At 39.9% G+C, this 144,179-nt stretch overlaps 4 protein-coding genes, 1 long non-coding RNA gene and 1 pseudogene across 6 annotated transcripts; 1 reads left to right on the top strand and 5 right to left on the bottom strand.

Moving 5' to 3' along the window:
* Window positions 1-16,901: 16,901 nt before the first annotated feature.
* Window positions 16,902-19,853, bottom strand: LOC145767336 (uncharacterized). Of its 2 annotated transcripts, XR_014288766.1 has the most exons (4): window positions 19,318-19,853; window positions 18,522-18,625; window positions 18,138-18,330; window positions 16,902-17,427 (listed from the first exon to the last, which is right to left on the bottom strand). It is a non-coding gene; the product is annotated as an uncharacterized LOC145767336 (long non-coding RNA). The 2 variants fall into 2 exon arrangements; XR_014288765.1 differs by having other exon boundaries at window positions 18,522-19,853.
* Window positions 19,854-20,459: 606 nt separating this feature from the next.
* LOC145766663 (SCAN domain-containing protein 3 pseudogene) lies at window positions 20,460-21,992 on the bottom strand (annotated as a pseudogene).
* A 46,131-nt stretch (window positions 21,993-68,123) lies between these two features.
* On the bottom strand, window positions 68,124-68,867 carry LOC145766662 (uncharacterized). The gene has a single exon (XM_082578374.1). The coding sequence runs from the start codon at window positions 68,865-68,867 to the stop codon at window positions 68,124-68,126; it is 744 nt and encodes a 247-aa protein (XP_082434500.1).
* A 1,620-nt stretch (window positions 68,868-70,487) lies between these two features.
* Window positions 70,488-71,777, bottom strand: LOC145766661 (uncharacterized). Its single transcript, XM_082578373.1, has one exon. It carries the CDS (start codon window positions 71,775-71,777, stop codon window positions 70,488-70,490), a length of 1,290 nt encoding a protein of 429 aa, XP_082434499.1.
* Window positions 71,778-83,614: 11,837 nt separating this feature from the next.
* LOC145767112 (uncharacterized) lies at window positions 83,615-137,958 on the bottom strand. The gene is made up of 20 exons (XM_082578868.1): window positions 137,892-137,958; window positions 135,306-135,348; window positions 121,846-121,954; window positions 117,964-118,140; window positions 117,530-117,673; window positions 110,000-110,129; window positions 109,716-109,842; window positions 108,941-109,170; window positions 108,645-108,805; window positions 107,940-108,096; window positions 107,477-107,616; window positions 104,044-104,148; window positions 90,960-91,129; window positions 90,628-90,769; window positions 89,974-90,108; window positions 89,224-89,437; window positions 88,546-88,926; window positions 88,364-88,478; window positions 88,135-88,208; window positions 83,615-85,114 (listed from the first exon to the last, which is right to left on the bottom strand). The coding sequence occupies exons 1-20, from the start codon at window positions 137,905-137,907 to the stop codon at window positions 84,993-84,995; spliced, it is 2,892 nt and encodes a 963-aa protein (XP_082434994.1). The 5' UTR covers window positions 137,908-137,958; the 3' UTR covers window positions 83,615-84,992.
* Window positions 137,959-141,877: 3,919 nt separating this feature from the next.
* LOC145766659 (zinc finger BED domain-containing protein 4-like) lies at window positions 141,878-143,900 on the top strand. The gene is made up of 2 exons (XM_082578372.1): window positions 141,878-142,722; window positions 142,832-143,900. The coding sequence occupies exons 1-2, from the start codon at window positions 141,878-141,880 to the stop codon at window positions 143,898-143,900; spliced, it is 1,914 nt and encodes a 637-aa protein (XP_082434498.1).
* Window positions 143,901-144,179: the final 279 nt, after the last annotated feature.

Below are 144,179 nucleotides of genomic sequence, written 5' to 3'. Positions count from 1 at the left end.
AGTGTCCGGTATGCAAAGAACAATGGCACGGAAGGGCATCATGCTATGTTATAATGATGTAGGCTAACCTATAGGCCTACTGTGATACAGAATTTTGTGTCGTGAATATTATTTTGAAGGAGAAATGAAAGATTATACTTAAGCTAAAAGCAAATAGCTGAAATTGTTACATCGAATTGCAAAATGTGCAGTAGCTTGCATGACCTTAAAAGGGCACCATTGCCTCCATCCACAGAAAATTTGAGGGCAGAGGGGGCATCCGCCCCCTCTGCCCCCCCCCCCGCTTCCGGCGCCCCTGCGTGTAAGTGAAAGTTATTTTTTGAAAAGCTCTCGTGCCATGGCAATGTAGCCTACTTCAGTAATTTCCTAAAAGTAAGATTCAAAGTAGCCAGGTATAATAGCATATTTTTAAATTTAAAAACAAATTTAGAAATTTCTAATTTATGAAAATTACTGATAGGAAGTACGGCATGTCGAGATTTTGGTACAGTACCGGTAGTGAAAGTTTTGCTCTGCTGTTGCTAAAGGTTATTGTGCGAATGATTCGATTTTGCATTGTTGAAATTTTCTTGAGCAGTTTTTGTGTGCTTGGACCCCAACATAAAATGCCATATTGTATTATTGAGCGTGCAAGAGCATAGTAGCCCTACAGTGTTAACATGCTTAGTTTGTTTGTGTAGTTTCTAATTTTATAAAATATTCCAGATATTTTCGTCAATCCCCTAGACATCTTCAATGTGATAATTCCAACTTAGTTTGTCATCAAGAAATGTGCCAAGATATTTGATGTTCTTTGTTTTTTGAATTTTTGTGTTGTTTAGTATAGGCTACATTTAGTTCAGAAGTTGATCTCCCTTTCCGTTCAAGTAACATGTAAAACGTCTTGGAGTAGTTGATGCACAGTGTTGTACGTTGACGGCGTCAACTTTTTGTTGACGCTGAGGCTGGCGCCGTCAGTTTATTTTTTAGTTGACGGAAGTGATAGCGCCGTCAACTAACTTATTTTGCCGATTTTAAGCGTCAAGCGCTATGCGTCATTTTTTGTTTTCATGGAAAATCTCGTTTCACAATGAGAATTTCACTGTATTCTGGCCGCGCGACTCATCCGAATTACCCGCTTTCGCATTGGTTAGAATGGCTCTCTGGAACACAAGCGGAAGAAGTTCGCTAAATGGTGATCACTCATATCATGAGCAGTATCGAAAACGAGGGATCAGAGAGAGAAAGCGAAAAATCAATGAATGTCATCGCGGAGGTTGAAGAAACTTTATTTCAAAAGCTCTATGGCCTTGAAAAGAGCGATGTTTGTGCAGTGGACCTTGTTAAAATAAGATTTATATATGCTAAGCCATCACAGCACGCTTGGAACAATGATAGGTTACCTTTCCGAGTAGCCTAAACGTTTTCAAGACTTGTTTTTGAAATACAACACACCAATATCATTCAGCGCCGCTGTGGAACGCATGTTTTTGCTTGGAAAGGACATTATGCGTCCCAAATGCAGCAGATTGTCAGACAAACGTTTTGAAATTCTTGTGTTTCTACAAAAGAAATAACTACTAAACTAAACCAACTAATTAGGCCTACAATTCAGTCTCAAAACATAAAACCTGCTCTTTATTTATAGCCATTGTTAGCCTAAACTTGGTTGCAATACCAGTACTTCCGTTTTGTGAGACCTTGGCTAAAATAGCGCTAGAAATTAGCGGTGACGCTGAGGCCGTCATTTTTTTTAAGAGTTGACGCAGTACTTTACGCCGTAAAGTTTTTAGGCAATTCGTGCTGACGCTGACGCCGTCAATTTATTTCATTGACGCGTACAACACTGTTGATGCATAATTTGTTTGCATTGAACCAATCAGTGGTAGCTTACCTACACTCAGTGATGGGCATTATCGACGATAATTTATCGGCGATAATTATCGGCGATAAATTTTTATCGCTTATCGTTATCGCTCAATTATTTTTTCAGTTATCGTTTATCGTTATCGCCAAAGGCAATATTTGATTATCGCCGATAATTAATCGCCGATAAATTTTATTTCGGATCAATGCACAAGTGGAAAGACCATGAAAAGTAATATTTTTACTAGCCACCTAGTTAATGAAAATAAAATTAAAACCAGTTCTTCTTCAGTGCCTGAAGTGTATGTGCACAGGTCGTTGTCAAGGGAGGGGGCACGCCCCCTGCAGCGACGGCCCTGACAACACAATAATTTTTAGAGTTGCAAATTGCAATGCAATGAAATGCATGCAACAAGTCTGTTGTTGTTTTGCTGCAATCGGCAATCGCGAGTGAATTTTACAATTAAAATGTAAGCGCACAGACAGTACAGATTCCTTTGAAGCGAAGCGAAAGAAATTGGCAAGTGGTTTGTGAAAGTGTCGCAATACGAGGCCGCTTTTACATTGGAAGCATGGTCTTTCGCGCCACTTCACGATCAACTATTTTATTCTTGTGTTTTCCTTTTTCGTTGGAAGTGTTAGTTTTTAGTAATTGTCGTAAAAAAATAAAACTCCTCTCGTTAAAACATGAAGCTTACTGTTTTAAGCGCATTAAATCATAGATATCTTACATATAGATATGCAACTCAGTGGTGCGTAACGATGTTTGAAGGCTGACAGCGTAGCTATGGCTATATGCATTGACTTCAAACTTGGCACAGCAAAACAACTTTATTTTTAATATATTTTTTTGGTTTCTGTTTAAATAAAACTTTCTTCGTTTTCAAGTTGACGTATGGATTGTTTGTGATGACGTCACATTCTCGTTCCGCATGGACTGCTTTATGGAGATTCTGGCGATTGAAAACAAATCACAGTCGTCAGTCACAGAGGGTACCTCTAAATACCCATTGTCAGGCATTGTCGGATTTTTGGGGGGTTGTGGAGCATTTTCGGGGGTTGTCGAACATTTTCAGGGGTTTCAGGTATTGTAGAGTAGGCTAACTACTTTCAGGCATTGTTGGGAATTTCTAGGCATTGTGTAGGATTTCCAGGCATTGTCGATCATTATCAGTGTTTGACAGGCTTGTGAGGCATTGTCGAACATTTTCAGGCATTATCGAACATATTCAGAGGTTGTCGAGCATTTTCAGGGGTTGTCGAGCATTTTCAGGGGTTGTCAGGCATTGTAGAGTAGCTACTTTAATAATAATAATAATAATAATAACAATATTTATATAGCGCCACATCCACAGTCAAACTATGCTCCTGGGCGCTGTACATGACAATGGTGATAATTAATACGGTACATTCAGTCATAATGTTCATTGAAATAGAACGTTTTCAAGCGAGCTTTGAATTCATTTAAATTTTCAGCTTCTTTCACACAAATAGGCAAACAGTTCCAGCAACTGGCAGCAACAACTGGGAAGGTACGATTTCCATATTGTGTCTTACATGAAGGGTTGCACAAGAGCAATTGATGCTGAGAACGCAAAGTTCTGGCAGGTTTATAATGAACAAGCAAAGTGTCCAGATAGTTCGGAGCAAAACCATGGAAAACTTTATAAATTAATAGACATATTTTGAAGCGAATACGATACAATACTGGAAGCCAATGCAGGGATTTTAGTATAGGAGTGATATGCTCACGTTTACGTGTTAAAGTAATTAGCCAAGCAGCAGCATTCTGAACTCTTTGAAGACGCAAAATAGTACAATGTGGAATGTTATTTAACAATGAATTTGAATAATCAAGCCTGGATGTCACAAGTGCATGAGTTAAAGTTTTACAAGCATCAACATTAATAAACTGTCTGATGGAACCAATATTTCTAAGATGAAAAAAGCAAGATTTAACAGTGGAACTGACAAAGTTTTCTAAACACAAATGTTGATTTAATGTTACACCAAGCAATTTAATTGAGTTAGAAGAAGAAAGATTGATATTACTCAGGGTAAGGGTCATGTCATTAAACTTTGAAATACACCGTTTCGGAGAAAATACAATAAACTCACATTTTTCTTGATTCAGCTTCAACATATTATAAGACATCCAATTTGAGATATCAACCATACATTTTTGGAATTTTGACTTAATACAACACAATGAATCTTCATCAGTAACACGCAAATACAATTGTATATCATCAGCATATGAGTGGTATGAAAGCCCATGTCGCTTTATGATGTCAAACAGAGGTTTTATGTAGAGGCAAAACAGGACAGGGCCGAGAACAGAACCCTGAGCAACTCCAGAAGAAAGAAATGTTGCAGAAGACATTGAGTTGTCAATTGCTACAGATTGAGTTCGATCATAAAGATAAGAAAAGAACCAGTCAAGTGCCATTCCTGTAATGCCAAAATCTGATTTGAGACGATTTAGAAGAATTTTGTGATCAATGGTATCAAAAGCAGCTGATGGATCAAGAGAAAGTAGAACAACGCTGTGATTACAGTCAAGTACGGTAGCAATATCATTATGGATTTTTAGTAAAGCTGTTTCTGTGGAGTGATGTTGACGATAAGCAGATTGATTGATATCAAATAAATTTTGCTCGTTTAAGAAATCATTTAACTGTCTGCCAACTACTTTTTCCAATATTTTTGACACAAAAGATAGATTGGACACAGGGCGATAGTTCTTGAACTCTTCTTTGTCTAGACTAGGCTTTTTTAAGTGTGGACGAACAATGGCATGTTTAAGTTTTGGGGGAACAAAACCACTCGTCAAGGATTTGTTTACGATGGAGGTCAGAATAGACAGAAAAGATGATGAATGCTTTTTGAGGAGCCATGAGGGTACTGGATCCAGTTCACAAGATGCAGATGATAATGCAGTTAAAATGTTAAGAATTTCAGTCTTGTCCGTTTCAAAAAAACTAGAAAATGAAAAATCAATGTGATTATGGTTACAAGGATCTGCTGACTGAGTTCCTCCAGTTATATGGTTGTTCCAGACAATTGTTCACCTAATCAAACGTCATATAAAAACCGTTCAGGTCTACTGAATCTTAGCGTATTACGTCATGGAATTTTTCCTAAACATGAGCAGAGATTGCACCATCCTTCGTACGACTTGTGTCAAACCTGTTTAAACCTGTTTAAACCTGTTTCAGTGTCAAACCTGTTTAAACATGAAATATTGAATCACCAGCTTTGAACACCTGTTTGAATTGCGTGACAATGTCTTTTACTATTGCGTCACAGTACTGCGAACGTGAGTTTGAGATATTGCTATCTATTCTGGTCATTCGTGAAATGGTTGCTTGAGAGTTAGTCGCACATTTAACTGTTTGCTTAGTGCTTGCTAGCTGGACAAAAATTCCGTCTTTATCCAAGTAATCTGTTCTGTAGTGACAATTTTAGTGGTGTACGGTGTTGCATCCCGATTTCGATAGCCGCGGGCTAATTTTACAGGAATACACTCAGGGCCGGATTTAGCTGATGGGGGGCCTGGGGCACTTTCAGATCGGGGGCCCACGTGCAAAAAAAAAATTTTCGCGCCTACGGCGCGAAAAACCACCTCTACAACTACAGTAGCATTAATCCGATACTGCTCTACACAGCACTTTGCAGAAACTTCAAAGGCTGAAAGAATAAAATAATAATAACAAAAAATCACATTTTGTCCACGTAGGGGGGCCCTTCAAAAGTTGGGGGCCCGGCGCACCTGCACTCTCTGCCCCCCCCCCTAAATCAGGGCCTGCCAACGTAGACTACTACAACAGTTTCTTTAACTTTGCTAGGTGTTGTTTCTTTCTGTATTTATAGAATCAATCTACGTTTCTAGTTATAACACCAAATGGTACGTAATCTTTAGGAAAATACTGCTGTTAAATTTTTAGCTTAAATTTAGCCTATGGTTTTTAGGTTTATTTGTGGCATATTCAACGCGGAGATCACAAAATGTGAAGATGGAAGATGGAATGGAAGATGGAAGAGATTTCTGAGATGGAATGGAAGATGGAATGGAAGATTTCTAAGATGGAATGGAGATGGAATGGAAGAAAATCTCAGGATGGAAGATGGAAAAAACGTCTTCCATTCCATTCCATCCCATTCCCTGCACAACAGTAGCCTACAGTAACACTAGACTAGGGAATTGTAACAATTAGTTGCTTCAAAAACCACCCCAAACAAATACAATTAATTGCTAAACTTGGACAATTAATTGTTTTAAACCTTATCAAATGAAAAATTAATGCATTTCCCACATCCTCTTCAAAGAAGGAAAAAGGTGCGCAAGGAGGTGAATGAATTTTTAATAAACAAGAAGTATAGCTTGGTAGAAAAGTTTGCTGATCAAAAGTGGCTTTTGTTTGTGGTGTATCTTTCTGATATATTTTCGCAGCTGATTATCTTGAATAAATCTTTGCAAGGACCAAACATAATGTTGGTCGATGTATTTGAAAAACCGATTGCTTTTACAGAAAAGCTGAATTTGTGGAAGAAGATCGTGTCCCAGAAAACAGCATCATTTAGGCTACTGTTTTGAAACAGTTACTGCAAGACGGAGTTTGGCTTTGACGATGTTCAGCTTGTCATAGAAAGGCATTTGGGCTCATTGATGCGATAATTTGATTTGATTATCCCTAAAAATGCAAAGGATTTGCCTTGGAATGGGTGCGCAATCCATTTGCTATTGATGTAGATACCCTACAGGAAGGCTACCTATGCATTTTTGAGTTTCAAGAGGAGTTTATTGACATTCAGTGCGACAGTGTATTGATGAACTATTTTAAGAAAGAAACCATTGGTCAATTTTGGACAAAAGTTACAAATGAAAAAACTGTTGTTGGCACGCCCGCAGTGGTGCCGAAGTTAGTGGAGGATTGGGGGGATAAATCAAAATTTTATCAAAGTTTAGACGATTTTGAACATTGGGGAGGATGCATACCTTTTTTTTTTTTTTCTTTTACCGAGGTCCGGTGATTGTTTAATAAACTTAATACCAGAACCACAATTTTAGTGGTTCTGGTATTAAGTTTATTAAACAATCACCGGACCTCGGTAAATTAGCTGCTAACAACCTAATAATAATATACAGACAAGAAATCGTGGAGATAAAAGCGCTACCAGTGCTCTTGTGAATGACTGCTGCAAGATTAAGAAACAAGCAAAGAAAAATTGGTACCTCCAGCGGGATTCGAACCTATGAACTTACAATGAATACTTAGTTTTTCCAAAAAAAACAGAAGTTATACTTTTCTTCTTGCGCTCTCCTTCACTAGAATCACTACACTTAGTGCGCTATAGGACAAAGTCACTAGTAGTCAGGAGATTGAAAACAATCGAAGCTACAGAAGAACATCTGCAAATTTATGACAAAAATGCTAACTTTCAAACACATCACAAGAACTTGTTACAACCGAATTGCGTCTTACGGTAGTGCACATTGAAAATACATTAGCACTGTCATTTATGCTGATGTCATTTAAAATATTTTGGTGAATGTTGCAAACAATGCTAGCATTTAACCTTTCATGTCCCAAAGTATTTCTCAGCCAGGTTTTCAATCTACGAAGATTGGAAAATGACCTCTCACAAGCAGCAGAGTTACCAGGCAAAAAGAGGATCTTAATCGGCTGGAGTATTAAATTTGAGAATAAAGAGAGGTTTTTCCAACTCGGACAATGCCTGGTAAGCTTTTTTAGCATCGTAGCCTACAGAGATTTTGCTCCTGTTGCCTTGCTGAATGAATCAGTTTGATAACTCATCGATTGTCTATTCAGCTCTGGATAATTTTTGACCATTTCAGGAACTAAGCGGTCTTGAAAATTCGTGCAAGTTCTTTATACTTTGCAGAATCGGAATTCAGGCTACTTTCAAACCGCTCGGTCAGTTCAGAGATAACTCTATCCATGAACTGATTGTAAAGTATTTTATAACTTAATGCAGTTGAGTGTCTGCAGGAGCTGCCATCGAGCCTCCACCCAATCTTTCAGAGACTCTTCTTTGCCGTGGTGCTTGCAAAGGCGTGATAAAATTAGTAGCAAATTTTTTCCGGAAGTGAAACTGCATTTTTGTAATTGTTCTCAAACTCCAAATCACAATATTTCTCTCGAGTGATTTTCAGGGTCTGAAACAGCTCTTCACAGGAGTCAATGTCGAGCTTTTCTCCTTGCAGCGTGATACTAAATTGCTCTATAAGTGCCAAAGGCTGCAAAATCAGCACAAGTCCCAAATATGTTTCTGCAGTTTCTTCATTACTGCAGTGCCGTGGCCAGTGGCCTGGTCCAACTCGTCCTTAATACCTTCAATGAAGGTCCTTCATTGTCTAGCGTCAAATCCAAGACAATTTAGAACTGTGATCAAACATCAATAAAAGAAAAGCAACAGCAATTTGAGATGCTTGCAAACAACTAAATCGAAGTACAACTTCATAGCAACTATTTTTTTTCTGAATTATTGGGGGGGATGCTGTCAAAATATTGGGGGGATATATCCCCCCATCCCCCTTACTTTGGCACCACTGCACGCACGCAGTAAAAGCTCTCCAGCCATTTGTTACTACCTGCTTGTGTGAGAGAGGGGTTTTTCTGCGCTTACTAGACCGGGAGCCCGCGACCTTCACTCTAGGTGAAAAAGTTACCAATTTCTATTCATACAGCGATGTCCGGTGGTATGTGGGTACTCATAATCTGGAAGTTTGCCGGGCCGCCGGTGGTGGGTATGGGAATGGGGGGCAATTTTCATGGCCCAAAAAATGCGCTAGGTTAGCTGAAAAAGTGACCGCTTGAAATTTAGTTGGTTGTACAGTAAATTGTTTCTACATGATTGTCTGGTATGTGACAGACATTTTCGGTGGTGGGGGAGCTCTGACAGACAAGTTTTATACCCTCTAAAAAATTTGCGCTAGGTCAGCTGAAAAAGTTACCAAATAAAACCAACTGATTATTAATCTGTGGGTGTCACGCTTCACAAAAATATATGTGACAGACAAATTTGATGGTGGGTGTCCCCTAACAGACGACCTAAAGTAGGTGGCCCCCCCTAACTTGAGCTAGGTCAGCTGAAATAGTTACCGGATAAAACCAATTGAAAATTAATGTATGAGTGTTAAGCTTCACAAAAATGTATCTGACAGACAAATTTGATGGTGGGTGTCCCCTGACAGACGATCTAAAGTAATATGGCAATCACCCAAACTTGCGGTGGTATATGGAATGAAGCGATGGCAGTGCGCTCAATGTATTTCTTGAAAATGTTAGCCACGACCGGGGAAATGCAAGAACCCATCGGCGTACCATAAATTTGACCATAAAGAACGTTATTATAACAAAATACAATGGACTCAAAACACAATTTCAAAGCTTCTGTGACGTCATTCATAGAAAGTTTAGTCTGCAAACATTCTTTGAGAGGGACGGAAGTAAATCAAAAGAAACAAAGCAATTATTGCAATCAATAGTGGTGTTTTTGATTAATTGTACAAACTCAAAAGAATTTTTTACGGTGTATTGGTTCAACAATGGCGATAAAATGTCAATTAAAAACTTCGATAAATTATAAGTAGGCGAATCGATAAAGGACACGATAGGTCGAAGAGGGGTGTGGTTTTTATGAATTTTGGGCAATCTATAAATTTTCGGAGTTACACTCTTATTACACTTAAGACGATGATAAACTGGCATAGTGATTTTTCGTTTAGTTGCAAATCGCCAAACTAATTTGTTTACAGATTTTTCAATAGATGCAATAGGATTAGGTTGACGTCTTAAAGTTTTGTATGTAGTATTGTCATTTAAAAGTTCAGAGAGTTTGTTATGATACTCAGAACTGTCCATAATTACCGTAGCGTTCCCTTTATCGGCTTTTATTATTTTGATGGAGCTGTCAAATTTCTGTTCTTTTAAAGCTGTCATTTCTTCTGGAAGAAGATTGGGTGGAGGGGGTCTTGCCGAATTCAGAATTTGAGTAATCTTTGATCTGACCGTTGCAACACCAGCTGCGTCATTCACACCTCTGTAATCTGTATCCTTTCTCTGTTGCTGCTACAATATCCAATTTCGGAATCAATTTGGGCTAAATGGCAAAATTGTGACCCTTTTTCAACACTTTGACTTGACGTTTAGTGATTTCTTTCTGGCTTAGATTTTTCACCCATCGGTTTGTCAACTATGATGTGTCATTTCTTTCTGAGAGCTGTGATTGTCGTAAAGCAGCTAACTTTTTTTCATGAATATCTTTTGTTTTATTGTTTGTCCTTTATCGGTTCGCCTACTTATAATTTATTGAAATTTTTAATTGACATTTCATCGCCGTTGTTCTTCTCTCGTGTTGTCGCTATATGTCAGGGCATCCGTTGGTTAGTCACTGCCTGGTGTCGTCGTCGATAGAATCTAGGCCTTCCATACCATGAGGTGGTCTGAATAGCCGGCAATCCTTGATAATGTGGGCTGCCGTCTGCATTTCGCCACACTCACAAGTAGCACTTTCTGCCAAGCCCCAGCGCAACATGTCTGCACCATAGCGTCCAACACAAGTGAGCAAACGGTTACGCCTTGATGAGGCAAGTCTAGAGAGACCATGGCCCAGCTGGTTCTCGGGCGTGGATCTGAATACTTGGCGAAGTGGGGATGTGCTGCTTGACCATTGTTCACACCACGCCGCGTGGCACCACTGTTTGCTAGGATTTCCACCAGAGGCTGCCAGAAGGTCTTGTGCAGCGCGTACAAATGGCTTTCTTGATTTTAGCCGCTGCTTTGGTGGATATCTCAGCGTGGTTTTCGCCATTGTCATTGTTGAACCTGAATTTGTTGAATCGCCATTGTTGAACCAAGGATACACCGTAAAAAAATCTTTTGAGTTTGTACAATTAATCAAAAACACCTCTGTTGATTACAATAATTGCTTTGTTTCTTTTGATGTTGTGAGCTTATTTACTTACGTTCCTCTCAAAGAATGTTTGTCATAGAAGCTTTGATAATGTGTTTTGAGTCCATTGCATTTTGTTATAATAACGTTCTTAATCGCCAAATTTATGGTACGCCGATAGGTTCTTGCATTTTCCCGGTCGTGGCTAACATTTTCATGAAATACACTCAGCGCACTGCCATCGCTTCATTCCATACACCCAGGCCCGGATTTAGGAGGGAAGCAGAGGGGGCAGTTGCCCCGGGCCCACCGACTTTTGAAGGGCCCCCCTATGTGGAAAAAATGTGATTTTGTGTTATTTTTTTCCTTTTGGCCTTTAAAGTTTCTGCAAAATGCTGTGCGGTACTGGACTGATGCTACTGTCGACGTAGAGATGGGTTTTCGCGCCGTAGGCGCAAAAAATGTTTTTGCACGGGGCCCCCCCGATCTAAAAGTGCCCCGGGCCCCCCATCAGCTAAATCCGGCCCTGCATACACCACCGCAAGTTTGGGTGAGATATGTAGATGACACTTTTTACATTATAAAAAGTCTGCGGTCAACCAATTCCATCAACATTTGAACAGCATATCTTCTTCAATTCAATTCGCAACAGAACATGAAAAAAACAACTTCATACCATTTTTAGACGTCTTAGTTATTCCTCACTATACCACAAACACTTTGACTACTACGATTTTCGAAAAACCCACACACACTGACAGATATTTAAATTTTAATTCACACCACCCTAAACATCAAAAACTTACTGCAGCTAAAACTTTGTATGACAGCATTGACACACATGTCGCAGTTTCGCATGAACGTTCACGACAGAACAAAGCATACACAATAGGCCTACGTTGTTCCTCAATGGATTTCCAAGAAAGCATGCTTGCCAACGACAACCAAAAAGTTTAATACTGTACCTCTATCTATACCCAGTATAAGTTTTTTGTTTCTTTACCTTATTTTAAGGGAGTTTCTGAAAAATTCGGCGTATCTTAAATAAAATTAGTGTAAAAGTCGCTTTGAAACCTTTCTTGACAAGAAGTAAATTTTTGCCGTTTTTAAAAGACAAAGCGAAATCTCAGGTTTAGTGTGCCAAGTTTCTTGTGATGATTGCAATTTAATTTATCCACAGACATATACAACCAAGCAACCACACGGCATTTAACATAATGGATTAAAATTGAAACATAAACTATAAGCTACAAACGTTTTCGGCCATACACACGTTAGCCCTTATCAAGTAACAAAAAATAACTGCTTATCATATCTACAATGAAAATGAATGACTGATCTAAACACTGAATTGAAAAACGAAATGCAAAATGAAACGGCAGAACAGAAGAAAGGCACATCACGTGGCGTTTAAATTACACCAGGCAAAGACGCAACATATGACGTATCAAGAAAAGACGTTGAGTAGATAAGAAGCACCTGAGGCAAACAACTGTGTATTGAGGCGAGGATTGTATGATTTTATTAGCAAAGCCTCGTGGATTTTAGTGTCGAATTCGGTGAAACATTTACGCATAATTCTAAAGGACTCCAAGGATGGTTTAACCATCCTTGGAGTCCTTTAGAATTATGCGTAAATGTTTCACCGAATTCGACACTAAAATCCACGAGGCTTTGCTAATAAAATCATACAATCCTCGCCTCAATACACAGTTGTTTGCCTCAGGTGCTTCTTATCTACTCAACGTCTTTTCTTGATACGTCATATGTTGCGTCTTTGCCTGGTGTAATTTAAACGCCACGTGATGTGCCTTTCTTCTGTTCTGCCGTTTCATTTTGCATTTCGTTTTTCAATTCAGTGTTTAGATCAGTCATTCATTTTCATTGTAGATATGATAAGCAGTTATTTTTTGTTACTTGATAAGGGCTAACGTGTGTATGGCCGAAAACGTTTGTAGCTTATAGTTTATGTTTCAATTTTAATCCATTATGTTAAATGCCGTGTGGTTGCTTGGTTGTATATGTCTGTGGCTGAAGAAAGTAACCTCTTTACCAAAATTGTAATTTAATTTATGTTGGCCAAACCAAACGAGATCTTAAATCTTGCATTAATGAACACAAAAGAGCTTTCAAATATCAACGCCAGGAACATTCTGCTCCTTGCATGCATGTCATAACTTCAGATCATAAAATAACTTGGAGCGATTCTAAAATTATAGAGCTTCGGTAGAGAATTTGTCTTGTTGAACCATGGGCATACGAAGCCGAGCAACGTTATCAAGTTTAACATATTCAAGTTTATTATATACCGGTACCAATTCTAAAATTCTAAACGTTGAAAGTGATTATAAAAAGCGAATGTGTTCTGAAAGTTGGTTCATCAATCAAAAGCCTCATGTGATGAATCGCAATGATGGCATCTCTTTTCCTGCGATCTACAAAAAACTATTGTAAGATCTTATTTTACGTTGTTTAAATTGGTTTCATGCTGATTGTAAAACTGTGCAGTAGTGCGTACAAAACTCGATTCATCATGATGACTCATGCCGTTCACTCTCCTCTCCTGTTGTTATTTAAGTTTCTTGTTGATCGTTAACATTTAAGTCCCTTCTTCTAAGTTATTTCAAACTTTGCGCGCGATAATTTTTTGTCTAGAAGTTGAATTTTCTTTTTGCATGTTTAGTTGATTTCAGCAACATGGTCCTGTGTTTTGCCATGCTAGACAGGTAGTCACTACCTGGTCTAGCCCCCTGAAGAAGTCAATCGTGTCTGATTGACGAAACGTCGAAATAAAAGCAGATTGTCACTGTATACATCTGGTGATCATTATCATTATATTCCTTTCTCGTATTGAGGGTTGGATACAATGCACCATTGTTCTCGACCATACTGCAGTTTCATAACTTAATTTTGTCCATTTAGTGATGTTTGATGTCCAAATCATTCTTGGTCTGCTTTTGTTTCTTTTACCGTTTATCGCCTTTCTATTAATGATTTTTGTAACGAGTTTTGCCTTATTGTGTGTCCGAAATACTTCAATTTTCTTTATTTGACTATTTGTAAGAGAATTTTGCTTGAATTAAATGTGGATAATACTTCATCGTTAGTGATCTTTTGTTTTCATGAAATTTTTAACATTTGCCTGTATGACCAGAGCTCGAAGGCATCGATCCGTTTTTCCATTTTTTGCTGAGCGATAACCACTCGGCCACTGTGGTTAGATTGAGACTAGATAATAATAATAATGTTATGGTTTTTACTTATTGTCGCTCAGCAACAGCTAAGGTCTTTTAGCAACAGGACTCGTTTTTATTTTATATCAGGTTTACAATGTTATCATATTATTACCTGGTTTATTCTCACTGCGTTATGCAATAAAGAATACAGTTGGTACTGTTTTTACCCGTAAGTCTTTGGTATGACCCGACCTGGAATCGATCTAAAATCTACCAGTACCAGAGCCAAAAACGAAACCACTTGGCCACTGAGCTGGTGTAGACATTAGATTACGCAGCAAAACAAAACGAACTAAACATATTAAAAACAAAAAAAATAATTAATTTTGCTCAGAAAAGAAATGGAAAAACTAGATCCTCTCTACCGAAGCAAACTCTCTACTTAGTGGCACCTAGTGGATGCCAAAATTTTGGAGAAACAACAAGCCGAAACTTCACTTTGTCAGTTTCGATCAAAGCTTCCCCGGGTACCAAACGCAAAACTATCAGGATTGCGCTTCCAAAAAAGCTTTCCTATTGTAAACAATCGTTTACTTTATAGGCTACGTACTATAGCACTACGACTAGCCGCAAAAAATAAAGCATGCCATGTGAATATGATGCTACCTCTCAATGAAATAAAGTATTTAATATAGGAGTGATTGTAACATTTTGTTTCTTGAGACTTTTGTTTTCTTTAATTGAAAACTATTTGATTCAATTGCATACGCATTAAGATTTGTTGGCAAAAGGTTGGTGCACAACCGAATGCCCACGGCGACGAACGCGCTGTGGGGCCCACCATTAGCTAAACGTCGCGTCAACAAACTACTTTTTATATAGCGTTTTTGTTGCAATAAACCTTCGTTCACTCTAATTTCGTCAAATTGTAACACATACTGGCCATGGCCAATAGTTAGAATTATTTTGTTGTAAATACAAAAAATGATATTTGTTGTAGAAAGGTTGGTTCACAACCGAATGCCCACGGCAACGAACGCGCTGTGGGGCCCACCATTGGCTCAACGTCGCATCAACAACTATCATTCATATTAAATTTTTGTTGAAATAAAGCTTTAAAATTCTTTATTTTACAGAATTATAATACATACTTGACATAATTCTTAATTCGTTTGCCAGAAACACCAAAATTAGAATTTATTCTCAAAAAGTTGACTGACAACCGTTCAATGCTCATGGCGAAGAACGCGCTGTGGGGCCCACCATTGGCTCAACGTCGCGTCAACAACTATCATTCATATTAAATTTTTGTTGAAATAAAGCTTTAAAATTCTTTATTTCACAGAATTATAATGCATACTTACCATAATTCTTAATTCGTTTGCCAGAAATACCAAAATTAAGATTTATTCTCAAAAGGTTGGCTGACAACCGAATGCCCACGGTGACGAACGCGCTGTAGGGCCCACCATTGGCTAAACGTCGCGTCAACAAACTACTTTTTATATAGCGTTTTTGTTACCATAAACCTTCGTTCACTTTAATTTCGTCAAATTGTAACACATACTGGCCAATAGTTAGAATTATTTTGTTGTAAATACAAAAAATGATATTTGTTGTAGAAAGGTTGGTTCACAACCGAATGCCCACGGCGACGAACGCGCTGTGGGGCCCACCATTGGCTCAACGTCGCGTCAACAACTATCATTCATATTAAATTTTTGTTGAAATAAAGCTTTAAAATTCTTTATTTCACAGAATTATAATACATACTTGACATAATTCTTAATTCGTTTGCCAGAAACACCAAAATTAGAATTTATTCTCAAAAAGTTGACTGACAACCGTTCAATGCTCATGGCGAAGAACGCGCTGTGGGGCCCACCATTGGCTCAACGTCGCGTCAACAACTATCATTCATATTAAATTTTTGTTGAAATAAAGCTTTAAAATTCTTTATTTCACAGAATTATAATGCATACTTACCATAATTCTTAATTCGTTTGCCAGAAATACCAAAATTAAGATTTATTCTCAAAAGGTTGGCTGACAACCGAATGCCCACGGTGACGAACGCGCTGTAGGGCCCACCATTGGCTCAACGTCGCGTCAACAAACTATTTTTTATATAGCGTTTTTGTTGGAATAAACCTTCGCTCACTTTAATTTCGTCAAATTGTTACACATACTGGCCAATAGTAAGAATTATTTTGTTGTGAATACGAAAAATGATATTTGTTGTAGAAAGGTTGGTTCACAACCGAATGCCCACGGCGACGAACGCGCTAGGTGGGGCCCACCATTGGCTCAACGTCGCGTCAACAACCATTATCCATATTAAATTTTTGTTGAAATAAAGCTTTAAAAATTCTTCATTTTACAGAATTATAATACACACTCACCATACTTCTTAATTCGTTTGCCAGAAACACCAAAATTAGGATTTATTCTCAAAAGGTTGGCTGACAACCGAATGCCCACGGTAACGTACGCGACGTTGGCTCTTCGTTGGTTTAACGTTATGTTAACAACCTATTCAGTGGCGGCTCGTGGCCTTTGGTGGTGGGGGTGCTGCAAATTGAGATGGAAAGTATGACATCACAATGCAACAGGAACAGACGAGCGCCGAGGGCGCGAGCCTCCTAGGGGGGTCTGGGGGCATGCTTCCCCAGAAAATTTTGCACTTTTATATGCTCTAAAATGCCATTCCTGGTGTTTTCAGGACAAAAAATAAAAATTTTGAGCAGTTAAAAATGTGGACTTTTAGAACTTTGAAATAAAAAAATTGCTTTTTCTTAAAGGTTGGTGCAAAATAGGAAATCTGAAGTAATAGATGAGAACATTTTGCTCATAACATGAATATCAGTAAATCATTTTATTTTTTGTCATTAACGCATCCGACACCAAAAAGATACTACTAACTACAATTGTCGATAGCCTATAGGCCTACCAGCACGTTAATGAATGGAAAAAGGTGGCAAAACCTTGAAATGTTTAAAACGTGCCTGAATAGAAAATCATGTAGTAGGCTATGTCTAGTTAGCACGGCCACAAAACCCAAAAAACAAACAGTAAACAATAAAACATAAACAAGCACAAATGTAGTAATGAATGACATCCTAATGAAAAGTGTTGTGGATTGAATTTGTCAGTTCCAATATTGATGTGGATGAGCACTCAGCAGTAATCATAATAATAATAAGATGGAGAAAGAAAACCGGACATGAAAGAAACCCATCCTCAGGCAAAAGCCCGTTTCCATATGGCTCAGGAGAGCAGATGTTGAGCTCTTCCTATGGTCAAACTGCACACCGCACAGTAGCCTACAACGATTGAGGTTTGAGATCCAGTTTAAGTTATTGTTTCTTGTCCTGGTGGGTGATGGAATGGATGAGCTGGTAGATGATGATGTCCTGATAGTGTTGATGAAGCTCTCATCTCCTTTGGTGTCGTGTTAGTTATGGAGTGTTGCGTTTGCTGTTAATATCTACAAACATAAAAGTACAGCACAAGCAGTCAACATTATTGTTAGGTAGGTCTAATCTTTTGTAAAGTTTTTCGGATTGCAACTGGAATCTTCATAAGAATGCAAAAACAGCCTTTCTACGTTGTCTTTCTATTGTGTATCCGTTTTGTTTGCTTAAATGAACATTGCTTTAGTTTGTGGACAAAAAGTGACTTTGTATCGCTCTTTCTACTTGAAGAAGGAAATTCGTTCCATGTTTTTGCACCTGTGAATTCTATTGAATGCTGAGTTACAAGCGTTTTTGAGAAGTATGGAATGTTTAGAGAATCATTATCATGGTTTCTTGTACACAGGCTGTGAACCTCTTTGACATATTTAAAACGGTTGGAGAAGCAATCTGGTAGTAAATTGTTGTAAAATTTAAACACGAAAACACCATTTTCCAGTTTGAACACAATTGCTCAATTGATATCAGGATCTTGCTACAACTATCATTGTTGGGGCAAAAAATACGATGAATTCAAAGCAGACTTTTTCTCCTAATTTACAAGTAACAAGGAAATGTCCAACATGAGAGTGACAATCTAGCCTATACAATATACATTGGTTAAAATTATTTGCAGTATCATATATAAGCACTGTTTTGTAAATAGTTACCAGTTTTAACAAATTAGATAGGCTATTAATAGGCCTAACCCGAAACATTAAAAGATTAATTAATCAGTACATACTTAACTTTAGGATGTCTTCTGAAGATTTGATTATGTGTGCCTGTGAATAAATAAATACAAAACTGTTGCCATTGATTGTCCAGACATTTCTTTTCCCAAATTGGTGTTTTGCATCATTGACGAGTTGAACTCTCCGCTAAGTAGTGAGTTGCTCAGTCAAGGCCATGGATGATCCAGCAAACTTTTTCTTTTGCTGAAATACAAGATTTCTTGTGGATTGTCTGACAAATTTTATTATGATGGGTTATTTCATTACTATGAATAACAAATAAACAAAAGACACAAACTTCCTACAGTGGATGCTGCACATGCGCTATAACTACTACTAGGGTGGATACAACTTAGGTAAACAGTGGGATAAACTACAAAACATAAGTTACTTACAAATAAACTGCTCCATATCAACTGGAACCAAGCTTATTTATAGACAAAATTCATTCTTCTTGTTTTCTTTTGAGCAAAAAGGTAAGTGACTTTGTCTTTAATGTCTGGAAGATGAAAACATTTTCCTCCGTTGAAATGACGGCAAGAGCATTTAGTGATTAGAGTCTTTCTTGATTGATGGTACTCCTCAGAAAAGTTTTGATTCTTTTTAATGTTGAAAAGCAGCGTTCAGGCTCTGCTGTGGTCATAGGAATGGTCAGGGGGAATTTTACCAGTTTGGAAATTTCACTGAGAGTATCATTTAAATTACTTTTCTGAATAAATGTCAACAATTCAAATAACGCGGAATATTCATGCATGTCCGACCTGCTGCAGAATACTGCAAGTTCAGTTTCAAACTTTTCTTTTTCTATGATGATGATGGGATATGCTTCAACAGTTACTGCCACCTCATGTATGGGCAGTTTATTCTTAAAGCTATTGAAGCTTCTCTTGTTGAACAATTTTGCAGCTACTAATTGTTTGGTGAAGGAATATCTAGCCATTATGTCAACGCATATGCAGTCACACACCTCCTTCGCTTCAGCCATAAGTGTTTTTGAAGAATTCTCACAGTACTTTTGAGTTTCTTATCACAGAAATTGCACTTTTGAAATTGCTTATATATTCATGTACTTTCAACACATCAATATCTCGAGATTGCATTTGGTTGAAAATCACTTCAACATGAGGCATATTTAATGAAACAGCTGCAACCAACAGAGCAATTTTTCGTTGGTAAGTTAATGCAAAATACCTGTTGCTTCTGAAATGGTATGATCAGTGGTTGATGTAGACTGTATTTCATCAAGGCAGAATTTTAAGGGTTCCAAATGTTCATGAACTTTATTAACTGTTCGTATATGAAAGTTCACATTGACAGCACCACGTTGCAGCCTCCCATGTCATAACCTATCCTTCTACCAGTCTACAACTTGCTGCACAAGTAGACTAGCACTTATAAACCATCAACACACAACCTAAAAATAACAATGCGATGTGGAATTAATGTAAATATGGCAGACCCTGCTCAGCAAAATGCTGATAAAAAATCTAGCCAATTAAGAAGTTGCGTTGTTCTTACAGTTACACCCCTAGATTTTTGACCTTAACTTATTATCACAAATAAACAATGAACCTAGCTTAAATTTAATTAAGTAAGAACGATAATGATAACCTAGTCTTAGCTTTATCTTTTAGTGCAGAAAGCAAAGCACATTAGTCTAACAATGTAACAGCATCAATCGCAGCCACCTAACATTGTGCTTGAAAACGATGAAGTGTACTTGCAACAATAGCTAGCCTGACAGGTAACTGCAAAATTTGCAGTTCGGAATTGTGCAGTTTTAAAGCAACCTCAGCCAAATTATGACGTCACCATTCCTGTTAGTTTCTTCTTTTATGAGATCGCAACTGCAGAGCTTGCAGTTCAGAGCTTCCAAATATAAAACTTGAAAAATCATAATAATTTTTGAAATTCAGAAATTATGAAACTTCTAGTCCGTAGGATCTACTGTATAGAGAAAATTAAAAAAAACATAAAATTAATAAAAAAAATAAATTCTGAAATGTGCAGGGGGTGCTGCAGTTCTGCAGTTTCTATAGACGAGCCGCCACTGAACCTATTTATTATATTGACGTTTGTTGAAAAAAAATTTGTAAAAGCTTCAGTGCACAGAAGTGTAATGGGTACTTTGCATTATGTAAGATTATTTCACCGGGAATATAAAAATAAACAATCGGTGGCTGAAGGTTGGTTTTCAACCGAATGCCCACGACGACAAATGCGACGTTGGCCCACCATTGTCTTAACGTTGTGTCAACAACCAAGTTGTACACAATATATATTTGGTGAAAAAAATATTTTACGTGGTTTATATCACCAAATTAAAACATGATTTACACTTTTTTAGTGATTCTTTGTTCAGTTAAAGAAATAATGTTAGTTGGCAAATGGTTGTTTTGCGACGAAAAGCCAACCGCGACGTTCGCGACCGTTGGCCACCGATCAACCAACATTGTTTGCTGTGCGGGATGAAAAATAACTTTCAAGCTACCGTCATTAGCAATATCCAGGAGCTGGTCCTGTTGTCGAACAGGTAAGGTCGATTCACCAGGTTTGAAAATAAATGGATTACGGATCCAATCCTTTGCATTTCGAGGGTCTTTAGCGCTTGGAAAATAGCGCTTGAATTCTATTAAAAGAGTACGCAAGTGTCTGCTCACAAGTTCGGAGAACTCTTGCTCAGGCTCACTGTCTTTCAAAGTCTCTGCTAATGTTTGAAACATGTCAAAAACCCCTTTGTTTACGCGCTGCTCCCACAATTTTAGTTTTTCTGTAAACGCAGCCACTTTATCTGCCAACTTGAATACAGTTGTCATTTTGCCCTGAAGTGAAAGATTTAGTGCATTGAGCAGATTGAATATGTCACACAAGTAGGCAAGTTTGAGAACCCATTTTTCATCAATAAATTTGCTAGCAAGATCTGAATTTTTCTCCAAAAGAAACCTTTGCAGTGGCTCACTTAGTTCAAAAACTCTGTTCAGTGATTTTCCTCTGGTGAGCCACCTTACTTCTGTGTACAACAGAAGGCATTTGTGCTCGGCATCCATGTCCTCACATATCTGCTCAAACAGCCAAGTGTTCAGTGCATGCGCTTTTATAAGGTTGATCATTTTTACTACATCATTGAATACACTATGAAGCTCGGATGATATTTTTCGGCTAGCCAGCATTTCTCTGTGAATGAAACAATGAGTGGCCTCGCACTCTGGTGCGACCTCCTTAATTCGAACAGTCAAACCAGACAGACGACCAATCATGGCTGCAGCCCCATCCGTACACAGACCGACACAAAAAGACCAGTTTAGTTTCCCTATGAAATATTCATTCAGAGCCTTCCACAGTTCGGAGGCTGTGGTTTTTTTTGGCAAATACAAAGCACATAACATGTCCTCATGAACATCCTCTTCATAAAGATATCGAACAAAAACTAGCAGCACAGCTTTGTTTTCGATATCAGTAGATTCATCACACTGAATCGCAAACCATGGTGACTTCACCAACCGCTCTAACAGTTGAGCTTCAATGTCTATCGCCATGTCCTCAATACGTCTCGCAACAGTGCGCGCAGAAAGCGAAACCTGCGCTATCTTTTTAGCTGCCGATTCTCCTAAAACTTCACGGCAAATATCACTACACGCTGGTAAAATCAATTCTTCTCCGATAGTAAATGGTTTATTAGTCTTAGCGATGCGGTGAGACACCAAGTACGATGCTCTTAGTGCATTTGGCTTTGTTGATAAACCTGTCCTTAGTAATCGTTTTTCAGCTTCGTGATCACTTTTTCTTCTTTCAAAAAAGTCCAAAGGTTTACCTTTTAGTTCGGGATGTTTTGTGTGCAAGTGCCGAATTAGTTTTGAGGGCTTCATAGCGTCGTTTGATAACTTGCTGTTACAAATTAGACAGAGCGGATAAGGTGTTTCGGAATCACAAGTTGAAATGAATCCGTACTTTAGCCTACATAGGACGACTTATAATGGCAAATGAAAGAAGCCTTCCTTTTTTTTGAGGTTGTAGATGTAGACCCCTCGTTTGCGACATCAGATATTTCAAATACTGTTGGCCCACGGCCATTTCCAAAAAAACTCAACATAGATGTTTGTTTTGTACTCATTTTTCTCGGATAAATCTGTAATACAATTTGGGTAGAGAGGTAACTCTTTTAAACCATAAACAGACATAACTCAGCAACAACACTACATTTAACATTATAAAAACAAAAACAAAAAGCGAACGTTTTCGGCTAGTCATATAGCCCTTTTCAAGCCTTTTCAAGCCTACATTTGTTTTTTGTTTTTATAATGTTAAATGTAGTGTTGTTGCTGAGTTATGTCTGTTTATGGTTTAAAATCTGTAATATTTTACCAATTAAGTTTCAGTAACAATTTCTTAGGTCCATCTAATTTACAGCATATGAACAAGCACTCCGAGAAGAAATTGATGAACTGTTGACAGAAGACATCATATCACCTGTGACAACCCCAACAGAGTGGGTGAATCCAATTGTGGTTGAACCTAAGAAAGACAGTAATGGCAATTTCAAAGGTAAAGTGCGTCTTTGTGTTGATTTTCGTCATTTGAATAAGTACTGTTTACGCGAGCATTATAGCTCACCTTGTGTTCTAGAGACTGTTCAGGCCATTAATGTCAATGATGCTAAATTATTCACTACTTTTGATGCATGGAAGGGTTATCACCAAATTGAACTGGCTGAAGAAAGTAAATCACTTACAACTTTTATTACACCATTTGGACGTTTTCGTTATGAAAGAGCTCCCTTTGGTATAAATTCCATCAGTGAGCATTATAATCGTAGAATGTCAGAAGCCATGGGCGCCGATCCCTATAGGACAGCGGGGACATGTCCCCACCATCTTTTTACATGTCCCCACCATTTTTTTTCATTATTTTTATAACGTAAAAGGGAAAATATTAACCGAATGTCACAATTTTATTAGTCAGACGTTTAAAATCTATTGAAAGGAGGGGACAACATTTTTGTTTTATGGGAGGAAACCCCGACCGAGTAAACCCCGTAGCTGTCAAGCTGAAATAAAAAATCTCAACCTCTTGCTAAATAAGTGCATTGTGGGGCACATATTTACTAATCTAATCGTACCAAAAGCTGTTGTAGCTTCGCCGTTTATTCGAGATGCTCCAAGTTCCACACAAGAACTTGGAAAGCTAAGGCCTATATAGGCTAAAAGGTTTCTGGAAAATTCAAGCATATGTACCTACCTGAATCTTTATTCTAAAGAGTCTTTGCTTCAGGCTGCATCAAAACTGAAACCAATTTGTCCAACCAGATTGCTCACACGTGCAGCTGCTGTAAAAGCAGTGCTTGATGATTCTAACATCAGTATAATAATAAGTCAGTAGGTATTGAAAGCAGCCGTGACTCAACTTGATTCAAATGTAGCAACAACTTCTATTTGGCTTTTAAAACCTTTTTTTCGTGGGTCAAGTGTGCTTAGGTTATTAGCGGCATTGTCTGCATTCAGTGTCTGGAACGTTTTAACAAAGCCTTGCAGGGTTGCAAGGTGACTGTGGCTGGCATGCTTGAAGGTGCTGAACTTTGTAGTAGGCTACTGCTCCGCCATCTGCGCAATCAAGAAGAATTTCATCGTGTCTTTGTAAATGCTGAGAGGCTAATGGAAGATTGCAACCCTGAGTCATTGAAACTGTCACGTCCCAAAAAGATCCCAAATCGTCTTCAGCATGAACATTGAATCACCTAATGTTTGCAGATGACTTGTGTGTATTTAGTCCAAGTGCTAAAGGTACCCAAAAACTCATTGATGTGTGTGAATCCTATGCTTCTAGACATGACATTATTTTCAACTGTAACAAAACTGCTGGATTGGTCCATCAATGTCGCAAATTTAAAGTTTTGACTTCTCCATGCATGCGGTTGTACAATACACAAATTAAATTTGTTGGACAAGTGAAATATTTAGGTATACTGATTAATGATATCATCAGTGATGACGCAGATATTAAAAGGCAAGTGCGATCTCTTTATGTCGCTGCCAATCAGCTTAGGTCCAAGTTTGGAAATTGCTCTACCGAAGTTAAAAATGTAATGTACCAATCATATTGTATGCCAATGTATGGTTCGCAACTATGGTGTAACTATAAAACTTCTACTTTAAATCGCATACGAGTTGCTTACAACGACTCGTACAGAATTATCCACAATTTGTCGAGATGCGACAGTGCTAGAGTGTATCAGGTACAGAACGACGTGTTAACATTTGATGCTCTATTAAGAAAAAATTGCTATGCATTTGTAGAACGTTGCAAAAGATCAATTAATCCACTTTTGCGCAATGTTATGTCTTCTGATTATTACTTTAATTCTACATTTTATATTCACTACAACAGTATTTTGTACGTTGTTTGATGTAGCCTACTTGATGTTGTGTTAGTCTGATATTTTGTGTGATGACTGTTAAAAAATTTAAATTCTATGGACTTTGAGTCTGATTGCAAATAAATAAATAAAATAAATAAAATATAACCTCCTCAACTTTCAAACACCAGAGACGAAATATCGGTCAGAGTATTTTGCAGTCATTGACAGCGCCCAGCAAAATCTTACTGACTATTTCAAAGCGACCGTTCTAGAGCACTACAAAATTCTACAAGAATCACTCTTTAGTGGAAAGATACAATCACATGTGGTAGAGACGATTATCCTGAGTTCTCTGACACAGAATCCCTTGCACAAGAACTACGTTATGCTTCATTCGAAAGCAGTAGCCTACAAGGGAAAGTGGGTGGAAGATTTTTGAATGATAGGCTATTCAAGAAGATGCCATCCGATGTTCGGCAAATTCAGCTGAATGGTCATTTTCAACTCTGTGACGTGTCAAAACTTGGTTACGATCTACTATGACACAGAAACGACTAAATCATGCAATGGCACAACACGGTTTTGAATTCGATCAACCTTCATGAACTCTCCAAGGACTGCGTTTTTAATTCGCCGGAGACTCGTTGCCGAGTGTTGGGACGTCTGCTGTCAAGTGGCGTAACCAGAAAAAAAATTTGGGGGGGGGGCCAAATATTTGATGAATTGAAGAGAACGATAAAGTGTTTGATTTAAGACATCGCTACCTGATGTGCAGTGGCGTATCCTGATGGGTTAAGCAAGGGAAGCAATAAAGCAGGTGGGGGGTTAGAGCGTGCCGAAGGCACGCGTATTCTAGGAGGGTCCAGGGGCATGCTCCTCCGGAAAAATTTTGCAAAATTACACTCAAATAATGGATTATAGCGCTTTCTGGAAACACTTTCAGGGTAATATTTGTATGACATTTATTAGCAGATAAACAGCTATTAACTTATTAAAGGTAGCTGTTACACACAAACGGGCAAAAACTGCTGCTAAAATTAGAGAACACAAAAAACTCAGCTACAGAAAAACCCAACAGAGTAAGCGATTCTGAAATTGCTTCCACAGATTAGTTAAAAAAGCGTAAATCGCGTAAACTTTGCGCGATTTACGATTTGCAAAAATTATTGGTGTCTAAAACAAGTCTTTGGGGGTGTTAATAGCCAGATGTCTTGGAAAACGATATAAATTTATTCAAATTATATTCTATTTTCAACAAAGGGTTCAACTTTGGAATCCAAACTGAAAATTTGGGAGGGGCCATGGCCCATTTCGCCCCCCCCCCCCCCTGGCTACGCTTATGCTGCTGTCCAATGCTGACACTGACAATTAAAATATATACACATCGCATCAGACTTGTATCTACTGTATTAGTTTGTTTGTCAAAACAGACGCCCGATCTTTCTAGCTCGCTTAATCGCTCGTCGCCCCTTCCTACCGTTCCTAGTAGGCTAGCCTAAATGTCCCCACCAATTTTAGAGAGCGATCGGCGCCCATGTCAGAAGCACTTGATGGGTTGTCTAATGTGAAAAAAGTTGTTGATGATGTTGTAATCTACTCGTCAAATGATATTGATCATCACTTGCAACTAGTAAAATCGTTCCTGCATAAGTGTAGGGAAAATGGCATTCGTCTACATCGCAATAAGTTTAATTTTTCGGAAAATCAACTTACATTTGCTGGGGTAGTGCTTAATCAACATGGGTATAAAATTCAAGATAAGATACTGAATGCCATCAAGGAGTTCAAACAGCCACAATGCCTGACTGATCTTCAGTCATTTCAATGCATGGCAAATCAATTGGCACCATTTAATAAAGACTTGGCAAAAGCATTGCAACCTCTACGTCCTTTGCTCAAAAAGTCAAATGAACCGTTTAGCATGGATGAGTTTCAGGTTCAAGCATTCCTAGATGCAAAAAATCTTCTAACAAGTGAAAATGTGTTGGCCTATTACCGTCCAGGTGCACCATTGCAACTCTTTACTGATGCGAGTTTAAAAAATGGTCTGGGATTTTTTTTAAAACAATTACAACCTGACAACACATGGAAAACAATTCAAACCGGCTCAAGGACCCTTCTAGATGCTGAAACTCGTTATGCACCTATTGAGATTGAATTACAAGCAATCGTGTATGCCACAAGAAAATGCAGAAATTTTCTTGCCGGTTGTAAATTCAAAGTTTTTACTGATCATCGCCCTCTTGTTACTATCTGTAACAAACGTAGACTTAATACTGAAAAGTTTGGGTGTTCATCAGGACAATCCAAACATTGCAATGTACTCAACCGGAACGACGGAAACCTTTTACCAAAACCTTATAAATCATTATTGTCTCGACATGCAGGCTTCAAGCCTACTTAAACACAGTTAGAAAAGTCATTGCAATCTAATTTTGTCTAGAATTTCTAGTGGTCTTCAGTGCTTCGAATTTATGTTTATTGTTGGAAGTTTTTACATAATTTAACGTCGAAAGTAACCGCACATCATTAGCCAATCTTTAAAAACATTGTGTTCTATTTCTCTTGCCTTCAATCGCACTTTTTCTGTTGGTCGTCACCGCTTCGAATTTTTATGTCTATTGTTGGAAGTTTTTACGTAATTTAACGAGGAAAGTAACCGCTCACACATTATTGGCCAATTTTTTTAAAATATCGCGTGTTTTATTTTATTTTTTCTTGCCTTCAATCGCACTGCAGTATATAACCTGGTGAAATTTTATTTTGTATGTTATTCGCTCTGAGGATGCGCATTGTCATGGTGCGCGAAACGTCAGTGAAGCAATAAACCATCTTGTTTGTTGTTAATTTTACTTTCAATTTCATCAGATGAACGTAGCAACTAGTGCTAGAAACGAACGTAGACTTGATGAAGTGGACAACTCAAGAATTTTAAGATGTCTGATCAAATTAATGGACTATAACTTCATAGTAGAGTACATTCCAGGATCTCATAACAAAGCTGCTGATGCATTTTCTAGGCATCCTGTCGACCCACCCGATGAGAGCGACAAAGCCGACCAACAATTACAGCTCTTCAGTGTAAATATTCTTCGAACAGCTAAAGGTGAAGATGCCAATTGTTCTTTCAGACTGGAACAAATACGGTCAGAAGCAGAAAATGACATTGAGTACCAGTTATTAAAGAGCCAAGTCTTACAAGGTTTCCCACAGCATAAACACATGTTACATGAAATGCTGCATGCTTACTGGAATGTTCGTGATGACCTAACCATCAGTGATGATGATTTCATCTTAAAAGGTACAAGACTGCTCATTCCCAAAACTTTACGGAAAAATGTTTTGTGTGAACTTCACGCTGGCCACCGTGGCATCGAAGGTTCAAAAGCAAGAGCAAGACTAGTCGTGTATTGGCCTAACATTGATAATGACATAGAAAACTCTTGCAGAAGTTGCAAGAAGTGTGAAAATGACCGTCCGAGCCAAGCAAAAGAGCCGATCAAACATCTTCCAACTCCATGTCACCCATTCGAATTTATTTCAACAGACTGGTTTGACCTCAATGGGGACAAATTTTTAGTAATTGTTGATTGGTACTCAGGACATTTTGATGTCAAAGGGCCAGTGGCTCATCCTGATGCGCCTTCCTGTATTGGTTATCTAAGAGAGTGGTTCATCAATACGTCATGATATGTGATTACTTGTGGAGTGACGGTGGACCTCCATTTGGGTCAGCCGAAATGAAAGACTTTCTCTTACGATGGGGAGTAAAGTGGTCACCCTCATCACCTAGATACCCCCAAGGGAACTCAATAGCCGAATCCGCTGTAAAGTGGGCCAAAAGTTTACTCCGGAAATGTTGGAAAGGAAAAGGCCAACCCTTGAAATCAAATGAAGATTGGACCAAAGGCTTACTACAATGGAAGAACACTCCCCATAAATCTACTGGCTTATCACCAGCCATGATGCTGTACAACCACCCCATACAAGATCTTGTCCCATGTCACAAAAGTGCCCTCAAACGCAGCTGGCATGATGAAAAACTAAGAGTAGATCGTGAAGCTGCACAGCGTAAAGAAAAACTGGAACATTATTACAATAAAAGTGTCAAGAGCTTGAAGCCTCTAAAGGTTGGGGATCCGGTGTGCATACAGAACAACATAACTAAAAGATGGGACAGGTATGGCATTGTCCTTGAATGTTATTACAGAGCACGGAGGTATTTGATTAAACTAGAATCGGGCATGATCATTCGTCGCAACAGAATTCATCTTAGGAAACGATTCTTTTCAAAAGAATGCACTAATAATCATCACTACACACACACGCCTGTTGTTGACAATGAGAGCACGACCCGGCATTTGTCTTCTTTTGAAACTGTTGATGCCCAACCGTCACATGTTCGGAGATCAACCAGGTTGTCGAGACCTCCAAGGAGACTTGCTGATTATATCATGACATAGTTATGCTTTAACATTAACTTTGTGTACAACCCTGTTGTATAGTCTTACAACTACTTGCAAGACACACCGCATGTTAAATTTATTGTTTCATTCTTGTGTATTCATTCATTGAATTTCATTCTTGTTTTGTGTATGCTTCTGTGTATGCTTTTGTGTATGCTAAATCGGGGGATGTGATATATTGGAATCTTAATTGTTAACGTGGAAACCCTGTTCTAAACGAGACATGCGCAGAACATCGAATCGGCATTATGTTGAGAGACTCGTGTTGTGAGGACGTATTGTAAACCTGTGTATTCGTCTTGATCAATATATTACAACCCGGTGCACGGTCGTTTGGTCGACAGACATTTGGTCGACAGGACGTTTGGTCGACAGGACGTTTGGTCGACAGGACGTTTGGTCGACAGGACGTTAGGTCGACAGAACGATTCATTTTTGGGTTAAGGTTAGGTTTAGAGTCAGGGTTAGATTAGGGTTATGGTTAGTTAACTAACCCTAACCCTAAAATAAATCGTTCTGTCGACCTAACGTCCTGTCGACCAAACGTCCTGTCGACCAAATGTCTGTCGACCAAACGTCCTGTCGACCAAATGACCGGGTACCTTACAACCCCAACCCTTACTTAATTCTAACCCTAATTCCGAAAAATCGGATATTTCGATATTTTCCTTTCCGACGTTAAGTGTCGGAATTATGGGAATGTTACGGTCTACGGAAACCTAACACTAATCATAACGTTCACCATAAACCTAAATCTAATCCTCAGTCCTCACCCTAAGCTTACCCATAACTTCCTGATAAATTAGCTTTTATTCTAAATATTCCGATACTCCGACGCTCTTTAAATTAGTTGGACCCCAATTTCTGTAGCAGCTGCTTTGTTAAGTGTTATGCTGGTATTACAGTCTAGTCCTACCATAGTTTGACTTTATGAACTTTTAATCAATAGTCAAACTGCTACTCCCAAAAACTTCTGCACTCTATCTTCTAATTTCACACTCACAAATGAATGGTCAACGTAAAAGTTAAGTCACTCTTTTTGAAAATGAATCGCACAGTAACTGTTGTAAAATGGCACCTAGAGAAAAGTTACTATGACGTAATAACAGCATTGCTGCCTCGCCAGTCTCAACAAGCTCAAGAAAATGCACGTGGTAGAGGTTAGCAAGTTTAATAAGAAAGGACGCCTCTACATGTCACTCTTTTTGAAAATGAATCGCACAGTAACTGTTGTAAAATGGCACCTAGAGAAAAGTTACTATGACGTAATAACAGCATTGCTGCCTCGCCAGTCTCAACAAGCTCAAGAAAATGCACGTGGTAAAGGTTAGCAAGTTTAATAAAGAAAGGACGCCTTTACATGTGTATTGATTAAAAAGATTAATTTGAATTTTTATCAGTTAATCTTAGACCACTATAATAATTCTGAACCTTCACTTAATTTGTAAAAGTATATGAACTCTTCGCGGACCGGCTATGAACTTCTCGCGGACCGGCAGCGGTCCGCGGACTATAGGCAGGGCCGGATTTAGACCATGAGAGGCCCTAGGCTAATCCATTTGTGAGGCCCCTCCCAATTTTTGAGCTCAGAATTTCTCTCTAAACAACGTCACATGTCATTGCTTAATGTTAAAAATATGAGTGCATTCAAGTCTTCGTTCTCTTCATTTTCCACATTCATGGGTGCAAATTTTTAATTAAAAGAATAAAAATTTAGTTAAGACACTTTTGCTTTTAATTTTAATTTCTTTGATCAAACAACCGTTACAATAATTGTAAAGTTTATTTACGAGGACATAAGAAATAGTTACAGCCATTAAATAAAGTAAGACTAGGCTACCAATTTTTTTTTCTAGTTTTCGTCAAAGCAAAATCATGCAAAGGTTTATCAAAATTTATCTGTTTAAGTTTGTCACTCTCAATGCACAGAACGCTCAGTGCGGACAACCTTTCTTGAGACATTGTCAATCTCAGTTTATTTTTAACGCTTTTGAGCCTTGAGAAAGATCTTTGTATCAAGCGTGCAGTGCTTTCTATTCGTCTTGCAAATGATCTAAATCTTCTTCGTTAACAACGGAAAAGACTAGAACATCACACGCCCAGGGCAAAAGAGAAAATTGAATTGAGTCCTGTCTTTGTCATGAGTTACCATGGGGGATGGGGGGACTTATATACCAGTCCCAGGTATAACCTGTCTCCCCCCCACCCCCCATGGTAACTCATGACAAAGACAGGACTCAATTCAATTTTCTCTTTCGCCCTGAGCGTGTGATGTTCTAGGCGTTACCGTTAACAACAGAAGGAAAGTTGATGCCACTCTCAAAATTTAAAAAAAAAACTAAATTCACCAAGAAAATTACTAGACCACTAGATTATTTCAAAAACCACTAGATCTAGTGGAAAACCACTAGGAGCAGTGGCGTAGCCAAGGGGAGGGGGGGGGTTTCAACCCCCCACTTTGGCACGAGTGTGACGTCACGATATTGAGAACGATGCTTTCAGTCTCTTTATGTCTCTAAAACAAAGGTTGCCTAAATTTAAACGAAACTGCATGAAAAGAGCGACTTTTGCCAATACAAAATATTAAAATATCACAGCCATGAATTATAGCAACAAGAATAACATAGAGACTTAGCTTTATTTCCGAAAAATGCCGAAGAAAACATAATCTTATCCTTTTGCCGGGCGACCGGATAGCACCATTTTACAGGAATATTCATACCCACATTTTTATTGAAAGTGCTCTCAGAATGCACCAATTCAAAGTAATTTTTCAAAATATTCTGGAGGAGGCCTCCCAGACTCCCCGCCTCTGGGTGTCGTCTTAGGCGAACACGTCGTCAAAACCCCCCCTTTTCAAAATTCCTGGCTAGTCCACTGACTAGGAGTGGCAGCCCTGATGTCAACTACTGATACTGTTTTTTACAGAGAAAACTGCAGTACTTTAACAAAAGCTTCCGCAGAATGCGCGTAATAATTGCCTTTATTATGATCGATGCAAACGACGTAATAATGGCTGTTTACAACATGGTTGAAACCAGTTGTGTAGGTATTTTCTACTCTGAAAAGCTTGATATATATATACTTTAGGTAGGGTTTAAACTTGTCAAGTTTTTAAAAGAATTACAAACTTCGAAACCGAATTTCGAGGCCCCTGGACGTTGAGGCCCTAGGCTTCAGCCTGCCTAGCCTATTGGTAAATCCGGCCCTGACTATAGGGCACTAAGTGTAGGGATTCTAGTGAAGGAGAGGACAAAAAGAAAAGTATAACTTCTGTTTTATTTTCGAAAAGCTAAATATTCATTGGAAGGTCATAAGTTCGAATCCCGCTGGAGGTACAAATTTTTCTTTGCTTGTTTCTTAATCTTGCAGCAGTCATTCACAAGAGCACTGGTAGCACTTTTATCTTCATGATTTCTTATCTGTATATTCTGCTGTTAGCAGCTAATTTACCGAGGTCCTGTAATTGTTTAATAAACTTAATACTAGTAGGCCTACCACTAAAATTGTGTATAAAATATACATCCCCCCAATGTTCAAAATTGTCAAAAATTTGATGATAAGATTTGATGACGGATTTGGTGATAAGATTTAAATAGGTCTAGACCAGAGAAAATAGTAGTAGCCTACCATGCAACGCATCGACAAAGTCATGTATGAAAGGTAAGGGATAAGTGTCACGTCGAGTCTGGCGATTGAGATTCCTATATAGTCCCCTGCAATGCGGTAGCGACCTGTGTCCCCTTTGGGAACCATGCGGACAGGAGAGGCCCAGGGAGAGTTAGAAAGGCGAATGACACCAAGATCTAGAATTGGTTGGTTGAATCTTTATCCTCGAACTGGGAAAGCTTCTTGCAGAGCTTAATCCTGGCAGTTTCGCATACTTGTAGAGGCTTTGAATCACTGACGCAGGCCCGGTCACCGAGATTGACAGAGTGAAGTTTCCGATTGTTGAAGTCTTGTTGCCGGGGAATTATTCCATCCATTAGATGCCGCTGAATGGAGAGCAGTCCTTAACGTGCGTTGCTCAAGCGCACACCCCGAGAGTCGAACCAGCGCCGCTATTGATCTTGAAGTTTCTTCATTCCAGAAGTGACGCGCTAACCAATTGAGCTATCGGGGCGGGTGCTGTATTTCCTCACGCAGGTGTATTAACTTTTCGAGCGATAACCTGCGCACGCGCGACGCTGTGGGAGGACCAGGAGTGAGAATTTAATGACACATTTCGTGCTTAGCCGGACGATGATAGTCCTCTAGAGCAAAATCCTTCAGGAATTCATTGTTTAGGAAGGCATATGCGCCCTTCTCAGCAGTATTAAATGCCTTATTGTTTACGCCGGTAGTGGGCGCGACGTGATGCACACGATTATCACGGTTCGGCATGATTAAACGCCTATTAGGGACGTCGATGGATAGACCAAAATGTAACAAGAAATCTATGCCTATTATGGGTACCGGTACATCAGCGAGCTTAAAGGTCCATTCAAATGCAACGGGTAGACCGAGCGAAAGGCGCTTGCGCACATTACCAAACACGTAAATAGGCGAACCATTCACGGCAGTGAGAACACCAGAGGGTTTAGCCCGATTAGAATGACAATGAATTATGCTTATACTACTGCCAGTGTCTATGAAAAAAGTTAAATTCGTATGAAGATCGTAAATCCGAAGCATAGAGGCAGAATTCAAGGCGATAGTCCTCACTTCACCCGTCCTGCTAAGTGGAACTTGAGACGTTTTTTGCTCCTTCTCGATAGTCCCAACTGCAAGGAGGGACGCAGCGGTGAGCCCTAACACGGTGACATGCCCACCTGTCGCATACTAAAAAACCAACTTATCAACGGTTTTCGCTTTTCCAAGCTTACAATCAAAATACAAAAATATGCAGACGACATCACATTCATAATAAGGAACGTTCCATCTCTCAAAGAAATCAACAAATGTACGATAGCAGCTTTAGGAAAAGGCTGCTTGGCTTGATTGGCTAGATAAGGTTTGGACGCCAGGATCAGGGTCTTTCCCCGGTTCATTTTCTAGCCGGACATGATCTGGTACAAGGCTTTGTGCGGTGGCATCCATACAGCCTCCAGACTGTCCAGTCGTTGCCAAGATAGCGAAAGGCAGGCATGACGTCCAATTCTACATCAAGTCAGATCAAGAAATAGCCTAGCCCTAGGCTACGGATGTATTTAATCGCATCTGGTTAAATTAGGCGAGCTACTGTACTGCACTTAGGTAAAGAAATCTCATTGAAAACCACCCTTCTTGATTAACGTTTCATTAGCTGCAATTTGATAGGGAGGGTAATTGCCCCATCTTATTTACGCCACTTCCGCTCAGTAACCAAACCGATGGGTTGAAAACCACTGAAATCATCGAGTGGTAGCAGTGATACGCGTCAAAGCATGCAGTTGTCGTCGTTCGTACGAAGCAGAAAGTTTGTGGTCAGTCAAAAGGAAGGTGTGCAGAGGCCCGTTATTCCATTGGAAGGGGAATAGATGGGACACCCAAAAATGATGTGGTTGGCTGTTTGCTCCGTCGCACTGCGCTGACACGGTGCAGAGTCCCTCATGCCCTAGCGTGCCAAGCAAGCATTAAAGTAGCCAACTCACAAAAGCCTGCAGTAAACGTTTGGAACGTAAAATGCGCCCGCCAATTTGAACAATACGTGCTCGCGCAAAATTATGCAAAGAAGCAGGGGCGCCGGAAGCGGGGGGGGGGGGGCAGGGGGCAAATGCCTCCCCTGCCCTTAATTTTTCTGTGGATGGGGGGGCAGTGGGAGCAATGGTGCCCTTTCATGGTCATGTAAATCAAGGGTCCGCAAATAGTGGGTCGCGACCCAAATTTGGGTCGCGAGACCATCCAGAATGGGTCGCAAAACGGTTAAAACTTACTATAAATACAGTATAACTTGTATGGCAAAAATAAATACAATCATATACTCTTTGATGTGCATAGTTTCGTACAATTTTGTACAAGAAAATTTATACTTTTGATTGTAGTAGGCTACAGTAGTCCCGCTTATTTAGCCCACAGGTATAAAGCCTAGAAAACACCTTGAGCCAGGACATGAAAACTCTCTCAGCTTATCTCCAGAACTGGCGACTAAAACTCAGCGAAACCAAAACTGTGGCAGCAACTTCCCACTTACACAATCTGGAAGCTTATCGTGATCTACATGTTCAAAACAATGGAAAACCTCTGTCCTTCTGCCCCGAACCAAGGTATCTTGGGGTGACAATAGACAGATCGCTCGAGTCGAGACGACTCACATACGTCAGACGCTCACATACCGCCACCATTTGGTGTCACTGCGCAAGAGACTGACATCCTGTTCTGCGCTATTCAAGCGCCTGGCAGGCTCCAGCTGGAGGTCGAGAGCTAACACTTTGTGTATAGAAGCCTTAGCTCTTTTCTACACTTCAGCAGAGTAGGCCAACTGTGCACCTGTTTGGTGCCGCAGTGCTCACTGCCGCAACATCGACACTGCCATAAGCAGCGCCTTACGCACAGTGACCGGGTGCCTACGACCCACACCATTGGACAATTTTCCAATTCTTGCTGGCATCCATCCTGCTGAGCTTCGTCGCAAAGTCGACGGGCACTCGAGCTTAACCATCTTCTTTCTCACAAGTTCTCTGCTCCCTCACACGAGCACCCCCGTCGACTGCAATCAAGACACCCATTCGTGCCAGCCGCTCAAGTTCTGATCAACGAAGCTGATGAACAAGACATCTCTGCGGCTACGAGCGGACCATAAATGGAATTCTGAATGGAAGTTAAGTACCACCAGACTCCATTCGTTCATCTCCGACGCCGACACACGTCCCATCGGCCTGACATTACAAGGCACTGACACTGACACCATTGGCCTGACACTACACGACGGGCATGGGTGCGCCTCAACCGTCTTCGTACGGGCGTCGGGCTGTTCGCTCAACCATGCACCGATGGGGAATGGCTTCTTCTTCCTCCACTGATGAATGTGGTGCTGAGGAACAGACCGCAGACCACATCATCAATGACTGTACCATCTTCAAGCCACCTAACGGAGTGGAAGGTCTGCGCGTCTTGGATGATGAAACCAAAGACTGGTTGCTCTCTAGTAGCCTTCCAGTGTAGTCCGGGAACGTCGTGAGTCTGGGTGTAGGGACGGTAGATACCGGGACGCGCAACTCCGTTGTTCCGCCAACATTAGAAGGGTCAATTGCCAATTTGACATTTTTTTCACGCTTTGTTGCTCGCTTGTTTTTAACTAAAAGCCTTAAATTACTTTAAAAACAACTTCATTCTTCTTATATATCCTATAAAATGTACATTATTTTGTAAATCAGAAAAAAATCGTAACCCTTCTAGTGTTGCGGATAAGCCAAAAGCGGATGTAGTTGCGCATCCCGATATTCTACTGTCCTTAGTCTGGGTGGTAAAAAGATAGACCCTCGGCCCGAGGCTTAGGCTACACAACGACGACGCCCAGTTATTAAGCACAATTTGTCCACCCAGTAGGTCCACCCAGTTATTAAGCCCAATTTGGTCTATTCCGGAATTACTGAAGGTATAGGAGTGGTAGAAAATTGTCCCACGCCTAATAAGCCCAAAATCGTCCGGTTCCGATGTGGGTTAATAAGCGGGGATGACCGTATTGAAATTGATGTTACATTGCAAAGTATTTTGCGCAAAATTATATGCTTCTGAAACGTTTGGGTCGCGAAGATTTCGAACGATTGATTTTTGGGTCACGTCAACAAGTATTTGCGGACCCCTGGATTGTAAGCTACTGCACATTTTGCAATACGATATAACAATTTCAGCTATTCCCTTTTATAATTATAATCTTTCATTTCTGCCTCAAAATAGTATTCACGACAAAAATTCTATCTGTATCACAGAAGGTTAATTAGCCTACTATTATAACATAGCATGATGCCCTTCCGTGCCATTGATTGAATCTTTATCCTCGAACTGGGAAAGCTTCTTGCAGAGCTTAATCCTGGCAGTTTCACATACTTGTAGAGGCTTTGAATCACTCACGCAAGCCGGTCACCGAGATTGACAGAGTGAAGTTTCCGATTGTTGAAGTCTTGTTGCCGGGAAACTATTCCATTCATTAGATGCCGCTGAATGGAGAGCAGTCCTTAACGTGCGTTGCTCAAGCACACACCCCGAGAGTCGAACCAGCGCCGCTTGATCTTGAAGCTTCTTCGTTCCAGAAGTCACGCGCTAACCAACTGAGCTATCGGGGCGGATAGCTCTTGTTTATTGTTCTAGTTCTTGTTCATTGCTCTTTGTATACGGACACTTGTATTATTACTCGATGATGAGCTGATGGATAAGCATTATCGGTATATCTTATTCTACATCTTAAAAAAAATTGGCCTTTCAGCAACAAAAGTGCCCTTTTTTCATAATCCTGCCCTCCCCCAGTCAAAAACCGTGCCGGCGCCCCTGCAAAGAAGCCTACAGGTAGAGGTGGGCTTGATCTTGAAGATCAGATTCTATTTGAATAAGGTTTTTAGATGATTGAGTTGTAGCCTAGTTTCTAAAAATTAGATTCTTAGTTTTATTAGTATTAGATTATTGGATCGTGCTTTAAACAACATGGATAACACCATCCTACTTCAAAAAATTCTAGATGGTATGGCTAATGTAAAGAAGCAGCAACAAAGGTAAGAGGAAAACTTCGCAATGCAAAAAAATTACTGCACCCTTTGCTGCTGTTTCTTTTGTTGCAGAAAATATCCAAGCAACTCAGCAGACAGAACTGATGAAGTTGTCTCAGGCTGTTTCTGATCTTGGGAAAACAGTTTAGCAGCTTCAAAGGTTAGCAACCATGGTGGAGAGAAGAATCGATGACCTGGAGCAATATCGGCGAAGCAACTGTCTAATATTGCATGGATGTACCGACATTCATTAACAGGGAAGTATTCCAGAGTTCAAAGACAATTCAGAACTTAACGTTTTGTTACAGATAAACTAAATAATGCTATGTCACTGAAGACACCACTGAGATGCGCAGTCATAGATATCTGCCATCCACTGCCTAGCAAACAGGGCAAAAATCCTGTCATAATAAAGCTTGTTCGCAGAACAGTAGCCTAAGAAATGAAGTATTTTACAAAAAATCAAACTTGAAATCAGATTCTGGTCATAAATTATTAATTACATAATCCCTTACCAGACGTCGACTCGCTCTTCTTCGAAAGGCAAGAGCGTCGTTTGGATTCAGGGGAGTAATATTTTTATTAGCGACATTCCACAGACAAAGTCGCACAGTAGGCTACAGCTATGCAGACGATTTGGCCCTGCTACAAACAAAAATTGGACTAAAGTAGAGGATGTTCTCACCGAGGATATGAAGCTGATCTCACAATATCTAAAGGACTGGAGACTAAAACTCATCACAGCTAAAACCACCATACCTTCCCACCTCAACAACAAGGAAACTAGCCGTCAGTTACGAGTCCCTCTAGAATAGATGGGACCCTTATCCGACATGACTCCTGGGGGCTGGGAGTGACCTTGGATCGGCAACTCACGTATAAAAAACATTGTGACTCAGTTAGTGCCAAAGCATCAGCAAGAAACAACCTTCTGAGATGTCTAGTCGGGTCGACTTGGGAAATGGGGATCCAAAACCCCAACACTGCCCAGTAGCGCCCTAGCGCTATTGCACAGTGCTGCCGAATAAGGTTCTCCAGTCTGGTGCCGCAGCACATGCAGAAAAAGTAGATATCGCCCTCACGCACGCCCACGACATCACGCGCATAATCACTGGATGCCTGTGTCCAATTTCTACAGGCTTATTACCAATGCTTTTAGGCATCGCCTCACCAAAACTACGCAAATATAATTCCACCATACGACTCGTATAAAATGCAGAGGTCAATGATCGCCATCTCCTTCATACTGTAGTTCTTGACGCACAACAGCTCACACGTCAACGGCTGCCTTCCAGGCGCTTTTTTTCTCGACACGTTGTGGCGCTTCATGAAGATCACTTCGACCTTATGAAGTCATGGAGAAACTGCTGGGAAACCATCTCACGACCCGACCAGTTCCAAATTACACCATACACTAAAGTACCACCTGGCTCAGACCTGGCAAAAAAAGAATGGGTGACTTTGAATCGCCTCCGTGCTGGTGTTGGTCGCTTCAAACAGAACATGTTTTCCTGAGGATTGTGTGACTCACCAGCCTGTGTTTGTGGTGACTGTCAACCATCACAGCTAAAAATGTAAAAAAACGTTTTTTTTGTTTTTAAAAAAAAGCGAGCTCGTTTTTTTTGTTTTTTATCGTTTTTTTTTGTTTTTTATTCGTTTTTTTTGTTTTTTTTACCTATTTTGACATTAAATGTCACAATATGCAGCAATTAGGGTAAACTCATTGCAATAGCGTCTCTTTCAACAAAGAAACAGTCTAATAACTCGTATAACTTATATCAAATCAGACTATATGTCTGGTATATTGTTTCATTGCAATTTTGTAGATCTCAAGTCTCAACACACGAGCCATAAAGATTTCTCATCGTCTCAAATAGTAGTAACAGTGTCCTATGATTGGCACATCTCAAGTATTGGCTGTAATTTGGTTCAGCCAGTTGTTAAATGCAGTACCACACTCGTGTACAGCTTCGAAGCCACCTGGGATTTTGGTTAATGGGCATGTTAGGACTAGGTGGTCAGTGTCCTGTTTCTCTGCTTCACAAAGGCACTTTTGACCAGCACACCACACCTTTTCCAGTACAACGTCAAGAGTTGTTCCAGTTGATGTGCATTTGGTGCAAACTTGATGAAAACCACACAAGCGGTTCTCGAGTTATAAGTGAAATAGCCTTAGCCACTAGGTGGCTTCATAGATAAGGAGCAATAGAAAAACGGCAATGTCTCAAGAACCGCTCAACATATTTGGATATTATAATTTTTTGCTCTACCCCCATGTTTTCTGGGTGGGCTATCTGTTTATGAACATTAACACAAGTTTTGGCTACTACTTTTTGAGATAAAAAGAAATTAACCTCTTGTCGTAACGCACCGATAAAACCATGATGCGTAACTTTAAAAAAAAAAATTATTGGTTAGAGGAAAGATTGATGAAAAGTTTGGCAAAAGCAGTGTAGTGCTAAAGTCCCAAGTTTTAGCCCAAATCACATTTAAATGTAGTGAAAGATGGAAACATTTTGATGTTTTTTATTTTCCCTGAAGAGGTTCAATACTCCTTTGTGATGTCATAGTCATGTTTGTTTTCCCTTAATCACACCATTGTGCTGTCATAGACATGTTTAAAAGAAGTATGGTTGCACTTAATCCATCCAATTCGAACTAGTTTTCAGGACTTTGAGACTTTAGCACTTTCCTGTTTTTGCCAAACTTTTCGTCAATCTTTCCTCTACCAAATAAAAAATAAATTTAAAGTTATGCATCATGGTTTTATTGGTGCATAACGACAAGAGGTCAATTTCTTATCTCAAAAAGTAGTTGGCCTAGTTCCCAAATAAAATAAGTTTTCATCTTTGATGTTTGTTTTGTATTTTTATCCTGCATTGCGGGAATATGGGTAAAACTTTATACTTGTCAGGAAAAGTATTATGAAGCATTTATTCACTATGTGCACACTGAGCAGTGATGAAAAACTCCACTTTAAAGGGAAAATTTCTGCATTCAGGGTTGGTAGTTACTAGCAATAGTCAACATCAGTGGCGTACCGTGACCACTTTGACAGGGTGTTCAGTGACGGCAAAGCAACAGCGGGGGGTCTGGAAGGCCTCCCCCAGAAAATTTTTAAAATTAACATTAAATTTGGTGCGTTCTGAGAGCATTTTCAGCACAAATTCTGAACATGAACAGAACTGACAAAAATAATGTTGTCGGAATGGAGAAGAATACAAAATAGATATTCATTTGACAGCGCCTATTGAATGAAAGACTTAATAATATCAAACATTAAGTTGCATTTGTAAAGTCACATGCTTCAGTTCAGTTTTTATTTCCAACCATCAAAACGAACAATATTACTTGCCATAACACAGCAGGAGTCTGAAAAAACACGAAAGTTAAAGCGTGCTCGAGACGGAAATGATTTACTTCATGCAAGGATTAGGCACGGTCGCAACACCTTGAGAAATGTACAAGCGAATTAAAAGCAAACATGTAGTAAAAATGGATATAGTCTAAACGCAGCTTTAGCCACTAGCCAATTTTTTTATTATCAGTACCGGTATCATTTTGTTCATTGGCTTCACATTTTAATATAATATATATTATATACCGTACCGGTGGTACACCCAAGACGAAACAAACATAGGCAATAAGTAAAACAATGAAAACTATTAATACTACAAAAAGTGCTCAATGCTAAGCAAAAAAGCAAAGCAGAGCAAATTAAATCAAATATAGTTATTACTATCTGAAGCCTTTACAAATTGTTTCACCTAACGGATCATCAGAAGGTCTTATTCAAATAGAATTCTAATAATAAATAGATTCTATTTGAATAAGACCTTCTGATGATCCGTTAGGTGAAACAATTTGTAAAGGCTTCGGATAGTAATAACTTTATTTGATTTAGGCAATAATTAATGTGAGACAAACCAGGAGACACAGAAAGCGACTTTGAGTCAGCTGGCACCTGCTACATAATTAAGGTGTTTCAGCAATAAGGTACAATACCAGTAACATACAAACACTCTAATTACAAAACGATTAGATGTGTTGTTTTAGAATGGTGCATCAATGATATTGGCTGTTGCCATAAGCTTTGTTGCAGATTCAGACAAGCTAGTCCTAATTTACTGGCACTTGGTGCATAAAAAACATTTTATCTTATCTTGTTTCCAACTCTGATCACCTCAAACTCTAATCCAACAAGCTAAAACTTGCTTTTGCCTGGGATTCCCCCAATGACGCGCCAAGGTGTGCAGATCAGCGAGTGCACAGCCTGGCTGACCTAAAACCATTGCTGTTTTCGCTGCCTTGTGACGTCATTTTTCTTAATTGTTTATTTTAAATAGCACTCGCCAAGCTGTCAGTGCACACCCAGCTTAAAGGTAATGACCGAAAAAAATTAAAATTAGAAGGGGACGAATTTTGCAATTGAAAAGAAAGCAATCAGCATGCAGCAAGATGTTAGAATATCATGAAAGTAAAGAACATCGACAACCGATGGAAGTTTTCTTTTTTTTTGGTTTTCTTGGGGTGTTCAGTGCACACCTTGAACACCCTGAATATACGCCACTGGATGGGTGGTGGGCATTTGAAAGGAACATTAAACCTTTTCTGACAAATGCACTTACTTTTGACAGCTAAAAATATCAGTGATAAGATCTCTTGCATTATGTCACAAATGATCTGCAAGAAGCATCAATGACAAAGTGTCTAAGACAGTGGTTCTTAACCTTTTTTCTATCAAGCCCCCCTTCAATAATGGTCATGAGCCTCGCGCCCCCCCTAGATTTTAAATAAGTATCATACCAAAAAAATTGCGTTTTTGTCTGTTTATTGTACACATCAGTGAGATACTTGACACTGCTTCTTTGCGACTAGATTTTTAATGCGAGGTTTAACTCCAAAGAGTGAACAACGTAAGTCTCCTTCAACTCTCAGGTTGTTTCTGTACGGTACTTGGTCTTGATGGCAACGAGAGCAGAAAATGCAGCTTCACAAAGATACGTGGATCCAAACATTCTTAGAATTCAAAGAGCCCGAGTTGCGATAAGAGGGTAAACAGGAAGGTAATTGGCCCAGAACGTCTCAAGTTCAAGTTCTTTGAAGTCTTTTTTAGCTGTGGAGTTGAACTTCATTCCAAAAAACTCCTCTTGTCCTTCTTCGAAAATATCAACTACTTCGCATTGAAACGGGTTTCTGATGAACTTCCAGGTTTCACGCTTCTCATCCAGATCTGGAAAGTATTTGATGAACTCCGCTTTCTATTCATTGCGGTGGGTTTCTATTTGTTTCTTTAACTCAGACTCAAAGTTACCATCTTTGAGAGCAGAATCCAAGTTACTGAAGCTCGCTGGATTTTCTTGTTCAATTCGACTCTTCCAGAGGTCAAGTTTGGCTATAAAAGTTCGAATGATGCCATGATGCTTAATGATGTTGATGTTTTTCCCTTGAAGCTTAAGGTTGAAAGTATTCAATGCTTCGCAGATAAATACAAATAAATACAATAAAATACAAAATATGACAAACAGCATGTAGGTCCTAGGACATTAAAGTAATTAAAAAAATATTAAAATTGTTGTAGAGCTCGCGCCTCCCCTGAGAGAGGCTTTACGCCCCCCTGGGGGGGGCGCGCCCCCCCGGTTAAGAACCACTGGTCTAAGACCTTACAAGTTACAACACATGAAAAGAATACTTCTGTTTCAACATTTATAAAGTATATACAACGTTGTTAAGCTATCAGTTAAAAAACATGTTTAAACAAGCTATTGGCAATAGCTTGCATTAGTAAATTACTACAAACAAGGTAATGTGTGTTCTGAATACTGCCATCTTGTTTTTGCCAAAATTTTGTGAACCCATTAAGTGTGTACAAGAATAACCAGTCCCGGTATAGGCCTACTAACATCGTAGGCTAACTTCCATAAAAGGAAAAAGAAGTTAACACATCTACATTATGTCATGTATTAAATTGCATTAATTCAATGTTTGTCAGGTCTACTGCCACAAACATGCCTGAGAATGAAGAAGAAAGCGAAACAACGTAGGACTATGCAAAAAACATAGGCTATGCTGCTGCCAAGCACAAACACTTAGGAATTTTAGCATAACCAGAAAACCATTTTTACTAGTTTAACGCTTTTCAAGAGCACTGTAATGAAACTAAACTGCAAATTGTAAAAAATTTGCAACTTTTCCAGAAAAATATGAAAAAAAAAACGAGTGTTTTTTTAGCCCAAGTTTTTTTGAAAAAAAACACGTTTTTTTTAAAAAAAAAACGGTTCGTTTTTTTTGCATTTACAACTCTAATCACAGCCCATCATGAATCACTGTCCAGTGTTTCGATCTGCAGAAAATGTGGATCTCATAGACCCTGATATGAAGACATTGCATTGGTTGCAACAATTGGGAGATGTTGCCTGAATTGCTGCTACATTAGCAAGAAGAAGGGGAGTCTGGACCAACAAAGGCATGGTATGGTGCTATTGGAATGAACGCAGGCAGGGGGTGGATGATTTTGCAGACATTGACAGGATCTACAGCCAGGTCAGTAAAAAGTGGTTTTGCTAAAGCTCTAGAAGTTCAAGTTATAAGAACATAAGGTGTCACGCTGCTAAACTAGGGTACTTCCCCTGAACTCCATTAGCCTAATCACTTTTCACGCATCATTGGTCACACATTTTTAACCAACAAGGATGTCTAAACATTTTTTTTTATCAATTAGCCTACTGCCACTGCTATTTTTACTAAATCTTCACGTACAAACCAGGAACCTTCTTTCCTTCACAGCAACTTTCAAACGTTTTCATTTTCACAGTATAAAGTGTTGGGACTCTTTGAATTCACATCCATTCTGTAGCACAAAAACATACATCACTATCAACACTGTACAGTACACAGTATTTTTCTCAATGCAAAATTATAAGTCAGATACACTTACAGACTGTAAGTGTATCTGTAAGACTGTAAGTTACAGACTGTAAGTTACAGTACATTTAAATGCAGCTAATTGTCTCAAAGCAATTACTGTAGAAAAACATGAAAAGTTTGCCAGCTGTTCAATCTCTTTACTAACCGTCCATGTGAAATGTAGTAAACACAGTAATTTAAAAACACCAACATGTGAAGAATGGAATAAATGGACCCTCCTTTTCAGTACGGTAACTTGTGGAACAATATCTATCTGAATGATTTCTTTGAAGAACTTCCAAACACAAAAAATGACATCGATGATTTGTCTCTGCCAAACATATCAGAAACTAATTGAGACATGACAACCAAACTGAAAATGAAACGTCAAACCAGATATTATTTCAATTACTGAAACATGGATTACGGTAGGGCAAAGGCAGGTTAGTTGATACAATTTTCACATTTAGTGAGATTTTACTAAAACTGTTGGATATTGAAACGCTATTTATGGTGCTAAAGAAACTTCGTTTGTTGGGCTAACTTTCCCCCAAGTTTAGTCTGTTTGATGCCACTGGTTATCAGTTCAGACTCATTCAAACTTACATCTCCGGTTTGTATCAACTAACCTTCCAAGAAGGTTAGTTGATACACCTATGAAATTAGTTGATACATGGAACTTCTAGTTGATACGATCAAAATACGCCTCATTTATACTGATAATATAATATACTTTATAGGCTACTTTTGAAATTCATACTCAAACTACTGTAGTGTAGATAGTAGAACCATATTGCCAGGTCAGGGTTAACCAAAATCCATGACAGTGCTGCAGTCTTATAGTGTTATCTAGTGTAAAATGTGATAAAGATATTTTACATCCGGATGTCCTTCCTAACGCCAACCTGTTATACAGATTTGGAAATTGACATAATTGTCAATTCTTATGACAGCAAAAGAAAAAAGAGAACAGAAAATAAAACTGTTCACATTCTACATTCGCCTTTTGAACACACAGTCAGACCAGTTCAGCTCTGCTTAGAAAACATCAAATCGATTGTGTATAGGCTACTTTTATATAACATTTGGACGACTGCTAAAATGTAATAATTTGTGATAATGTTTCACTGTCCTGTAGTTTCACTATTTTGTAATGTTTAATTTCAACTTCTTTCATAAACCAACAATATAATATGAACACCTTCTGATAACTAGAAATTATAATTTGAACAATTGTGTGGAAATAGTTAATGGAGTCAGATAGTCAAATAAGTTAGAATATCCGTTATTAGACAGAAAGAATTTCATTAAACAGCCAATTATAAAATAAATTTTACTATCTTTAATTATAAGTTACGTAAAATAAACGGTACCACATTGATGGTACGTAAGTAGTTTTTACACGCCCGCACGTAAGTAGGTTTTACAAAAGAAAACGTGAGAACATTGGTAAGTACCGGTACTTGTTTTCCTTATTTCTGTATTAGAATTGTCGCAATATCTCTTGTTGTGTATCTCATACTTTAATTGTAGTTTTTAACCTTATACAATCCATATTATGGCCCCAAGAAAATCTCGACCTGAAAGCGAATTTTGCGAAACCTCTACTCAAATTAAAATCTCTCCTGGCGAAAAGTTTTGCGACACTTTTTGTAGAGATACCCTTAGGTTGTGGTTTACCATTTTAGAAAATCGATTTACCTCATATCAGATTGATTGCCAACGTCTGAAAACAGACAAACTTGTATCGTGCCTGCCTTACGATATCATTGTTAACGTACAAAATTTAATTAGCGCCAGGAACGCTTACTTTAGCGTTTCGAACCGACGTTGAACGAACGTATCGCTGACGTTATGTCACTGTCTGAAATCGACGATCGACTGCCGTCCGAAGTGCTGGCAGAGATGCGAGCAAAACTTCTTTAAAATGTCGCATCGACGGAATTAATTTGGGAACTGTTTATAAATATACTCCCGAATCAAATCAAACTTGTTTTGGCAGGCAACCTCTAAATGTCATTAAACGAATTAGCAAAAGCTGCCGATCAAATGTCAAAACTAACAAACGTTTCCCATGCCACAGCAAACGCAGTGCAGCATACCACAGAAAAAATCCCAATGCCCAACTAATGCAACAGATTGATCGCTTACAACATCAAATGGAACATTTGTCGGCAAGTGTGTCTATACTGTCTAATCTTCAGTCGGACCGAAGCCGTCACCGAAGCCGTCACCACCTGTGAATTCCTTCCTAAACCGACATCGCACTTCATTCCAGACTTGCACACCATTTTTACAGTTTGTCGCCAACACCGACCAGACAACAACCCACTTCAATGCTTTACAGAGGCCCCCCTAACAACACCATCAATCAATGATATCATTCGCCCAACAGTCAACCGCAGTGATCCTCATCAAGATGCAGAATTTCTTCCTTTTGTGTCGAAATCTGGGCGATCAGTTTACCGCCGTAACGTTTAATCACCATTGTGTAATATTTCTTTGTGTAATAGGATTCAATTAAACCGCCTGGCAGCTCATGCGGTTAAAGCTGCAAATCTTTGCGTTTACATTTACGTTATCTTAATATTGTACTCATGTAACTAGGCTACTGTATTTTTTGTGTATTTTTAACAGCGTTAAGCTGTTGTGTTACGACGAATCGCTTTAAGGATTGTCCACAATGGCCAGTCTACCATTCGTTCGCTTGTTTATTTTGCAGTCTGCAGTACTGCAGTACTGCAAGACGTACTGCAGTACTGCAGTACTGCAGTACGTCTTCCAATATAGCCATCTCAAGCACTTTGGAATGAGGTGCACCTCAGCCAATTGGCAATTTTTTTTAAGTGTTTACCTTGTAGGCAGTGTTGGGCGCGATAACTCATTTTTCAGTTAAGCGATAACGATAATCGATAAACGAAAAATGCCTAAAGCGATAACGATAAACAATAAATCAAAAAAAAGTTAAGCGATAACGATAAGCGATAAATTATCGCCGATAATGTCCGATAACGATAATTTTTTTTCTTGATTAGCGCTGCCCATCCCATGCAGCACGAACTGTTTTCATCAACATGACGAAAAATCGAACATAATATACTGTAAAGGGACAAAACTTTTTGTAAGTTATGCATGAATAGAATCGCAACAGCGGCAGTAGGTATCGAATCTTCAACCTCTTGATCCAGAATCAAATCACTGAGGTAACCGCCGTGCTTATAATTATACCTTCAGATACCAGTTGGATGCTTTATCAATTGAGTTACACTGCCGCTTACGTGCAATAGAAAACATAATTAAATCAAATGAAAATACCATAAAAATTCTAAACTTTGTATTTTGCTTTCTACTTAAAGGGCTGTTTACAGCAAAGTCAGCAATAATTGAAAAAATTCCCAAAAACGCAAAATGCTTGAAAATTTATCAGTAATCTACGTTATTGGTAGTAAAAATGTGCATAGCTTACTGTGAAATCCATCAAGCTTGTCAAATTAGTCGTGTTTGTTTAAGAACAATAACATAATTATCGTAATTTACTGATAATTTCAGATAATTTTTTTTTTGTTTTCTTTGTGAACACCTTCATTAAAGCAATGGCAGAACGCTGAGTTGTTGAGATAAGAATTACAATATAGGCACTGTATTAGTGTGAATAAAAATATTTGATTGAGGCAGGCTAAGTCGCATAGGTAAATGAGAAAAGTTATACTGTATTTAGCATAATTTTACCACGCAACTCGATGCGCCTATTGTCATGCAAAAACTACTACAAGATGCAAAAAATGTGATGTCGGTCTGCATGTCAAATGCTTCAAGCAATATCATATTCCGCAATGACTTGTTTCAGTGATATTGTGTTACTTTGCTAATTTTCATCGTCATATTATTTGAACTTTCATTTCAATAAAATGCTCGATGACAATAATGACATGACAAGACATGAACAAGACATTTCCCATTTATCACTTTGAGCGATAAGTAAAATGTAGCCTAATAACGCTTAAGCATTACGCACAAGAAACTTGTGAAATTTGATAACGGTTTTGCCTAGCGTCTTATATATAAGGTAGTTTTTTTTTCTCAAAAAGTACAAACACAATTAGGAAAAATATAATTGTGATATGTTCTTTAGGTCATAAATATGCGATATTTAAATTTTCCGAACATTTTTTTAAGTACTTTCACTTTCGGCACAAATGGGTTAACTTTATAAGTTAAATGGCACTTACGAATTTGGTTATTATTTTTGGATTAAAGTTATATCGCCAAGCTAGAAAAAAATCGATCTTATAGTCTATAACCGATCTTGTGTTGTTATTGTGTGTGAAATTTGTCTTTTAAACGGAGTTTGTGACGTAACCGCACGTCTCAAGGCAAGTTCTTGCAATTTTAGTTAATCTACTCATCTAAAGATTTAATGCGCTTAAAACAGTAAGTTTCATGTTTTGACGAGAGGGATTTTAATTTTTTACGACAATTAGGCTACTAAAAACTAACACTTCCAACGAAAAAGGAAAACACAAGAATGAAATAGTTGATCGTGAGGTGGCGCGAAAGACCATGTTTCCGATGTAAAAGCGGCCTCGTATTGCGACACTTTCACAAACCATTTGCCAATTTCTTTCGTTTCGCTTCAAAGGAATCTGTACTGTCTGACTGTCTGTGCGCTTACATTTTAATTGTAAAATTCACTCGCGATTGCCCATTGCAGCAAAACAACAAGAGACTTGTTGCATGCATTTCATTGCATTGCAATTTGCAACTCTAAAAATTATTGTGTTGTTAGGGCCGTCGCTGCAAGGGGCGTGCCCCCTCCCTTGACAACGACCTGTGCACATACACTTCAGGCACTGAGGAAGAACTGGTTTTAATTTTAGTTTCATTGACTAGGTGGCTAGTAAAAATATTACTTTTCATGGTCTTTCCACTTGTGCGTTGATCCGAAATAAAATTTATCGGCGATTAATTATCGGCGATAATCAAATACTGCCTTTGGCGATAACGATAAACGATAACTAAAAAAATAATTGAGCGATAACGATAAGCGATAAAAATTTATCGTCGATAATTATCGCCGATAAATTATCGTCGATAATGCCCATCACTGCTTGTAGGCTACAAGCTGGTCAATCTGCATTCCAACAGTTCTTGCCCACACTGTAGCTTATATAACTTCATCGCAGGAAAAATGCAAATATCGCACTAATACAAATTCGTTGTCTTTTCCTCCAACTGTCTACATTCCTTCTAATGCAAACCCAGTGGTTGTCAATTTCAACCATTCTCTATGTATACGTTTCTAGCACTAGTTGCAACGTTCATCTGATGAAATTGAAAGTAAAATTAACAACAAACAAGATGGTTTATTGCTTCACTGACGTTTCGCGCACCATGACAATGCGCATCCTCAGAGCGAATAACATACAAAATAAAAGTTTACCGGGTTATATACTGCAGTGCGATTGAAGGCAAGAAAAAATATAAAACACGCAATATTTTAAAAAATTGGCCAATGATGTGTGAGCGGTTACTTTCCACGCTACGTAAAAACTTCCAACAATTGGGCACGCATGCATATGCCCACGAAACATTACTTTCCATACTGCATGAAACAACAGCATGGTTTTGAATCATGTATCTTTTTTATTTCTGTATTTTATATGCAGTTGCTGAACGACTGTTCAGACTAATGAACGTTTACGATTTTGTGAATGGTATTTAGATCTATCGAAGCATATGTTCTTTTGTTTTAATTAGTTTTGCTCGCCTTACATATCGTATCTTTACATGTTGTAGGCTACAGGTCGGCTTATAAACCAAGTCTCTAAATATTTCAAAGCTGAACTTGTAATCAATTTCCCTTGCCTGTTTCAGAAATCTTGCACCATGAACAACAACAGAAGCACGCCTTTCTTCACAGAAGCACGTGTGTTGTGTGTACTGCCGCCTGAAACGAAAAAAATTGCTTCAGAGCCACCTGCACCCGACTCTCTAGCGCCTCTCAACGAATGCAAAAAGCCGAATGCCAAAAAATGCTATGACGACGTCAATGATCTCCAGCTGCGATGATGGCGGTGATCTCTAGCAAACAAAAAGCAAGACAAGCCTACACTTGCATCAAGTCAATCGGCATGGTCTGCTTTTTGACAGAAAGAGTCAGACAAACAATGAAATGCCTGCTACGGTTTGTAACGGCGCTCACAAACAAAACAACGAATTCTTTTACGCGGTGAACTCTTCTACACAGCACAAACTCAGACATTCTTTTTCGGAAGGCGGTGGAACAACGCAGAATCACGTCGCGACACGATACCACAAACACAACACACATCATTATCACAAACACTCAAAATACCGGTACTTATTTTGTACTATATCTGTTACGATTTTATTTTTAACTCCGTTTTTAACTCCTTAAATTTGAACTAAACTTGGTACCCTTGGTTCCAATTTAGCCCAAATTTGGAAGGGCCTCTGTAGCGATCCATTATTTGCGTCAGATAAATTTTACTTCCTAACAAGTGAACCATTTTAACCCACACGTCATCTTCCAAAGATTTTGTATTTTTCCATCTAAGCTAACTTGCTGTAAAAAGAAAAAGAGAACAGAAAATAAAACTGTTCACATTCTACATTCGCCTTTTGAACACACAGTCAGACCAGTTCAGCTCTGCTTAGAAAACATCAAATCGATTGTGTAGGCTACTTTTATATAACATTTGGACGACTGCTAAAATGTAATAATTTGTGATAATGTTTCACTGTCCTGTAGTTTCACTATTTTGTAATGTTTAATTTCAACTTCTTTCATAAACCAACAATATAATATGAACACCTTCTGATAACTAGAAATTATAATTTGAACAATTGTGTGGAAATAGTTAATGGAGTCAGATAGTCAAATAAGTTAGAATATCCGTTAGACAGACAGAATTTCATTAGGCAGCCAATTACCTTATAAAATAAATTTTACCATCTTTATAATTTACGTAAAATAAACATTATCACAATCTGACAATTATGAAAGAGTGTTAGAATCTTTGTTTATTGACTTATATATTGGAGGCAAAAAAATTACACGTGGAAGCATATACCGAGCTCCTATTGTTGATTCACAATCAAATTGTGAATTTATTGATACACTCAGTGATTGCATTATTAAAATTGGCATATCAAACAGTTGTTGCATCATGGGTTACTTCAACTCTAACACCTTAGATTATGAAGATTGTAATGTAAACAATTTCACTGAATTATTATTTTCTAACTCCTACTATCCACTAATTAACAAACCAACAAGAATCACTGATACACGTGCAATAGTTTTAGATCAAAGTTGGTATAATGTGCAGACACACATCGAAATAAAATGTGGTAGGCCATGGCCACCTAAAGATACGGCCTGATTTGTCACATTTTGCAGAAATTTCCAGGTTTTTCTAACTTTGGGCGAACGTTTAAATAAATTTTTCTAAAAATTAGATTTTTACGCTTTCTTTATTTTTTTCCCCAGATGACACAATAGGTTTTAACATCCTCACATGTTGAAAAACAAAGAAAATTTGATTTCGAAGATTTTAGTCAGACTGTTAATTTTCAATAACAGTCTGATTTTGCGATTTTCAACTTACTTTTTCTCATTTGCTACTGCTTCCCCAAGGCAACAAAAAAGTTTTATGTCATTAGGAAACCGCAAAAAGTAAAAACATCTCAAAAAATGTCAGTCAAGCACTAGCAGTAGCTGTAATCAAAATCTGCAAAATGTGACAAATCAGGCCGCATCTCCAGGTGGCCATGGGTAGGCCTATGGCCTACTAATCAAGGCAATCTCAGACCATCTCCCAGTCATACAATACAGTAACCTTGGCAATGGCAAGCCTGCACCCTTGCTCGTTGGCATCACTGCCGAGAAATACATGCTTTTGGGAAAAGTCTTGATGGCTTGTCTGGAGCCTACACTGGTATGGTTAGCGAAAGAAAAAAGAATCAGTCGAGACTCTCTCAACAGCCCCTCTCAGCCGTCCTTGATGGAAGGGACGACTGATTGCAGCGGTGGGTCTCACTAGTTCAGTACGGTCGTAGAACATCTTTGAAGAAGTTTAGACAGCCAAGGGCGTAAAACCCACGTTTAACCTGTTCCTCTCACTCAACTGAAACGGACGGATGCCGGAAGAATGATTGCAGCGGGAAATCTGTAACCGTCCATTTCGTAGTTCCACTCGCCCTGAAGATGAAGAGAGTGCCATGCAGATTCAGAGATTGTATTGAATGTGAAAGATGCAAGAAGTTTGAAGACAGAAAGGTTATTCTTGTTGAAAAGCGAATGACGAAGTTGAATCAGTGAATGCCTTTTGCTACCTAGGAGATTGAATGCCAGTGGTGGTTGTGAAGCGGCAGTGACTGCAAGAGTAAGATTTGGTAGGGTGAAATTCAGAGACTATCGAGAGTTGTTCTGATGTAAAAGATTTTCGTTGAAAATGAGAGGAAGAATTTATACTAGTTGTGTGAGATCTGCAATGCTGTACGGAAGTGAGACATGGTGCTTACAGGAAAACAAATTGACGATTTTAAGAAAAACTGAGAGCGCGATGGTGAGAGCGATGTGTGGTGTGAAGCTGATGGACAAAAGGAATACCGAAGAACTTATGAACTTCCTTGGGTTGAATGAGAATGTTGATAAGTCGGCGAATGGAGTGAGGTGGTATGGGCATGTTTTAAGAAGGGATGAAGATGATGTTTTGAGAAGAGCGCTGGAGTTGCAAGTGGAGGGTCGTAGAAAACAAGGAAGACCAAAAAACATGAAAAAGACAAGTTAAGGAGGAGAGCAGCAAGATGGGTTTGACAAATAAGAACACGTTAGACAAATCGATATGGCGACAGGCTGTGAAAGCGATTGCGGCACTTGGAGGTGAATCCGGCAACCTTCGGTAACAGCACACAATTAAACCTGGACTACTACATCTTTAAGATCACCAAAACTAGTGATCTTGCCCATTACGGTGGATCGTTTTTTAACTTTTTGCACTGACATTGTAAGCACAACACAAAAAAAAAATTTCAAAAATTTTAATATCTTGGGGTGCCCCTAAGAATTGAAATATTAGAAAAATTCCAAAAATTTTATTTTTTGTTTTAATTTTTAATCGCTTATTAAGAGCGCGGAAAAGTTGTGCACTGACATTGTTGGTCACAGCGGTAAACCATAATCTCTTCGTGGGAAAATTGTAACATAAGATTCCCGAATCCGTTCGTCTGTATGTATCGACCGAAAAAAAACACTCCTTGAAACGTCTATTCAATAAGTGTATTCCTGTAAAATTAGCCCGCGGCTATCGAAATCGAGATGCAACGCCGTACACCTTTAAAAACTGTCACTACGATACAGATTACTTGGATAAAAGACGGAACTTTTGTCCAGCTAGCAAGCACTAAGCCAACAGTTAAATGTGCGGCCAACTTTCAAACAATCATTTTACGAATGACCAGAATAGATAGCAATATCTCAAACTCACATATGCAGTACTGTGACGCAATAATGAAAGACAATTATGAAGTCATTCAAACAGGTGTTTAAAGCTGATGTAATATTTCCTGTTTAAACAGGTTTCAAACTGAAACAGGCCCAAACAGGTCCAAACAGGTTTGACACAAGTCTTATGAACGATGGTGCAATTTTGGCACATTTTCTAGCAACTTCCATGACGTAATATTCAGTAGACTTGAACGGTTTTTATATGACGTTTGATTAGGTGAACCATTGTCTGGAACATAGCGGCCCCTAGTTATGACAGTCTGACATGGCATAACTAAAAAAGAATTGACGACAATTGTGAGCCAATGAATAAAAACACATGATACACAAATTGTTTGAATCACTCACGTTTAAGTTAATACGCAAATACAAAGGGCATGCAAAGAATGAACAGCAATAAGAATAAACACGACGATACATGAAATTGGTACCATAGGTACACACTAAAATGACGCTATATACAATGGTTGCAATAATAACCGAATGTTCCGGGCTCAGACAAGGGTCGGCCACCGCAGACAAAACCAGGCTCAAACCCTAACACTTAGGTGTTCTTTACGGGGGCGAGGCACGAAATCTCCCTCAACACATAGTCTACTTTCACTTTCCCCGTACTCTCATCATAGTTGCAGACGGCAACTTTAGCTCTACGAACCACAGGCTTCCCTTTCCTAATTTGTGGAACTACCTCATGCACCCTCCCAAGTTGATACTTCCCACGTTTACCAATGTCCTGGAGAGAACCTACCACTACAAGTTGACCAGGCTCCGAATTCTCGGCCATTTTTAGCCATTTTTTCCGGCCCTGAAGACCTGGCAAGTAAAAATCGATCCATTTACTCCAAAACTGCTGAGAAAGTGACAAATTGAACCGATAATCCCTTCTTAATTGGTCACGATCATGTGGTTGCCCAACAGCACAGTATGGGTCTAAGTATGGGGTCAAAAGTGAGGCAGGGGTGATGACAGTAAAATCCCTAGGGTCGTCACTCAAAGGTACCAAAGGGCGTTCGTTCACGATCCGAACGGCACTGCCTGTGTACGTATGCAGTTCAATAAAATTGGGCTTACGTATTGAAGAGTCCAAAATGTGAAAAAAGTACTTGGTCATATCAGCCACGAAACCAAGTCTACTCAGCCGAAATCTAGCCAAGAGATCTGCCAGAGGGTTTAACAAGTCAGGACCCGAAAACATTACATCATTAACACAAGTTCCTCGAAATTCAGACTTTCCATCGTAGACAATGCGCTTTTTTAATTGTGACGTCACAAAGTATGGTAAATACCATTCAAATCCCTTGACATTTCCTGCTTCATCAACACGCTCAATATAGCCATTAGATTTAAGATCTTTCATGGTGTCAGTAAGGAAATCACGAAGTTCAGGTTGTTTTAAAGCCTTCTTTCTTAAAGCAGCAGCTCTATCTGACGCCAACACAAAATTGTTAGGTAGATCAATATCTTCCTTCAACGGAACAGGTATCTCAAATCGACCATCTTTCAACTCAATATTCGGTTCAACAAGTTCTCTAGCCAACTTATCATTGCGAGACAATTCACAGGTTTCATTTTGCAAGGTCAAATCCTGAATGACTTTGTTCAGGTCTGCTATTTCCATATCACGAGACTCAATTTTACGCTGAAAGCCAGAGATGACATCCGACTCTGAAGACGTCTGGACTCTGCACACGTTAGCAACGCTTTCATCTAAGGGTGACTTACCACCACAAGCCAACCAGCCGAGAGGAGTGAGTAAAGCATGTGGTTCACTACGATTTTCACCAACACGCTCCTCTTTGGCCCACATCAAATAAGCGTTGTCGTTGCCAATCAGTACATCTACAGTACTACAATCATTCAAATGAAACATATTCACGTCATGAAAATGACGGAAACCATTTAAATCTTGTTTATGCGGTAAAGTTTTAACATCGTCAGCCCAAGCTGGGTTAACCACCGAAGTTATATCACAAAACAATTTATCTGTCTCTAACGACTGGATGTTGAGTTTAACAAGGTTAGCACAAGTAGGTTTCTGACCAGCCAGGGTATCCATTTTAAACGACGCTTTATCGTACGGTTTAAGACCAAGTTCGCACACCAAATCACTCGAAACAAACGTCAACTGCGAACCAGGATCATGCTGACAATACACCAACTTCGATTTGCCAGTCATTGGATTCAAAACACGAGCAGCAGTAACGCGGTTAAAAGCTGCTATAACATTTCCAATCTTAACATTACGCACAGGAACTCTGGCACCAGCATCATCTTTGCCGATCGAATCCAGAGAATCACGTGACGTCACATAAAAATCATGCAGAAGAAAATAATGTTTCCTATCGTTGTTAGGGACACACTTACGACAGTTGTTTGCATGAACGCAATCCCTAACCATATGCTGGCGCAAACAATTCAAGCATTTGCCAGCTTTCACAATGACATCTCTCCGACCTTTAGGTGTCAAGCGCAAAAATTCTTTACAATTAGACAAAAAATGATATTCAACTTGACCACGTGACGAACAATAAAAACATGCCGGTATGTCACTACGTCTGGCCACACCACCGCGCGGTGCGCCAACAGCAGTCGAGTACTGCGAACTCCCTGAAATCACATTATGATGGGGTTTTACCGACGTCTGCCTAACCGGACAAGAAGGCAATTTTCCTTTGCCAAACTTTTTAAAATGCTGCGACTCACCAGAATCGCCCATTAGCATAATGCTAAAATCAGTCGACTTACGCGTTTCCTCCCGTACTACAAAATCAAACAAACTCTGAAAAGTAGGCTCATCAGTGCTACCATACTGATCACCTAAAAAGTCAAGATAACGCTGCTTAGCGTCAAACGGGAGTCGCTTAGCCAAATCCAAAACAAAACGTCCTTCTAATTTATCACGCTGACCATAAGCTTGCGCGTAAAGCAGACACTGCGACAATTCATCTTTAAACTCTTTCAAATCACTGGAAGAGATTGAATTCAATTTGCTACCATAACGATACTTTCTAATTTCCGGTTCGGCGAAAAGACCTCCACGAACTCCAAAACGTTGGGACAAGCGAGCTAATGACATTTCTATCCTGTCTTCCTCTGACAAGCCAGGAGTGTCGGAAACCAAATTAGCAATCGTTTGCGCAGCTGTTCTAACACAAGCTGCTTGTAACAAAGTCAAACGTGTTCGTTTAAAGGGCGAAGCTGCCATTAAGGCCGTAATACGATTTTTAAAGAAGATAAATGGCATATTATTACCATCGTAACCAATCAAGGCCGCCTTATCGAAAAACGTCCTACTATTTTGGTATTCAAAAAAGCAATCCTGCTGTTGAGAACTCGATTTAGCGGGAGAAGACAAGCTATATCCCTTAAGGGGCTGAGTGGGCTCAGTCACATGCACAGCCCGATCACGATCCTCACACACGTTAAAATCAGGAGACACGATACGCCTCTCACAACCACCCAAATTACGTGTAGCTGGGCGATCAACAACTAGCGGCGCAGAAAACTTTGAAGGGGGCAAAGCATTACTGCTAATGGCGGCCCCGTGACCTGTACGCTCTGGGGGAGGAGTTCGGTTGTAATTCACAGACCTTGGCTCTACAGCATTCGGAAGACCCTTAGCCGCGGCCCCGAGACCTCCTGAAACAGCTGGAAAACATGTGGATTGTACAGGTCCACTTACGGATTCAACAGGCGTCTGGAAAAGGTTAGGTAAATTAAACTGCGATTGATGTTCACTTCTGGAATGCCTAGAAGAGCCCTTCCTAGAGCTACGCGGGAGCCCAACTCAGAACGATATTCAGCTAAAACTACCTCTTTGCGTTGTTCGGCCCTTAACTGAGCGTCTTTGAGTGCGAACTCAGCAGCTCTCGCGGCGGCCTCAGATGCTCTCGCTTCGGCCTCAGCTCTCGCGATGGCCTCAGCTCGTACAGCCTCAGCAGCTCTCGCAGCAGCCTCAGCAGCTCTCGTGTCGGCCTCAGCTCTCGCGGCATCCTCAGCTCGTACCCAGTCAGCAAGGGTTCGTGGGGCCCACGTGGGATTTCCATGGGCATTCGTGGGCTTGTGGGTTTAAGGTGAGTTTATCTGATGTTTCCGATTAGGCCCCAAGTGCGCGGCCTACTTCATATTTTTTTCGTTACAACCGATTCCCGATATCTTTTATTGAATTTATCTTAATAATGTTATCATATCATGAAAATGTATCTGGGAATTTATTTTCATTTCTTGAAATAAACTTTCTGGGCTTTCTGTGGGCATGAAGTGGGCTACCCACCATGATGAAAAATTATAAAATATACGTTTGCACCGGTCCATTATGCTATATTAAAGTGCAATAATCATAAAAATTGAATATATACAACGATACAATGCGACGGCGGTTAACTTTTTTATAATGGTTTCATGGTAGGCTGCCCACCCATTAGACGTAGGTGGGCTGCCCACTTGGGACATTTCTGCAAACCGTGGACACATAGGTACTGGGGCCCACGCAGTACAATGTGGGTAACCCATATGCAGCCCAAGTGGGCCCCACGAACCTTTGCTGACTGGGTATGGCCTCAGCTCTAGCGATGGCCTCAGCAGCTCTTGCTTCGGCCTCAGCTTGTATCTGGAGCTCCTCTCGTTTTAACTGTAGGTTAATTTGTGTAACTATCCGTGACGAGCTCTCAGACATCCTAGTGCTTACATTTGAGGCGCTATCCTCAGGATGCATGTCAGCATCCAACCTATCTGAGAACTCACTTTCTTTTTGTTCAAAGTTATGTTTTAACGAGTTAAATTCGGGATCTACCCTATCACGAAGTTCTGCCAAGATTGCAGAGTTAACAATTTTACTCAAAAGAGCATGGAAATGCCTTAATTCCTCTTCTAAAGTAGAGAACTTAGATCGAAAAATTAACAGTTCCTGCTTATCACTCAAAGAACCTAGGGCTACAGAAAGTTTCCCAACTTGAGTCAAAATATCCCGTCTAAGATGCCGGGCCTCTCGAACTGACTTAGCCTCATCGTTACTGGGTCCCTCCCCAGAATGGCCTGCCCGACCGCAAAGAACATCATCAGGCTTAAACTCAGTCGAGTCGACGGCGGTCGAGTCTCTGTCGCCACCGAGTGTAGACATATTAACTGTTGGGGCTAAATTTAACAATTAAAAAGTTAAATTACACAAACACACAAATTTAAGTTATAAAAAACTTAACTGTAAAGACCGTAAAAAATACAAAAAAGAATTTAAATGCACGATACCGTAGCTGTACGGGTATGTGAAGTCCAAAAGTCCACAAAACTTGCTTGGATTCGCCCACTTGAATCTTCAAGCACAGATGGATTGTCTTTAATCTTCTTTCTTGCCAATGGATGTCAAAGTTAGTTTTCTTCAGTACCAAACTGAGAAGAAATGTCTTTACTTTTCCTTGCTTCTGTAAGAGTGTAGACTACCAACCAACAAATCTTCTTTTATTATTTCTTGTACTTCTAAGTAGTTCTTCTGCACTAGCTGACAACAAACACGTCTTTTATTTTTTATGTGCTTCTAGTGCTTCTTGGCCTACCAGCTAACAAGAACTCGTCTTTTATTTTTTATGGTCACAGCGGTAAACCATAATCTCTTCGTGGGAAAATTGAAACATAAGATTCCCGAATCCGTTCGTCTGTATGTATCGACCGAAAAAAAAACACTCCTTGAAACGTCTATTCAATAAGTGTATTCCTGTAAAATTAGCCCGCGGCTATCGAAATCGAGATGCAACGCCGTACACCTCTAAAAACTGTCACTACGATACAGATTACTTGGATAAAAGACGGAACTTTTGTCCAGCTAGCAAGCACTAAGCCAACAGTTAAATGTGCGGCCAACTTTCAAACAATCATTTTACGAATGACCAGAATAGATAGCAATATCTCAAACTCACATATGCAGTACTGTGACGCAATTAATGAAAGACAATTATGAAGTCATTCAAACAGGTGTTTAAAGCTGATGTAATATTTCCTGTTTAAACAGGTTTCAAACTGAAACAGGCCCAAACAGGTCCAAACAGGTTTGACACAAGTCTTATGAACGATGGTGCAATTTTGGCACATTTTCTAGCAACTTCCATGACGTAATATTCAGTAGACTTGAACGGTTTTTATATGACGTTTGATTAGGTGAACCATTGTCTGGAACAATTGTATAAGCACAACGCAAAAATAAATCAAAAAAAATTAATATCTTGGGGTGCCCCAACAAAGTGTAAAATTCAAAAAAGAATTGCAAATCTTTAAAAATTCCATTTTTACACATTTGTAACTGCACTACCTCTCACGAATTTATTGTAAATTTCCCAGAAAATCAATATTTACAAGTAGAATTACAAGTAACCTATATGTAGGATACGCAAACCTTTTAAGAACATAATCTAAAATCTTGTTTTGTATTGAGACACGGCATGTCTTTCCTGGACTGTATAGCCGACTTCTGATGAATCCATCGCGGTTAGCGGCACCACATACAGCAACAGAGGCCTCCGTGACAACCTTGACACCTCGCTCGACTGCTTGCGTGTGGCAAGGGAAATTGTGAGAATGTTGGCTTGTGTTGACGTTTTTGAACGACCAAAGTTCTTCTGTTGTTATTTTCATAGTTATTGGAGGTTCGGTTTTGTCGTTATCGGTTTGCCAGCATATCATATCAACATAACTGACAGCATTAAAATTGAATTTTGGCAGTTTGAAGAGCCGGATTTCAGTGCAAACGGGAGTTTCTCGTGCAAACGGGAGTTTCTCGTGCAAGCAGTAGCCTATACGGCGTATTCTCAGCTCACGCACATGTGATTCTTTGTCAAACAGCATTGATAAAAGTATGTTTTCGCTGTGGCGAAAAAAATCCATTTCTTTGAATGACAGGGTTGACAATCGTCTTTATAGTTTATCCGACAGGTAGCGAGATTTGCTGATGGTTTGCCGTAGATGAACAGCATCGCTGATACAGAGTGGGTTGCACTTTATTTCGAGCCACATAGGAGCATATACCTTCATGACAAAGGTAGCCAGCGTTTATAAATTATCAGAGGGTTCTGTGGTCCCTATATACAACTGCAGAATACGATTTCCCGCAGTTAGCCAGCGTGAGTGATTAAGCTTAGGCTACCTGGATTTCTTGTGGCGAGTGAACGGGGAATTTCTCCTGTACAAACGCAATGACAAATGTCCCGGAGGTATCTTTGGTCCGTGCTTAAATCGGTCACACCCATACGAGGAAAATTACTTGGTATTGATTAAAATCGTCGGATAGGCATTTTATCACATGCAAGTAAAGCCTTTCCAATCTGTCCGGAATACTCACGAGGACCAGTTGTACTGCCATCCAAAAACCCAAAAAGATGCCGCAGGGGTAATTCGTTTGCGTGGAGTTAACATACCAACCATTGCAGCGGTTTTTGAAAGTCTAATTCCAACAGTCGAATAACACCGCCTGCATGACCCGTATTTAACACAGTACCATCATACCCCACGAGTCCACGACTGTTGTTAAGCTGGTGTCTGTTCCTCTAGCATGAACTGCTGATATTGTGGAGTCGGCAATGCTTCTGGCTGTTCCCGCGGTTGGACTTACCTGGCCAAAATAGTGAGATCCAGGTTCGGCGATAATACACACATGCTCTTCAACAACAGATCTTCTGTGAGACACCCCATACTTCTAACTTTAGTGTCTTGTCTGCCATCAAAATACAAACCGTGCAAAACGTCCAACCTGGACTCTTGCAATTCTTCTCGATTTCTACTTCTTGATCTCCGAACTTTGTTTCTATCAATAATACCAGTTTTATCAGCACTAACCATTACCATACCTACGTCGTACAATGCAGCAGATGCTACAGCGGCCGGTGCTCGATCAGAGATGGCATAGCGATCACACATAAGTGCCATCGAACGCATCGCCACAGGTCTGGTGGGACAAAATTATAGTCATGGTCGTCATCACGAGATCGATTTGCGATCCGTGTAGCTGCGTGAGAGAGATATAGCTTGAAACCTGCAGTAGGCTAAGTCAAGTGCGTGCTGTAGGCCTATTGCTTATATAAAACACACAAAAGGCCCGCACTAAGGGGAAGGCAGCAAACGTTTGGTGAATGTTTATGTCATTAAAAAGGATACAGACAACCATGACATCAGTAATTCGAAGTAAATATTGATTTTCGAAAATTTTCTGAAGCGATTAAAAACTAAAACAAAAAATAAATTATCGGAAATTTTCCAATTTTTCTAATATATAAACTTCTTTGTAGTGCAGCGGGTTACCATGATTGTGCAAATTATGACTAAAGCATGAAATTTTCACCAACGTTAGTACATACCATAAGGGTCATTTTAAGATCGGGAGGTAAGTCAGACTTGACCTCTGATGACCTTGAGAGGTCAATGACCTAAACATGACCTAAATTATAGTTTTTCACGATTCTGGTGCAGTAAGCTATGTTTGTCTCGGGAATTATTTGACAGACATGTTATGATAATTATTTAAGCATGATATTTTTACCAGCGTTAGTACATAATATAATAAGGTTGATTTTAAGATTGGAAAATAAGTCAGATTTGATCTCTGATGACCGTGAGAGGTCAATGACCTAAATTACAATTTTTCACGATTCTGGTGCAGTTTGTTTGTCTCGGGAATTATTGGAAAAGAATATTAAGATAATTTGCAACAGTGTAATGTTTAATGTAGCCAGGCGGGGCCTCAGACACATGAATAGTACAGCTAAATGCAGACACAGTGTCGCACCCTATGAAAGCATGAAAGACCAGGAGAGTAGTACATCGTCTGGGGTTCATGGCGGCAGCCAAGCGGTGAACAGCTATGTACCGGAAGCTGGACCCAGTACCAAGAGCTATCCACAGCTCATCAGAGTTAATGTGGTTGAAGGAAGCCACAGCCAGTACCACAACATTAGTATCTACAGTGCGTATGGTCACCTTCCTCATCCCCTTCTGGACAGCAATCTTCCACGTAGAAGCATGCGTGTATCCACCTTCTCCTGAGAACACGGGGAGAGGTTGGTCAAATCGGACTCGGCAGGGGAGCACAGGACATCAATTCCACAGGTCGCATACATTTCCTTGCCATCAGTAATTGGAAGACCAATGGTCTCTCGTGACAAGAAACCAAAGAGTTCAATATTGTATTGGTCAACACGAAGGAACTCCTTCCAGTTCCTAGGCACAACGGTAGAGGGATCCACCCATTTCGTGATGCCCTGCCCTAACCCCTCTTCTGGCTGGTCGTCGCCTTCAGGCTGTCACGCAGATATACATTCCAGACGAGGTCAAGTCTTTAGACCTTTTCCAGTTGGGTGAAGATGTAACGTACAAAAACTGTGTTCATATACTCTTCAAAGGTTTTTGCTGCAACAGGATTAAGCATTTGAACAATAGCTGCACCATCAAGGATTATGGCATCAACCACATGTGCTCTTATGGTTTCAGTTTGGTCTGAGTTCAGGAAGTGTAGTAGATCTGCTTTGACTCCAATGCGCAGTTGGCCTCCAGTTGATAATGAAGGTGGAGCTTCCTGGTTCTCATGGGAGAAGAACTGGTCATCCCCATCACGCAGTGATGTACGCGCATACAAAAAATATTGACGCCATCAGCGTAAACGCAAACGTTCGAAACACCATACGCCGTATGCGTCAACGTAACTTCTAAAAAAAGTTGGCGGAGTCAGCGCATACACTAGCGTAAACTCATTTTGTTTGCTAGGTGCCAAACATTCACACGCTATAAACCACTCGAAACAAACAAGTTGCTATGAGCTAAACGCATCAAGACGTGTTCCCCTTACGACCATCAGCACTCTTGATAACGCACCATTGCCGATCTTCATAGCAACTGTCCATACAAATTATAAATATATCAGCTAAAGCTATGTGGGCTAATAAAGCTATAGCCTAAATATATGTTGTTTTTGTTTTGTAACATTTCTTTTTTTATTTTCCCTTTATATCTTAAATTTTTCTGAAGGTGTTGCGACCGTGCCAAATTTCTTTCAACTCAATAACTTACTTCGGTCTCAAGCACGTTTTAACGTTCGCGTTTTGTCGCTTCTACCCTTTTTTCGACCTTTGCTATGCTGACGTGTATTGTTTTGATATGATGGTCAGAAATAAAAACAACTGAACTGAACTGAACTGAATTTCCACGAAGAAACACAAGCATCTGAAAGTGTTCATCTGACATTTTGCTGCGTTTTGGTTTCAATATGTCTTTGCCCATTGAAAACATTGTTTCATCTTATTCAAAATTTGGAAAGTTTGATAAAAAAAAAATGCAAACAACAGCTAAGACATTAAAAAGTATGCGTTGACGCTATGCGCTAAAAAACCGCGAAAACTTTACGGCGTAACCTCAAGCGACAACTATCCAAAAAATGTGGCCGCAAGCGTTAGCGTAAACAAAAAATCTACGCCGTAAGTCTACGGCGTAGAATTTGCGGCGTATACGTACATCTCTGCCATCACGTGATTGACATGCAATATACAGCCTCGAGAAGAGACTGCAGTCACTCTTCACTGCTGCGAGATGCATCTGCTGCTTTGACTGCGTCTTGGTCTGTGGCCGACAGAAGAGCGGCAACTTGTTCTTGGTCAGTGTGTATGTAACTGGCTTCGTGCATAGTTCCAGCCTTTCTTCAACAAACGTTGTAAATGTATATTGCTTCTCACCAAGGGATTCAATTTTCCTCACAGTTTTTGCCACTGGAGTTTCCACGATGTCCCTCGTGTCAAGGACCAGTAAATCTTGAGAGCTCTCTAGAAAGGGATTTCCCATCTCTTGAAACACTTCCATAAGCACCCTGACATCCTTCACAAAGGCTCTCTGTACTCCAGGTTTCTGGTCATGGTGAAGATGCCTGATGTCGTCATGTCCTCTAGTGGCCTACTATTCAAACTCTGTAATGATCCTGGCTATTTCTGGCCCGGCCACCATCCAGCGTCTGAGTGCTCCAGGGCTTCCTGTCAGGCCAATCACTCCACCAGACCCTTTGACCATAGCGTTGTTCTGCTCATGACATTGGTCGATCGCCATGGCAGAGAACTTATTGCTGGTCTTGTGTAGCCTACCACAAAGTTTCCAGACTTGAATTCTGCAAGGACATCTTTGTGCTTGTCAATGAGGTTTATCATATCACAGATGTGTATAGAAAGCCACCTGGAATAATGAATGTGATCTAAGGCGAACATTCAGGGCATGATCTGTGTCAGGGATTGCACATAAGGTTCAAAGTTTCCTTCACGAAGCGATCGGATGTACACCAGCAAGAGAACCTGTCGTAACAGCGCCGCAGACCATGTAGGCAGATCATGACACCCATTCCTCTATGGGTTGCTTCTCTAGAGCTGACGTCACTGTCCTCAACCACCAATACTCTTCGTGTACAGCAGCTTTAGCAGTCAGCAGGTCGAGAGGTCTTGCCGGACGTTGTACAGGCGGTGCAGTGAAGTGCTTCGTTTTTATTGCAACGGGTGGCACACTTTTGTACACTGAAGGCAGAGGTGTTGCCGTCTTAGAGGTGAAGATGTCTTGCCTAAGCACCAATACACCAAGGTCGTGTCCACCATTTATTTGTGATAGATGTTGCATTAAGAATATAACAGTGCCATTGAATGAATCCTTGGCCGTAGCAGAGCTAGGGTTATGGTCAATATTAACAACATCCCCAGTAGTGAACAGCCCCTGGAGCAGCTTGGGTGAGCAAACAACTTTTTCCATGTTGAAGCGCTGGCAGACGCCATTGGCAATGTCTTCCGTGAGCTGCAGTAATCAATCATACGAAACACACATCCCTAGGCTGAAGAGTGTGTCGACCAGTCCTCTGCTCCTGGTCACAGCCTGAATCTTGAGGGTCAGGTAGAGTGGAAATGGCGTTTCTCTCTCGCGGTTGTGGCGCACTGACGTTGACTCCATGCAGCATGCATGCTTCACAGTGTTGAACACCAGTAGCTGCGATAGTGTAAGCGCAGCAGTTATGTTGGTTGTGTTGGCCAACTGAGTCTGGTGCTTGATGTTCGCCCCATCGAGGATCATGTTAACCAGAGCAAGGAGGGATGGTGTCACAGAATTTATCTCAGAACGCACTGTCAAAGGTGAATTTTGTCTCAAACATTTTTCTACGGACTACCAGTGCTGCTCTGACTAGGTACATCACATCACAGTCATGATCATAGGCCTTCATCAGGGCGGAGCTGGACCTTATGTCTTTCTCAAACAAGAGAAGTGTGTCTCGGCCCTGCGATTGCGCTTTCAGATCAGGAAGTGCAGAAAAAAGCCTATCCTTCAGTCTGGTTGTGTATACCCCTGTTGGTTACCGTGGCACCCAACTGCTCTAATCTGGTCTTGTAGAGGTTAGCTACGTGGTAGAGTTTGAATACGGGGGCATTTTCCTCATTTTCACGATGTCCTCCATGAACACCACCAGCTCAGCAAAGGCTATGCCCTGCAATCGATCATCTTCCTCGTCTTTGAGTGATGCTGGTCTGATTTTGTTGTATAATGCACGAAGACAGTTGCGATGGTATTTTTCCTCGATGGCATTCAGGTCTCCTGCAGACACCTTGGCCAGCAGTTCAGTGTCCTCCAATTCAGTGGCACATTTTCGAACGTTCTTGTCAATTCCCAGTGTAGCTGCTTGGTGCAAGTCTGCGGTGCCACCTGGCTTATTGCAGAAGGAAACAGATAGGCTCAGCTGACTGTGGAAGCCTGTGGGCAGCTGCTGATCGTGTGCGGAGGGTTGGAGTGCCGGTACCAAATTGTTGTCCTGAAGCTGATTCTGCTCAGTTCTGCTGGTCAAACATTTTTTGTTGAACATTAAACGACATTTATTGTGCCACTGAGCACTGTGTCTTTTCAAGTTAGCTTCTATGCCATCGCCATCATCCAGTCTGTTGACGTCGAGTTCCATTGACATGTGTTGAACTGGACAAGGTCTTCTTTCAATGATGCATAGCCAACATCTCTCGGTTTCATGATAGATCTTAGTGGGCACTGCAAACAAACAACCATCGCTACAAGAGTGAGAGTGCAAGACTTCCATCCTTTCTGCCTGCGCGCTCGCACATGCGCGTGAACAAATAACAATCACCACTACTGAAAGAATAAAAGACAAATGTTGCCATTGTTGTTTACAAAATACAATAGGCTAAGCTAAATGCAAAAACGCCGAACAGAAAATTTGGAGCCAAACCCAAATTTTTTGGTCAAACGACTTCAAAAAAGGCCAAATTTGTGAAATTTAGCCGTAAAAAGGCCAACCTGGCAACCCTGATAATAATGACCAACACACTAGCACAGATAGTGTAGTCATATTAGGGTTTGACCTGGAAAAAATTCGTAACTTAAGAAATTTGGTACCAAAAGAAGCGAAATTTTATGTAGATCATCATATCCAAAACCCTCTTCAATCGGCTTTGAGCAAATGGAATGGGGGGCATTTGAAATTTGCGTCTAGCGCCCCCTAACGGAAATGAACTATAATCATCTTTTCTAATACTTCCATACTGATTTCAGATTTGTTTTTTTCAAATATCGCAATCTGTAGCTTTGTGAGAACATTTTGGGAAAAAAGTCTGGATGTGACGTCATGATGACGTCACAAGAATAATTGGAATATCGTAATTACTCTTCAATACTAGGGGATGAATGGAATGCAAGAATACTCCCAGTAAAGCCACTTTTTCTTTTCGTTTTTTTCTTTGTTAAATACAATAAGTTTAATGGGGAGTGATGGGCTACTTAAAACACATGTTGCGTGTCGTGAACTAATACATACTTTATTACGTATATTAGCTTTAACAAAACTAAATGGAACATCTAAATAAATATAAACAAATGAATTAAGCTTAGTACTTCAGACAATAAGATTATCAACCTGAACCGCACCTCAACATAACAAGCAAGTAAACAGAGTGGGAGCGCCAACTGAACAGTTGCGTTGGCCAAAGGCATTATGCGTGGAACGCGGCAGGAGTTTCTACTGCAGCATACAACGCAAATTACACGACATTCATCCCTTCATAAAAATTATAGTACAATAAATACACAAACGCTCAATTATAGTTCAGCCTTTTTGGCGGGTTTTTTATACGAACAGAAGGCCAGTTTTTCTGTGTTTGCAATTCAACATTAGGTTTAATAGGTTGCGTGTTAATAACCGCATCATCGTCTGCAGAGCTCCTCTCACAGGTAATTTCACGTTCGACGTCATCAGAAACATTTCTAATTCTGGAGTTCACTTCATTCGATTTCTCTACTTCAGCAGGGTTGACGGGGTCGGCAAAGTCTCGTCCTGGCGCTGCCAAGTCTCTGGCAAATACAGTTGCTTCCTTTCCATTTGGGAACTTTACCACAGCATAGTTTGGATTTGCATTCACAAGTTGAATCTCGTCCACTAGTGGATCGTACTTGTTACGTACAAAACGTTTTACCAGTACCTTGTCTTCTTCAGTCATCCACGAAGGTACACATAACCCAAAAATTGAGCGTCGTGGAAAATTAAAAAGTCTTTCGTGAGGCGTTTCATTTGTGGATGTGCACAATAACGATCGAAGTGAATGCAATACTTCAGGAACAACTAACTCCCATTGTAAAATTTCTAAATTTTTAGTTCGAAGAGCTAACTTAATTGCATTCCAAACAACACCATTATAACGTTCACACTGTGAATTGCCACGCGGATTATACACTGACGAATGTGTTGTGGATATGCCTCTCTCACTTAAGAACTGTTTTATATCTTTGGATATAAAGCATTTTGCATTATCACTATGCACTACGGCTGGCATACCAAACATGTTGAACAAAGATTTCAAACAAATAATTACGGTATGAGAAGTAGTGTTACTACAAGGAAAAACAAAGGGGAAACGCGAAAATTCAGCAACAACTGTTAAAAAAAAATGGTTTTTAGTATTTGACGGCAATGGTCCTTTAAAGTCAATACTCAATCGTTCAAATGATTGCGTTGCTTTAATCAATGTAGCTTTTGCAGGTTTGTAAAACCTTGGCTTCACTTCCCAACAAACTTTGCAATTTGTGACCAATCTTTTCACATCATCTATCGAGTATGGCAAATTCATTGTTCTTACAAAATGTTGCATTCTCACAACTCCCGGATGACACAAATTTTCATGAATTTCTTTCAGTGTGTTCCCAGTTGTACTGGCACAATACGCACGAGATAAAGCATCAGATGCCACGTTAAGTTTGCCTTCGCGATACACGATATCATACGAATACTGTGCCAATTCGACTCGCCAACGCATTACCTTGTCGTTTTTTACTTTTCCTCTTCTTCTGTGGTCGAACATAAAAGCAACTGAATTTTAATCAGGGATCAAAGTAAAATGTCTGCCTAAAAGGAAATGTGACCACTTTCGAACCGCTTCTATTATGACAGTAGCTTCTTTTTCGATACTGGAATATCGCTTTTCGTTCGAATTCAGGGTCTGAGAAAAAAACGCCACAGGCCTTCCCGCCTGATGTAATATTGCGGACAACGCAATATCCGAGGCATCAGTATCGACTGAAAAGGGCAAGTTTTCATCTATTACCTTCAAAGTGGCTTCTGCCAAGACTTGCCGAAGTTCGTTAAAACACGAGATAGCTTGATCACTCAGGGGAAACCTATTACTATCAACAAGTGGTTTTATTTTGTCCGAATATTGCGGTATCCATCGAGTATAATATGCCATAAGACCAATAATTTGTCGTAGCTCTTTGGCTGAGGTTGGAACCGGCATTTCTAATAACGACTTCACTCTTTCGCGATCAGGGCTTAAACTGCCATTACTTATTTCATACCCCAGTAAGTTGATCTTGTCTGTGGAGTAGGTGCACTTGTCATTATTGAAAGTGAGATTCCACTTGTTTGCAACTGTTAGGAAATGCTGAAGGTTTTCATCATGTTCTTCCTTTGTCTTACCGCACACGGTAATATTGTCCAAATAAGCAAATGTGCCTTTACAATCATTGCTCTCGATGATATTGTCAACAATTCTTTGAAACCAAGGTAGGCTACAGCATTTGTTAATCTAAACGATAGTCTTTTGCTTTGATACAATCTACCATTGGCTTCAACAGCTGTATAAGGCCGATCTTCCACAGGAATTTCAACTTGATGGTATGCACTTTTCAGATCCAATGTGCTAAAAAAATAATAGTGAGCAATCTTGTTGACCAAATTTTGCATGTTAGGCAATGGATATCCGTCTAACAACGTAAACTTATTGATAGTTTGACTGTAATCAATGCACATTCTTTTCCTGTGATTTTCTCCAGATACCACAAGGACTTGAGCTTGCCATGGTGCAGTGCTTGGCTCAATTACACCTTGCTGAAGATCTTTTTGTATAGTTTCAGTTATAAACCTTTCGTTAGCAGCAGACTGCTTTCTGGACTTAGTCACAATTGGCTTACAGTTGGGCGATAAATGTTGAAACAATCTTTAGACAAATATCCGTTTTCACGCATTTTAGTGCCCCCAGATACAAAGGAGCTTCGCTATCTCCAAAGTTCATTTTTACGTGCTTATGCTGAGCCAAGAAGTCTTGCCCCAGAATAACGTCCGTTAGCAAATTATCAAGCACGATAAGTTTCACTTTATCGTATTCACGTCTTTGAAAGTAAACTTTAACAGTAGAAAATCCATCGCTTTGTGAAGTTTTTTTATTCACGGCCAAACCAATTTCATTAAACTCCGATTCGATAGAAATTGCATTCTTCAAAGCAAAATGTTTGCTCACAAGACTTAGGGTAGAACCCGTGTCCACAAGTGCTCTTGCAGTAACACCATTAATACACACAGTGTAGTTAACTTTATTTGGAGCAGAATGTAAGGAGAATAAAGAAGCACTAGACGGATTTTGTGAAATTCGTTTTCTACGAGAACGACACTCTCTTGCATAGTGACCAAGATAACCACACTTATAGCACTTACTGTTCTTCGCAGGGCATCTTTCTCTTCCATGATTGTCAGGACACCCACAGTGGGAGCATTTTTTCTTCAAGTCAGCTGCAGCACAACTTTCATTTAACGGAAGTCTTTCACGCAAAGAAATCTCTTGTTCAGCCGATTCTCTCTGAGAACACTGTATCGTGTTGGAAAATGTTGATGTGTTTTCTTGGCAGTAGGTTTGCTGTTGATTTGAAACTAGAAAGGCATCAGAATTTTTCTGAGCAATATCTAATGAGCGAGCTTGATTAAAAATAGCATCGAGGGTTATGGTCTCTTCTCTAATATTTTCGAAGAGTCTTTGACGTATTGATACAGACAATATCCCTGATATAAAAGCGTCACGAATCGCTTCATTGTGGCAAACTTCCGCGGTTACGGCTTTATAATTGCAATCTCGAGATAGCCGCTTCAAGTTTAATACGTAATCATCTAATGACTGTTCTGCCTGTTGTTTGCACGTCATTAGCAAATGTCTGGCAAATATGAGATTATTTGGTTTCACGTATAATCTTTCTAAAGTTCTTTTTGCAAGTTCATAAGTATTACATTCACTGATGTAATCGTAAACATCCTTATCAACGTGGGCGATCAAACATCGCAGTTTATCGTCATCACTGATCTCTGGTTCAGCTGGAAATGCTGCAAGAAAATTCGCGAATGTTCGATGCCAATGTTTCCACTCTTTACTAGCTTGACTAGAGTTGGGATCAGCGCTGAACAAACTGGGCTTTATAAACTTGCTATCCATCTTCAATTAGTTTGTTAAATTGTCGTGAACTAATACATACTTTATTACGCAAGCTTATATTAGCTTTAACAAACTAAATGGAACATCTAAATAAATATAAACAAATGAATTAAGCTTAGTACTTCAGACAATAAGATTATCAACCTGAACCGCACCTCAACATAACAAGCAAGTAAACAGAGTGGGAGCGCCAACTGAACAGTTGCGTTGGCCAAAGGCATTATGCGTGGATCGCGGCAGGAGTTTCTACTGCAGCATACAACGCAAATTACACGACATTGCGCCAGCTAGTGCAGAAAATGTAAATGTTGACAATTGAGAATTTCCAGTGAATGCAATCGTTGGTTTGTGCATATTGTTTTGTGTTCACTTACTTGAGTAGGCTAAACCTTTCAGAGCATTTGAAAAATCAATGGAAAATTGTAATACTTGCAGTAGCAATGGCGTCATAATGCACTGGTTAAAAGGAATGTTTTATGGACGATCACGAATATTACTGTTATAAGGTAAATAGTGAAATTCAATATCAATCTTTGCAAATACTTATGAACAATAATCTACATGTCAAACCAAACATATCATATCAGTAGAAGGCGTTTGAAATTAATTAAAATTGTTTCAAAAGTTTTGTTTTCATGATTTCTTTTCCTGACTTGTAAATCGCTTTTTTTTTGAAACCAACACTTCTAAAAAGCTAGATTTTGAATAATTTTGACCAAATTTAAATCTGATATTTATTTTTCAACGTCAAATATGTTTCTATCCGCTTCCTCGTCATTTTCAACGCTGTCTTCGTCTGATGAAACTTCGTCTTTGTCATAATTTTCACAATCCACTCCATTGCAATTACCACACGCAGAAACACATGGTAGCCCCTGCCGCCTGCAGCTGCAAACGTTAGTACTGCAAGGACTTTTCTTAGTGACGTTACAGTTACATCGTACAAAGCGAAGAATGTTATCAGGAGCCGCACTCAAATCTGTCAGCATAGGATCGTAACTCCCATTGGATAATTTCCAGCCCCAATCGAGCGGATTTAGTTCAACGCTCATCAGTGTTTTCCATTCAATCACCTGCAGATGGATTCGAAGAAAATGATACTTTGCAGCATTTTTGGTTGGAGCGAGAGACTGTGGCTTGATTGTCGTTTTAGATGTTGCTGCTGCCTTCATAAACTGATGGTAGCGCAAATCTTCTATCGCCCAGTTTTCTTGCCCACCATAGCTAAAAAGATAAAAATTGTATATTAAAACTGATTTTATTGTGGTTGGGCAGGAACAGAGAAAGTACTTGAAGAATGTGAAAGTAATTCCGTGGGAGTTGCAGCATAGACTAGTAGTAGGAGACTTAAATATGAAAAAAGTGAAGAAAATTGTGAAGAAAGAACGAGTTTTTGTGAGAAATGTGTGGAAACTGGAGGAAAAAGAAACGAGAATTAAGTTTGTGAAAAGAGCAAAAGAGCTGGTAAACATGAGTGCGCAGGACTTGTGGGCTTCATTTCAGAAAGGTGTCCTAGCAGCATGTGATGAAGTATGTGGGAAAAAGAAAGTGAGGAGGGATCGTGGAGACACATGGTGGTGGGATGAGGAGGTGAAGCATGCGATTTCACAGAAAAGAGATGCATACAAGCAGTGGCGCAAAAATGGGTCAGAAGAGAATAAAAAGAAGTATAAGAGTATGAAAAAGAAGGCAAAGAGGGTTGTTGCAAGAGCTATGAAGAATGGTGCTGAGGAGGAACTTAATAAAATGGGGGAAAGCCAAAACAAAGTATTCAGACTCATAAAGCAAATGAAAAGGGATGGGAAAAATATTGTAGGGGGAAGATGTATAAGGAGTGGAGATGGGAAGTTGCATTTCAGCCCGGAAAGCAGAGGAGAAGTGTGGAAGGAACATATGGAAAATGTTATGATTAAGGAGAATGTATGGGATCATATGATAGAGGTTGATCTGGTGGAGGGTCCAGTGGGAAAGGTTACTCGTGATGAAGTGGTGGAGGCAATGGGACAAATGAAACTGCATAAAGCAGCTGGTCCATCAGAAGTGAGCGTAGAGATGATAAAAGCAAGTGGAGAGTTGGGAATTGAAGTAATGCTACAACTTAGCCAAAGGGTATTAGATGGAGAGGGAATGCCGGAGGAGGGGAAGCATAGTATTGTTGTTCCACTGTTCAAGAGAAAAGGGGATGTGAGAAGTTGCAGTGCATATAGAGGTGTAAAACTACTAGAGCATGGAATGAAAATTGTGGAGCGAATACTAGAAAAGAGGTTAAGAACATTGGTGAAATTAAATGACATGCAGTTTGGATTTATGCCAGGAAAAGGTACAGTGGATGCTCTGTTTATATTGAGAAGAATGCAGGAGGAATACCGAGAGAAGCAGAGAAAACTATATATGTGTTTCGTCGACTTAGAAAAGGCATTTGACAGAGTACCAAGGAAAGTGATGGAATGGGCAATGAGGAAAAGAGGTATACCGGAGGTATTAGTGAGAGCTGTGATGTCTATGTATGAGGATGCAAGAACAAAAGTGAGAGTTGGATCAAATTATTCAAACGAGTTTTCTGTGAAGGTTGGTGTAGACCAGGGATCAGTTTTGTCACCTCTGATATTTGCTATTGTGGTTGACATTGTAACTGAAGGAGTGAGGGAGGGCTTATTGAGTGAAATTTTGTATGCAGACGACCTGGTCTTGACAAGTGATAGTATGGAGGGAGTGGAGAGAAAGCTTGAGAAATGGAAAGAAGCATTTGAAACCAAGGGTATGAAGGTGAATCTTGAAAAAACAAAAGTGATGGTGAGTGGAGCAGAAGGAACAGTTGTTGAGAGCAAAGTAGATCCCTGTGGAATATGTGGCAAGAGAGTGATGAGAAATTCAATGCAATGCAAGGAATGTGGAAAGTGGGTACATGCAAGATGTGCTAATGTCAAGAGAGCCGCAACAAGATTGGCGAAGTGTTTTGTTTGTGGGAAATGCAGTAAAGGAAGGAATGAAGTGGAAGGCCATGATGATGAGTTCTGCCATGGCATCGAAACAGTGACAGACTTCTGTTATCTGGGTGATCGAATAAATGGAAGTGGTGGATGTGAAGCAGCGGTGACAACAAGGGCAAGATTGGGCTGGGCAAAGTTCAGGGAATGTGGGGAAATGTTGCATGGCAGAAAATTTTCACTAAGGATGAAAGGAAAAGTATATCGGAGCTGTGTGCGGCCTGCAATGCTATATGGTAGCGAGACATGGGTATTGAGAGAGAGTGAACTGGCAATCCTGAGAAGAACGGAAAGGTCAATGGTGAGAGCAATGTGTGGGGTGAAAACGAGAAGGGAAAAAAGGACTGAAGAATTGTTGGATATGCTAGAGATGAGAGAGACCATAGACCAACTGGCAAGGGCAAATGGAGTAAGATGGTATGGACATGTGATAAGGAGGGAGGAAGGAAGTTTTCTTAGAAAGGCACTAGATCTAAAGGTAGATGGGAAGAGGAAACGCGGTCGTCCAAGAAGAACGTGGAAACAACAAGTGAAGGATGAGTTTAAAAAAGTCGGACTGAAGGAGGAAGATGCAAGGGACAGGGTGAAATGGAGAAAAGGGATTAAGACAATTGCTGCGAAACAATCGGCCACCCCCACTAGTGGGGAACAAACCGACGATGGATTATGATGATGATGATGAAAACTGAACACACTTCTTAAACTTTTATTAATGATTTGGTGGTAGGAACTTGACATTATCGTTATAGTACTAATGTAACTTTTTAAGTTACCTAAACATTAACAATTTAAGTCCTTTTTGTTCTACCTCCTCTGCAGTGGCTGTTTCGTCTTCGAATACTGTAGCAGTTTCTTGGAACACTTCCCTTGTCCCAAACTTCTTCAGGGTAGGCTACTAGTTTTCCCTGACATAAAAGATTATAGATATAAGTAGCCTGTGCATAGCTTAACCGAAAAATTAGTAAAGAACGAAGGCAATTCCGAATATGTTCATCGTGTACAATTATATTAAAAAGAATAAGCCTACGATAAGGCTTATCTAAATACAATATTTCGTAAAGTAACATTTACATCATTCAAGCAAGTATAAAACCAAGTTTATCATGAAAGTTCCTAGTTGCCAAAAACAAATTGTAGGTTACCTTGTCCAAACAATGCACACGTAGTATTGTAACCCGACCAAGCATGGATGAACAAAATATGACTTGTAATGACATCTCCAGTTGATTTGACCAAATCTTCAATTTTCTAGATTTCTTTGTCACCTTTGTTGCTAGCATCAGAAAGCATGTAGAGATGCATACCATTTTTCCAGTGAAACATCAACAACACTAGAATATCAGTGTCAGCCGCTACTACAACCACATCTTTGTTGTTATCTTCTGCATACTCCAATGCTGCTGAAACGATTTGAGTGTCTGCATCTCCCAAACTGTTTCGAACATCATGACCTTCTTTTCGCAGCTCGTCTGATAGGAAAGATATGAACTGTGATTTATTCTGCTCGTTCTTCAAAAATACTTCTTGGTTGACTGTTGGGATCATTTCTAAGTTATCCAAACTTACAAAGGCACTCATTTTCTCTGTTCTTCGTTTGTGTTCATGATCTTTTACGTAGGGACCATTATCATATCCATCAAAAACTATACACGATTGTCCATATTTCTTGTTTACATACTTTGTGTATTGATCCAAAATTGACCGATATGGCCAATTTTTGAGCCACTTTACTTTATGCAGCAGAGCACCTCCATCCAGTATATGAAATGATTGATCCCATATGTAGGTGAAGGATGTGACATCTTTCTTTAAAGCCTGTCCCAGTTTTGCTTTGCTTGATTTTCGCATCATCGAATTCTGAAACAGCGAGGTAGGAACGGCTGTCAGCTCATACTGGAAATAGCTTTGTATATCCTCTTCTCTCTTAATCAAGACAAGCAACCTGGAAAATAGGAGCAGTGGGTCGACATGCACTTTCTCCTTGTCGATTCTTACACCAATCTCTAGTGCTTCCAGCGTCTTGATCTGATCTCTCTTCTTAATTGTTGCTTCTGAATACGAAACACCGTCTAGTTCAGTGTTTCACAAACTTTTTTAGTCCATCGCCCCCTTTTCGTTATTGAAATAAAATTTCGCCCCCCTAATTCTGTCAAGTAAAATAAACATTGATAATAAAGTGATAGACAAATTTAGTTTTGGGAATTCAATCAACAAAATTGACAGTAACATGAATACATGATAATGTTCAATGGGATGGATGAGCTTGGCGACTTTTACAAAGTTTTGAAATGTTTGACAACATCTTCGTAAGATAGAGTCGAAGATCATCCCGTTTATGAACTAGCAAGCGATTTCTTTGCTTTGAAAGCATCAATGCCACAGCCGAAAACCCCTTTTCAACCATATATGAAGTAGGAAACGACAAAATCCACATTCTGGCTTCTTTCCAGAGAAGCTTATATTTGCCAGCCACCTGGCACCAAAACAAATCGTATCGATCATTTCTGAATTTCACTCTTGACTCATCATCTGTTTGCATATCAATGAACTGCTCTTGAAGTTCCACTTATACAGTATGCCTGTAGGTTCGGTAGAAAATGGTTGTACCACCCAGTTTGGAACATGGAGGTCCACGAGATCTGCAAAGCAAAGTTTCATGTCTTTATGAAGCATGTCTAAATGTGAGCAGTATTTTTGCCGTTGTTCTTCTGTAATAACATTCTCGCTCAAATTGGGAAACTGAGTTAAGACATTTTGACCTGCGCTTTTATCTTGTTGACGCATTTTATCACAATATTCAGTGATTCATGCAGTTCAGGACTGAGCTTACGGGCAACCAAATGCTGACGGTGAATTACACAATGTATTGCAATAAGTCCAGGAATTGCTCTTTTCATCAGTACAATGAACCCTCGATGCTTTCCAACCATTGCCGGCCCAGCTAGAAATTTCACGTGTATTACACGTAGATTCTACGTACCTTGGGTCGTGTATTATACGTTAATTTTCACGTATAATACACGCATATGTGTCGACACTATTTCACGTGTATTACACGTATATTTGGTAGTGGATTTTACGTGTTTTACGCCCGCATTACACCTAATTTCCTCGTATCTGACAACACTAATACACGTGTTTTCCACGTATATTTGGTGGTGGATTTTACGTGTTTTACACCCGCATTACACCTAATTTCCTCGTATCTGACAAGTAGATTCTATGTACCTTGGGTCGTGTATTATACGTTAATTTTCACGTATAATACACGCATATGTGTCGACACTATTTCACGTGTATTACACGTATATTTGGGGGTGGATTTTACGTGTTTTACACCCGCATTACACCTAATTTCCTCGTATCTGACACGTAGATTCTACGTTCCTTGGGTCGTGTATTATACGTTAATTTTCACGTATAATACACGCATATGTGTCGACACTATTTCACGTGTATTACACGTATATTTGGTGGTGGATTTTACGTGTTTTACGCCCGCATTACACCTAATTTCCTCGTATCTGACAACACTAATACACGTGTTTTCCACGTATATTTGGTGGTGGATTTTACGTGTTTTACACCCGCATTACACCTAATTTCCTCGTATCTGACAAGTAGATTCTATGTACCTTGGGTCGTGTATTATACGTTAATTTTCACGTATAATACACGCATATGTGTCGACACTATTTCACGTGTATTACACGTATATTTGGGGGTGGATTTTACGTGTTTTTACACCCACATTCTACCTAATTTCCGCGTACCGTATCTGAAATCAACAATTTAATGCTTGTTTGAACTTTATTTGGAATTAGAGAAGAAGAAAAAGAGAAATAGCAGTGGTGGGAATCGAACCCGCATCAATGAAATGACTACTTTCTAGCCCTAACCTTAACCCCTAAGCCAACCAGCTGACAAGAAATCCATCACTTAATTTGTTTCTATCATCTTCTTTTCGCCATTTTTACGTCACTTAAACCGGAGCTTCTGATTGGTTGGCGGTTTCATTCTAGTCATTTTTAGTGGCAGAATTTCGACTTGTTAAAGTGGCTACGTACCAAACCTTAGTAAGTAATTGTTTAATATCAGTAAGCGAGACCACTTAAATTTACACTAAGAACTATCGTTAAAAGATCACATTAATTTGCGACTAAAAAATGTCATGAAGTTTCCTTTTTACATAACGTAATAAAAACGTGTAAAGACACCTACAAAAACACATAATCTAACTTATATCCTAAAAAATGCGGAGGAGCGTGGTTGACACCAATCCACTTGAGTGGAAAATTCTTTCTGTTTAACCGTCCTTGGGAGGTAGTTTTACCTAACACAGATTAAAAATTGCCCAAATGAACGAAAGAACTTCAACACGTTTACTATAGGTGGAAAACACATGTTCCTTTTCAACAAATGGAAACGTGCAATACACGTGGAAACAACATATAATCAACATACAAAAAATTCCGGTAAAACATCCTTCTGCTCGGGTAAACATTTTTTCTCTTTTGTATGCCCTCTTCTGGGTGTGATTTTACCTTATATACCTTAAAAATTAGTCAAATAATCATAGGATTTTGAACACGTGTAATATACGTGGAAAACACGTGTTATTTTTGCAAAAGTTATATTCACAAAATAATCCCTGATAAAACTTCTAGAAGCATATTTACACACTAGTCATACTAAATGATAGCTAAAATATGTCTCTAAAAAAATGTTTTTTAAACATGTGAACTTTTGTTGGTGTACACAAACTCCTTAATAACACCTGAATTCTACCTAAGATACCATACTACCTAAAATCAACCAAAAATCAACGTGTAATATACGTAGCTTTCTAGCTAGGAATGTAGTAGCCTACCGACCATACCAACAGGAATGCACGTGTCTGACACTCTAAAGCAGTTCGCCTTCAGATATCAACTGCTCCTCGTACTGAAACGGTACAGCTGTGATTGTGAGCTAGGTGATCATGGTTTCATCCGGTTTGAAGTTCAAGTCAGTCTACGCACAACAAAGAGCCTGTGAATTACGTCAAAATTGCATGCTTTTATCACCCAGATCACATATGACAAGCCGACAATGCTAAAGTAACCCAGTTTTAGCCTGCATAGAAAAGAGATTCTGGTCGTTACAATTATATAAGAAGACTTTGCATTGCATTACACATACAAATTGTTGTTTATTAATTTTATTTCTTCTGTCGTCACTACAATAGGCTATATAAATCCGAAATTTTGTTTTTGTACATCATTCGCTCTGAAGATGCGCATTGCCATGATGCACGAAACGTTAGTGAAGCAATAAACAACGTATCTGTTTCTGCTTTTCCTTTCGCATTCATCAGATGAACGCTGCAATTATTGCTAGAAAATTTTTCTTTGTTTATCTTTATCCTGCATTGCGGGAAAGCGGACTTGAGCGCTATGCATCGGTACGCCTTCCGACATACACCTGACCCACGCTGCAGCCGACGGCAATGTCTGTTTCCGGTTGTCTACTCTACTTATGACTTAAATTTGGTACTACCCATTACTCGAAATCGATCACTGGGTAGAGGCAATTATCGTAAAGTTTCTTGCCCAGAGAAACAACAGCAAGTGCGAGTGGCTGGAGTCGAACATGCAGGCTCTCGACTGCGAGCCCAACGCGCTAACCACTCGGCCACGGCTGCCGACAAAGATACGTAATATTCCTGGTAAATATCCAAACTTCTCAGTATTCACTTTATTTAAAAATCGAAAAAGTAAGTTTTGACAAAATAGATAGAAATACCTACCTTTACTAAATTTGCTATCAAATTTTTTTGCTCAAAGCCGATTAAAGAGGATTTTGGATATGTTAATTTACATAAAATTGCGCTTCTTTTGGTACCAAATTTGTTAAGTTACGAATTTTTTCCGGGTTGGCCCTTTTTTGAGCTTAGATGACTACACTAAGAGATTCTCAACCTTTTGAGATTCAAAAACTACTTAAACAAATTGTGTCTCAGTCACGGACCACTACTCCCCGGCCCTTCCTCCTTCCTTTATCAAGAACAAATTTCACTTATTGCTTGCTAAGTCATAAACAGTAGTTGGTTTTAGACAGATTGCTACATTGGTGCGAGCCTTGAGCTTGCACATTTCAGCATTGTCGGCAGCAGTGGCCGAGTGGTTAGCGCGTTGGGCTCGCAGTCGAGAGCCTGCATGTTCGACTCCAGCCACTCGCACTTGCTGTTGTTTCTCTGGGCAAGAAACTTTACGACAATTGCCTCTATCCAGTGATCGATTTCGAGTAATGGGTAGTACAAAATTTAAGTCATAAGTAGAGTAGACAACCGAAAACAGACATTGCCGTCGGCTGCAGCGTGGGTCAGGTGTACGTCGGAAGACGTAGGCTACACCGATGCATAGCGCTCAAGTCCGCTTTCCCGCAATGCAGGATAAATACATGAAAAACAAGAACAAACAAGAGCACAGCATATCCAAACGAGGTGTAATACTTGAAAGACTTAATCGGAGTTCATCTTCGACTTCAAGTCTGGAACGATACTTTGTTTTTATTGTAACCAGTGCAGAAAATCCACATTCACAAAGATAAGATGTCGCAAAAGGTAAAATTATTTTCAAAGCTTTCTAAGACAGTTGTGGATACTCATGCGAAGCTTGTATCCAAAATTTTATCAAGCTCACTCTCAGATGGATGCAACATATTCAAAGTAGTGACACTGGCAAGTTCATGGACTGGAAACCTATGAAAAACTCTGAACGTTCAAATCATCAAAGTAGAAGATTGATCCAGCAGTGACTGAGTAATGAGTATGGTCAGAAATAAAATTCATCAACAGTTAATTGTTTATTGATTTCAGCATTTTCTGGTTTCTCAGTGAATTCGTACAATTGATCAAACATGTCAAATCTACCCTGCAATAATCTTGTGTTCCAAAGATAAAGATTTTTCTTAAAATCAGACACTTTATAACTGAGGGTAATTAACTTTGTCTGCTTTCCTTGCAGGGATGAATTAAGTTTATTCAGTTGTTCAAATATGTCAGCCAAATAAGCCAGAACAGCAACCAAAAAGCTATCGTTGAAATAAGCAGCAAGCTTGGATTTTTTATCCAAGAAACTCTCTCACATCATCACGCAACTCAAACAGTCTGTTAAACACTTTTCCCCTTGATAACCAGCAAACTTGAGTATGCATCAGTGGCTGTTCATGATCAAGATCCATACTCGAACATAATGGAGCAAAGAGACGACAATTTAGTGGATGAGCCTTGATAAAATTAACAACTTTTATGCAAAGGGTTAAAAAACAACGATTTCATACTTTGCTCGCGGATCACCAGGCAAATGCCCGCGCCGCGGACCACAGGTTGAGAACCGCTGCACTAGCACAGTCAACACTCTGTAGAATGTATAGACACTTCTTGGCTTACGCCGATTGAGCACTTTACTGGGGGCACATTGCTATGCATTGAGAAAAGCTCACTGCTTGCAGTTTGAGCACTTTAGCAAGGTTGAGCACTCTTATTGACGCAGTAGTACTATTTTTGGTGCTTACGTACCACAAATAGGAAAATGTCACATGGAGGTTCCAGTGTAACACTGCACTGACGAGACCGGAAGGTCGAAACGGTGTGCACTGTCTGCAGTTGTTGACGCACCTTGCTAGCCTATGCATTGCGCAAAGCTCACTGCTTGCAGTTTGAGCACTTTGGCAAGGTTGGCAGTAGTACTATTTTTGGTGCTTACATACCACAAATAGGAAAATGTCACATGGAGGTATGGTAAATGTCACATGGAGCGTATATACCTTCATGGCCATTCCAGTGTAAACACTGCACTGACGAGACCGGAAGGTCGAAACGGTGTGCACTGTCTGCAGTTGGTTTATTATAACACATAGGCCTATGCATGGTTTTTACATTATGCACACCTTTAAGATTAACCAATGACGCCAAATATCAATACTGTATTCTGTTACTTTGAGGTTGTTGCGACCGTGCCAAATTTTTTTCAACTCAATAACTTACTTCGATCACAAGCACGTTTTAACGTTCGCGTTTTGTCGCTTCTACCTTTTTCTTGACCTTTGCTATGTTGACGTGTATTGTTTTGATATGATGGTCAGAAATAAAAAAACAACTGAAAAAAAACAAAACAACTGAGGTCATTGACCTCTCAAGGTCATCAGAGGTGAAATCTGACTTACCACCCGATCTTAAAATGACCCTTATGGTATGTACTAACACTGGTGAAAATTTCATGCTTTAGTCATAATTTGCACAATTCTTATGAGAGGTTATCAGCTGTACTATTGGGGCACCCCAAGATATTAACTTTTTTTGTGTTGTGCTTACAACGTCAGTGCACAACTTTTCCTCACTATTAATAAGCAATTAAGAAAAAAAGTTGAAAAACGATCCAGACTATTGCCCATCTCTGCCTACAGGTAGCAAAAATCCTGATGTTTTGAGATCAAAGAAAGTATAGTTTCCATGTAAAATATGAGGCTTGTACTCAAAAGTGCAGTTTAAGAAATTTTCTGGGCCTTTTCAAGGGCCCGTATCCCCAAAACGCACCGTTAAAAAAAATTAAGAATTGCCTTTTCTTCATCAAAACACTGAGATGTAGGCTACTTATTCTAAGTGTTATACTGGAGAGTATAACTCGGCTGGGCTCCCTAACAATTAGAAAGAAAGCAATCTCGATCAATCTCGTGAAGAAACCGGTTCATCAAAAATGATCGCTTGGATGACTGGAGACAAATGCTTAACGTAATTATGAGTGACAACCGTGCCAACCCACCATAGCTTCCTATCAGTGACGTGGCTTGCCTACTTCAAACACAACATGATAAATTACGTCTTTATTACAGTGGCATCATACGTCACAGAGATCATGGGATTACATTACTGATCAACAGGAATTTACTGCAACAACAATGGAATTTGCGAGAAGCGATGAAAATCAACGAATGCGTGAGACAAGAACATACAGTAAGTCAGTAACACGAACAACTGGACATGTCGTTCTATTTACATGGTGGCGCTGTAGTCGAATGACGTCATTAAGCCATCGAAACCACGCGAGGGCATTCAAACAAAATCGTCATGATCCAGTTTCTTTTTTGTTATTCAAACAACATAGAGGTGTTCATTAGTAATGTAATTGATTACGATTACTTGCTCTTACTGCGACTATGATTACAGAAACTTCAAATTGCTCGATTATGATTACAACAATTGAAATGAACAATAACATCATTGGCAGGTTACTGCAGAGCTCTCATAAGGGTTAGGCAACGTCACTGGTTCTTAACCTGGGCGCTGTTGACTTTTAGAGGGGATGAAATAGTCAGGGGCGCTATATTCAGAAGGTGTAACGATATTTTCGTCACTGCAAATTTGCTTTTGTAGTTATGCCAGATTAAGATCAATGTATATTCGTGCTTTGTATAGGCCGACTAGCCCTATGGCAACTGCATAGACTTAGCTAATAGATCTAGAATCGATTAGAAGTATCTTTTACGAAATGTTCGTAATATGTTTAACACGCCTTATTTGAAGTCATGTTTATATAGTTATGTCATAATCCGATACAACTTCACTGCATCATTCATCATCCTTAGGAGCTACAGCTCTTATTACGGTGGCAGCCCGACTATAAAAATTTCTGAAAAGGGGCGCTGAGGAAAAAAGGTTAAGAACCACTGGGCTACGTGAACTCTCATTTCATTTTGATCATGTGTAACACAAATGTTACGGAAGAAAATTATGAAAAAATGTGAATAAGTTTTTTTGTTTGTTAAATTGTTCTAATTCAGAAAATAACATTTAAAATGTTAAAGAAATATGGGTCTTTAAATTGAAAGTGATAAAGATCTTAAAGCCCCGGACCACAAGTAGAAATAAGGCATCAGTGGCCGACATCGCGGTTATAGGGGAAACTGGGCTACCTAACGGCCAAGACACTGCTACATTCACTGCTGAACGCTAAAAGTGTTCATCTGTAATTAAAGATGAGCAAAATAAATTGGAAACTAAAGTACATACGATGGTCATGGTTGAGCGAGCATGTCATGATAGAACACATGATCAATAAATGACACGTCATACTTCTCAAACATCGAACATACCAGTTGCTCTCCGCTCTCCACGTTGTCAAACAGCATATGTACATAAAGGTGCAAATAACAAGTGAAACTACTAAGCACATGATGGCGCACTTGTTTATGCATGTGACGACGAGATGTCAACGGTCGGGCCCATGTTGGTCGACGAGTCAGTGCTGCCCCTCCGAAGTGTCTCCCGCGTCCGCACTGAATCGGCGGTGAAAGGACGATCTTTAAACTCTGCAGTGAAAGTGAAAACTTAAATCAAGAAGAGCCTCCGCTAGAGGCGCGCGGAATCATTCGTAAGTTTCTTGGTGCGCACCAGCAGGGGCTGCAAGAGGGGGGAGAAGTCGGGCGACTTTCTCTATAACATAACATCGTTAAGGAAAATCGAGTAATTTTTCGTTTTTTTACTTTTGAGGAGGGCCATTTTTGCTACTAAAACAAAAGTGTACCAACTTAAAAATGAACAAATTTTGGAATGAAATGCGTAGTTCCAGTATTTTTCCATCATTGATCAAATCATTCTCGTATTAAGGTAGACTGCTTCAAGATGTAAAATCTGATGTTGTTAAACCTACTGATTTCTGTATCACTGAACGGTTTCTGTTGTTTTAAAACTGGCGCTAGCCTACTTTGGCTATGCGTGTAGCCTACGTAGCATAATATTTTTGGTTAACCAACTGAACCTTGATTTCAAAAACTGCGCTGGCCAGGCATATTGGATTCAACATGTCTAGAATGATGTTCAAGCAAGATTAAAGGAAGTAAACCCTTTCTGGTTATAGATGCTATTGCTTAAATAGCGTATGCTACAGTGTTGTCCAAATGTCATATCATTGTAACCAGGCCCAATAGGAAATTCTAAAGCAAGCTGTTTCGTTATCCAAGCACCCTACTTGAGCAGTTTTAAATCTATGCTTTTCTATATTTTTATGAATTACAGTCCTGATTGATTAAATCTTTATCCTCGGACTGGTAAAGATGCTTTGAGAGCTTAATCCTGGCAGTTTCGCATACTTGTAGGCTGTAGAGTGATTTGAACTTTGATTTGAGTAGAAGCTTTGAACCACTAACGCAGGCCCGGTCACTGAGCTTGACAGAGTGAAGTTTCCGATTGTTGAAGTGATGTTGCCAGGAAATTATTCCGTCCAATAGGTGCTGCTGAATGGAGAGTAGTCCACAGTGTGGGTCGCTCAAGTGCACAACCCGAGAGTTGAACCAGCGCCGCTTGATCTTGAAACTTCTTCGTTCACGAAGTCACGCGCTAACTAACTGAGCTATCGAGGTGGACGAGTCCAAATCATTCTAAACGAGATTCACTCGATTACCGTAATCTATTCATGCAGCGATAAAGAACTGTTCGATGGACAATCAGCTCATAAATCTAATGAAATTAATGGGAAATGAAATGTAATCAAAGTTAGAGAAAGCTAGGAAGAGTAGGCCAGGCTACTCGCAAATTTAAGTTATTGTAGAAACTATGAATTAAAAAGAAAACGATTTGGTTTTCCTCGCTACGGAACGCTCCAACAGCTTCGCTTCACTAACTCAATCATACAAACGAAATTTATTCTATCGTTTGTTGCAAAGGATTCGCTAGCTGTTGATGGTCTATTAACTAATGTATCAACAAACTCTAACATATCATCGATAAGTTTGAAGATCTATCATCATCATCATCAACCAACCTATCTATAGAAATTTCATAGTATATCTGATGTGCAGCTGGGGTATGTGCAACAAATTTAAACATGTCGTAGGCCACAATAATGACATTTTAGATGAATTGGCAGTCTGCTTTTGAAAGAAGGCTACACAGCAAACTTGAGCTGCAAACCGGAACACACCACTGAGGGGCGGATCCAGCCAGTATAATTTTAAGGGGGGGGGGGGGGGGGGTGATATCAACAAAACATACTGATGTGTAAGTCTACATAAATCCGACCTTGCAAAAACACTGTGAATACAGTACTTTTCTGTGTTTTAGGTGGTGGGAAGGACCCAGTCTCTACTCAAGGAAATAATTGCTTGCAAATTTCGAACCACTATTCCAAGTATTTAGATTGATAAAGCTTTGGTAGAGAGTTTGCTTTGTTGAACCATAGACAAAGGTTACTTTGTTTTGCTTGTATTTTGATAGCTTGATTTTTTAAACTGGTACCTTCAACGGTTGCAAGTTAAAAACGTAGTTTTAAGCGCAAAAAAAATGTGAAGAATTGTTTACAATTCACCATGACTTAAACCGATTGAACAGTGAACACCCTATAGATGTTGTGCATCAAATCAGACGTTGCAATATCTTTATTACTTGATGCTGTAATTCGTAACTTTGCATTGCAAAAGGTCGGGAATGAATTGAATGCTTTGTTAATCTATTCGCATTGCCAGTATTGTGTGTTTACAATTATTTCTCTATCTACAGTATAGCCTGCCAAAATTACCAGCTACAATAAAATCTATTAGCATGATGATTGGAAGCAATACTGGCACGCAGACTCGTCAAGAGGAAGAGACGTCATCACCTACCCAACAACTGCTCTTCATGGATTCCACACAAGCAGATAAGAATCGGTTAACAGGATAATCAGAAAACACGTCCGCACTGCCTAAATACTACATAGGCGAAGTACTGGAGGTAGCCTACCCTCAGCAGCCCTGGATGCCCACAGTGCGATTACAACTTTCAGGACGTCGATCACTGGTCAAAGATTGCCCAGACATACCAAATCAGTGGAGGATATGGAGCAGTATAGGCCTACTCATGTGACGACATTTTTAAACACTGGTTGAAGCGCCAAAGGCACCACGTATGAGATGTGCAATGTGCATACAGCACTATACGACTCTTGGGCTACTACAATTTTCTCTTGACGAAATAGTGAGCAACAATGGCAATCTTGTTGCAGGTGTAGTCGAGTAACTTTTGTTGATTTTCATATTGAAAAAAGTTTTTTTTTCATATCGATACGTTGTTAAATCTAAACTTAAAAATGAATTTAATCTCACACTAAAGAAAGTAGGCCAAATTCAACATAAAACATATGATGCAACGCATGAAATTCGTTGCTTTTATTTTTTCTGAAACATATTTTGGGGCCCACCTTGACAGTCAGAGTCACAGTAGCAGATCTAGAAAAAAATTTTTTTTTGGTGGGGAGGGCACTTTATTATTCCATCATTGGGGTCTCGGATGCACGCGTTCCGTTTGTGGAGTCACTATCGAACTATAATTCTGTCAAAAATCACATGAGGCTTACCTGTCGGAGGTGAAAGGAGATCCTTAGGGGAATCTCCATCATTGGAGGTTTCCATTAGAAGGGACTTGCCTTCACTAAACACAAAATTAACTGTTAACCAACAACAACTTCTATCCTTGCTTCTGTGACGTCCTACTCTAATATGAGCGGGATTATCCTTCACGACTGACCAGAAACAACGAAATAACGGCACTTTCTGACTAAGCTCCTACCTCGCGCAACAACATACCTGTCGCCAGCCACGACGCTCTCGAGGACGTTGCTCCTCTTTAGAAGAGCGGTTTTGACATCCGGCGCCAGTCCGGTGGATCCAAGCTCCCCAAACACTTCAACGATCGCGCCATCTACACAACAACAATCCACATCAGACCAAGCCCAGTGACATGGCGGCGACATAATCACGCGACCAACCTGGCAGGCGCAGGAAGTGACGATAGAGCTCCCGGAGACCGTCCAGGTGAAGCGTGTGGATGGCTATGTGCGTCGTCACTTCCCTTGCACCATCCCAGTTGTCTTCCTCCCAGATGTAGTCATAGACGGCCGCCTTTCTTCTCTCCCCATCCTCTCCTCTCCATTGCTCAGCCCTTCGCACGATGTCGCTCAGCTCCTGGTTGCTTAGCTCCAGGTCGTAAGGAAGGAAGGCATTATTGTTGCCATGGAGACGGTGATAGACATCAAGAATTCTTCCGTTATTGTGGAGTTTGAGGAAGTAGAGGTAGAGGATCACCAGAGCCACAAAGATGACGAGAAGGTAGAGGAAGATAGTGAGAGGAATCCCCACGATTCCTGATCCTGTGTGGGAATGATCACATGTTCACACCTTATTCGTATCAACATTAACAAAGCGCACACTCCTGGGGACAAGATGGTGACTCATCAGCAGACAACTCACCTTGAGATCACCAGCAAGCAAAACAAAAGCAATAACTACTGTAATTGTTTCAGTCGGGACAGGTATCGAGTATTGTTCGTAAAACAAATCTTATGTTCATGGAATCGATAAAACAAAATCTTTCATAAGTATCAGTTGAGTCCGAAACACATCTTGAGAATGTGGTGTGACGTTTGCTTGTGCGGTCAGCGGCTTACCCTCTACTCTAAGGAAGTGATAGTAGAGCTTGAAGGAATCACCAATGGGTTGGGAGGGGGAGTTCACGTAACGACCGATTGCGGAGTCCACGATCAGGATGACAATTGGATCTAGGACAGTCCACAGAGAGAATGCCATGATAAACTTGGAGAAGAGAAGAGGGAACGTCCCCAGAACAATCTGACTGACCCACGAGATAAGAACAAGAAGAATCTGCACATTTATGGATCAAATTAATAAATTGATCACTGCTTAAAAAAAGAATCTTCCTCCAGGTCGATCTAACAAAGTGTTGATGTGCACATTGGCAGTCAACCCCGGAAAAAGTGAAGCGGTGGACAGTCTCTGAACATCATTAGTACCGCGCTTATAACTCTGACCACGTTTTATCAACAGCAACCACCACCACTTCATCCACTTCACGGTTAATTTGCCAATGTGTTTTGTTGCGTAGTCTTCATAGCTTTCTTCGAGATTCATTGCTAGCAATATGCCATGATCGTGAGTGTGATGGAAATTCGGCTTCGTACCAGGTAGGAAGAGCGTCACGTGTGCACGAAGTTTTAATTCACAACAACAATAATTCAACAAGCGGAAACTTCACTCTGCCAACTTCAGTGACCGGGCGTCAGTGGTTCAAAGCCTCTAGTCTACAAGTATGCGAAATTACCAGGATTGAATTTGTGAATTACGTTTGTCAGTCCGAGGATGATTACAATCGAAGAACAGATGACCAAAGCGCAACTCACTTGGATGATGATGTTGGCCACCGGACCAAGGAGGACAACACCGAGCTCTTCAGCAGTTGTGAGGAGGTCCGATTGGTAGTTCAGGTTCACTGTGTACGGGAAGAAGACGAATGAACTGACTGGGAGGGAGAGAGCCTGCAGAGCAAACTCTTGTTAACCTCCAGCTGTGTTATCATGACGGATCGTACTTAAAGTTTTTATATGCTGCTTCATGTACTGCGAGGTGTTGTCAGTTGAATTGAGAACAATGACCGAGTCTAAGCAAGCGAGGTATGTCGACAGGATTTGGTTAGTTGAGAAAATAACTTTCCCAGCTGGGAAAGTAAACAAAGTTTGCCTTAAAACTGTCGAGACGAACGATAAAACTCTATTTTCATTTCACAAAATTGTCATGATGGTTACGTCACCGGTAGTTGTCGTGACTAGATCGTTCCTGTGATGTCATTACATTTGCTCAGAAGTGGCATACTGACGTCAGCGGGACATCCCCTTACCGGGGACCAACTTTTTTTTCCACGAACTTTCTGTCTCATTTGCACATTTCTGTTAGTGTAGCCATTACTGGTAACCGCGCGCAGTACCGTAACTGTTTTTACCGATTTATTTTTTTTGCGCGGTTTTCAAAGTCAGCAGCCAATTTTCGCCCCTGCTTACCTGCAGCAGTATCCACTGGCCGCAGTAGTGGATGTAGAGCCGACAGAACCATATCACGATGAGGAGGAGGATGGTGATCCAGAAGTCGAGAGTGGTCCATTGAGTGAATCCCATCTCCGACAAGAACATCCGTCCCACGTACCTGCGGCCACGGTGATGTTGAATCAATCGTGCAATGTGGTTTAGTATTTGCAATAAATCGGTCACTAATTGTTTCAATCCCACGAGCTTTAGGCCTACGTTATTTTCGCTGTGATGATGCAAACTGACATTCCAATAAACTAATAAATCTGCCATCGTACCGCTAGGAAGCGATAAGTCGCCTTACGTACTCTGCTCGTTCATATCCGTGTTGCCGGAGCCTCCCCTTGGCGGAGAATGCAGGTTGTACGGAGAAGGTGTGCCGCTCCAAGTTCTCCGAGTGGGTCAAAGTGGGACGAACCATGGTCTTGTTAAGAATAGGGGTGCGGGGCAGTAGCGTGGTTGTCTGACGCTTCCGTTCCTGCTCAAACAACATAGCGGAGGTGACAACGTTGTCGAGCATACAGCGACATGCAAGTATGAATTTAGGAAATGTTTATCCTCGTATCAACAAAAGCACAGGTTTGGTCAAAGATCAGAAATGATGAGGTGGACTCATGTGGTGTGTCGGTCATGTGACCGCAATGAAGCCACGGTTTAGCTCCACTCAGTTGCACAGTGTGTGATAACTGATGTTGATTCTATGATGGATGTGGTTTCCATGATGGGAATCAACGGGAGGGAGCAAAAACTTTCCAATCGCTTGATATTATTCTTGTTCTCCAACCAAACGAATATTCACATTGTCACATGCGTAGCCCCAAGACTGGCTACATTACATTTCCATGAACAAGTCGGCTATTTTAATTGAGTGATTATTACGAGAAGTTATTATCGATTACTATCCTAGAGTAACCTTAAATTACGAAATCCTTATTGTGCAACTTGCTTTTAGAAGATTTTGTGTTCGTGAAAATCGAGAAACTTTTGACGAAATCGAAAAAGTTTAACATAAATCGAAAAAGTTTGACGTAATGTATGCTGTTATGACGTCATAAACATATTTACGCCTGACAAAATCAGACAAAAATAATGAGTTCTTGTGACGTAACGTTAGCGTAGTTTCTGGAAGTTACTAGTCAAAACTAGCCGGCAATAAATAGTACCGTAGTTTGTGTATTATTATATTTATTAGAGTTTAAATTTTGAGATGATGAAACGTTGTGAATAGTAGTACAGCTGATAACCTCTCAAAATCAAATCAATTGTGCAAATTATGACTAAAGCATGAAATTTTCACCAGTGTTAGCACATACCATAAGAGTCATTTTAAGATTGGGAGGTAAGTCAGATTTGACCTCTGATGACCTTGAGAGGTCAATGACCTCAAAGTATCAGAATATTGATATTTGACGTCATTGGTTAATCTTAAAGGTGTGTATGATGTACAAACCATGCATATGTGTTATAATAAAAGTGTTTACACATTCTACAGAGTGTTGACTGTGTTAGTGTGTTGGTCATTATTATCAGAGTTGCCAGATTGGCCCTTTTACGGCTAAACTTCACAAATTTGGCCCTTTTTGAAGTCGTTTGGCCAAAATATTTGGGTTTGGCCTTTTGGCCTTATTTTGACTCTTTTTCATATTGGTTTGGCTCCAAATTTTCTGTTCGGCTTTTTGCATTTAGCTTACTGTATTTTGTAAGAATGAAACAACAATGGCAACACTTCGTCACATGCCAATGGAACTCGACGTCAACAGACTGGATGATGGCGATGACATAGAAGCTAACTTGAGGATACACAGTGCTCAGTGGCACAAGAAATGTCGTTTAATGTTCAACAAAAAATATTTGACCAGCAGAACAGAGCAGAATCCGCTTCAGGACAACAATTTGGTACCAGTACTCCAACCCTGCACAGCGCACGATCAGCAGCTGCCCACAGGCTTTCACAGTCAACCGAGGCTATCTGTTTCCTTCTGCAATAAGCCAGGTGGCACAGCAGACTTGCACCAAGAAGCTACAATGGGAATTGACCAAAACGTTCGAAGATGTGCCACTGAATTGGAGGACACTGAACTGCTGGCCAAGCTGTCTGCAGGAGACCTGATTACCATTGAGGAAAAATACCATCGCAACTGTCTCCGTGCATTATACAACAAAATCAGACCAGCATCACTCAAAGACGAGGACGATGATCGATTGCATGGCATAGCCTTTGCTGAGCTGGTGGTGTTTATGGAGGACATGCATGAAGATAAGGACAATGCCCCCGTATTCAAACTCTACCACATGGCTAACCTCTACAAGACCAGGTTAGAGCAGCTGGGTGCCACGGTAACCAGCAGGGTACACATAACCAGACTGAAGGATAGGCTTCTTTCTGCACTTCTTGATCTGAGAGCACATTTGCAGGGCAGAGACACACTTCTCTTGTTTGAGAAAGACATAGGTCCGGCTCCGCCCTGATGAAGGCCTATGGTCATGAGAGTGATATGATGTACCTAGTAAGAGCAGCACTGGTAGTCCGTAGAAAAATGTTTGAGACAAGATTCACCTTTGAGCTGATTTTGCGTTCCGAGCTGAGCAAGTGCGTTCCGAGCTGATTTTCAGATAAATTCTGTGACACCACCCCTCCTTGCTCTGGTTAACATAATCCTCGATGGGGCGAACATCAAGCACCAGACTCAGTTGGCCCACACAACCAACACAACTGCTGCGCTTACACTATCGCAGCTACTGGTGTTCAACAGTGTGAAGCATGCATGCTGCATGGAGTCAACGTCAGTGCGCCACAACCGCGAGAGAGAAACCCAATTCCCACTCTACCTGACCCTCAAGATTCAGGCTGTGACCAGGAGCAGACAACTGATCGACACACTCTTCGGCCTAGAGATGTGTGTTTCGTATGATAGATTACTGCAGCTCCCAGCAGACATTGCCAATGGCGTCTGCCAGCGCTTCAACATGGAAGAAGTTGTTTGCCCACCCAAGCTGCGCCAGGGGCTGTTCACTACTGGGGATGTTGATAATATTGATTATAACCCTAGCTCTGCTACGGCCAAGGATTAATTATTTCCATGGCACTGGTATATCCTTAATGCAACATCCATCACACATAAATGGTGGACACGACCTTGGTGTATTGGTGCTTGGGCAAGACATCTTCACCTCTAAGACGGTAACACCTCTGCCTTCAGTGTACACAAGTGTGCCACCCGTTGCAATAAAAACGAAGCACTTCACTGCACCGCCTGTACAACGTCCGGCAAGACCTCTCGACCTGCTGATTGCTATAGTTGCTGTACACGAAGAGTATTGGTGGTTGAGGACAGTGACGTCAGCTCTAGAGAAGCAATTCATAGAGGAATGGGTGTCATGGTCTGCCTACATGGTCTGCGACGCTGTTACGACAGGTTCTCTTGCTGGTGTACATTCGGTCGCTTCGTAAAGGAAACTTTGAGCTGTACAGTATATGCAACCCTGACACAGATCATGCCCTGGATGTTCGCCTTAGATCACATTCACTATTCCAGGTAGCTTTCTGTACACATCCGTGATATGATAAACCTCATTGACAAGCACCCAGATGTCCTTGCAAAATTCAAGTCTGGAAACTTTGTGGTACACAAGACCAGCAATAAATTCTCTGCCATGGCGATCGGCCAATGTCATGAGCAGAACAACGCTATGGTCAAAGGGTCTGGTGGAGCTATTGGACTGACAGGAAATCCTGGAGCACTCAGGCGCTGGATGGTGGCAGGGCCAGAAATAGCCAAGACCATTACAGAGTTTGAAGAGCAGGCCACGAGAAGAGGACATCAGGCATCTTCACCATGACTAGAAACCTGGAGTACATACAGCCTTTGTAAAGGATGTCAGGGTGCTTATGGAAGCGTTTCAAAGAGATAGGAAATCCTTTTCTAGAGAGCTCTCAAGATTTACTGGTCCTTGACACGAGAGACATCGTGGAAACTCCAGTGGCAGAAACAGATTGAATCCCTTGGTGAGAAGCAATATAGAATGTTTGTTGAAGAAAGGCTGGAACTATGCACGAAGCCAGTTACAGACACACTGACCAAGAACAAGTTGCCGCTCTTTAGTCGGCCACAGACCAAGATGCAGTCAAAGCAGTGAAGAGTGACTGCAGTCTCTTGAGGCTGTATATTGCATGTCAATCACGTGACGGGGATCTTGACCAGTTCTTCTCCCATGAGAACCAGGCAGCTCCACCTTCATTATCAACAGGAGACCAACTGCACATTGGAGTCAAAGCAGATCTACTACACTGCCTGAAATTAGACCAAACTCAAACCACAAGAGCACATGTGGTTGATGCCATAATCCTTGATGGGGCAGCTATTGTTCAAATGCTTAATCCTGTTGTGGCAAAGACCTTTGAAGAGTATATGAATACAGTTTTTGCACCTTACATCTTCACTCAACTGGAAAAGGTCCAAAAACTGGACCGCGTCTGGAATGCATATCTGCCTGACAGCCTTATGACGACGACCAGACAGAGGAGGGGTAAGGGCATCAGAAAAAGAGTGGCTCCCTTTACCGTTATGGCTAAGAAGTGGAAGGACTTCCTTCGTGTTGACCAAAACAAGATTGAACTCTTTGGTTTCTTGTCACATGAGACCACTCGTCTTCCAACTGCTGAAGGCAAGGAAATATATGCGACCTGTGGAATTGATGTCCTGTGCTCTCCTGCCGAGTTCGACTTTACGAACCTCTCCCCATGTTCTCAGGAGGAGGCGGATACACGCATGCTTTTACGTGGAAGATGCTGTCCAGAAGGGGATGAGGAAGGTGACCATACGCACTGTAGATACTGATGTTGTGGTACTGGCTGTGGCTTCCTTCAACCACATTAACCCTGATGAGCTGTGGATAGCTCTTGGTACTGGGTCCAGCTTCCGGTACATAACTGTTCACCGTTTGGCTGCCGCCATGAACCCCAGACGATGTGCTACTCTCCTGGTCTGTTATGCCCTTATAGGGTGCGATACTGATGTGTCTGCATTCGCTGGCAGAGAGAAGACTGCCTGGGAGATTTGGATAGTTTTCCCAGAGATGACTGATGCTTTCGAAAAACTACTACATTTCCTCACTGATGTCAGTGAGGAAATGTCACTGCTGGAGCGCTTCGTTGTGCTGATGTATGACCGCACCAGCGACATCATGGAAGTGAACGACCCTTGGAAACAGCTCTTCGCACAAAAGTCGAGAGCTCTATAAAGCATCCCTCCTACGCAGGCAGCATTCCAGCAACACATCAGGCGGGTTTCTTTCCAGGTCAACTGCTGGAACCAAACTCTGGTCCTAAATCCCAAGTTTCCGAGCCCATCTGACTGGGGCTGGACAAAGGAGGCTTCTTGGTGGCAGCCCCTCTGGACGACACTGCCAGAGGCATCAAAATCTTGCCAAAAACTGATCCACTGCAACTACAAGAAGGGGTGTACCGGCTACTGCTGGTGCATCAAGGCTGCACTGAAGTGCACTGCATTATGCGCATGTTCGGGAGACTGTTAGCTGCGATGACACACCTCGACATTTATGCGGAAATATGGATAATTCGCCTGTATATCATTACCGATATGTACTATTCATGTGTCTGAGGCCCCGCCTGGCCTCACTGTACTTCAAGCTTTTATAGCCTCTGTCTAATGTACATTAAACATTACACTGCAGCAAATTATCTTAACATGTCTTTCAAATAATTCGCGAGACAAACAAACTGCACCAGAATCGTGAAAAACTGTAATTTAGGTCATTGACCTCTCAAGGTCATCAGAGGTCAAATCTGACTTACATCCCGATCTTAAAATCAACCTTATTATATTATGTACTAACGCTGGTAAAAATATCATGCTTTAATATTTATCATAACATGTCTTTCAAATAATTCCCGAGACAGACATAGCCTACTGCACCAGAATCTTGAAAAACTGTAATTTAGGTCATGGTTAGGTCATTGACCTTTCAAGGTCATCAGAGGTCAAATCTGACTTACCTCCCAACCTTAAAATGAACCTTATGATATGTACTAACACTGGTGAAAATTTCATGCTTTAGTCATAATTTGCACAATGGTTATGATCAGGTTTTTTTTTAAGGTTTGGTTTGGGTGACCGCTAAGTAGTTTTAAGAGACCGCAAGTGTTTCATTTAAATACCAAAAAATAGCCATAACTACATACAATCAACGCAACATAAAATGAATTATTCGACAAGGCACAGCTTAAATGATTGTGACAGCGACCAAACAGCCTGCCCAACACGGCCGCCAAACAAGTTTGCTGCACAATCAAACAAAGTGTGCTTGTTGGCTTCTGCTTGTTATGTTTCCACACGTAAAAACTGATCATTATGCGCCATAAATCAGAAATAAACATTGACGAGTATCGAAGGTGCACTTCTTTTGTGAATAACTCTTTGATTCAGCTGTTAGCTGTACCTCCACTTATTCTTTTTTCCGGACGTGAACTATTGATCGTAGGCTATATTCGTATTATCGACAAGACATAGCGAGAAACAACCATTACTTTTCTACTGTAGTTGCAAGTCCAAATTTTGGGAAACCGCTGGAGAAATTTGGGGGACCGTTTCGGTCCCCCAAAACACCTTAAAAAAACACTGGTTATGATAACCCGCTGCACTATAGGTGAGAGCATGACCTGTAAAGTTACGGCTAGCTATGTCACATTTTGTGAGCAATTTCTAAAAGTACACAACAAGATAACCTGATTTAATTTGGACTCGTCGTACATTTTTCTTGAATTTATAATTATTAGGCAGTGCATCGTGTGGATCCGTAATTGGGCTTCTCTCTTGCACCAGCTTGCTGGGCGTGCAGTTGTTCTTTTGCGTTATATTTCCTTTTTCATTGTTTTTGCATTTCAATTTCTAAAAGACCTACTTTTGTAAATTCAAAAAATAAAGAGCCCGAAATGCAGATACTAAATTCATGTTCAGCAAACGTACGTTTCAAAAAGTATATTTTAATCTTCAGCAGGGTTCCCACACATTTTTTATAAACAATATCCCTACTTTTTCAATACTAAATTCTAAAAATTCCCTACTTTTTCAACACTAAATTAAAAAAATTCCCAACCTGATTTTGATCTAAATTGCACATTAACTCGTTACTATGCAAGCAGTGCTTTTGAAATAGAATTACTTTGCTACTGTTTGTTTGCCTAAAAATTACTTTGAAGCAACACCAAGTCTCGTTACTATGCAAGCAGTGCCTTTGAACTGGTAATTACTTTGAAGCAACACCAAGTCTCATTGCTATGCAAGCAATGCCTTTGAACTGATAATTATTTTGAAGTGACACCAAGTCTCGTTACCATGCAAGCAGTGGCTTTGAAATACTGTAGTAATTACTTTGCTACTGTTGTTTGTCTAAAAATGGCTTTATATACAGTCTTCACAGTTTTTGGAAATCAGTATTAGTTTGAAGTGACACCGAGTCTCATCTATAAGTATAGGCTATAGGCTATGCAGTCTCCACAGGTTTTGGAGATCAGTATTAGACGTTCGCCTATACATATTACACTTCTGTCGGATCCTTACGCGCTGTCGCACATAATTTGTGAGTGAAATCTGTTTGTGAATGACATTTATGTGTTATTAGGTTATGATAACAAAATGTCTTTCGGCAAAATGGGTTTCGGCAAAATGGGTTTCGGCAAAATGTCTTTCGGCAAAATGTCTTTCGGCAAAATGTCCGGGTACCGTTTAATCAATGAAAATTTCTGTGCTGTATTATTTCCAAACACGATCATGTACAGGTTTAAAATTGTATATCCGGACTCTATTACATTCGAATCAGTATGAAAAATAATAATAATGTACAGTAGAAGATTCCTGTTTGAAGAAAAAACTCTTTTTTTTTTCAAAAGACCCGAACTGAAATCAGTTTGAATAAACTGTCACATTTATAATACTAAAACTGCAATTCAAAGCCTCATTCCATCGGACATGGCAACCTGCCATAAGCCAAACCAAAACAATTAAAAACCACACTACTGACAAACTGAAGTAAGTGAAAAGAACACTGAACACTGTCTTTGTGATTCTGAACACTGAATCACAAAAACATTGTACAGTAAATAGGATTTATGAATGATATTGTCTTTTTTGTTGTGTCATGATAGTAGGTTTTAGTAATGAATGGCCACCGTGATTGAGGACTGAGGTATTGTGGCCCTGGTCGCAGATATTGCCTGCATTAACGATGTCTCTTACCGCTATTATCACCTAGCCAATCTGACATCATTGTTTTATGCGGCCGCTAATCGACTTCAACGATCATGGAATGTTACGTAATAAGAACAATTATACACGCAAAAATAAAAAAAATCGATTGCTTAAATCAGCTCTTTTGTCTCGTGAGCTTTGCGTATTGCTCAACAAGTGTATAAAGTTTAGAATTAACAAGAAATCATTAAAATTTGAAGTTGAAACTGAAGTTTGAATCACGGCAAATAAACGTATTCAAAACTTTTACTTCAGCCGACGCTGTTTCACACTCAGTGTCTGGTCGGCAATAATTTTGCCGCAGCAAATATACGTTAATTTTGAAGGCTGCCGAGTTGGAAACAGCTTGTCCCGTGTATAAGTCGAACCTGGCTTTTTGAGGTGAAAACCACTTGCGAAAATCTCAAACTGCACTCTAGTATATACGATAATAAGTAAAATTTTGAATGTTAGGCTACAGAACAAAAATCGCCCGAGGCTAAATTTTCATGTCAAGTTAAATATTTCTGCTTCTGGAGTGCCCCACAATTAAATAAGTCACGCCATGGTTACGCTACACCACTGTCTGTACAGTAGAATGACCGGTATTTAAAGCGCAGATGAACAAGAAAAAAACAGTTCCCGAACTTTATTGAAAAACTGCATGTTGCGCCACAACATTGTTCTTTGTAATACCGCTTTGAAGGAGGATTACGAGTATGAACAAAAGAATAAATTTTAAACTTCATTTTGAATTGAAAAGAAATGACGTAATGTCTTCCATCCTTAGTTATCATATATTTTTTCATTACGTAGTCGTAATGTCTTGTAGGAATAAATTGAAAATCAGTATGATCACTCAAAATGAAAGTAATGGAACTACGAATCCTCACTAAACCAATGGTCTTGTTGTATCTAAGAGGACAACCTTATACTATATGTTACTGATCTCCGGAGCTGACGTAAACCTTAAAAGTCATGTCGACTTATTCTTGATGCCCCCCCTATCGAAAATTGTTCTTTGTAATACCGCTTTGAAGGAGGATTACGACTATAAACAAAAGAATAAATTTTAAACTTCAATTTGTATTGAAAATACACGACGTAATGTCTTCCATCCTTATCACATATTTTTTCATTACGTAATGTCTTATAAAAATGAATTGAAAACGAGTCTATTCACTAAATATGAAAGCAACGGGACTACAAATCCTCACTGAACCAATCAGTAAAAGGTCTTGTTGTGCCTACTGATCTCTGGAGCTGACATAAACCTGAGAAAATATGGACTTATTCTTGATATGGAATTTGACTACATATATTACATATCGATTAACGGATATTTTGTTTCACTGAACTTCAAAGTCAAAACGTATTTGTTTACCACAACCAAACCACTTGTGACGATCGAATTTGTTAATTCCTTATTCGATAAAATGTTTAGATGATGTCACGTCATTACGCCGATTTGAGATATGTCATTCATGACGTTGTATGGATGAAAAACTTTTACAAGTTTTATACTCTGCTGAGAGTAAAAAAGAAACACAAATGATAAATATTGGAGAAATTGAGTCTCCTTTACAACTTAAGAATCAAACAAGGCAAAACTGCTGAAATAAAACGTTTTGTTTGAGTGAAAGAATTACTGCAAGCAACCAATGCCAAAATGCGCGCGCAAGAAGTCACGGGAGTGTGAGATATCAAAAATTTAACAGGTTGTTATTTTTCTATATCAATCTGACGTTAGTTACTACTTTAAAAAATCTATATCTTTGCTTCTGTAGAAAATCCGCAGCAAGCGCCTTTTTTACATGTTTAGTATCGGCCAAATTTTGCCGATACCGATACTCAAACAATGGCCGATATCACCGATACCAATACATCGGATTTTTTATCTACAATTTAGTCATCAAGGTTTTCCATACTTTTTCAATACCACGAGGGAGGTTTCACAAAATTCCCGACCCTTTCCCGGTCTGGAAAACGGGTTTTCAAATTCCCTACTTTTTTCCTACTTTCCCGACTGCGTGGGAACCTTGCTTCAGTACTATAAATGTAAGCAATCCCTGATGCCCTATAGTTTTAAATTGAATTCCGGCTGACGTCACAAGGACTAGTCAACAAGATATTATGGGTGAAAAAACATGATCGAACTCGTTTTTATGAAATGATAAGTAACAGAAGTCATGAGTTTGATGAAGCAAGTATCTCAACGATAGTGAAAACCTACAATTGCAGTTACCATGGAAAAGTGACCATGTAAAATAGCACATTTATGCCAGTTAGCCTTACTAACATTTGTTCAAAATGCTCTTCTTGTTCACGGTTCTATTCTGTAGTTGCAAAATGTTTGTTTGCTGAACATGAGTTTAGTATTTACATTTTGTGTAGTGAATCAGGCCACCATCGGTAACGAGGACATCACCGGTTTAAAACTTGACTACTATTACTAGCAGGGGCTGTGATCATTTTTTTTTTGCAAATCCAACTTTTGCCCTGGCTTTAGGATACTACAGTATATTCCAAGACCACTGGTAAAAAAAATTTAAACTTAGGGTACGTCTAAAACTTTTGAAATTTCCGTTTTATCACGTACGGTAGATTGGCTGTTTTGCATTATACAGTTGAGGTTTGTTTGAGTTCGCATAGCTTTGGCCTTTGGCTGCATGCAATGCTCTATTGGTGCTACTTGCGCATAAACGTTTATTATTTTTGTTTAAAATATTTTCGATCCAAAACAACTGCATTAGTAACATCAACAAACACTACAGTTTTTTACTTTTAAAAATATCAAGAAAACGAAAGTAGGCGTTTCAGAAATTGCTCACAAAATGTGACATACCTAGCCGTAACACTGGTGAGAGTAGATGTTATTAGGAGTTGTACCATAGATGATTGTATTATTTACCATATAAGTTGTACCGTATAAGTTGTATTATTTACCATAGAAGTTGTACCGATTAAACAAGTGCTGTTCAAAGTTATTCTTGATTAAATGTTAGAAGTGCTGTGCTGAACCATTCATTGGAACAGTGGTTCCCAACCGGGGGTAGGGATTTTTAAATTTGCAGGGGGAATTTGGTTTTAAGATTGTAAAGCTTTTTAAGCCTGGTAAGTTGGCCTAGACTAGAGCTTTAGAGCGTGTGCAAATCACTTTTAAATTAACATGTTTTCACATACTAACTAAACCTTTGCGACTTCATATCTCTCACTCAAAAGTTGAGAATGTCAATAGGTAATGACATTAGTATACAAAACATCTGTGATGTCACAGATACTACGCACTATACATCATAATTAGAGCCTGTTTGGGAAAGCGAGAAATCAAACGCAAAGAGATTTAGGTAGCTAGTAGGGGGAAAATTTAGATTTGAATATCGATTAAAAGGTGTCCGACGTTTTCTTCGTAAACAGTTTTTCGTAAAACAATTGTTCGTAAGCAATTCTTCGTAAAAGCAATTCTTCGTAAAGCAATTCTTCGTAAAGCAATTCTTCGGGCATGCAATTGACCGTAATACTAATTGTTCGTAAACAAATGTTCATAAAAGTTAGGCTACAGCTTTTTTTTTTAAAAACAGTTACAATTGTTTACGAACAATCAATTAGGGTAGCCTATATGCTAGAGATGTGCTAATTGTGCTTAAACACATAATTGTGCCACTGAAAGAAATCTGCAGCTCCTTGCCCGTTCAAAGCACTGGTATGCTGACGGCACCTTCAAGACAGTGCCTTCACTGTTTGAACAGCTTTACACAATACACGGACTGACGGAAAACACTTCAGTGCCTCTGGTGTATGCCCTGCTGGGGGACAAAAGGAGAGGGACATACATTCATGGAGTTGTTACCTGCTGTTGCTGTTCCAGAGACAATCATGACTGACTTTGAGATGGCCATGGTCAATGCAGTAAGCAGAGAGTACCCACTTTCAACTCACCGTGGCTGGTTCTTCCATTTGTGCCAGTGCATTTGGAGAAAAACGATGGGAATGTATTACCAGATGTTGCTCAGCCAGTAATTGACTACTTTGAAGACACTTGGGTTGGGCGCCCAGATCGTCGTCAAGGGCGCCGTCCTCCAATGTTTGCAATTCAAATGTGGAACTGCTATGATGACGTCCTTAGTGGCCTTCCCAAAACTAATAATAGCATTGAAGGATGGCACAGAGGGTTCATGTTCCAGGTATCTGCAAATCATCCAGATATTTGGAAGTTCATATCTGCAATCAAGCGAGAGCAAAACCTAAATGAGGTTCGCATTGAACAGTATGTCAGTGGCCAGGCAGGACTCCCTCCAAAGAAGAAGTACAAGGACAGTGCAGAAAGATTAACTAGAGTCGTCCGAACCTGGCGTCAAGACTTTCAAGATGATGAAATTTGTGATTAGCCTACTTGCGTGGAATTGCACACAATACTTCATACTAAACTAACTTGGCTTGTGGACAATTTGTACGAAGTTACTTAAAGTAGTATTGGTAGTGTAAGCAAAGAATTGCTAAACACAGACAATTGTTGTATTCCAATAAATAACAAAAAATGCGCTTTTTCATTGTGCTTATTTGTTTATGTCTCGTAACTTGGTTATTCAGGAAAATTTGCATTATGCACCTTCATCGGAAATTGCAAGACAAACCTTGCTGTTGCGAAAAATTGTTCACGAACAATTGACCTATCACCTGTTTATGAACAATTCCCCTATACGAAGAATTGATGTATACGAAAAATTGCTTTACGAAGAATTGCTTTACGAAGAATTGCTTTTACGAACAATTGTTTACGAACAATTGTTTTACGAAAAACTGTTTACGAACAATTCACCTATAACCGATTAAAAGGGTCCACAGGATGAAAAAGGTTAGGAACCACTGATTCGTTAAAGTCCTTCAAGAATTTCTTTCTACAATCTCACAAGTAGAACTATTGGACTATTTATTACACTAGTTAATATTTGATATCCCAATATACTACGTCATCAACCTTTCCAAAGTCTCTTTACGTGTAAGAGAAGAAAAGAACTGTGACACATATTGAGTTGAAGCATTGGTGAACCTGACATGATCGTCAGTAGCGTGATGACCTCACAAATATTCAGGATGTGATGCGATGGATGCTGACGCAACTACCAAGCGCATCGTGCAGCATTACCTGCTCGTAGTCCTCTACAGGATTTCTGTCATGGAGGTGGTAGTACATCCCAGGCTGGCCATTCACCGGAATCATTCTATCCTCCTCTTTGAGAAGCAGATCACCCTGCAACAGAAACGTTGAACAAAACGAAATGAACAAAATAATGCAATGTTGAAGAAACAAGGAATAAATCCATTGCTAGTGAGGATGGAGGGAGTTTACAGTATGTTAAACAACATTTTTAACGAGCAGATAAGACGACACTTCACAAGTGCATAAGCAGCGTAACTATAAGATTGTACTCCGCAAGAAATAATCTGGAAAATTTCAAACTCAACACATAGCCCCGCCCTCCCAAGCCCGTCCTCATGTCAGCTTCCAAATGCATGTTTTCATTCTTATTTAGCTGATTTTGGTATGACACAAATCCTAATAAGTGTTAAAAAAAGGAATGGCCCCCAGTCCCCGGCAGCCCTTAAATGGGCAGGGGGGTGCGAAGAATCTCTGGGTTGTCTGACATTGCTGTTAAAAATTCAGGGGTACGACTGGGAAGTCTAAATGTAGGAAGCTTGCGTTGTAGAGGTACTGAGGTGAGTGAAGAAGGAAGGAGATACAAGCTGTGATGGTCGGGCAATGATATTGGGATCGGAAGAGTTGGGATTTTGGTGAAATAAGAGCTATGTGAAAATGTTGTTGAGGTTCGTTCTAGAGAGTGACAGAATAATGACAATAGTGGTGGTTGAGCACGTAGTGATAAGAGTAATCTGTGCTTATGCACCACAAAGTGGAAGATCCGATGCAGAAAAGGAAAGATTTTATGACGAAATAGCCCATGAATGGAGCACAAGAAGTGATCAGGAAATCGTATTGGGTATTGGGGACTTTAATGGGCACGCTGGCAAACAAATTGATGGGTTGAAAGTGTTCATGAATGTGACTGATCTACGGGGATCCTTCAAGAATGGAGTTCTGCAAGCTTGTGATGAAGTTTGTGGGAAAACAAAAGGCAGGATTGATTGAGGAGATACTTGGTGGTGAAATGAAGAGGTGAAGCAGATTGGTGCATTGGTGCAGATTGGTGCAGATTGGTGCAGGTTGGTGCAGGATTGGTGCAGAAATAGATCAGAAGAAACTAAGCTCAAGTACAAGCAATTGAACAATCGGGCAAAGAGAATAGTTGCAAAAGTTATGAAGAAAGAAGTTGAGCAGGAATTGAACAAATTGAAAAGCAGTCCCAACGAAGTATATAAGTTTATGAAGGTTCTGAAGCGGGATGGAAAAGACATGGATGATGGACGATGTATAAAAGGAAGAGATGGAAAACTTGGTTTCAGTGAGAAAGCTCGTGGAAGAATTTGGAAAGAACATATGGAGGTGATAATGAACAAGAAAATGATTGGGATCAAAATGTGGAAGCCGACGTGGTAGCAGGTCCATTAAAGAGAGTAACTCGAGAGGAGGTGATGCAAGCAATGAAGAAAATGAAATCCGGGAAGGCTCCTGGACTATCTGAATTCACTGTGGAAATGATACGCGCAAGCGGAAAGACAAGATTGAAATCAATGCAGGAAATCAGCCAACGCGTGTGAGATGGAAAAGGAATGCCAAATGAATGGAAGACGAGCGTGGTGATACCCATCTTCAAGGGAAAGGGTGATGTAATCGATTGTAGGTCATATAGGGAAATAAAACTGTTGGAGCATGCAATGAAGGTAGTGGAAAGGGTATTGGAGAATAGAATAAGATCTGTGGTGAAGCTGGACGAGATACAGTGTGAATTTATGCCTGGGAAGGGAATGACAGATGCTATTTTTATTTTGAGAAAGTTGCAAGAGGAATATCGGGACAAGGGAAAGAACTTGTACATGTGCTTCGTGGACATGGAAAAGGCGTTTGATAGAGTTCCAAGTGTAATATTGGAAACGTGCCTTTGCACTTTTAATTTTTTTGAGAACTTGCCTTTTAAGTTTGTATCGTGTGTTTCGCATTTTGCCTTACGCGTTTTGCATGACCTCTTGATTGGTCGCTGTTAAATACGCTTTCCTGACAGCGTTGAGTCATTCAATTCAAACTCGAGTTCCAATAATAAGTCAATCATTTTAGTGTCGCAGCTATGTGGGCGTTTACGTTGCTAGTTTATGTTGTATAGTTTAAGTCTGAGTACATGTTGAGATTCAAATAAAGTTATCTGTTTGTTTATGACAGTTCGTCCGAGATAGTTAGACGTCAAGGTATCCGCTGAACATTACATGGTGTCAGAAGTTGGATTCGAAGTTTGTGCAAGTCTGTGTAACATTACACCAAGAAGAGTGATGGAATGGGCAATGAGAAAAAAAGAAATACCAGAGGCACTTGTGCAAGCAATAATGTGCTAAATTGACCTATGTGATGTATGTGGACGAAGAGTGATGGCAAATTCTATTATGTGTACGAAATGCAGGAAGTGGGTGCATGGAAGATGTGCAAAGACGAAGAGAGTGACATGCAGATCCGGAGATGGTTTTGAATGTGAAATGACGAAGTTGAATCAGTGAATGCCTTTTGCTACCTAGGAGATAGATTGAATGCCAGTGGTGGCTGTGAAGCGGCAGTGACTGCAAGAGTAAGGTTTGGTTGGGTTAAATTCAGAGAGTGTCGAGAGTTGTTATGTGGTAGAAGATTTCCGTTGAAAATGAGAGGAAGAATTTATACTAGTTGTGTGAGATCTGCAATACTGTACGGAAGTGACAAGATGCTTACGGGAAAACGAATTGGCGATTTTAAGAAGAACTGAGAGAGCGATGGTGAGAGCAATGTGTGGTGTGTGAAGCTGATGGACAAAAGGAATACCGAAAAACTTCCTTGGATTGAATGAGAATGTTGATAAGTTGGTGAAAGCGAATGGAGTGAGGTGGTATGGGCATGTTTTGAGAAGGGACGAAGATGATGTTTTGAGAAGAGCACTGGAGTTGCAAGTGGAAGGTCGTAGAAAAGAAGGAAGACCCAAGAAAACATGGAAAAGGAAAGTTGAGGAGGAAAGCATCAAGGTGGGCTTGACAAGAGAGGATGCGTTAGACACATCGATGTGGAGGCAGGGTGTGAAGGCAATTGCGGCACTTGGAGTTGAATCCGGTCACCCTTTGTAACGGGGACATCACCGGATTAAAACTGGACTATTACTACTACTACTACAGCCCAGTGTGGAGTCTAACTTTAACCATTATAATGGAAATCAATTACAATAACTATTGCCGTTGAAGTTGATGATAAACGATTATAAACTGATGCATGCCCCAGATGATCACTGACGTCACATGTTAAATTGGAGGTTGACAAAATGTAAGAGGTTATTTAAAAACAAGCAATTTCGCATCCGTCGTTTTACGAAGTTGTTTTTCAACAATGTCACAAAACCAACAGTTAAGTTGGTGGAAAATGATATTGACAGGTGTCAATCATACAACATCCTCACCTCTTTAACCGCTTTTCCGTATCTCTTCCTAACATCTGAAGACTTATCCGATGATTCCCATTTTCCCGATGATCTCCTTTTTCCAGAGGAGGAGACGTCCATCGCGGTTGCATCGATGCTCAGTGAGGAAGAGGTGTCATCTGTGATGAAACAAGCATCGTCTATCATCCTCACGAAATAATTTAAGCAGGACAAAATGAAAAATATTGTGAGATGTTTCTAGTTTCTAGTCCAAATGTTGTTGGCTCGACTAATACAAGTCCAAATTAGTAAAGCTGCACAAATTAACCAAAAGCGACTTTTTCATTACTGCTATTTGGCATCAAAAAGGACTTGGTGTGAACTTAGATCCGGTATCTTATGATTCGCGATTTGGAGTCCTGCGCACAGAGTTTTGAGAGGACAGGAGATGGTGCTTACATCGCTTAAAGGCCACAGGCGATCTAATGACATAACAATATACCATCTATGGCGTCGTGATCGTTCTCTGGAAGTTTTTCTCCATCGATGGCGAGTTCGGAAGTTTCGAGTCGATCAGGAAAACTAAGCAGAGCTGAGGAAAATTGTAATTCCACTTCGTACTCTTTTTGACCGGAGAGGTAACGGGGTAGGCGATAAATCTGGAAGACAGCAGGGTGAGGTGAAAAACCTGTTATTTGCCGTTTGGCAAACAAGGTGCGCACTGTAGGAAGGTCGTTGTTGGTGTCGGGTTTGCATGGGGAAGGTTAAGGTGATGGGATGGGTTTTAACATAAAAGTTGATCATCCGCCTCCTTAGTTGAAACAAATCATCGCTTTTCCTTGATAGACGACGAAGGTCGCAACAATGGAACTCAACCAGTGGCAGGCAACAACCGTGTCATTCGATGACATAAATTGTGGCTCGCGTTGATATGTATTCATCGTTTGAAAAAGTGAAAAACATCGGAAAATGATTCGAAATTAGAAATGACAGGTGTTGAACTGAAGCCTCACCAAGCTATGCAACTATTGGGTCACTTACTAAATCCTCTGTAGCGTATGTAGGTGAGAACAGAACGTGAGGTGGTTGAAAACATGCGTTTTGCTTTCAAAATACATTATTATTGCGTTGGTAGTGGACACCAGTTAAAAACCGCACGGTAAACCTCAACTGAAGTGCGAAGATTGTCTGATATCCGTGCGGATACCTGGATGTAAAGGTTGGCAAGCCAGTGGTCAATGTCTGATGCCATAAGCCTCTCTATAGTGGAGTGCTTCGTTATCCGCTTGTCCATGTGGCCTCGGAGTAACGGAAGCTTGTAGTATCCCTGGATGATATCGAATTGGCCATCGCAGATCGGGAAGCAACCTGATGAAAAGTTAGTCTAAGACAAGACAAAAAATACGAGTTGAACTTGTCATTTATAAAAACAATTCTATGAGTTTCCCACAAAACTGGAAGCCTGTCAAAAACAACAAGTGATTTGTGACGGTTTCAACTCACCCCATGCCACCACCTTGTCCGTAGGAGTGACCCCACCACGTAGTAGAAAGAGCTCAAATGAGAGGATCATTCCTGGTTCCACGCTGCGCTGAGGAGGAAGAACCGTGAACACGCTCTGATCGATCTTTATTTCCGATGACGTAAACATGCCGTCATGCCTCACTGGGAGGGTAGCACCTCCCCACTGCTGTCCTGCTAACTTGGACCAACGCAGTGGATGACCGCCTAGTCTGGAATGAATCAAGTTTCAGTTGATTTCAAAGGAAAACGAGAAGTATCAAAAAGGGCAAATCGTAAATGGAAATGCGCGGGGTACGTGCTTACAAGATTGAGAACGGGAAAAGACATATTACATCACATTGAACTATTGTGTACAGTTGTTAAATGATACAACTAATGGTATTGCAAACGCAGGAGTGGCTCTCCTTGACAAACAGCGGGTGCTCACTGCTCACAATACATGTTCTAAAAGGTTTGCACTTCAAAAGTAGGCAACATCGGTAAGCATTCACGTCTACCGGCAGCGAGAGAGTACAAGCGACCGAGGTTCGATTTTTTATCCTTGCGGTTACAACCAATATGTTTCCTTCTGAACAACGCAACAACCTCATCAGATCAAGAGAAAATTATTAAGGATTATAATATGATAAATGAACATTCTCATCCGTCGCCTTCATTGTCCGGTTCCAACTCCGAGCAGGAACCTTTTAACGCTACATGACGCTTGATGGCATTAGTTTAAACTCGGGTATTCTTTGTATGACGTCATACCAACCTGTCATAGAGTGACAGCATAATGACGTATCTACCGGTCGGCGCTTTATCGCGGATGCCTCGAATCGTCTGAAGCTTAATCTGGATCGGCTGAGGCGTTTTGGTCCACTCCACTCTCCATCGGCGACCTGTGAAGGGGAGGATGTGAAGCGTTTGCCGCAGTTGTTGCCGACTCGAGTGTAGACGACAACAACCGATATCAGCTCAAAGAAACTAATACCGGTACGTGCAAACATAAGACTGGGGTGGTGAAGAAATATTTGTCGATTGAAGAAACGAACAAACCTTTGCTTCCGCCGAACTGGTTGTCCGCAAGTTCCAGATCCCCGTAGAAAGCGCTCACTTCAGCCTGGCGCACATGCAGTGAGCGGCGAAGTTGACTCTCGGATAACCGAAACGCTTTCTTCATTTGCTCCTAAATATACACACAGCGTCATGATAGAAGTATAATGCTTTCAACTCATGGTGTTACTGCAACTTGCCTTACAGTATATGAAATTTTGATGTTATAATGCTCTTCATGAGATTACACAGCAAGTTTGCAATGAAGTGAATTAAAGAAAATACAAAGCAACTGGCTCAGTGGCTTAGTGGTTGGTGCGGCCGCCCCGAAATCGTTAGGCATGGGTTCGATACCCTGTCTGGTCATACAAAAGACTTTTAAAAAGTGGTACTGAATCTCATTCCTGCTTGGCTATCAGCAATGGAATGGGTTCGGGTAATAACGTGCTCAGTTGTGCCTCTATACGGCTACATTGACAGTGTCTGATTAGTAAAGCGCTGAGGAGCTACACATTATGTGCTATATATAAAACAAGCATTATTATTATAAAGCAGGCAGATCATGTTCGGGTTTTGTTTTTTAACGTGCAGGTTTTGCTCGGCCTTTCTATACTCGTCGGCCCCACTCCAAATGACTAGTTAGCTGATAGATATTGGATTACAAATTCCTTGGAGGAATGGAATAACCGATTATTCGAAACAGATAGAACGGTAGTTTTAGATCCGGTTCGATCAAATCACTGGGGTTGACAAAGTCAATTCAAAGGGTTCGGGAAAGTCTTCTGAGTTATAATCGTACAAATTCAATTAACGATTGATGATGACGGCGTATGAGCGATCTTTCTAGGCTAGATTAGAGGGCAGGAAATCTTCAGCCACTCAGCAGTCTCGTCGTCCAGGACCCTCAGACCATGCGCAGTTGCGCACCGTGTGGAGGCCGGTGGGTTAGGCAGTGGTGGATGACATGGTCTGCGGTCTGTTCCGTGGCACCACACTCGCATTCTGATGAAGGAGCCAGGCCCCACTTGTGCATGTCCGATCGAAAGCGGCCGACGCCAGTTCGCAGGCGGTTAAGCTTGACCCACGCAAGCCTTGCGAGGGACATCCTTGGTGGACGGGGATCGGCGTCGGGTATGAAATCACGGAGCGTGGTTGTGTGATTTTGTCACTCCGTGTTCCACATGTGGTTCGTCCAGTGTGCCGCACTTAAACCAAGTTCTTCTGCGTTCTTAAGTAGTTGTTGTGCGGCAGGCACAAAGGGTCGTCTTGATTTCAGCCGCTGCTTTATAGGTGGTGGTCGCTTGAACGTTGCATGGAGGAGATGGTCGAGGTCCAGAGCGCGGCGAGCGAGAGAAATCGTGGCTCCTTTACGGCGTAGCTCAGCGGGTTGGATGCCTGCTAGGATGGATAGGCAGTCCGTTAGAGTGGGACGCAGGCATCCAGTCACAGTACGCGGTGCGTCGTTGATGGCGGTATCAATCTGGTGGGTGTGAGAACTACGACACCAGACCGGTGCGTAGTACTCAGCGGTGGAATGAACAAGGGCTAGGGTAGCTGTACGAAGAGTTTTAGCATCAGCTCCCCAGCCGGAACCCGCCAATCGCCTCAAAAGTGCGACGCGTGTAGATAGTTTTTTGCACAGTGACTGCAAGTGCCGGCGGTACGTGAGTGACCTGTCCAGGGTTATGCCGAGGTATGTAGGTTCGGCACAGTAGGGCAGGCGTTCCCCATCAATCTTGATGTTTATCTCGGGCTGAGCCTCCCGGTTGTTAAGGTGGAAGGCCGCCGACACTGTCTTTGACTTGCTGAGCTGTAGCTTCCATTTCTGGAGGTATGCTGATAGTGTTTGCATGTCTTGGCTGAGGTTCCTCTCCACTGACTGCCAGTTTCCTGCTGAGTGCAGGAATGCCAGGTCGTCTGCGTAAGCATATTTCCTGGAGATGGTGGGGGGGCAAGTCGTAGGTGTATATGTTGAACAGGAGAGGAGCCAAGACTGAGCCCTGTGGGACGCCGTTTTTAAGTCGGCGTAGTCTGTTTCGACGACCGCTACCGGTTGTGAGGGTAAAACTGCGGTTTTGCACAAGTTCCATCATCATATGGACCATGTGTCTGTCAGGGAGCAGACGGAGTAACTTGCAGGTAAGGCCGCTATGCCATACGGTATCATAGGCAGCCGTGAGATCAACAAACACGGCGCCAGCCTTCTTCTTAGCCGAGAAGCTGTCCTCAATGTCTTGGGTCATAAGTGTGACCTGATCTACGGTTGATCGTCCGTGTCGGAAACCAGCTTGTTCACAGGGGAGCTGCGGATCTATTATTGGTTCGACATGGGTGTAGATGAGTCTCTCGAGGATCTTGAAGGGGATGCAGAGCAGAGAGATTGGACGGTAGCTTTTCGGGTCCTCTGGGGGCTTCTTCGGCTTAGGAACTGCAACCACAAGGGCTCTTCTCCAGATTCTGGGAATTCTCAGGTGGCGCAAACAGCAGGAAAGGAAGTCTTTTAATCAGGACTTTAAGAAGGCAGCAGCATGGAGTATCAACTCCGGGCATAGGTGGTCAGGGCCCGGGGCTTTACCTGGCTTTATGTGCTGGAGGGCGGCAGAAAACTCTTCCGGGGTGAACTCACCCGAGATGTTGTCCCCGTCTGGGGTTGTTACCCTCCAGTGGTCTGTCATTTCTTGTAAGACGTAATCCATCTGATGCACGGTCTCTCGATTTGTATTTCCCGTTCTCCACAAGTTGTGAGGCGATGGAATTTGCTGAAACGGGACATTGTTGACGAGAGGCACGTGATCTGCCAGTTAGGTTGTTCAGTGTACTCCATGCTATGCGGCTGGAGTGCGTGAAGTCGATTGATTCAACGGCTTCTGTCCAGCGATCCTTCCTCTTTGAGTCCAGCCTTGCCAACAGAGCTGTGGCTGAGCTGTTGGTGTCATTGCCCTGAGGGGCGTGGAGGAAGTCGGAGTAGAGGCTTTCGCACTCCTTATCCCAGCACGGTATGTAGGTCTTTCGTCGGCCGCGGGGGATGGATTGTTTTGCCACTGATGTTATTGCATCACAAAAGTCCTGGTAGGCTTCTTCCACGTTGTTGGTGTGAGGGGATGGGAGATACTGTGTGGCTTCATTGGTGAGGAGGCTATAGTAATCCCAGTTAGCCATTCTGAAGTTCCATTGCTTAACAGGCTTGCTCGAGACAGGCATTATGAGCGTTGGAGCCGTGATAATCGAGGGTCGATGTTGGGACCTGGGGAACTTTTCTAGCACACGTCTGTCCAGTTGGCAATTATCAGGGTCATCACTTGCGAAAGCCAGATCGGGGTTTGTACCAGTGTTCCAGCGTCCGGAGAAGAAGCTCGCTGCACCCTTTGGATCGTACAGTAGGGTGAGGTTATTATTGGCTGACCATGAGGCCAGGCTTTCTCCGTCGGTGTTGGTGGTGTTGTAGCCCCAGTCAACGTGGTGGCAATTAAAATCGCCAGCATAGAGGCTGGGTTGGGGGAACACTGGGATGGCTGTTGGTGTAAAGCGTGAGGGTGGTGGCTTATAGACATTGATGATGTGATAACCTGATATGTCTATGCATAGCCACTCTACCTCCGATTGGGCACTGGACTGGTCTATTGGCGTCCAGCTCAGTTGCTCATGGACAAACGTGGCGAGGCCGTGTTTCCTGCTGATGGTTGCGCCTGCGAGTGTGAAGTTGGGTAATACCAACTTATCCACAGATGTGCAGTGGGTCTCCTGGAGGAGAATAACGAGGGCCTGATGTTTTGTGGCCAGATACTCGATGATGTTGAGCTTGCTGGCCGTAATGCCCTCGGTGTTCAGCTGCAGTACGGTGGGTCTTCGGTACTTTTCGACAGAGGAGCTGCCGCGCCCTGAGAAGGGCGTTTCCCTATCCACCCTGCGCTGAACCTGGGCCTGGTTTGCTCGAGTGTGACAAGCTTCACTTCGCATATCTTTTTTTCTTGAAGATATGGTACTGACGGGAGGGACCACGAGAAGGTGCTTGTTCTTCCCCCCCCCCCCCAATTAACGATTGATCACAATATAACAGTTAAATGTTGAGGAGCTTGTTATGTTAAAGGATAATGTATATTCGTCAGTACCTTTATAATTACACAAACGTACATTATAAGTTCAAACTGACAAGATGCTTTTCAATTTCGAGAATATGTTTGCCCTTAGAAAATCATAAACCGCATTATATTCAGTCACTTCACTTCTGTGATGCAACAATGAACAACCCCATTGTACCCCAGTTTGAATTAATCACCACAACACAAACATAGCACGATGAAAGATCGATGTTGCGCAAGAGCCAATAGTGTCTAACAATAACATGAACTGAGCCAGGCGTAGGTTCCTATTTGTCTTATTGAGAATCTCTTGACTTGTACTTTGATCAGCTTGCAATGAATTTTAAAATGCCATATTTGCTTCTCAGTGATGCTGCGTGATTCACAGCGAAACAAGCATGCCTGTGCAAATCACTTAGTCTTAGGGCGGAATTCAGATTTGCGTCTCAAAACAAGTCAGTGTTATGCATAAGTCAGACTTATATAGGCCAGGCTTATACGAGAAGCTTATTTGCGATGCAGAAACTCGACTTACGCGCGACTTATATAAGACCGTATTAAGCCTCTTTGTTTTCGCGCGAAAGAGAAATTGCTATAGCAACTCTTTGGTTGAGGTAATGAAGCGTGAAACTGAAGGCTGTAAAGCTGAGCTACATTCCTTCTGAACCACCAAATAAGGCAATGTTGTGCTTTAAACTCACAACTAAAAAAAGCACTTTTTTATGATGTTGAAATACGTTATAGTTGCATCAGTAAGTCGTTCGTTAACTAACGTAGATGCCAAGTAATCCATGACGTAACAGATCTAGCTCAAAAAGTTCATTCACAAGCAAGGAATACTCATTTAACAATGAAACAACGTAAAACAACGTTATGCCAATATGCACATGGCTTTCGTTTACAATAATTCATAAATTTGAAAGAATCAGGTTACTCAAGTTATTTTTGATGCCTAAATAGGAAAGTTTTGACTTTGCTTGCACAATCATGGCCAGGATTGACACATGATGCGCGGATTTTTGACAACAGCATCATTCGAGATAAATTTGAGAATGGAGAAATTGATGGAATCCTATTGGGTGACAATGGGTATGCACCGAGAAATACGCGCTACAATTCTGCAAACAGAACTTTGACTAACCCCGCCCAAGTCGCCATCGCTTCTCTGGAAATGGCCAGTTGCAAAAAATCGAAAGCTTATCAATAGCTGCAGTATGGGCGGTATTGCATGCGATCGGGCTGTCAACGTTTCGTCATTTTTAAACAATTTAAAGAGTTCCATAGTTGCAGTTTTGCTAAGACGGAAACGTTGACAAAACTGCTTGTCGCTAAGTTGAATAAAAGGATCTGCATGATCGCGAACAGGCCTTTCAATGTGAATATTTGCATACTCTTCATCGAAGAGTTGCCTAAAAGCAATGGTTTGCAAATTTGTGAGAAAACGAAAATACAATTATATGCAATAATATACTGTGACCTAAGTATCAAACCAAAACCTGTGTCAATAAAGCCAAGTTTCAGATGGATTAACTAACCCTAACTTTTTCAGCTGATCTGTGCCCAGACAGCAAGATTCGTCATTTTAACATTGATTCAACGCCTGCAGACGTTGAATCAATGTAAATATAACGGGTTTCAATGTAAATATTCCACCACTGGAAAGTCTTTGATGAGGTCAATAAGCAGTTGGCGTTCAGAATCGTTGTAATTAAATCCTCTTGGTATTTTTATTGAAATAAGAAATGATAATGCAATTTACATTAAAGGGTTACGGGAATTTGTATAAACTATGTTTATCTAAAAGCGCAGTAAACTCCCTCATCAAGTTGCTCACTGAATTTAAAGCAGTAGTTCATATCTTAGCGATAGTTAACTGACGCGAAGAAGTGTTTGCGTATAGCTGAGCTATATTCATGCTAAATCAACAAATAATGCAATGTTGTGCTATTTAAATCTACAACTAGAAAAAAGTCGTTTTTTGTGACGTTGAAATAGAAACGTTGTAGTTGCATCAGTAAGTTGTCCGTTAACGTAGATGCCAAGTAATCCATGACGCAACAGATCTGGCACAAAAATTTCCTTCACAAGCAAGTAATACTCATTAAGCACTGAAACAACGTTAAGACAACGTTATGCCAATACGCACATAGTTTTCGTTTGCAATAATTCATCAATTTGAAAGAATCAGATAACTCAGGTTATTTTTGATGCCTTGAAAGTTAAAAATTGTACAATTGTAGGAATACTGTTGCCAGTTTATGACTAAAAGGGCGGGCGCATAGACTCCCTTTGGTCTGAAAACTGTCAAATGTAAGATAGTTAATAGAGTTGTTTTTTCCTGGCATTGCAGACAAAGGAAAAAGTATGACCAATCACAATTATATGTTTGCAAACGTGATGTTACAAGCAGTATTACTAAACTGAGTGTCAGCGTCTGGTTATTCAACAACACAAAATAGGCATTTCAAAATTTACACCACCAGCAATAACACTAGTAACCTACTATTGTCAGCGTCTGAAAGAAGTCTAGTTCGAGGGAACAGTCCCGATCAAGCCAACTGTCAGACCGAAACTCTGCCTGCAACCAAGCTAAGATAACAGGCACACCTGCTTCACATTAAAAACTATCAAAAAAGTCTCGTGGCCTTTGCATCAGATGGTCTATTTAAAAAAAAATGCTGTAACAAACCTCCTACTTTCAATACCTCCAGTATTAGCCAAACACTTTTCCTTCAACAGAGGCTTAAACCACCTCCGCAGGTGGCTTATATCTTTCGGCTTTTAAGCCGAGTATAAGCCTTGCTAAAGCGTAAGTCTGCTTTCTGAATCGCAAAATCGACGCTTAACGCAGACTTTTGTCCAGACAGACTTAAGCCGCCTTAAGTCTGGTTTCTGAATTCCGCCCTTAAGGATTTATCTTTCTAAAGCAAAACCCGGAATCTCTCAGATGGTAGCCAAAATAAAAACAAAAGTCACATTTACACAAGTCTGTCCTGATAGCTTAGATAAGCAATCAACCATATGAACGACAAAAAGCAAGATCAAGTAGCGCTGGTTCAACATTCGGGGTGTAAATTGTCATCCATTCAGCGGCACCTAGTAGATAGAATCTTCACAGAAAACACTTAAACAAGCTGGAACCTCTCTGTCTCGATCTCGGTGACCGGGCCTGCGCTAGTGGTTCAATACCTCTACAAGTACGCGAAACTACCAAGATTAAGCTTTCTCAGTCCGAGGGTAAAAATTTCCGCAATCAAACATGCCATTATTAAATTAAACAGTACCGTATTTGTTTGAATTTGTCTTTATTAGTGTTTCATTGTTGGAATTATAGTATGATAGCATTTTACAACATACTGGGATCCGACAGAACCTTGGAAAATACCGTAGGGTTTCGAGATGTTTGTAAACGTTAATAACCACTGAGCCAGACAGTCAACTGCCCTCTACTTACGGTTAAAAGGTTTTCTCGTTTCTTGAGTAACTCGTCACGCATCGCTGCATCTTTCTCCTGCTGCTTTGAGTCTATCCAAACTCGTCGCTTGGCGGACTCGGCCAGTCTCTCTATGTTCTCCTTGTGGTCTCTCTCCACCTGCATCTGTGTAGTAGCAAACACCACCACAATTCATCAGTAGCCAACTACTGTAGCCAAGCGACAAATGCTAGACAAAATATTGTTGCGTGCGACCTTCAGGTATGCAGCGATGCATCACAAATTATTAAGAATGTTAAAAAAAAATTACACAAGATCTTTACTAAGGAAACACAGTGTCGCAGTCGATTCATGGTAAGAAAGTTGATTGTCAATGGTGTAGCCAGTTGATAAATACTTCATTCGCACTCTGACCATGCCATAGCGCCAAGACTCGAAATCGAGGTGGGAAGTACCTGCTTTACTTGCTGCTCTATCTCTTGCCGCTTCATCATCTGCTCGTGCGCTTCGAGCTCTTGCTTCGACATCGAGCCAACCATGATTATGTCGTCACGTACCACGTGATCAAACTCCTTCAGGTAGCTGGGCTGGCCGACACCGTCCACTTCATTTCGAAGGTTCGAGAATTCATCCTGGCAATCGAAGAGCGTTAGCAAGTGTGAGAATTAGTAATAAACATGAAGTGCATTAGTCTATCAGTCGGTTGACGTTTTTTGTGCGGAAGCCACGTTTTATTTGTGTGTAACTGTGTAAGTTAAATTTTATGGAATATGTCATGTCACGATAGCAATTTTTATCGACGACAAAACTACAACCGACATTTTATTTGATGTCTTGAACGTAGCAGTTGATTTTTTAAATTAGGCCTACACTTTTTGATCAATCTCACTCGGTATTGCAACCAAGTCAAATATTGTTACGTTATGTCTTATTTCGATCTCAGATACGTCTCAATGCTCTGGTCTTGTGGTTGCTAACCTTTTTATAGACCTCTACAAAGTTTAGCAATATTGCTTTCACTGCAAATAAACTGAATAGTATGCAGCAATGTGTAAAGTTGAACACAATCTATAAAAAGGATTTGACATGTTGTCCCTTTGCAATCCCAAAGGATAAAAAGTCAGTCCCACACCACAGCCTATTGATAGGTGGGGTTAAAGTACCAACTGGATGACAAATTGCTTGAAAACAGCCTTGCAGGGCATGCAGTACTGGCAACTTTCTTCTTCTGGCTTTATTCCCACTTCAAGTGGGGGAACCGGTGTGGATTGCAATCCTCCACATCACTCTGTTTGCACTTTGCAGTATCTTCTTCCCTCACTCCCACTATTTTTATATCTTCTGCTACAAAATCTCTCCATCTTCCTTTTGGCCTTTCTCGCTTTCTTTTACCAACTTCCACTTGTCTCATTCTACTTCCGACATAATCTTTGCCTCTTCTTACTACGTGACCAAAATATGTGCACGTGAGGGTCTCTTTCAGCTTATCTTTCAGTTCTTAGACTTGCATTTGTTTTCCAATCCTTTCATTTCTCACTAGGTCCACTTTTGTCAACTCCAGAGACTATCGCAGCATTTTCATGTCAGCCACTTGCCTTTTCCTCTGATTTTCTTCATCATCATCTTTCAATAACATCTAGAGTTTGAGATATTCTGTCTTTTGCCTGCTTAATTTCACCCCTCTATCCTCCATCGCTGCTATCTCAGCCTCCAGCCTCTGTTCCACTTCCACTTTACACACAGCACAACGTCGTTTGCAAACAGCATATTTCACGGTGCCTCTCTCTGGATATTTTCTGTCAAGCAACCCATAACAGAAAGAGGAATGGGTAAAAGCAGATTCATGATGCAGCCCGACCGTTACCTTAAACTTCTGAGTGATCCCTGCCACACTGCACTCGCGTCCTACTTCCTTACGTGCCATAGATCAGACGGACATACTTTTCTTCTGCTTCATTCGAAGAGTTCCAAATCTCCTGTCTTGGCACCTGATCACATGCCTTCTCTAGGTCGATAAATACACATTGCACGTCTTCTTGTCCCTCTCTGTATTTCCCCATCTGACGTGCTCTTTCCCGGCATAAAACCAAATTGCTGTTGTGAAACGGAAACTTTTTTCGGAATCTTTTATCTAATAACCTCTGCCACAACCAACATATACGAAGTGAGTTTGATGACATGATAATTGCCACGTACAGTCGTACTCTCCTGTATGTCTCCCTTCATTTTGAAAATTAACATTGAGGAATCGATGCTGGAGATGAAATCCATTTGTGAACGAGTGAAGAAGCATTTTCTGTCCATTGAATATATTTAGTCCACACTCTATTTGGTTTAAAATTCATTTTCAATTGCGTTAGCTAGCCTATCTTTGAATGGAATTATTTTTTGCTTGTAGCATTCCCACCCATGTCATGTTACATTCCAAAAACTTATTATGAACAGTTGTACACACTGTCACATGCTTATGAACGGCGATGTTGCTTTGCATCGCTTTTGGGGAAAACCCTAGTCATTTCCGTAAATGATTTAATCTTCATTTTTAGGGTTTGGCATAGATTTTTACCGCCTGCCGCCAACCCTTCCCATTCACCCGGGCTTGAGACTGGCAACCAGCTGGTCAGTGGGAGTCCACGTCTCAGTTTGGTAGGCTGGTCGTAAACAACAAGAGATGGCAAGGATTCGGTTTTTGCAGAGTAGCTATGGCGAGTAGCATGGCATGTGGCAGTGTTCATAAGCCTTCAACAAACACGCACGTGATAGCTTACGCAAACCTATGCGCTTTTTACTTAGACAATTTTAAGGTATGTTCCCTGTAGAAAGTCATACACCAAAAAATCCTCATGATAAGTATTAAAAAAGAAATAACTCCCAGTCTCCGGCAGCCCTTAAATGGGCAAGGGGTGCAAAGAATCTCCAGGTTGTCTGACAATGCTGTTAGAAATTCAGAGGTACGATTGGGTAGACTAAATGTGGGAAGCTTGCATTGTAGAGGTACTGTGGTGAGCGAAGAGCTGAGAATGAAGAAGGTAGGTGTTTGCTGTTTACAGGAAGTGCGATGATGGAACAAAAGAACCTAGTAATAAACGGGCTAGTTCTCGAGCCGCCATCTCCTAGTCTGCTCCAACATCAGCAAGTGGAAAGTTGAGACAGGTAGATAAGCTTGAGGCAGCCAATAACCATCATTTTATATATCCACAGATTACCATCTACCGTGGTAGGTCCCTTTGGTCAGATTAAGTCCCTCGCCTCCCTGGTAGTTAGTTTCCATGTAAGTATGGTGTGCCTGCTGAGTGTTTGAGTGTGTGGACGGCTCCCAGAGCGGACGCATTAATGATGAGTCAGGTAACAATTCCATTTATATGGAAAATTGCAAGGTGTAGTGGTATCCATCTTGAGCTCTGAGCGTTATACAAAAGAAAAAAAAAACTAGCCTCATGGGAAAAACACGGGGTCCACGTCTTTTAGGTGCAGACAGTTAGGCGCCGGTCAGATAGGCGAGCGCACTGTGGCGTCAGGATATTAAGGTGCGGAGCACTATGACGCCTGGTCAATGGTCATTTAGGTGCTATTCCTAGTAAAGTCTGCATGTTATATCAGTTTGGCAGGTAGGGCAATGCTTTTCACACAAAAAGTTATATTGAACAGAAAAATATGTTGTTTTGTTAATGCGAGTGCATTTATTTGTTGTTAGTTATGGCTTCAGTGAGTGAAGCTGCTTTATCCGGCAATGCTATTCACACAAAATGTTATATTGAACAGAAAAATATGTCATGGCTTCCGTGAGTGAAGCTGCTTGAACCGGCAATGCTTTTCACACAAAATGTTATATTGACCAGGAAAATATGTCATCGTTTCCGTGAGTGAAGCTGCTTACACCGGCAATGCTTTTTACACAAAATGTTATATTGAACAGAAAAATATATTGTTTTTTTAATGCGCGCGCGTGTTCGGCATTTATTTGTTGTTAGTTGTCACGATTCTTTCTATCTCTTACCAGGAAAGAGACTTGGAAAGGATTAATGACGGTGTTTAATGGAATATCACTGATGGGATATCACTAGTGAGATGATAAATGAAAATTCTTGAAGGACTTTAACGAATGGCTCAACACTTCCAACAAATAATCAAAGTAACAGTGAACACTGAACAGCAATAGATTCCAACACTTGTAACACTTATAATCGACTTTAGCATAATTCACTCACAGCTTCTCAAAATAATTGCATTATTTTCGTAGAAAGGTCACTTGCAGAGTTGTAGCAATGAGTTATTTATAGCGAGCACTATTCAACCAATGAGCAATTGGTGACTGGGTACTGTGCGAGTGTGTGTACCTGGTAATTGTTGCTGGGGAAATATTTAATGTTGAGCTTCTCATCGTGTTCAGCTCCCAACGATCTCAGCAAGTTGCTTAGCTCCGTCTCGGATTGGGCTGGTTCAAACCTGCAAAGTGACATCGGCTGAAGGTCACAAACTACACAAATGTAGCTTACTCATATTTTTTTACACAAGATGTAGACAACTTTGCAAATAACAATTCTTGCACAGTATAACACAGTACGCATACCCTTATTTCCTAGCAAAGTTACCACAGCAACAGTATTTTACGTGTTTTAACAGTAAAAGAATATCCTTTAAGACAGGAGAAAAGCATCACTATTGCTGAAAGGATCCTGTTAGCCTGTTAGGACAAAACCACATCACCATATTGCAAACATGCGTTCTTCTTCGCACTTCACAAAACAGACTATGTCAGAGCAGCTGTATGGAGGTGCAGCCGAGCGCATTAGTACCAGAAGTGTGCACTGTGCAGGAACTGGAATTTTGGAGTATGTAGGAACAGGAATCTTGTTTTTGACTGAGTCAGAGTGGAGATGGAGTCTGAAATTTTTGGCAAAGCAGGAGGCGGAGTCTTAATTTTTGCCAATTGATATTTTTAGCAAACAAATGTTTATGCTGTACTTGGTGTGTTGTTATTTTCGTGTAGCCTATTTCTATGGTTTTATTTTCCAAGCAGTAATTTTTTTATTTTAAACTACGTTTTTATAATTTAAAAAGGAGATAGGGAAGGTAAATGGTAAGAACGTTTTAAATATCTGGATTGTGGTTATAGTTTGCGTTGACAGTCGGAATGGAGTTTACAGTCAATATCCTCAAAATATTTGGAGCACGAGTGGAGTTTGGAGTCACACACTTCAGAGTCGAAGTGGAACAGGAGTCACGAAAACCTGATTCCATGGGTACACAAATGATTAGTATCGTATCCTGAACCAATACCTTCGCTGAGTATTAAGCAGGAATAAGATCCAGAATCAGCAAGTCTACATTTTTTGAAAAACTATAAACTGGGGCACAAAAGGTGGTAAGGAGTTTAATATAACGTACACAACTACACATTGCATGAGCAAATACTGCTTTTTAGCAAATGAAATTAATATTGTGCAACAAGCAGATATCTTACTCAACTAGAAACAGTTTATCGCAGTGTTATATTTATCAAATTTTAAATACAATTCAGAAACCTGGACAATTAACAAAACAATAACTAAAAGAACAAATGGGTTTGAAATGTTGGCGCTCTGAAAAATGCAGATAATTTCTTAGACAGCCAGAAAAACCAACCAAAGCGTTTTATAACAAGTTAATCAAACAAAGAATCTAATGAACAACTTCAATTTCTTGGACACATGCACCGAAAAGAAAAATTGGAGTACCTCTCTTCACAGGCAAAATTTAAGAGACTTTTCAATACTTTGAATCAAGTATGACAATGAAAGAAAAAGACCATTTTTAAAAAGTCTTTAACATGACATGAACCCGTGTCTAGCCATTCAGAGATGATTGAACATGCCAGCCACTAAAAGCGGCTCCAGGACAACATGTAAAGCAAATCAGATCAACCTGCAACTCAGTTCAGTGGGGAAAGAACAGTTATCGTCATGCGGTCCTTCCTGTAAGTAGTAGGAAAATGCGGAACGAAGACTGTTAAAACCGAACCTCAATCAGGAATGTTCAGAAGACATCCTTGTTGTGTGAATTATTTGTGTTTATTGTGTTTTTGTATATTGTTTTTTTTTCTCTTTCTTTTTCGCCAACATAACAAAATAAACTGAACTTCACGAGAATCGCCCTATTTAGAGCACGGGAGTTCCACTGTCGACAAGTACAGTCGTCCTACCATCCTACAGCTGAACATCGAGGGCATTGCTGGATGTGATTGAGCAGCTCGCTCAAAAGAACCGAGCTCTTGTCATCCTCCACGTTTGTCCATGCAAGCTTAAACTGGATGCTTGCAAACTCCTCCGCCGATTAGGTGGGACTGCGTGAACATTGAAAATTACAACGTCATCAATTCATACCAGCCACCATCTTCACGCTTAAACCTACCCAGTATCCACGCTGGCGATTTCAACCGCCAGCACACTGACTAGGGTTACAAGTACATCAACAGTGACGGAGAATGCCTGGCTGCATGGGCTGCAAACAACACCTCATTCTTCACAATCCAACCAGCTTCTGGTTCACACTGGGGATTGGGGAACAAGTACAAACCCCCGATCTGATTTTTGCAAGCATGGACACAGACAGCTCTCTTCTTGACAGATGTGTGCTGGAGAAGTTCCCACAATCTTCACAAAAATTCGCTTATTAAATAAAAGACACTGTCAATACTATCGCCTTTACACACTCTAGCCGGACAGCATGAATTACTGTACTGTCAAGTCAACACCCTTACGAGATACTCAGCACGGTCTTCTGACCAATGTCCTGTTAGTTTCAATAACATCGCATCACAACTAGTGAAAAACGGGACCATAAAACAGGCGACCACAAGTTCTCCAAACTTGCAATAGGGAATTGTTTGATCTCTGGAAAGTTCCAACACCAGATGAGGAAAGCATCTCCCGTAAATTCACACCAGATGAGTTCACCGGAATCACCGCTGCTGTTCATTCAACAAAGAAAATACGGCCCCTGGCTCTGACAACATCTGCTCCGAACTGGTACTTTATGGTGGCACTGCTATGGAGTCTTGGCTGCGCAAATTCCTGTTTTCCTGCTTATGCCAATTCAAAATCCCAAAATCTAGAGACATGCCAAAGTAGTCGCAACAACTAAGTCTCACAAACCACAAGAGGATCCGAAAAGCTATTGACCTATACCTCTTCTCTGCATCCTTTTTAAAAAAATTAAATGTCTCATCTACTGTACATTCGAGTTGAACCAATAGTAGATCCACACTTGCCCCAGGAGCAAGCTAGTTTTCGACATGGAAGACCTACTGTAAACCAAGCCACTCTCATGACTCAAGACATTGGAGACTGCTTTGAGCCAAAGAAGAAGACGGGTGCTTTGTTTCTTGACCTAGCAGCTAGACACTAGGGTGGAGTGAAAAAAATTATTTTCATATAAAAAAAACAGATGTTTTAAAAGGGTTTAGGCCTAACAATAACTTCCAAGGTGATTTTGGTTATCTGCTATATGTACCCAGGTGGCTAAATGTCCGAAAGGTCATGTGACCTTCAAAACTGGCAAAAATTTCTGAAGTTGAAAACCAGTAAAGGCAGAAAACTGCTTAAAATGCTCAGAAGGTCACAATGTTTATATCTGCTCTGATACCACATTTGCTTTTAAAAGTACCACATCGATCACAAATATGCAAAAACACAATTTACCCATGGTATCGACCTAATTCATAAAGAAAAAATTATTGTTTCTTGTAGAGGTGTTCAAACGTTGTTTTCTAAATCATTGTTTAGCTAGAGTAGTAATATACCCAAGGCCCCAAGCACACAATTATCTATTTGTTATGTTACACCAGAGGTGTGCAACTTGTGGGCCAAATACCGCCTGGGAAGCTAAACTATGTGGCTCGAAGCAGGCTTTTGTTTCTTCTGTTACAGAAATACTTTGAAATTAAACATACTACAGGCCTATTAGTCGATACAAAATACAAGTTTGCCAGCAGTCAAATCCGATATGCTCATTTGACCCGTCAGCATAAAAGGGACCAAACCCTTACATACACCATATCAGGCCGACCAAAACATACAATACCTAAACAGATAATCTGCATTAAAACTGAGGATGTGCCGATTAATCGGAATCGGCAGGCACCGGCAATTTTTGGAGAACCGGCATTTTTTTATCAAAGTTTCCTAATCAAAAGTATCGCGAGCGCGTGGAAAGACCGATCAAAGAACGGCTTCTTTGAACAACTGCATCAGCGTCGACGAGCATTCGGAGAGCGGTAGTCTAAATTATGAAGATTGTCCGCCATTTTGTAAACTCTTGTTTAGTAGGCACCAGATCAAAATACTTTGTTTCTTTGAAATGACAAAAAACGTTCAAGAAGAAAATCAGCCCAGATAAAATATAAAAGTTGAATGATTACACAACGGTTAGAAGTTAATGGAGAAATGGATTATTACGTAATAGTTATTATTTTAGTGCCGCTTGTAGTATGCGAGGCCCTAAAAGCAAGAAGAGAAAAAGCGAGGGAGTATAAATTGCAAAGAAAATGGGTCATTCCATGCCAAATGACCTAGACCTATCAGTCTGACCCTCTTCGATTTTGCTCAAACTTGGTCAAAATGTTATTTGGCATGATTTAGCCATGCATTACAAATTTTAGCTCAGTATCTATTATAGTTTTGGAAATGTGATGCTTTAAAGTTTTAAGTACCCCCTAAACTTTTCTGCATTCGGTTTTTTGGACTATTTTCAATTAACCATATCTTTTTCTCCGAAGGTTGTATAAAGTTTATTTTTGGTAAAATGATTCACTTTTAGCTATATTACATGATTGCATTGTCAAAATGCAATTAATTTGCAGCATAATGGAGTAATCAAGCCTCAAAGTAGCTCTTTTCTTCATCAAAAACAAATTTTGTGCCATATTTGGAAGTCTATAACTTTTTTATGAAAAGTAGGATGGTTATTATATTTATCATGTATGCTCTTTCCCTACCAGGCAACAACTTCACCAAGTTTGATAAGTAACATTATATTTATTAGAAAGTTACAATGCATCAAAATATGCACCCCAAGCAAAAAAGCCAAAATAACGCCATCTTGTGGCATAAAAATACCCCCGAAACAAAGTGTTTACAAAATAATCTTTTTAACCATTTGAAGAACATTACCTAAGGAACTTGTGTACAAAGTTTTGACTTTGTCACTTGACCATTTAAGCGGTTGAAGTGAAAGAGCAAAAAATAACTGTAGAGACAAAACTATTGCTCTGAGCCATTTGGAACTGTTTTTATTGAATTCAGTGCCCCTGAAAACCCCCAAATAGCAATTTTGCCCACTCCTCTACCATCTATATAAGAAATATACTTAAAAATCACTCATGCGTAACCAGGATTTGCCCCTCGTGTGGCCAAATTGCAATCCTCAATATCTCGAGAACCGAAGGCCATAGAATGCTAATTTTTTTTTTAAAAGGGTTGTCTCAAGGAGCTCTATCTGAACACAATATATCATAAAATTCTGGAACCATGGGTGTACTAACATTTTTTTCCCTAAATTAAGCATGGAATGACTCCTCTGCAAATAAGCCAATTTTTTATTATGGGGAGTTACAAATTGGCCCCCAACTTACCTCTTAATAGTTGAGTGACAAAGTCAAAACTTTGTACACAAGTTCCTTAGGTAATGTTCTTCAAATGGTTAAAAATAATATTTTGTAAACACCTTGTTACGGGGGTATTTTTATACCACAAGATGGCGTTATTTTGACTTTTTTGCTTGGGGTGCATATTTTGATGCATTGTAACTTTCTAATAAATATAATGTTACTTATCAAACTTGGTGAAGTTGTTGCCTGGTAGGGAAAGAGCATACATGATAAATATAATAACCATCCTACTTTTCATAAAAAAGTTACAGACTTCTAAATATGGCACAAAATTTGTTTTTGATGAAGAAAAGAGCTACTTTGAGGCTTGATTACTCGACTATGCTGCACATTAATTGCATTTTGACAAGGCAATTATGTAATGTAGCTAAAAGTGAATCATTTTACCAAAAATAAACTTTATATAACCTTCGGAGCAAATAATATGGTTAATTGAAAATGGTCCAAAAAACCGAATGCGGAAAAGTTTAGGGGGTACTTAAAACTTTAAAGCATCATATTTCCAAAACTACAATAGATATTGAGCTAAAATTTGTAATGTATGGCTAAATCATGCCAAATAACATTTTGACAAAGTTTGAGCAAAATCGAAGAGGGTCAAACTGGGATCTTTATGATTTTCAGGACGTTTGGCATGGAATGATCCAAATGTGAGCAACTGTCTGAAAGATTCAAAACGCTTTTGAATTAGTGTTCTTTTCATTACTCGGGATAACAGCAGAAGATTTGCCTCTTTAATTAAAACCATGGTTCGCAATTCGCCGTAAAATATCGAAAGTTTGATAATATCGTTTTATTTTTGGTAATATCTTATCGAAATGATTTTACCAATATTGCCCAGCTCTAGTCAACATTCGGCAAAATTAGGGAGTTTTCTTCGATCTGTAGAATATACCTTAATGCAGACATTTTTAGCGCAGCAAGAAGAGAAATGACATCGTGTACAGTTAGAAGTTGTCATTGTTTTTAAACATTGTGAACGATTTCAGAACCAAATATTTTTTTTTTTATATTTTAAAACGTTTTTACCGTACATGCTTTAAAAGTTTAAAGTGTAGACTGTAATGTCCCACAAAGGACAAGCCAAAAGCATCGTTTGGCATTTTTTTAAATGCAATGATAATGACCAAGCTAAAGTCACCTGTAATATCTGCAGCAAAGTTTTTTCACGAGGGGGTAAAGATGAAAAAGCTTTTACTACCAGTAACATGATGAAACGTCTTCGGACGCAACATCAAAAACAATTGGATGAACAAGAAGAATTGTTAGCAAAACAAGTGGCTCAGAAGCGCACTCTAAGTAATTATGTTACAGCTCCCAAGAAGAAGCACACAAAAAGCTTTTTTAAAGGTTTTTGTATATTCAATACCGCTGCGTTCATTTTCTTTTACACTCTAGTCTTTTTTTCCTCTTGTTTCTGGGACCTTCTTGAATTCTGCGAGAAAAATACTGCAAACCGCACAAAATAATATTTTACACACTGCATTAAGCTACGTTGATTTTGCACTCTGTGAGCGATGGCGATTTTTCTCTTTAAACTGATTTCCGCAACGAGTAAAACGCGTGTCTATCACCACTTTGTAGCGTGCAAGAAGTGAAGAACTTACCGTAAAAAATCACGCTGTCTAGAGCAGGCAACAAAGTGAACGCCTTTAGACATTTCAAAGGCAGCAACTTGTAACAAAATTGCAACCACTTGTAGAGCGCCAACTAAAAGCAGCTTTAATCATTTAACCAAAGAATCGGTATCGGAATCGGCAAATATTTAAGAATTGGCATCGGAATCGGCAAAAATTTTGTAATTGGCACATCCCTAATTAAAACATCTTACAAAGTAAGTTAATTGGCTTGGTGGTCACTGTTGAACAATTTCATCATTGAGAAAATATCAAGAAAATTCACTGACTGAAAATTTTTAAAGTATTAAATCAATCTGGTATCTATATACACTATACTGTATTGTATTTAAATCTTCAAAACACAAATAAATTATTAAAATGTTATTTAAATACCAAATACTTTGTAGACATTTATGCTTAAATGCAAAAACTTGGCACTTCATTGCCTCCAACCCTACATGAGAAGAAGAAACCTGAAGATAGAGCTCAACCGATATATCGGTCAGCCGATATGTATCGGCCGATATCAGGTGTAGCCGATATATTGTATCGGCTATTTTTCGCCGATAACATCGGCCGATACATATCGGCCAGCAAAATAACATCGGCCAGCAAAAGCACACTCAAAACCAGCCATACATTACATACCTTTAAAAGAAACACAAGTTGCTCAAATGTTCTTGCATAGCACGAACAATTGTTGCGAGAATATAATTTCCCACCCATTCTAGTGCGCGCATCTAGAAAATGTTAATACTGTATCCCTTAGCTTCCATTCAAGCAGGAAAACTTTCGAGTTTTACGTTGCTTCAACGATTGATGACATTGAATCAGTGTAACAAAGGTAAATTTTTCACTAAGAATCGATGGGAGTACTGGTGTACTTCTACACTAACCACGCACAACTTATTTCAAGTCTTACGTCACAATGTCTGGCTTTGATCTCCGAGTGATATTGATAAGGCAAGATTCGTTATAAAATTAGATCATACATAGTAGCGTCATTGTAGAAGTTTTCCGACCTGTGCCCAGAGCATTGTGACGCAAGAAGCCACACGACCTCGTTCGGTGGAAGTTAATCAGTTATGCGGCATATTGCAGCTACACAGCGCTTTGACTCTCCAAGTGCATCTCGTTGGTTTGATGAAAGCCTTTGCTGAAATTTTAAAATACCTTCTAAACCGTACCGTAGCCATAGCTCTTAAATGGCGAAGAATTCAGACCAGACACGTTTGTCCGCCGTCAGTAAAAACGAATTTCGAGGCCTGGGTTGTTTCTTTTTTGTTTGGTGTTTTTTGTGATTAGTGTTAAGAATGATTTTTTCATTACAGCAACTAATGCATAAACTTTCTTGGACTGGTTTGTTGCTTAATAACTTTGTTGGTAACAAATTTTTCGTAGCTGATATCAGTATCGGCCTAAAATTTTTATAAATATCGGTATCGACCTGAAAAAGTGATATCGGTCGAGCTCTAACTGAAGATGATGTAAAATAGCATTTTACTACTGACCATGTCTGACAATGCATCAACAGCCTAAAGACAAGTAAAAAAATCAAATCTACATTACACATGGCCAAAATGGAAAACGTACTTTTTTCTGTATTAATTATTATACCATAGATATCAGTCTAGATTTTTAGTGTCAAGATAGAAAAAAAAGTTTCATGCACCGAACCGTTTTTTTGTGTTGAAGGTTTTCATCAATTTTCTTGATCTTATCTTTTGCTTTAGGCAATTATGTCCATTTGTTCTTTCGATTCCACAAACAAAACTTTACGCTTCAGTGAGCAACTTGACATGGATGCTTGTTCCAGAATCAATTTGTCTCTGAACGCTTCAATTCCCACATTTGCCAATCCCTTCAGAGAGGGTTCTTGCATATCTTTTAAATTAGACAAGGGATAATACGTTTAGGCTCGAATATTTATTGATGGTACGGTACAATAAATCTTCTGGCAGTTGAAGGAAAACGCTTTTTGATTGTGTTTGAAGAAAGTTTATTGAAGATGATCTAGCTGCTAGCAGATCAAAATCACCATCAGCTATACTGTGTGGTACAAGTAGAACTTTTGTACTTTGGGAAATCATCATGGCTTTTTACACATCACACAAAGCTAACAAGTGGGTTCACGTCCCATCTCACAGATAACAGCCTCGATTGGCTAGATAAAACGGGGACGCACCAGAAAATCAACAAGAGAAATAGATCAGTGTCGCATTTATATCATTTGCCTTGATTTACTTCATTGTTGGAACGATCACACAATCGTAGCAATATCGCCACTGGAAGGAACTCAACAACGGCTTAAGAGCAAAATCAGCATCATAAAATCATTACCCGCAATAGTAGCCTACCAACAACGCATCTACATCGCACAATGACATATATCATCAAATACTTTAAGAACATACAACTTATTATCACAGCAACAGAAACTACACATTAACTGCACAAGACCTTATCTAATACAATTACATCATTAACTGAACAGTATCAAAACCGACTGCTTAATATCAAAACCGACTGAATAATATCAAAAACGACTGAATAATATCAAAACCGACTGCATAATATCAAAATCGACCGCTTAATATCAAAATCGACTGACTAATATCAAAATCGACTGAATAATATCAAAACCGACTGCATAATATCAAAATCAACCAACTAATATCAAAATCGACTGACTAATATCGAAATCGACTGAATAATATCAAAACCGACTGCATAATACAGTCATCGAAATTAGCAGTGGCACACAGCAATTGCCTTGGTAAACGCCGCCGCAAACGTCATAATGGTCATTCTGCTACGGCAATAAAAATGCCTTCGCAAAACGAGCACTTAATTCGGACAAAAATTGTTCAAAATTTCTTCCTGTTTGATTTACTCGCAGTGGGAGTTTAATCAGCAGAAACATCACACCAAGGCCTCACCTCGGACTATTTTACTTGCTGTGAGCACTCAGCAGTCTTCGAAATTGGCATATTTTTACTTTGCAAAAACGTTGACAAGGCCAAACGGCAAAAGTTGAAATTGCCTCGGCAATTGCTGTGAACGTTTATTACAAAAAAATTGTACCAAAACATGTTAAACGAGAAGAGAAAAATATAATCGAATAGTCTATCACAACCGCACTGTTTGATTTGTTGTGATGTAATAATACCAAAAGTAGCAATAAAGCGAGAAACGCGATACGCACGCTGTTACGGTGATTCACGTTAAATAACTCATTGGGGGGGGGGGAAAAAGTAAGTTAATTGTGGGTTGATTCAACGTTTGAGTCAGCACAAATCGATTTAATTTTTCCGGCGGGTTATATCGCGTAACAACAATGCCCAATAACAAATTTACATTTGTTTTACATTAATTCGACATCTAGCGACGTTGAGTTATCATGAAATAACATTAATTGCTCAATCAGGTACCGGTAACAAATCAATAGAAGATTACCTCGATTTATGTATATAGTACATTAACATTATTTCGGCACAATTAGGATACTGCGAGCAACACAAGTCTGTTGGATAAAGAACTAGTCGGAATCGGAATCATTGGATGCTGTATCAGAGAAAAAGGTTGTCACGTCGTCACTGGAATACTTGAAGACGCAAAACTGCCTGTTCATGAACGCGCGATGCCATATGATTGGAAGGATTATTTTTCTTTACTGCCAAAGAACCATTTATCTAATTTTGTATCACTTTTTATATGCGCAACCACACTGGTAAAAAATAAGCATTCGATGAAAGAATAACTTTTGCGTAACAATCAAGCCAGTAGCCTATTTATAAGGTTGCAAACTTTTTACAGTTCACAAGAGCATTGTCAGCGCATAAAATAGCTTGCGTAATGCTCTGGGTTACCGCCATGTGACACGATGGAAAAGCGCAAAAAAATTCGTTTGATTAAAGCATACGGCAATTGCCGCCGCAATCCAAGGTTTGTTGATTTGGCGACGGCAATATTTTTGCAGTCGTAGATGGAAGCTAATTTCGAGGGCTGTAATATCAAAATCGACCGCTTAATATCAAAATCGACTGACTAATATCAAAATCGACTGAATAATGTTAAAATCGACTGAATAATATCAAAACCGACTGCTTAATATCAAAACCGACTGACTAATATCAAAATCGACTGAATAATATCAAAATCGACTGCCTAATATCAAAAGCGATTGCTTAATATCAAAACCGACGGATTAATATCAAAACTGACTGATTAATATCAAAATCAACTAGTTGCTTAAAAGATCAAAGTCCCAATTGGTGTACAATAGAAAGTCCATGCCAAGCATAAGCAAATAGCACTATGATCAAACCTCTATTCATCGCTTTCCGCCAACTAAGCTCATGACAACTCGATGGATCATCTCCTCATTGATCCTTTCACGATGGCAATGAAGCACACACAAGTCGGAAAGGCGATCGGACATCATCGCTTAGCATAACTAATAACTATGTCTTCACTTGTTTCATGCACGAAAAAGACCTCTCAGCCTCAAGGCCTTCAACAGTTGTTGCGGGTGACGCCATGATGATTTTGATTGCGTTACGCACGCTTGGGTAATCCTGAGAGCTCAAAGGAAGCTCCTGTAAACATTTTTTGTTGGCTTCAGCGCTCAACGAAGATCTCCACAAGCTTACTTCGCTGTTGAGGTTATCCAAAGAATACAAGCGCGCAATGTCATCTATCTTGATTGGTTTGTTTGGAGGAAGGATTTAACAGAGCATAAATGAAGGTAGAGGTAGAGGTAGACTTCGGTAGAGGTAGACTTCGGTAGAGAATTTGTCTTGTTGAACCATAGGCATACGAAGCCGAGCAACGTTATCAAGTTTAACATATTAAAGATTATTATATTTACAAAAAACACAAAACTACGCAACAATTAAATACCGAACGTTTTCGACATCACACGATGCCCTCTTCAGGAATAACATATATACAATTTTTACTACATCTGAATAAAATACAATTGGTTATTATAACTATAAACAGGAAAAAACAAAAACTGCACAGTACTTCTGACTAGCTCAAACTCAACGATGTAAGCTCTGCGAGAATCAAAGGTAACTGCATCAAAAGGTGTTGAACAGATCACATGATGTGGTAGAAAGGCAAGGTGCGAAAAAACTAATTTTAAAATACAGAGAGCAAGAAAGATGAGCCGCAACGATACAATTGTCTGTTCAAAGGTGGATTGTTACGTTTTATGTACAGGGCTTCTAAGATTTTAGTTTGATACTCAGACCTGCCTCTGGACATAATCTCAAATTGTTTTATAGAAACGTTGTTTTTGCATACTGTACATGAAAAAATGTGATCTTTAATGGCACTTTCCTGTATGGAATTCAAATTCAAGTGTTCCCCAGCTCTAGTCGATACATGTCTTGTTGGCATACCGATGTATGTCAGGCTTGCATCACGCAAACAACTGAATTTATACACAACATTAGAACATAGAGCAAAGGACGTAGGTAACTTAAGTTGGAAATATCTGCCTATCTTTAATATGTTAAACTTGATAACGTTGCTCGGCTTCGTATGCCTATGGTTCATAAATGAAGGGTTGTCAGTGAATCGTTCTCAAATAGAGTAACTCAAACTGTCGATGTATGGAAGACATACGAAACGCTGGAAATACTGTGAGGCCGATTCAGCACAAACGTTTTCACGATAAACTGCACCTTCACTATTCTAGGCATTTTCAGGTCTTACAAGTAACCTATAATCGCGATGTTCTGGCAAGAACACATATTATGTTTTATTGTGAAAGAATTTTTCAGTGAGACGTATCACAGCTCCAGGGATTCATACTATAGGGATCGCCAACTCGGTTGAATATCCGACAACCGGAGTGTAAATGTCTTGCCAGATAGTTTTATATTTAAAAAAAATATTATTTTGGCATTTTTAAAGTAGTAGTTGCCCAAAACTTGCCGGTAAATAAATATTTTAAAACTAATCTAAAGCAATTTTATTGTTCACTTATCAAACTATCATATTTTTGGAAAATTTACCCTCTCTTGTACATAAAACATATTAAGCCTACTTGAAAAATAATTACCGGCTTCAACACTTAAAACATGAAGCTCTTTATTCCTGAGGCGTATTTTAATTTTCTCAATTTGTTTTGTTCTTAACTGGTTTCTAATAATTTTTTTACACCTGCAAGTTTTATTTAAGTTTGGTACATAAATTTAGAACATTCTTATTGCAAAGTTACACAACTACAAACTACTTTAACTCAATCTTGTGCAACTTTAAACTTTAGGTTAGTTTTAAACGGACAAGCTTTGGGCGACCACTACTCTTTAAAAATGCCAAAATAATATTTTGTTCTAAAAATATAAAAAATATCTGGCAACACTTTTACACTCCGATTGTCGGATTTTCAGCCGAGTTGGCGATCCCTATACTATGAATCCCTGCACAGCTCAGTAAAAATATGTCTTGTCAAAAGAAAACAGTTTTGCACAAACTGCTTGCTAAACGTCATGCCACTACTTATCACATGATCTCTCACCATTCGTCCTCTTCCGCCACAGCAGAGCTGGAGAAGTGGATATCTAAACAGTAAGCACATTGAAATTCTGTTGCACAAGCTGTATATAAATGAAACAGCACAACTGAAAGTCAAACAAACAGTATAAACAAACAAAAAAATTAGCAACATTTTATTTTGATGCAGTGTTGAAGCTGTATCTAGGAAACAAACAGGTTGAGATAGCTTTTGTGGCTAATCTGACAAAAGAATGCTACTAAGTCTTCATTCATACGCATTGAAACATACCAACAATTTTAGGAAAAAATGGCAAGGAAAAAAAGGCATGGAATAAATGGCACAATGACATTCCTTCTTTGCTGAATTTGGAGATCAAGGAGACACCTCATTGTTTTGTGACTTTAATCAAATAAAGAAAAGGAATTAAGCAGTAAGCAAACCAAATTACAACAAAAATACGCAACTTCATGACAAACACATATTGTTTTGTGACTTTTTTCAAAAATGTATTTATTATGCCATGTAAACATTGCATGGCTGTGCAAAATGGGATGTTGATCATAATTTAAAAACTGTCCACATGTCTATCTAGAATGGCCATTGGCCAACTACTGTTCATATAATTTACACTAGGCATCTCCAAAGCGAATACTGAGACCGGCATCAGACAAGAACTGTGCAACTGTCTTGCGCTCCACAATGTACATGGTCTTCAAAGAGGTTCTCCAGGCATTGTTGTTGTTCAACGTAGACAGTCTTCCGCTTTTTTTAGGAGTTTTGCCTACAGTATCTTGTGCCAGCATGGTGGAGACCGCCCTCTTTATATATGTTCTGGTTCTTAGTCTGGAGGAAAGCATAGACGGTTGAAACAGATGTCTGAGCCAGATAAACTCGGATGACATAGACTTGAAGAAACTATGGTGGTGCCAGTGTGAAGTTACCATCCATCATCCAGACCTCAGCTGCAGCCATATGTTCAAGTGCTGCATTTGTGCCAAAGATGATAAGACAGGCGGACATTTGTCGTAGAAGAGTCATGGGTTTGGGTTACATCCAGATGATTGCATCCAATCATCTTCGACACGTAGTTCATGAAGGGAAGCTGACTCTGCTGGAAGAAGATTGGAACGTTGGGTATGGAGGGTCCTCTTGATTGAATCTTGGTCACAAAGCTTTGCCTTAGCAGAGTTATCAATGGTCTGCATATGGTCAGCATAGATAGATGAGGGCTTGTCTTAGGATTCTGCCACCTTCCTCTTCATCTTGTTGACGACCTTAGTAGTACAGATGGAAGCATCATCAGGAGTCCAGGACAGTGGTTGTGTGGGATAGCAGTCTTGGGATCCCTCATTTCGAGGTCTGTAGTCATGGTTCCTTAACACCTTGTTGTCCGGCAAACACATCTCCACCTGAGAGTTGAACCCCTGGGTTAGGGTTGGTGTACATCAACCTCCTTGGTGTACATGTTCCTTTGGTAACACATCTTCGCTCTTTCCTTGTTGCTCTGTATGACTTTCTTTGTAAATGTTGGCTGGAGTTTGTTACCTAGGTCTTATATATAAAAGTTCTTTAGACCTGACCGATTTTCCTAACATCGCCTCTAAGTGCATACAATGATATGCGAGTTCCTTAGATGTTCTGGTGATTAACTCACAAAACAATGAGATGTCAAATTCCTTGATCTCTACTGTTAGATAAGTTACACCTCAGGTGATAAGTCACAAAACAGTGAGTTTGTCATCAACCTGAACCAGTTTTTTATTATACGGTAATTTAGTTTGCTTGCTGCCTAATTCCTTTTCTTTATTTGATTAAAGTCACAAAAAAATGATTTGTCTCCTTGACCTCTGCTGTTAGGTAGGTCATATCTCAGGTGATAAGTCATAAAACAACGCATTTTTTATTGTAATTTAGTTCGCTTGCTGCTTAATTCCATTTATTTGTTTGATTAAAGTCACAAAACAATGAGGTGTGTCCATGATTTCTAAATTCAACAAATAAGGAAGTGTCATTGTGCCATTTTTTCCTCTTTTGCATTTGTGCCACTTTTTTCTGTGCCATTTTTTCCATGCCAATTTTTCTGTGCACCCTTACAAACAACTAATCTACAAAGAAAATAAATCAAACATGTTGAAAAGTATGCCAAGTTGGCAAATATGCCATAAAATTTGTCGTCTTTGCAAAAAATGCTACAACACAAGCAACCCATCAGTGTTTCATTCGATTGGCCTTGCATTGGCAAGTTTTTTGAAAATTTAAACTTTTTGTCAAGTGTGCTCTATAAAGTACAGCACATAAAATCTTCCAGTATACGTACTAGGTGTTGTTTACAATGATTCTTTCAAATTTTACACAATTTGCCTAGTTATGTCAGTGTCTGTGGATATCAAGTAATAAATAACTGTAGCCTACAACGATGTCTTGTTAAGTAATAACATGTTATCATTGATCAACCGTTACATTCATACCTCATATATAAAAATTATGTAATTGTTGTTTTTATATGTGTATTGTGGCCGAAACAAGTTACTTCAACTGATGGTTATTATAGTAAAGTCTCATTCAAATATAACAACAAAATAAGTATAAATTTACATCACACAATACCTGAGACCTCTTCCATGGTAGCATTGAAAGACAATGTGAAGATCAAAACTTGTTTCAGTTACTGAATGCTTTACAGCTGCCAAGACTGTTTTGATATAAACTGCAGTGTTTATAATTAGTAATATTATGTAGCAAAATTTGTGTTTAAAAAAACTGCAATAATATCATTACGATACATTAGGTTTTTAAACATAAAACATGAATGCTTGCCACGCCCGGAATGGCCCGTTTTGGCTAGTCCGATTCGGCTAGTTCCCTATTCTGCTACAGTCCGATTCAGCTAGTCCAATTCAGCTAGTTCGACTAGCCGATTCGGCTAGTTCCCTATTCAGCTACAGTTTTGAATTGTATTTTGTATTTTATTCCACAATATCGTTTCTTTTGCATTGCGACATTTTCGACATTCCGATTTTATGTAAGCAAACATTTCAATTTAATAGTTCAAACATTTTTCGCTAAATTTTATTTCAATTTATTTTTCTTAGTCGGAATGCAAAAGAAACGATATTGTGAAATAAAATACAAAATTCTCTAAATAAACAGAAGTTAAATTAATTATTGTTGGATCGTTAAATTAATTATTGTTGGATTTTCAAAAAATTGCCGAATAGAGTACTAGCCGAAAAAGACTGTAGCCGAATAGGGAACTAGCCGAATCGGATTAGCCGAATAGTAGCAGACCCTGCCACGCCGGTACTTTAAAAATTTTAGTTGAAACCTTGCCTAATCAAAAAGACATTCAGTTGTTGATTACAAACTAATAATAATATGCTTTAGTATGCATTGCAGTATAACAATGCATTATATTTGAATATATGTCAGGAATTGAAATAGCGTAATGTAGTGTTATTTAATAATTTCTTAAGTTATCAAGCTGTTCTGAAAAATTATCCCTCATGGACTTAAATTTTCATCTTTTGCAGTCTGTATCTAGGGATGGTGCCTATCTGTCCCTATCTGTATCTTATGGTTGCTACAGACATTGAGCCTTATTGTTGTACTAGAACTATAAACTTGCACCTTGATGACCTTAGTTCTGCGGATGTTGTGCAATTTATCAATAAATTATCTACTTTTGATTAAAATCGTGGTAGAACATCAGGTTAAGGTTTAGTCTCGCAGCTTTGGGTTTAACATTATGTAACCATCTATGGAGAATAAATTTTTTTATGTGTGTTAATATCTGAGTTTGCTTTATTTGTTTGTTTAACGCATTTTTCGATTACACATTTCTCGATTAATCCGGTGATGTTACCATCACTTAGGGTGGCGGGATTCACCTCCAAGTGTTGCAATTGTCTTCACATCCAGCCTCAACATTGATCTATCTAACATGTCCTTTCTTGCCAAGTCCATCTTGCTGCTTTCCTCTTCAACTTGCCTTTTTCATGTTTTCTTGTATCTTCCTTGTTTCTTTCATCCTTCCACTTGCAACTCCAGCACTCTTCTCAAAACATCATCTTCATCACTTCTCAAAACATGCCCAAACCACTTCACTCCATTCGCCTTCACCAACTTATCAACATTCTCATTCAACTCAATAGGCAATAGGCATTCATCGATTCGACTTTGTCAATTCAGCTTTTTAACAAGACCAACCATTCTTTAGTCGTAATCCTCTTTCAAAGCGGTATTACAAAGAACAATGTTATGGCGCAACATGCAGCATTTCAATGAAGTTCGGGAACTGTTTTTTTTTCTTGTTCATCTGCGCTTTAAATACCAGTCATTCTCCGTTGTTCATCCACTAAGCAGTTTAGATCAACTGTGGTTAGCCTGCTTGCAATAGGAGTTATACTGTACAGACAGTGGTGTAGCATAACTATGGCGTGACTTATTTAATTATGGGGCACTCTAGAAGCAAAAATATTTAACTTGACATGAAAATTTAGCCTCGGGCGATTTTTGTTCTGTAGCCTAACATTCAAAATTTTACTTATTACCCTATTTATTATAGCCTACTCGAGTATAGTTCGAGATTTTCACAAGTAATTTTTACCGCAAAAAGCCAGGTTCGACTTATACATTGGACAAGCTGTTTCCAGCTCGGCAGCCTTCAAAATTAACGCATTTTTGCTGCAATGACAAAATTGTTGCTGACCTAGAAAACTGAGTGTGAAACAGCGTCGGCCGAAGTAAAAGTTTTGAGTACCGTACGTTTATTTGCCGTGATTCAAACTTCATTTTCAAATTTAATGAGTTTTTGTCAATTCTAAACTTTATACACTTGTTGAACAATACGCAAAGCTCACGAGACAAAACAGCAAAAAGAGCTGATTTAAGCAATCGATATTTTTTATTTTTGCGTGTAGGATATAATCGTTCTTATTACGTAACATTCCATGATCGTTAAAGTCGATTAGCGGCCGCATAAAACAATGATGTCAGGTTGGCTAGTAGGGTGGCTCGTTTTTGAACTTTTTCTTTTAAATCTCTCGGGGTAGTGGGGAAATGGTGCCAATGAGTGAGAAAAAACTCATGACAAAATTTGAGATTCGTAACAAATTGTCTTCAGCCTCCTCCTGGGGCTCAAAAATCAAAAAATGAGGTCAAAAACGCAATTTTTCCAAAAATATTTTTAGTTTGGGTAGATACAATATTGTTTAGACTTTAGATATAGCTAATTAACCTAAGAAAAAAAATTGGAGTCATTTAAAGTTTTAAACTATTCCTTCAGCTCCCTCACAGCTTCGGAAAATTTCCATTTTGCTGAAAATTTTGCATTTTTGTGGGTAGTTACACAATACAATAATTACGTTAGACATTTTGCCAACTATAAAACGTCATTGCATTTCTCTTTATAGACCTGCCCTGAGCTGTTGCGTCATTTGTTAATGAAATTGGGTTAATTTGGTAGAAAAAAGTGACGTCTTTTATTTGAATTTTTCACTGACTAAGTTTGCAGTTATGTAACCACAAACAAAATTGCGAAATCTTTAGCAAAATGGAAATTTTCAGAAGCTGTGAGGAAGCTGAAGGAATAGTTCAAATGACTTCAATTTTTTTTCTTAGGTCAATTAGCTATATCTAACAATTTTTTGGAAAAATTGCGTTTTTGACCCAATTTTTCGATTTTTGAGTCCCATGAGGAGGCTGAAGACAATTTGTTACGAATCTCAAATTTTGTCATGAGTTTTTTCTCACTCATTGGCACCATTTCCCCACTATGCCCTGAGTGAATTAAAAGAAAAGTTCAAAAACGAGCCACCCTATTGGCTAGGTGATAATAACGGTAAGAGACATCGTTAATGCAGGCAATATCTGTGACCAAGACCATTAAACACCTTTTCTTTTATCAGTTTTCGATTTAATTCTCACACATTGCGAGTATCTTCAAGCTTCAAGAACGTCATGGGGAGTCATAATAGCACATTTTGCTGGCCTAGTTTTGTTTTGAGTTCAACTGCTCAGGTCAGAAGTTACAGTTCTCCTTCGCACCACTGAATAAGCTTTTTCGCCCGAGTTGCTGGCGGTGGCGGACGTTAGCCTATTTTTAATATTGATTCAATGTCTACCAGCGTTGAATGTTCATTTGCTGACTGAGTTTTTGTCATGAACATGAAGTTAGGAGTTTTTTGCCGACGCATACGTCTGATAACAAAACAATGCGTTCTGTTGCATCATAATTGATTTCACAGCTTGAAGATCTCGTTTGAAAATAGCGCGTCTAATTTAGCTGGTTTACTTATTATATTGCCGTGAATAGTACATGTATTTCATGACTATTCCAGCAGCGTAAGTTGCTCTACGCTTTACTTCGAAATTTCCTCACCATTTATCCATGCCAATAACTTATTTAGATGAAACTACCGAATAGTAGAGTCGGGAATAAGCTATTCGACTTTTACACGAGAGAAAAATATCTTCGATTTTCAGCTACAAAGTAGGGATTCGACCTATACACGAGATCGACCTATAATTGCTAAATAATATTTATAAGTGCTAAATTGTAACGTGTTCATACTGTTCAATAATTCCTTATATGTATGGCTACTGGACATCAAAAAAGCATTGTTTGGAATTTTTTCAAACTTTCAAAAGACGATGAAGCGAAAGTTATATGTGACCTATGCCAGGCTGGTGTGTCAAGGGGTGGAAAAGATGGAAAAACGTTCAACACTACGAATTTGATAAAACATTTACAACATAAACATAGCCAAGAATTTATAAAAGTCAAGCAGACGCTAAAAGAAAAACAGCGTTCGGAACGAAAAAGAAAATCATCCGAATTACCAAATGCCGCGAAAAACACTGGAGATCCTTGTCCAAGCAATAGTAGGCCCAGTAAGCAAATTACTCTTAAAGAAACATTTGAACGAAGAAACATTTGGGATATAAATAGCACTCAGGCGCAAGAGATACATTACCTCATTGGTGAAATGATAGCTGTGGACTGCCAACCATACTCAATTGTTGAAGATGTTGGGTTTTCGAGAATAATAAAGAAATTAAAACCAAACTATCAGTTACCCAGCAGAAAATATTTTTCACAAAATATTTTGCCATCCATTCATTCATCGGTCAATGCAAAAATAAAGATGCTGCTTTCCAAAGCTGAGAATATTAGTCTCACGACGGATATTTGGACAAGTAACAACAATACTTCATTCATCAGCTTGACCGCTCACTGCGTTGACATTGACTTTGAACAGGCGACAGTTGTTTTGAGAGTGATGCCATTTCCAGGCTCTCACACAGCTGCCCATATCACGGAAGCCTTGCGGGGTGCATTACAAGACTTCAACATACCCTCTTACAAAATTCATTTGATCATAAGTGACAATGGGCCAAACATTGTGAAGGGTGTTAATGACACTGGTTTTGCTAGTTTGTCTTGTTTTTTGCACACGTTACAGCTGGTGATACATGACTGTATATTTGAACAAAGAGTAGTAAAGGATATCATATCTCAATGCAAAAAAAATTGCTGCTCATTTTAGTCATTCGTCGTTGGCTTATAACAAATTGGAGAAACTCCAACAACAATATGGTCTTCCTGAGCATAGGTTAATACAGGATGTTCCCACAAGGTGGAACAGTACCTACTTAATGTTAGAGCGTATGTACGAACAGCAAAAGGCAATTGCCAATTATACCCTTGACATTCCCAATCTTCCTGTTTTTGATGCCAACAAATGGTCTATCATTGGAAAACTATCTAACCTGTTGAAGATATTTCATAAGACCACAGTAGCTCTCTCTGAGAGGACAAGTACGGCATCAAACATCATTCCTAATATCAAATTCATGAAGCTGTATGCAACAAAGGCGTCAAGTGACCCACGGTTTTCCGGCCTAGGCAGTATGCTGACAGCTTTAACAACATCCTTCAACAATCGCTTTAAAAAATATTTAGATGATACCAATATGGTATTGGGAACATTCTTGGATCCGAGATTCAAAGACAATCTATTTCAAAATGCGGCTGAGGGCACAAAAACATCGTTGGTTAGCATCAAACAAGCATTCCAACAAGAATTTGAGAAACGTAACGAATGGGAAAAGGGTTGTGAAGAAGATTCTGGGACCTCCACACCTTCAAATATTATCCCAGAAGTGGAATTAGAGGAAGATGACACTGCTGAAGGCACTGATTTATTAGACTTTAATTTTGAATCCTGCTATAGCGAGTTATTGATGCCCGTGACTGCAAGTGACAGTGCCGAGAACCTTATGTCACAATCTGAAGTTGCAGATGGGACAAACAGTTCGTCTCTGAAAACGTATGCAGACATCTGCAGTGAGATAGATCGGTACCTTTCCATGAATAAGCAACACCTGGAGGGCAATCCATTAGAGTGGTGGAAGTTCAACAAGCACGGACTTCCAATTTTGAGCAATTTAGCTACTAAATTTTTATCGGCTCCTCCATCTTCAGTGGAGAGCGAACGATTATTTAGTATTGGTGGCAATGTGTATTCGCCCCATAGAAATCGCCTTAGCGCAGATTCTGGTGAAAAACTTCTCTTTCTTAATTACAACCTAAGAATTTTCAACTTCGACTATTAAGTTAACTTGAGTGTTTTAACGCTTGTCGTTTCTATTATTTTCTATTCCTTCTCTGTAGGCTAATTCATTTAATGGAATAATCGTTGCGCAGTAATGTATCATTGGACATTGACCTGTAGCAGTTAGCCATGACCTGTAGAGATTACAAAGCAATAGCATGCATGTTTTGCAGTAGCTTGCTATTTTGTGGCATTGTGTGGTAGACCTACACTCTTTAGAGTAGAAGTTGTCTTTCACCGTAAGGTATTTTTTTATTCAGTAATTTTGTTTTTGTAGTAT

Source organism: Aplidium turbinatum, chromosome 3, assembly GCF_918807975.1.
Source record: "Aplidium turbinatum chromosome 3, kaAplTurb1.1, whole genome shotgun sequence".
Lineage (NCBI taxonomy): Eukaryota > Metazoa > Chordata > Ascidiacea > Aplousobranchia > Polyclinidae > Aplidium > Aplidium turbinatum.
The sequence above is the reverse complement of the archived record's forward strand: the minus strand, read 5'-3'. Positions and strand labels throughout refer to the sequence as shown.

Excerpts from the sequence above, each read along its gene's own strand:
- LOC145766659 (XM_082578372.1), top strand. The coding sequence starts at position 141,878 with ATGGCTACTGGACATCAAAAAAGCATTGTTTGGAATTTTTTCAAACTT. Across the intron at positions 142,723-142,831 it reads GACACTGGTTTTGCTAGTTT|TCATTCGTCGTTGGCTTATA; the intron begins GTCTTGTTTTTT and ends TGCTCATTTTAG.
- LOC145766661 (XM_082578373.1), bottom strand. The coding sequence starts at position 71,777 with ATGGATAGCAAGTTTATAAAGCCCAGTTTGTTCAGCGCTGATCCCAAC.
- LOC145766662 (XM_082578374.1), bottom strand. The coding sequence starts at position 68,867 with ATGTTTGGTATGCCAGCCGTAGTGCATAGTGATAATGCAAAATGCTTT.
- LOC145767112 (XM_082578868.1), bottom strand. Across the intron at positions 121,955-135,305 it reads GTGGCGGAAGAGGACGAATG|GTTTGAACCAGCCCAATCCG; the intron begins GTGAGAGATCAT and ends GTCACTTTGCAG. Across the intron at positions 104,149-107,476 it reads ACGGAAAAGCGGTTAAAGAG|GGTGATCTGCTTCTCAAAGA; the intron begins GTGAGGATGTTG and ends TTTCTGTTGCAG.